At 39.0% G+C, this 144,179-nt stretch overlaps 2 protein-coding genes and 4 long non-coding RNA genes across 8 annotated transcripts; 3 read left to right on the top strand and 3 right to left on the bottom strand.

Moving 5' to 3' along the window:
- The first annotated feature begins 18,802 nt into the window (after positions 1-18,802).
- On the top strand, positions 18,803-50,784 carry LOC106030981 (uncharacterized). Of its 2 annotated transcripts, none has more exons than XR_010831967.1 (3): positions 18,803-18,928; positions 47,983-48,092; positions 49,372-50,784. It is a non-coding gene; the product is annotated as an uncharacterized lncRNA (long non-coding RNA). The 2 variants fall into 2 exon arrangements; XR_010831968.1 differs by lacking the exon at positions 18,803-18,928 and adding an exon at positions 33,758-34,889.
- LOC106030982 (uncharacterized) lies at positions 35,162-41,304 on the bottom strand. Its single transcript, XR_001204048.3, has 3 exons — positions 41,008-41,304; positions 39,493-39,582; positions 35,162-35,482 (listed from the first exon to the last, which is right to left on the bottom strand). It is a non-coding gene; the product is annotated as an uncharacterized lncRNA (long non-coding RNA).
- A 30,936-nt stretch (positions 50,785-81,720) lies between the features above and the next one.
- LOC136790968 (uncharacterized) lies at positions 81,721-85,087 on the bottom strand. The gene is made up of 2 exons (XR_010831975.1): positions 84,983-85,087; positions 81,721-81,902 (listed from the first exon to the last, which is right to left on the bottom strand). It is a non-coding gene; the product is annotated as an uncharacterized lncRNA (long non-coding RNA).
- Positions 81,779-110,287, top strand: FAM180A (family with sequence similarity 180 member A). Its single transcript, XM_013173073.3, has 3 exons — positions 81,779-82,089; positions 105,593-105,693; positions 106,548-110,287. The coding sequence occupies exons 1-3, from the start codon at positions 82,014-82,016 to the stop codon at positions 106,887-106,889; spliced, it is 519 nt and encodes a 172-aa protein (XP_013028527.1). The 5' UTR covers positions 81,779-82,013; the 3' UTR covers positions 106,890-110,287.
- On the bottom strand, positions 85,122-117,603 carry LOC136790966 (uncharacterized). Of its 2 annotated transcripts, none has more exons than XR_010831973.1 (3): positions 116,415-117,603; positions 86,538-86,661; positions 85,122-85,302 (listed from the first exon to the last, which is right to left on the bottom strand). It is a non-coding gene; the product is annotated as an uncharacterized lncRNA (long non-coding RNA). The 2 variants fall into 2 exon arrangements; XR_010831972.1 differs by lacking the exon at positions 116,415-117,603 and adding an exon at positions 89,575-89,703 and having other exon boundaries at positions 85,124-85,302.
- SLC13A4 (solute carrier family 13 member 4) lies at positions 110,388-137,674 on the top strand. The gene is made up of 16 exons (XM_013173074.3): positions 110,388-111,862; positions 117,605-117,733; positions 120,249-120,385; positions 120,968-121,149; positions 121,807-121,861; positions 123,346-123,385; positions 124,095-124,172; positions 126,235-126,425; positions 127,710-127,829; positions 130,719-130,820; positions 131,323-131,424; positions 132,642-132,739; positions 133,896-134,026; positions 134,848-135,009; positions 136,589-136,726; positions 137,469-137,674. The coding sequence occupies exons 1-16, from the start codon at positions 111,764-111,766 to the stop codon at positions 137,604-137,606; spliced, it is 1,902 nt and encodes a 633-aa protein (XP_013028528.1). The 5' UTR covers positions 110,388-111,763; the 3' UTR covers positions 137,607-137,674.
- The last annotated feature ends 6,505 nt before the right edge of the window (positions 137,675-144,179 follow it).

Genomic DNA, 144,179 nt, shown 5'->3' on the forward strand with positions numbered 1-144,179 from the left:
CAACAGTAAGAAAGACTAATAGCTAGTATGGGAGTTGACCTATTAAGGTATTTAACAAAATAAAAATACAAAGCTTTTCTTATAGAGGACTTGAAATTTCACTGAACATATTTTCAGAACAAGTTAATAGTAGGGACCATGGGTGTCCCTTTTTAATGTGTTATTAACACTTTCTTTTTTCCAGGCTTACATTTGTCTTAATGAGAAGTTCAGTCAGCCTTCTCCTTGTGTTCACAATTTCATCTACCTATAAGGGCAGTTTATTGGTTATTCTGTCTTTCAGTTCTCTGATTAAAAACTGGGGTATATGTTTTATATGTTATTTGGATTAAAAATAACAATAATTTAAAAATCCTTGTAACCTGGGGAAATGTATATATATAAATGTATTTTTTTTAAATGTACAGAGTAATATTCATCATAGAAACTGTTGTTTTTTTGTTTTGTTTCGTTTGTTTGTTTTTAAGTTACTTTGCTTTCTTTTCAGAGAGGGAGAGAGAGAGTAATTTATCTTACTCAAGGACCATTGATCACAAAGTAATAAGGGGTAGGAATTTCCCTGATCTATGGACTTTGGTACAGTTTTCTGATCAAAAATTGATACCTTCTTCATCAAGATGTCTTTGGCAGGATTAGTGCATCAACAAGACCTGATGAATTTTTTCAGTTTAATTCGATATATATGGATCATGTCATGGATCGGTTTGTTATAACATCTGGTACCTAATATGTAAGAATTTCCTCTTGAGAGTTGAAGAATTCAGGGCAATTTGTTCCAAGCACTTTCTTTATAATGAGGAGTTAAATTAATGTATTTGGTTTTGAGTGGCAGCTAATAAGCAGGCATGGAAATACCTGTGGGAATCTTCCACTTCCTTTGCAAATGTCTGACTAGAAGTGTTGCTAGAAAACTTAAAAAGCAGAATGAACAACTAAAAAGAAAGACGTAGTTCTGTGCTCCTGTCTGGGCGAGCTGGAAGATTAGTATTTTGTCCACCAAAGTTACAGATCTCATTGTCTTTCTACCTGTGCCAAGAGTGGCAGCTTCTTAAAGAAGTTGCCATAACATTGTGTGACTACACAAGAAAAACATGGGATATCGGTCCTTAAAGGTCTGTATATTAGCGATCTGCTTGCCATTTCCAGAGTGTCTTCAGACGAAAGTTTTCATACAGCATTGTTTCCATTGTTAGTCAGGCCAAGAGTCTACAGGGAGGCCAGGGCTTCTCAAAAACTTTGATGTTTTCTATTTTGTTACTGCGAGATGTGGGGCTTCCCTTTCTCGAGAAATATTAGGAAAAAAATATTAGGGATAGAGCTGAATATTTTATCTGTTTTCATCTGTTGTGTTTAGCTTTTGCAAAGCCAAAGTTGAGTTTTGAATGTTGTTCCTATTGCATTTATTTGTTAAAGGAACTTGGATTGAAATAAAATAGATAAGAGTATGGCAAAATAGGAAGAAAATGTTGAATTTTGTTGATTTTTGTTTTTCCGAGATATAAATAAACTATGTCTCCAGAAAGTACTTGCTGCCTTCTGGATCATAGTTATTTAGCAAATCAATCCTTTAAAACATTGTTTTGGCCTTGTCAATTATAAGTTTTCTTCTGGATATAGTTGATTGAAAGTAGTTTAAGCACAGTTAACATGTGTAAAGCTGCACAAAGATGCCTCTTCCAAGTTGGAGAACTCTGAATTTACCCTGCTTGCATGACAAGAAAAGGTATTTGGATGGGGAAAATTAAAAAAAATAAAATAAAAAAAGAGTGGAGCAGGGTGGGGAATATTTTGTATTGATGATTTTTTTTTTTTTTTCAATTTTTGTAGGATGGGGAATATTTTGTATTGGTGAATTTGAATCCTTAACTTTAAACTGATTAATTTTGGAGAAAATTACATTGGAATATGACAGCTTCAACACTATCTCTAATGATAATATATAAGCAAAGTAGGAACTTTCTAGTGATTTTAGTGAAAACGGAAAATTATCAAGCAACATACAAGCAAAAAGAACGTGAAGTATGTATCGCAACAGCAGTAGGAAAAAAATAGAGAATGGCAAAATATAGCCAGCATAGGAGAGGAAAGCAATGAGTATCAATCCTGTTTATCACAATGCATTCAATAATAAACGTCAGGTTTACACAGTCCAAAGGGTTATGCTCCAGAGGATATTAGCTCAGTATGGTGAGACAAGAGTTGAAAACTCTTATTATAGCATATTTTTATGCTATAATTTGGGGGAAAGAGAAAAAAAGAAGTCTAAACTTGAGGGCAGTCATTAGAATCTATTTTCAAATGGAATAATTATGTCTTTTCATTTATTTTGCATTTTGTTTTCTCTTAGTTGTGACTTTAAATAAATACATGAAAGCTGAGTAAGTGAAAGTTGCAGCTTTGAAGTTCTTTGGCTCGATGTTTAATTTCTAAATGGTGTTATTTAGTCCTGAACTGTAAGGCCACTGTATTCTACAGGGTTGAAATTGTGAAATACACTGTTGCAAGAAGCACAGGAAAGCACTTGTAATGTTTATTGCTGAAACAGACAAAACCAGCAACCTCTCTAAAATGCAAGTGTGTTTAAATTTGCAGTATGTAAGTGAATAACCCTCTCCAAGCCCTGCTTTCCTTAGGCTTTCTACACACGCATACTGTGACTCTCTTCTCATTGGGAATGACCAAGCTGCAGTTATTTGTAGCTGGTTGGAAGCTGTGAAACTTTCTTCTGTTTTAACAAAGATTCTTTATACATTAAAGTTTGAGGACCTGTCACCAATCCAATAATCCTTAATAGAGAAATAATGAAGATAAATGTATATTTCAACAGAACAAACCCACGCAAAACTTTTCTCTTTTGTAATAAGCAGTCCCAATAGACATTGGGAAGTACAAATCTATTTGTCAGTCTGGCATGACAAAGCTTTGGTTCTCCTGCCAGGGTCCTGTCCTTGGTGCAACTCCCTCTCTTCTAGCTAACAGTGGCAGGAGTACCGGTGTACATTGGCTACAAATTACTTCATTTTTCACAGCCATCACCTCCAGGCTTGCTGTAAGCAGTGTTAAATGCCTTGTTAGAATATAATATTGCAGGCCTTGGCTGATGTGTTTCCGTGAACTATAGCAGAGGAAGAAGAAAATCACTACTCAAAGGCTAATATATTGGGGACTCGTGTAAAGGATTCTTAGGCAACTGGTAAGAGATAGAGTGCTGTGAATTGTCACAGATTTTTCAGGTGTGTTGTCATCATTGCAGCAGTGGTGGGAGAATTACAGATAACAAAGTACAGAAAGACAAAGTGGACAGCCTGATGTTGCTGGTCATTGCCTTCCTCTGCTGAGAAGGATGTTCCAAGTGACAAAGTGGCTGTCCCAGATTCAGGAGGGCGGAATTCCTCATATAACAGATTTTGCTTGTTCTTTGGACAGATAATTTGTGATGCAGTTTGATGGAGCAGTTAAAGTAGCAAATGCTGCTGAACAGGCAAATCTTGTCCCCTGCCTTAGGCCAAAGCCCAGACTCTTTTCTTGCATTAGCACTAATGTTCACCTGGTCCTGAGGAGAGCTGAAACAGCAGAAAATATTGCCTAACAGCAACAACAAAAATATGATAAGCCTAAAACAATATTTCAGCTGTCATTAGGGAGCAGAAGCAAATTTTCTTTCTTAATTTATAGTAGTGACAAAAATCATATATAGCTATCTGTGGATACGTTGCATCTGGCACATTCCCCAGGCATACTACGTCTTTCCAAAGTTTCTTCTAATTCTCACTGGCCACAATAATATACTGTAATCAAGGGGATATAGTCACCTTGCTGCTCACCTCTTCCAGTTCATTAATACGTAGGTGGAATGTCCTCGGTGCAGTCCTCATCATGGTGCCAAGGTCACTCTAGTATTAACCTCTGTCAACAGTGAGAAATAGCTACTTATATCTACTTCTCTTCCACATTTTACACCACATTATGAATTTAGCCCATGCTGGTTGCTGAGTTTCTCCAATCACTTCTTGTGAAGGAGGTTTAAAAAGTCTTTGGAAAGTTTAAACATTTTCTATCTACAGTTTGGTGTATTTAAAATCAATCAGATATTGTGTAGGAAGTGGCAATAGAGAAGAAATAGCGTGGGCTTTTTTTGGGTTCCTTAACAATCAATAATTACCTTGCAACTTTAAAGTTCTTCAGCTCCTTCAACTCTAACTTCAAAGGAAATAAGGGATGCAAGTATCCTTAACAAGTGGATAGATGAGCAATTAAAATCTGGCCAGAAGTTTGATTTTTCCCCAAAGACCTATTTTCCCGCAGAGTAAGCATCATAGTTTTTAAACTGTTCTTTACAAGGGTAAACTTATGCTTAGGGTAGTGATCGATACCTTTTCTAAATGAATGAATTGATTCCCTTCCCCCTACCTCTTGTAGCAAGAAACAAATGATCAGCTGCTGTTAAGGCAACTTCAATACATGACTACATCGCCATCTGACCTAAGATTGGACAGATCATTGATATTGCAAACCCAGGAACGGAGTGAACTAGCATCTCTGCAATATTTTTAAGTTCTTTGCAATTGAAAATCCAATTTTTGCCAACAGTCTGACAGTTCAAATTGCATGGGACAAGCCACCAGGATGTCTTATATATCAATAATTTATCATTATTCTGTGAATATACTAGACAGTCATTTAAAAGTTAAACATACACTTTGAATGACGCGTAATCTTTGCTTGAGTTCACCACTACCATGATATCATCGGCAAACAGCTGAAAGCTATAATTAGTAATGCATGGTTCTTGTACACCATTTTGCGTGTGGGAGGTTTATAGAGGAAGCAGACACTTAGAGATAAAAATCTCACGGTCAAGGACAGAAATAAGTTCACATCCCCAAATTCTCAGCCTGATTTGCTGTTACCAAATCAAGTTAACGCTTTATAGTGGAGTCCAGAAGCCCCAGCTAAAGGCTGGTATCTCTTTTATTCTGTGATACAGTGCAAACAGGTAAAATAAATTTATAAGAAGACAATGTTTTACACTTACTGCTATTTCAGATAACTCTGACAGACCAAAAAGTCCTGAATTTCAGTAAGAACTCTGAACATGCCTTCACACACAGAGGAAAGCAACAAGAGTGATCAGAGGTCAAGAAAACATGACTGACACAGACAGACTTTCAGATATGTAAAACATGCCCCTGACTGTGGTAGGTAAGATAAAACAGATATAAACTTCAGTGAAGAGTCTGACATGAAGAATTAGATAATGAAGTTCTGAAACTGGTATTTGAGAAAGGTTTCTGGATGTTTTATTTCAATATTTGAATTTTAAATAATGTAACATTTAATGGTGTCAATATTAATAAACAGTAAAACAATATAAAAAAGTTAATCCACATACAAATCTACTCATTTTCTGATATATATACACCAGACTTTTATTAAGTTAAAACAACAAAAAAAAGGAAATATAAATGCACTTACATACAGATCTGAGAATACCTGGAAACATAATAAGGCTTTCCTTCTCTAAGACTTTTAAGTGTAGTTAATTTTAAAGTTCTCACTTTGCTTGTCAACTGATAACACATGAAATAGTTGTTTCCACACTTAACAACATCATTACCATAACATATTCTTCGTAGAATAATGATCCTCTGGGCTGTACTTGCCTCTGACAATCACAATCTCTGGATGCGATAAAATGCAGTTTCTCAATGTGCGTGTCCCATGCCACACGATTCCGATTCTGAATCATGTAGCTCTCAGTGTCATTTTTATAACATATTTTGTCTCATTCTGAGGCTGACAGAGGACATGAGAATCAATAGAAATACAGGAAAATAGAGAGGAAAAGAGAACTAGGAAAAATGGTTATGAAGCACTAGAGATATACATAATCTTCAGTGAGATGAAAACATTTTGGCCAGATAATTTTGACAGATAGCACACCCCCAGCCAGTGGTTGATCTGTGTAAGAGAATGTTTGTTGGTGATGTTATTTTCTTGTTTGTTTTTCCCTAGAGATCTTGTGTCAGTATCTTGAGAAGTTATTTCATCATTTATTGAAATGTTCCATATATCCTCATAATAAATAGTTAATGCTGTGATATTAAATGTCTGATGTCTGACATGAAAGGTCTCAGTTGCAGTTGTTGAGAGATGTGCACTTCACTTTTCATTTTTAGAGTGTTCCCTTAAAGATACATATAAAAATTCTCAAAGGTACTGTACGTCTCGTTTACCCTAAGCTAATATATATATATATATACATATACATATATATATATATATATTTCCCCTCCTGCTATTTTGGATATATTTAGTTGTTCTGTTTTGTTTTGTTTTGTTGTCAAACAGACTGTGTGGTTGATGGAGGTACTAAAATGCATCACATAAGACTGAAACTGAAGAAAGATGTGCCTATACCTCAGGGAGAAAAACTTTAGTTGCTTAACAGGTTTAAGGAAGGAACATAACAAGAGGATAAACAGTCTAGCCTGATGAAAAGTACCTTTCTGATATAACTAACATTAAAAGAAACAAGTTTAAAAATAAAAAAAAAAGACAAGAGAAAGCCTTAGAGTACCTCAAAGATTTAGGACTTCTTGCCTTTAAAAAGATAAAATATTGAATAGTTGTTGTTGTTTTTGTTATTTTCTGTGTGTTCCTTTAATTACTTTTATTCTCATATGTAAAGAAAATTGGGATTACTTCCCAAAAATTCTGAAAGATCTCAGGTCCTAGGTTACCAAACTTAAACAAAGACTGGGTTTGAGATTTGTCTTTATTTCTACAACTTTTTTAGATGTCTGGAAAAAAATATGTGGAGTCTATAAACAGCTTATATTTAAACCAACCCATATTGTGATTTGGAGGCGAATCTATACTTACAGTCCCAGATATTTATGTAAGGTAGATCTTGGTTTATCCTTTACCAAAGCTTTACTGCTGGTAAGGTTTTCAGCTGAATATCTGACAATGACAAAACTTAGTTAGATTTGGAAATTTCATTTGAATGAAATTCCCAAAAGTTGAATCTGATTTTAAGCTGTATCTGAACTTATTGAAAACAGTGTTCCTTGGTAAGCTTTGATTTACAGGTATTTCTAGCTTAGCTAGAAATGAACATAGCTTATTTTGTGCCAGCCAATGTTGGAAATAAGCAGCAGAGGAGCCAACAGCAATGGCCACAAAATTATGTAAAAACAAACCAGCTTTATTTTGCTTTGTTTTTTGTAATAGTGGAGAAAGTTCCTTTTGAGTGTAGCCATTGTCATCAGTTACAATATTAAATGTGAATTACTTAAAAGCCAGTTTCAACACATTTTAGGTAGCCTGACTACCCCATTCCATGAGTCAGTGATATCTAAGAGCCTTGTGACATATCATGCCAGACTTAAATTGAAGAAGGCAGAACTTTCTAAGGTAAAACCCTAAAGTAGGGCTCCAGTAATTCTGCTCCTCTCCCTGCCCTGAGTTTTCTAGCCCTGCTCCCTTCTCTGGCCAGACATTATGTGACTGATTGAGGAGGGACAAGAAATCAGCTGAGCAGCTGAGCCCATGAAAATTCTTGAATTCTAGGGGAGGGTGCCAGGCAGAACTGCTGGCCTCTGATGGCCCAGACAAAAGGGCTGTTGCAAAGGAGCGGGTGAGAATATGTCTCTGTGTGACAGCTCAAAAATGGATCATGTGAAGTCTCCATGCAGCTGCACAATTATTTATTTAAGTATTATTATTAAAGTTGTTGCAAGCTGAGTATGGGCAAGAGACAATGTTTGGGTTCAACGAACAGGCATGACACTGAGATTCTGAATCAGACTGCCTAAACTTACACTTAAAGAACATTTTTACAGCACTTAAAATTTAGGAAAAATAAGGATTAAAATGCACCCTGACTTCAGTTTCCTCTTGCATTATTTTGTAGTGTTTGCCTAAAATAATCAGTCTGGAGTAACACAAAGTCCTGGAGTAGTTCAGACAACAGCCACAACCTTGTGACCTCATTCAGGGGATTTTTTTTTCTTATTTTTATTTATTTTTTTTATTTATTTTTCCTAATCTCATTTGATTGGGCACAAAGCTCTTTTTTTTTTTTTTTTTTTTCAGAGAGAGCCTTAGTCTTAGCAAAGGCCTTCCCTTGGACAGCTCTGTGAATGACACCATTTATTACTCCAGTGAAGATTTCACCAAGTGGAACACTTTTCAAAGGCAGGGGCCCTCAGGCAGAATCCCAGCACTGAGCAACTCTTTCAGGTCACAGGTTGCATGCTCTTTTCATGGCTCTGTGGCTGACAGCATGTGCCTTCTCCCCAGTGAATCATCAATGACAAGGGAGAGCAAGAGGGTGCTTCTCTGTGCACTTTACATCTGACGTTTGGAAGGGCCATGACCAGGGAGCTAATACACTGGCTGCTGGAGGGCTCTAGTCACTTTATTGTGACTTATAGACCGGGAAAGTGAATCACATTAAAGACCTAACCTGCAGATGAATACAAATTTGGTCTCTCATTATAAATGACATCTGCAAAATGCAGCTCTGCTTCCTAGCAGGAGAAGGAACAATCAAACTTAATGCTAATGCAGCAGCCCCATCCTGTCCTGTGACGCATGGTGATCAATTGCTTGTTCTTCTGCTGTGGATGTAACACATCTTCAAGCAGGGAAACATTTTAGTCTAAGGTGTGGATTTAATTTGCCTATAATTCTTGCTGCTCTGTAGGATATGTTTCTGAGCTATGGCAAAGAATATATTTATTTATTTATTTATTTCCAGAGACATTGGTTGGAAGTAATTTTTGATAAGTGTACAGCTTGAAAGACTTCATAACATTAATTGTTTTGTGTCCTGTTCAAGCTGCTCTTTCTGATGGTCAGTGACATGTAAGATTTATTTCTGCATTATGAAGTCACGGGCTGGGTGCAACGTGGAATACCCTTTTTCTCTTGATTCGGAATATTTTATGTACAGACTGGAATTAGTGGGGGTTAGATCAAACTATGACTGCCAAATTTCCTTTTTCCTTCAGGATAGCTTCTTCCTCCCTAACATGCTGATTTGGTAAATTATGAGTCACATTTGCCTATTACTCTCTCTGGAGATGGCTTTGTTGGTGTGGTTTTTTGTTGCTGTTTTCTTTTTGAAAATGCCAGACAAGAGTTTCTCTACTGTTCAATAAACAACTCTGTGATTTGGTTAGTTAGAGTCATCTGAAGGAAAGAGAGAAATAGATGTGTTGAAAAGCACAGCTCTACTAATTGAGTTTTATGAGGACCAATGAAAGCTTGCTTCTAAACTTCTAAACTAAAGTTTCAGTATTACTCAGAAGAGAGTTTGCACAGGCTTGCAGAAGACAGCTTGACTTTCTGAAAGCCTGTCAAAATTGCCTTACACAGGGGAGTGGTGTCTTTTAAGAGAAAAAAAAAATTGTCCTCAGCATTAGAAGTGAAGCATGCAGGTGGGGTTTCCTTTGTGGTCACATATCTTGCTCGTTTGATCTAAAAATAAGAAATCTAACAGTAGATTTTATTGCAGTTTCCAACTTGTTCTCAAGTTCAGTCAATTTGCTTAAGCTTTGGAAGTGATAGGACAATTTGAACTGGAGCAACTAGCATCTGTCTTGCAAGCACATTCTCTGTTTGGGATGAAAAGCTGAGCAGAAATTGAAAGCAAGGGTTAATTATGAACAAAAGGGTAATTACCTGGATTTGGGGTTTTCTTTTTCTTTTTTATTTTCCTATTGCAACCTTTACTGTCCTATAGCTACTGTTAGTTCACTTTCCATTCTGCACTGATACCTCTATGCATTCCAAATGGCTTTGCCCGTTGTCTTTCTGCTTAAATAAAACCCTGGGGATTCTTCAGCCATTAAATAAAATTACAAAAGCCTTTGCATATTGTGCAATTACCTCTTATTTTGCTTTCCTAAAAAATGCATTAGACACCTCCCTGTCAGGACACCATAATTAGCACATCAATATTAACACATCTCCATATATAACATTCCAGTCCAAGGTTATATGTTGATAGGCAAAGCCACATTAAAAAGAGTTGTTTGCACCAGTACCTTCAGGAGAAATAAACAGGTAGTAGTCTCTTCATTCCTGTCATGACTGCAGAATCTATTACAGGCAGAAAAACATTTGTGATTTAGAACAAGAGGTTTCAGAGTAGGCAACCTCATTTCCTGTCCTGCACCCCACACACTCCTTCTGATTCCCAAAGTCCTTCCACATAAGAGACACCCTCATCTGCACATTGCCATTGCCTGGAAACTGATATCCCTCTTCCAGCCTGGCTTTAAACAGTGGAGCTCTAATGATGGCATTCTCCACTCATTTTTTATCATGTTCATTTTCACTAATGAATATTTTTCCTGTCATACCTAAGGTGCAGATAGTGAACCCCTTCTGAGAAAATAAATAAATACACATATATGTGACTTCAAAAACAGATGTAATTCTGGGAAATTATAAGTCTTTCATGTGATGGTGTTTATGAAGGTTAAATATTCTAATTCAAACCCAGCTTTAGTTCTGGAACAACTAATTTGCTCTAGAAGTCAGAAATGTATCAGTATTTTTAAGCTTGCATACCAGAAAGAAGAAGAAAAAAAAAAAAGAGAGAGAGAGAGAGAGAGAGGGAAAAAACACTTTTTAAAAGCTCTGATCCTCCTTATACATCTACATCTACTGCCAGAGTAGATTGCAGTAGATAAGAGGTAGATGAAACCAAACAGCCAGTATAAGAGGGATCAGCAATACCCAGAGTCTGGTGAGAGTTTTCACTAAGAAGCCTTCCACGTCCAACCTCCCCACCATGACTCTGCAGAAAAGTCACAGCAAGCCTGGGAATTCCTAAATTCATAACGCTGCTGCAGACTGAAATCATGGACAAGACAAAAACACTTTGCCTTCCAATCTTTTTGCAATCATAACAGGTAACTCTTAGCAGGGTTGTGCTCTGCCCCTTCTCAGCTGTTGTAAAAGCAATGGTCCTGTCTGTTTCTGACCAGGCTGAAAATTTGTATGTCCCAGGTCTTACCTTTTTTTCTTTTTTCAATGCATTCAATTGATTTTATAAAGCGTTTGACCTGTCCCTTCAAACCTTACTTCTCTGAAAAGATTAGCAGTACCGAGGACATTGCAGTTTTTGATGCTGACAAGCCATTTGAAGGGAGTTGGGGATGTATGTGTCTAATCCTGAGCAGCAGCAGTCTCTCTTTGGTTCGTGTGACAGAACAGATGTAATTTGGGCATACTTACAGCTGGATGGGGCTGCATCTTCCTCATGTTCCTTCAGTGCCATCATGCTCACTCAGAACTGGATACAAATTTCAGTGGAACAGATAAATACATGAAGTTTAGAGTGGTTAAAAGTGCCAGACTGGAAATGTGGATGCCTGTATTCCTGGTTATGCCACTAATACACCTGCAGTCTTGGCCCAGTCATCCCTCCTCCTTGTGCCTCAGTTTCCTCATCTGTAAATTGTGAATAGTAATGTTAACATTCTCTTCACAGTAACATGAAGAAAAAAAATACAGAGGGCTGCTGAGCTCACTGTGGTCTGTAGGAGAAATCCTAGCACCTGGTTCAGAAGTCTACTCGGGGAGCACCACAGTTACTTTTTGGTTCCCCAAACATTTTTCTTGGCCTAGGTTTGCATGTTATCAGGAGATCTCAGTATTTTATCTACCTCAGGTGGTCTTGATCCACTTGTTCATTCCTCTTTCTTCCCTGCATGTGAAAATGTGAAGATTGTGAAGTTGTGAACTTGTGAAGATGAAAGACCATTTATTCCTAAATATGTTTTTTTTTTCTTTTTTCCTGTGCATAAGCAACATCCCACTGCTGCAGCTGCTGCACTTTCTGCTGCTGCTGCTAAAGGGTACCAGAATATTCAAACAAATATGTACTAATGTAGTTACAGCAGAGAGAGAGGGCCTCTGACTGTTGCTAGACATGAATAATGTGCAGAATGAGAGCATGGATGTCCCTGCTCCTAGACATTTACAGCCTACCCAGGCAAATCAAATCACATGAAGAAAGAAGTGTGCTAGTCACCATCTCCAGAGAGCAGACAGAGCAGAATAAAAATAAAGGGATTTGCCAAAAACAGAGACGGGAAATGGAGGAAGAGCCTGGGACTTGGTTTGGTTTCCCAAGGAGCAGCCCAGCTCCCTTCCTTGCTCTGGCTTTCTGTCCTGCTTCCCTTTGCAGTATTGTTTGAGTATATCCAGTCATAGCATCATACCTCCCGGGGAGGAGCTGCTTATGTGCAGACAGAAGAACCATGTAAGTTATTTCTGGATGAACAGATAATTGGATTCCGAAGTGAATAAAGTTTTTGTTGTTGTTGTTGTTTTTTGTTTATTTTTAATTTATTTATTTTATTTAGCCTCATCCCCACCCCCCCCTTCAGTCTCTCTATCTTATTCTGTCTTTCTGTTTATTTTTTCAGGTCTGCCTTTCATATCCTTGTATTTGATAATGTTGTCCAGGGGTAAGTGTTTCTTCTTTGCACAACACCTGCTGCTTTTTTTTTGGGAAATGAGTGGAAGATAAAAATGTAGCAAGGCAGAAACACGAGGCAACCAAGCCCCAAGGATTATAGCCAAGCTCCCAAACAGGGCTCAGGCACTTGCACACCTTGCACCTTCCCAGCTTTGCTCTGCAGCTTTCAAAGTACATTTGCCAATTACAATTTGCCACTCTTTGTCTCCTGTGAAGTTATCAGGTGAAATCTGTCACCAACTAGCTGAACTCTGGTTACCCTGCAAAAGTGCTTGCAGAGTGTTGGTGCCAATTCTTTTTTCTACAGTGATAAGTGATTCCTTGTGATACAGTCTGCCTGAGCTGTAATTTTGCTCTTGCCAGAATAACTTGACACTGCTAGTAGCTGGAAACAAAACTTACATGTTTACGTTTGTATGCCTCCTCTCAGTGTTTGCTGCTGTTTGTTGTTCCCCGTGTTCTCACTTGTCTGGCAGTGCTCTGGCCGCTTGATCAGCCTTCCTGCCCTGCACCCCAGAGGCTGCACATTTCCCAGAGGAGAAGTAATCCTGAACAAAGAGATAAGGTGTGGGAGTATGGGCAGTAGTGCCGAGCAATTTATCAACAGCACTATCCCTGCTGGAAACAAGTCATCAGCAATAAGAAAGGGGCATGATAGTCCCTTCTCCAGAGCAGCCGGATAGCCCCGTGCTGAATGCTAATGGCTTCATGAAGGTCTCCTTGTCCTCCGTGTTTGCTCTGAAGCACAAGAAGAAAGCTGCTTCCACAGAGTAGCACTTTCAGCAAGGCCCATAGAGGTGTTTTTACATCCCCACTAAGGGTCTACAGAACTCCTTCGGCATTTTGGAGCTATTGAGGAGTTTCCACCAAAAGAACTCCAGCCTAAAAAATGCCTTCATGTACCAGCAGCCAGCTGTTTCAGTCTCACTGCATTGTGCAGTCATAGGCTCACTCTAGCTGTGGCCAAACACCTCTTTGCTGTTGCAGTACCGAGGACCACAGCACATGTGTTTGTGAACTACATCTCTGAGCCTGCATTTGAATCACAGCTGTCCAGGTTTCTGTTTTAGTCATAAAAGAAACAGAGAGTTTAGTTAAGATATTTTTCTTGCAAAGGGTGTGGGGGTGGAAGAACCTGCTCCTATCCTCTTGCCAGAAGTGCATTTCTGCAGAATTGTGCTGTTGATAAATTGTCACTACTGGTCTTCTAATCCATGCTATTCCTCTCCCATAAATCCCACACACATATGTCAGAGTGTCCCACTCCATTGCAGTGTGGGGCCTAGAGACCTTTCCTGTAAGGTCTGAGTCCTATGCTTTTGTGGATACATTGGCTTTACATTCCATAACACTTGATACTAAAAGTTTTTCCCTTGATTCCCCAAATCTCTAATTGACTGGACTTGAGCTGTCTCAGAGACATGTACTGCTTCAATGGCCAAAAACCACCTTATTGACTACAAGCCAGAACAGCAACGTATATATATATATATATATATATATATATACACACATTTTGTTTTTCAGATAGAGAGAGAGGTGTGGGACTGCAATGCTTCAAACCCTATTATCTGTGGCCCAAGAGCTAAAAACAGTCTCAAACATTTGGATGAAAATTTGCAGCTCATCTTGCAACTGTTTCTTCTTTAGCAGTAAGAAAAACAGTCACTTTTAACAGGGCTTATCTATCTAAATTTTTCTCTGTCTGTAACAGGGAAGAAGCTAAAAAACCTCAGTGGGCTCACAGATTTAGACTAGCTACCAGATTTACAGTCCTGAGAAATGTTCTCATAACCAAGTGATGTATCACTCAAATATGTAAATAAGTTTTCCGTGGGGAGCTCTCAGTCTCTGCCTCAGAGGAAGAGTTTTGCTTAAATAAGCACAGAACAGCTCTGTTGTTGCAACTTTATGGAGCTTATCCCTTCAGGCTGCTAGTCCCAGAAACTGTGCAAGTCCTGGCCAGGCTCTCTGACAATCTAGCAGATGTGTTCAGCTGCAGACACTACCTTTCTTGCTCTGCCAGCACTCCTCTCCCTGCTCTGTCAGAGGCTGCTGCTGCTGTGCTTTACAAGTAATGTAAAGTATTTTCCTTTTTTTTTTTTTTTCCCCCCCACAGGAGGGCATAGGACATCTGGGCTGTGCACAGTGAGAGACATTCTCAAAGAAAGTTTTCATGGGACTAAATTATAATAATTCAGCCTTTGGTTTGCTTTGAAGTTGTGCAGTCACACTATAGCAGTTGTGGTTCATTTTCTTACCGAAAATACAATGTGAGTTGTCCCTTAAAATGACAATTCTTGCATGATCCCCTTTCCTGACAGAGAACAGTGGCATTGTTTTGTCATTATGTATGATAGAATTCCCACTTCTCCCTTTGTCTTTAAAACAGGGAGATTTGGAGACCTCCTGTGCCAGCATCAAGAAATAGATTCAAATGTAGAATTCAAAATTTCACATAAATTGTTTTCAGAAGATTTTAGAGGCAGATTCAGCTCAAGAGATGCAGAGAAAACAGGAAGGAAAAGCTACTCGTGCATGGAAGAAAAGGGAGGAGAAGGCATACAAAGCAGCAGAGGAGATAGAAGCCAATGAGATGGAACAGAAACTGAATCAAACCTGGATTTAAGAAAAAAATTACATCTCTTTATTTTAGTGTACAAAAGTACCAAATCCCAAAATAGGACACTTTAATGACAATGATCACATTATTATGAAACTTGTCTTTGGGGCAAAAGGGATGAATATGTTCAGTGGCATTATTCCAGCCTTGTACTTGAGATAGCTTTTCTTCTACTCCCATTTCAAGCAAGTGCTATTACAAGCCACATTTAGGCACAAACAAAGCAACTAAGAAAACAGAAATAGGCATTATTTCAGGCCATGAAAACAGAACAAGATGCAGATGGCCTTCTTCAAAATCTGGCTTTCTTTCAATGCATGTCAGCACAGCTATATATCTTTCTGAGCTACTGTGACAAGAACTGAGAATAGATGGATGGCTGTTTTACTGCAGGTTTTGATAGCAGTTTTGAGAGATTAGGGCTGTTTTGGAAAGACAAGTTTCAGAGTCTGCTTTCTGAAGGTGCTTGAGATTAGCAAGTATCTTTAGCAACTCTGATATCTCCTTCAGAGACGATTGAAGGTTGAAGGAAAATCAGTCATGAAAGAGAATTTAACTAAGTTTCTTATCCCCTCATGTTTGTTTAGGGAGGGCATTTTCAGAGGACTGGCAGAGCCAACTTCATAGGATGCATTTCAACAATGAGAAAGGGCTGTGATCAAAGGGAATTAATATACTCTTAAACGTGAAACATCTACACTGACATAGCATGTGGCCTCTTGCATTGGCTGGAAAGAAATGGAATCAGCAGCCAACAAAGCAGGCAATTTTTCTTTGATTGTTCTTATACTTTTTTTTTTTTTCATTGAACCTTGTGTGGTTCTTGTTGGGTTGCTGGTGTGCTAGGTTAACCTTCTACTCTCAGTCATTAGTCTCCTTGTCTCGATGGCAGTCACTTCCTTCAGCCAATGTGGTAAATTTTGTGGGGGTGATTTCACAGAAGAATTATGATGAATGCTGCTAGTATTAATCACTGTCTTCCTGAATTAAGGCACTTGAAGTAAAGCACTGTCTGGTGAAAGGAGAACCATCATATCTGTGTGATAAACTGCTAGTGCTCTATTAATGCCCAGAGAGAGGAGCTGCTTAGTTCTGTAATGACTGGAGTCTCTTATTTCATTTAAGAATATATTTCTCTTCCTTCTGACATTCATGTCTGCTTATTCATATTAGTATACTAAGTAAAATTATGCTTTCTGTCATATTTGCATTACATCCACTGAATACAGTGGTAAACGAGGGTGTCAGACTATAAAATATGTGTTCCTTAAACACTGCTGAGAAGGGAAATATTAATGTGTCCATCAGCAGTTTTTCTTTTTCACTTGTGCTATTCATGAGTGATACAGCAACTTCCCCTGGCCTCACTCTTCAGATAATTAAATTGTGCTGTAACTCCTTATGGTGGGTGACTACAGAACTGTACTTCTGGGAAATCAATTGGTAGGGAGAGGCACCATCTTTTACTAGAAAAAAAAAAAAAAAAAAAAAGTGCTATCGGGTTCCTCTAGATGACTCTGTGCTTGAAAATATTCTATATCCAGCCTAGTAATGGATGTGAGCTCTGTTCTAAGTCTTACTTTCTCTGGCTGTCACACCTACAACAACACTATTATAAAGCACACAGAAAATTGTACTTTCCTTCCTGGATTTCCATAGGCCAGAAGAATGACAATTCTATGTCCCATAAGATGTTGGGAGGGAAGAATCAATGCCTTTTGTATCAATGGGCAATGATTTTTCTCCAGCTGGTGCCTGGCATTTTCTTCTGATCACTCCAGTTCTCACTTGGTTCTGGATACTGCCCCCACACAACCCACCATCAGGCCAACAGCTTCTGCTCTATTTAGACCAACAACTCAGACACACATTTCATAGCCATCAGCTTCTGGTATCAGTTTTATAGACATGTAAAATAGCTTTCCTTCCCCCAGCAACCATATGCTGAATTGCCAGATTATACAGATGCTTTTTTGTTTGTTTGTTTTAATTTGCAAAGTCTCATTAAATTGAGAATTAATTGTGAGTTTTGAGTTAAATCACTTCTCTGGCTGAATCAATGGTACACTGCTAAATAAACCCTTTTCTGGGATTTGGACAAGTTGTTTTAAGACCTGGCTAATGCTAGTTGTGAAGCTGTAGATCCTTGACCCAACATTCCCTCTTCAGCTACGTGGAGCTAAATACCTAAATGCAATTTCAGAGAAACCATTGTGCTTAACATCTGTACCTATGTAATCAACCTTACATGTTGAAAAGAAACAGAAGTCAGGAGAGAAAATGGTGGCCACCAAAAGAAAACAGGTTGTCTGAGGTCAAGCAGAGGGTTGGAGCCAGGGCAGAGCTGTTCCAGCCCAGCTCAGGTCTTGTGCCCCAGATGTTGCTCATGAGCTGCCTCACTCCTTCATATTTTCAGACACCAATTTATTATGGCTTCACAAGTTGGTTTCCTGTGCTTCTGTGGGACAAGGATATTGGTAAACAAGAATACAGGACCGTGTGATTTTCTCACTATAAACTAGAAGAATAGAGTTTGTGCTTGGACTTATATTTATTCATGACAATTTTGCCAGTATGACGTAACATATTAAATGTAAGTATTTATACTAATGCACTTTCATAGTCCCACTTGGGCCATGAAGATGAAGAATGTTTAGCAAATCTGTTAGCTACTTATGGCTGCTATTTTTCTGTCAGGGTTTTAGTAGTGATTTGTAATGTTCATTTAAATAACAACAACTTCCCATCTAAGACAGGCTGGCATCCTGACTTCAACGACCTCCTGTTCACAGAGAAATCAGTTGGGTTATATAGTCTTTGCTATATATGCACTTAACCTAAATACACTTACAATGTTGGAAGAGAATTGTGACACAGCTTAAAATGTTTTGGGCCCGTGTTATACAAGCTGTTTCAGCAACCATATCACATACGTATGCCTTCCTAATGTTTTGGTCAGTATGCTTATAGCTACTCCAGATCTTTTTTTAGCAAAAAAATCATAAAAAAAAATCACACCTGTAAGTACAAAATTACCTAAACTAATAACTGTAAGAAACAGGTTTCACATTCAGTTTTATGCTTTTTTTTTTCCATTTGTATTTTCAGAAGAAAAAGTAGGTAGCATCTATGAACAACCCATTGTTTTGCTAACTTTGTCTTCATCCCAAATTGAGAAGCGTTTCAACCAATTGGCCACCATAGTTCTATGTTTGGAGTTAATACATCCAGTTAGGGCAGAGTCATAGCCTTAATCAAGAGTGTCTCCTGATAGAGTCTTCTCTTTTCAGGTTGCAAGATTTCAAAAATTAAAATGTATTCATGCCTGAGTACTCCTTGGATGCCATTTTGTGGTAGCTTTATAAAAAGCATGACTCAGAGCATATAATTAATCCCTAAAGCATTTCATACTTTTTCAAGTTATTCAACAAATGAGACTTCGCAATAATGGTGAAATAATTTTATTTCCAAAATGTAAGACTGAGTTCAGCTCTAACAATTCTTCTGGGTGTATAGAAATTTATTTATTTCTTTGATCAGGAAAGAACACAATAAAGATGGATATATTCCACTTTAAAACAAGGAAAGAATTATGAGATATAAGAATATGTATATATATATAGTTTATTATACACTTCTATAGTTAATTTTATTTGTGATTTGTTAAACAGGGAGAAGAGCTGAAGATCTTACTGAAGAACTTACCAAAGATCTTAAACTGAACATTAATGATTTCTTAATGGACAAAGACTGTTGAAGCTCTGGGACAGTGGTCACAATATTACCTACCCTGCTAGAAAGTAAGTAGCCATATTGCTTTCAAAGTCTTGTTCACTGAACATAAGAATGACAGTACAGCACCAGAATAAAGATTAATCTAGGTAATTTGCTGTCTGGGATAGTAGCAGATGCTTAGAGATGAGCACGAGCTTATGGTTTCATAATACATAGAGCCAAGATAACAGCTAGGTACTGCCAAGAGAGAAAGGTCCTGCTCTTTCAGCTTCTGCACCCCCAGCTCCTGGATTCATAAACTTGCCTGTGCAGTTCTGATGCTTGTCCAGTCACACAACACACCAATTCACTCCAAATGACTGACTGAAAGGGTAGAGAATGCACTTAAAAACAGAAGGAAAAAAAAAAAGTGCATTTGTATTTGGTGTGTTGAGCTGGCTAGCCCTATGATCAGTCAGGTACCAGAGCCAGACTGAGGTGTCAGGCATCTGGGGTCAGCTAATGTGAGAGGAAAGAGAAAGGAAGGCTGGATAGGAGGAGGAATTGAAGTAAATCTCTTTCCTGAATGGAAATAGCTAATTTAGAATTTATAATCTATACTACATATATCTTTTTTTTCTTTACCTAAGTGCATTACTTACAATGTATTGCATTTGATTTTCAATTTTTTTTTTCATTGGCCATTTTATTATTTGGTCACTCAATGTCATGCAGTCTTTCTGTGGCAGTTCACTGTAGCTGTCACTGTAGGCAGCATAAGGTCTTAGTATTCAGAACCTAGGAGGACCATGACAGTAACTGCTTTCCATCGTCAAAACTGACCATATAGTTGAATGCTCTCTTTCCTACTTTTTAAGCAGTCATCAGTCTTTGAGAGAAACTTTCTTTCCAGCCTGAGAGGTCTGAAGGGCTTTTGATAAGGAGAGCTGTTTCCACCTTTTCTGGAAGATGGCAGATTGACCACTTGGGCATTGATTCTGTCCATATGATGGATGACTTGTCTGAGCAAAAGTCATGTTAATACACTTATTTACTATTCATTCACTTCTTTGTTTCTCTCACTGTCCCTTACAACAGCTGGGATTTTTTTTCTATGAGTTTCATGCAGGGACAGGGAGCCTTTGTTAAAGATTGGTGCCATACTGCCACCTTCTACTCCTCAAGCACTTTGTTGGTGCTATGCTATAGATCACACCTCATGGCAGTTCCATAGCTGAGATGCTTTAAGCTCTTGAATAAATATCATCTGTTCCTGGTAATTTTTCATTGTTCAGTTTCTCAATTTGTTCCAAGCCATCTAATATTGATTCTTTAAGTTGAGGCCATTCTTTCTGGTGAAAAATGTCTCCATTGTAGGAAATTCATGGACACTTTTAGGGCCATTACATACTTCTGAAAATCTTTGAGGTTCTTTTATAGCTTAGTGATATGTCCAAATATAAACATTTAAAAAATAGTCATTATGGTAGGCAAAAAACTCCTCTAAACTGGCAGCAGATAATTGCATGTATGCACATATGTGCAGGATGAATATCTAAACATCCTGGCTGCAGGAATATCGTGGAAATAGGGGAGATTTATAGCTTGAGAATTGGGACCACCTGAACCTGACAAGGTTCAACAAGTCAGAATGAAAGTTGCTGCGCCTGGGCTGGGGCAATCCCAGACGTGAGTACAGACTGGGATTAAAACTCATTGAGAGAAGCCCTGCTGAGAAGGACCTGCGGGTTCTTATGGATGAAAAGCTTGACATGAGCCAGCAGTGCGTACCTGCAGCCCAGAAGGCCAACTGCATCCTGGGCTGCATCAAAAGAGCGGCCAGCAGGGTGAGGGAGGTGATTGTCCCCCTCTGCTCTGTTCTTCCAAGGCCCCACCTGCAGTGCTGTGTGCAGGCCCAGGGCCCCCAGCACAAGAAGGATGTGGACCTGTTAGAATGGGTCCAGAGGAGGGCCACGAAGATGATCAAGGGGCTGGAGCACCTCTCCTACAAAGAAAGGCTGAGATAGCTGGGGCTGTTCAGCCTAAAGAAGAGAAGGCTCTGGGGTGACCTCATTACATCTTTTCAGTACTTAAAGGGAACTTATAAAAAAGATGGAGAGTGACACTTTGCTTAATCAAATAATGACAGAACAAGGGGGAATGGATTTAAACTAAAAGAAGGGATATTTAGATTAGAGGTTAGGAGGAAATTCTTCACTCAGAGGGTAGTGAGGCACTGGACGTTTACCGAGAGAGGTTGTGGATGCCCCACCTAGAGGTGTTAAAGACCAGGTTGGATGGAGCTTTGGGCAACCTGATCTAGTGGGTGGCATCCCTGTCTATGGCAGGGGGGTTGGAACTAGGTGATCTTTAAGGTCCCTTCTAACCTGAGCCATTCTACGATTCTATAATTCTGTGATATAGAGAAAAATGAAAAGAAATGCCCAGGAACCTTAGCATAGATAACACTGGAGACTGACAATGGCAAGCAGCTGCTCAGCAGGCCTGACTTGCTGCCTGACCTTCCCAGACAAAGAAGACCTCCCACCTGAGCAGGGAAACTAAGACCTAGGGAAGATGATACAGGTGGGTCAGCAAACAAGTATGTAAAATAATAAAGTAGGGCAAAAACATGTTGGTTCTTAAATAGACCCCAGTGTCTAAATCCAAGAGTTGTTGTTTACTCTGTCTCATGAGTCAGATCCACTACATTTTTCTATTTATTTATTTTTCTTTTATTTTCATTACAACAGACAACAGTAAGTTGAGGCTTCTTTTTTTCCTTTATGTTCAGTCTTGAAGTGCACTTTCAATGTTTTGAAATATTGCTTTTAAATTAGAAATACAAGAAACCTATTATTTTGAGAAAGGCTGTATATTCCCCTATTTACCTGATTCCCATAACTGGATAATAAATGAAAACCTTCATTAACACATATCTTGCCCTAAAATTTGAAGAACTGTCAGTACTGGACAATGAATAAAACTGTAAATGTAATCAGAGCTGGTGCTGCAACTATTTAAGCTGAAAATGATTTTCTAGGGTAGGAGTACATCTAATTGAGCTGTATTTTAAATTCAGTATGTTTTATTCTGTTCCATTAAATCACAATTTGTAAGCCAAACTTATATTTATTCTACTGCAAAATTAATCTTTAGAAAACCAGTAAAATTTTTTCCAGACCAGAACTATATAACAGACAACAGATTGAAGTTTAATATACTGACTTGTTGGTTTGTGTTTTTGTTTGTTTTTTAACTAACATTTCATTTTGTGGAATGGTTATAAAGCATAATTCATGGTCTTTTTCCTATTAAAAAAAAAAAAAAGGCATTTCTGAAAATTGGGACCATCAATGCTTATTTAGGTACACAACTAGGCTACATGACATTCAAAAGTGATGAACATTTTCAGCTTTTTTGCTGTCACTCAAGGTCTATTTCTTGTACTAGAACAGACGGGCAGTCTCTTGTTTTACTCTGTCATATTTTTGAGTCTCCTGTCCTGAAAGCAGGACAGGAGCTATTTCATTACACCTGAGTTGGGTGCTGGCAGTGGTCAGTCCTTAACCCTGCTATCCAGCACATCAGTGAAGGTAGGTTCCATTCCCTAGCCACCTCACTTCAATGCAACGAGTCTCATACCCCAGAAGCCTTCACTTTGAATTCAGTTCCTGGGGCTGACTGATAGGCATCTGACTTTCTTGTGGGCACACAGAGCTATAGGCAGATTCAGAACATCAGCTATTTGTTCTGATAAAGCTAATCTGGAATGTCAATTTGATTTGTTAGTTAATTACCAGCATTCTGCTTTTTTTCTTGGAACAATTTTAGTTTTGTTCACACTGACCTGCAGAAACTGCCTACTTACTCATTTATGTCTTCCAGTCAGCAACATAGAATCACAGAATCATAGAATATCCTGAGTTGGAAGGGACCCATAAGGATCATCAAGTCCAACTCCTGGCACCACACAGGTCTGCCCAAAAGTTTAGACCATGTGACTAAGTACACAGTCCAATCTCTTCTTAAATTCAGACAGGCTTGGTGCAGTGACTACTTCACTGGGGAGACTGTTCCAGTTTGCGGCCACCCTTTCGGTGAAGAACCTCTTCCTGATGTCCAGCCTAAACTTCACCTGCCTCAGCTTGACACCATTCCCGCGGGTCCTGTCGCTGGTGATAACAGAGAATAGGTCACCTGCCTCTCCACTACCCCTCACGAGGAAGTTGTAGACTGCGATGATGTCCCCCCTCCGCCTCCTCTTCTCCAGGCTGAACAGGCCAAGTGACCTCAGCCGCTCCTCATATGTCTTCCCCTCTAGGCCCTTCACCATCTTCGTCGCCCTCTTCTGGACACTCTCCAACAGTTTAATGTCCTTTCTGTACTGTGGTGCCCAGAACTGCACACATTACTCGAGGTGAGGCCACACCAGCGTAGAGTAGAGCGGAACAATCACTTCCCTCGACCGACTAGCAATGCCGTGCTTGATGCATCCCAGGATACGGTTGGCCCTCCTGGCTGCCAGGGCACACTGCTGGCTCATATTCAACTTGCTGTCAACCACAACCCTCAGATCCCTCTCTGCGGGGCTGCTCTCCAGCGTCTCGTCGCCCAGTCTGTACGTATAGCCAGGGTTGCCCCGTCCCAGGTGCAGGACCCAGCACTTGCTCTTATTAAACTTCATATGGTTGGTGATCACCCAGCTCTCCAATCTGTCCAGATCTCTCTGCAAGGCCTTTCCACCCTCAGCCGAGTCTACAACTCCTCCAAGTTTGGTGTCGTCAGCAAATTTGCTCAAAACACCTTCTAGTCCTACATCCAAATCATTTATAAAGACATTGAAGAGGACTGGCCCTAAAATGGAGCCTTGAGGGACCCCACTAGTGACCATCTGCCAGCTGGATGTGGACCCATTTACCACAACCCTTTGAGCCCTGCCCGTCAGCCAATTGCTCACCCATCGTATGATATTTTTGTTTAGCTGTATGCTGGACATTTTGTCCAGTAGGATCCTATGGGAAACCGTGTCAAAAGCTTTGCTGAAGTCCAAAAAGATCACGTCAGCTGGTTTCCCTTGATCGACTAGATGGGTGATATAAAAAGAAATCAGATTTGTTAGGCAGGACCTACCCCTCATGAACTCATGTTGGCTGGGACCAATGACTGCATTGTCCGCCAGGTGCGCTTCAATAACTTCAAGGATCATCTTCTCCATAATTTTATCAGGCACTGATGTAAGACTGACGGGCCTGTAATTGCTAGGGTCTTCTTTCTTACCCTTCTTGAAAATTGGCACATTTGCCAGCTTCCAGTCTACTGGGACCTCTCCAGATGCCCAAGATTTTTGAAAAATAATTGAGAGAAGTCCCACAATGACATCAGCCAGCTCTTTAAGCACCCTAGGATGAATCCCATCTGGACCCATGGACTTGTATGGATCCAGGTGGAGCAGCAAATCCCGCACACGTTCAAGGTCGGTTGGGAGTTTGTCCTTCCCACCATCATAGTCCTCCAGCTCAGGGCACCCTGGGTCCCGAAGCCCATTATCAGTGTTTAAGACAGAGGCGAAGAAGGCGTTAAACGTCTCTGCTTTGCCTGTGTCATTGTCTGTGAGGAGACCTTTCCCATCTAGTAGCGGACCTATGTTTTCTTTGGTTCTCCTTTTTCTGTTCACGTATCTAAAAAAAACTTTTTTATTGTCTCCCACAGACACAGCCAGCTTCAACTCTAGTTGGGCTTTGGCCACACAAATTTTCTCCCTACAAACACGAACAGCATCCCTGTATTCCTTCCTTCTCGCCTGACCCTCCTTCCAGCTGCCGTACACTTTCTTTTTTTGCCTAAGCTCCAGTAGAAGTTCCCTGGTCAGCTAGGCTGGCCTTCTGCCCCGCTTGCCTGACTTCCAATATTTTGGAATCGCCTGATCTTGTTCTTTTAGAAGTCAGTGCTTAAAGACTGACCAGCACTGATGGACGCCAATGCCTTCAAAAGCAGTTTCCCAGGGGACCTTGCTGACTAGTTCCCTGAACAGCCTGAAGTCTGCTTTCCCCATATCCAGGGCTGAAGTTTTGGTGACAGTTTTCCTTCTGTCACCATAAATTCTAAAATCAACCACTTCATGGTCACTATGACCGAGACGGCCGCCAATTGCCACGTCTCCCACAAGACCCTCTCTGTTCTCCAGCAACAGATCTAGGAGGGCACCTTTCCTAGTTGGCTCTCTTAGCACCTGCACCAAGAAGTTATCATCTAGGTGCTTTATGAACCTCCTGGACTTGCTCGTGTCAGCCATGTGGTAATCCCAGTTGACATCTGGCAAGTTGAAATCCCCCATTAGGACAAGGGGAGTTGATCTTGAGGCATCTCTTAGTTCTGGAAAGAATAATTCATCTGTGTTGTTGTCCTGCGTTTGCCAGGTCCTCTGTAATAGACTCCCACAACGACATCCCCTTTATTTGTTCGTCCCTTAATCCTTACCCAGAGGCTCTCAACTTTGCCATCGCCAAGTTGAAGTTCCACACAGTCCAGCCCATGCTTCACATACATCACCACCCCACCATGCCGCCTACCCTGCCTGTCCCTCCTGAAGAGCCTGTAACCATCTATTGCAACACACCAGCCACAGGACTCATCCCACCAGGTTTCGCTTATGCCAATGATGTCATAGCTGCGGGACTGGGCCAAGACTTCTAGCTCATCCATTTTATTCCTCATACTTCATGCGTTTGTGTAGAAGCACTTCAAATGCGCCTCCCTACAAGCAGCACCTTGTGTAGCCGACCGAAGGGCCTCACTAACACACAGTCCGTCTGATTCTACGCACCATCCCTTAGGTCATCACTGGCATGCCTGGTTTTATCCCCTCCCCCCTTCGATTCTAGTTTAAAGCCCTATCTATCAGCCCTGCCAACTCCTGAGCAAAAATCCTCACCCCTCTCTGAGAGAGTCGCATCCCATCTGGTGCCAGCAGGCCCGGTGTCGCGTAGACCTTCCCGTGATCAAAAAGCCTGGAATTCTGCCAGTTGCACCAGTCCCGAAGCCACGTGTTAATGTGATGAGTCTGTCAGCATCGATTCCCCCTGTCGGAAGGACGGAGGCAAACACAACCTGTGCCCTTGATCCTTTAAGTAGTCTCCCCAAAACCCTAAAGTCCCTTTTGATCGCTCTCGGACTTCCCATTGCTATGTCGTCATTACCAGCCTGAAAGACCAGTAGCGGGTAGTAATCGGTGGGCCATACCAGGCGCTTGACTTTCTTCGCAAAGTCTCTCACCTGAGCCCCAGGGAGGCAACAGACTTCCCTGTGGGTTGGGTCTCGTCGGCATATTGGGCCCTCTGTCCCTTTCAAAAGGGAGTCCCCCATGACAATAACACTTCTTTCTTTTTTGACAGTTGATGTAGCAATGCGGGGGATAGGTTGCCTTGACTTAGGCATCCTCTCCAAAATAATGAATAGCAGCCAACATCATTGTAAGGGTATTGCAGATATTTTCAAACTTTATAGTAAGCCATATACTGAGATTTTTCAGTGGAATTCAGAAGTTGATAAGAATAACAATACATACCTGGGATTTAAATCCAGGCTAGTGATAACATAGTGATTTTAACTGTGAGAATGCTTGATCATTGAAACAAATTATCTGTTGATTAGAATGGATTCCTTGTAAACTAAAAATGCTCATATCAAGATTGCACAGGCTTTTAGAAGTATGTACTGGCTTCAGTCTCAACAAAATGTTTATAGGAAAGAGTGGTGGTAGGAATCAGATTATTTTATTGCAGGATTTTTTTTTCTTTTGGTCTTAAAACTATTAATTTTATTTCTTAGAATGGAAATGTTTTTCTTCTGAATTATTTACCGGTGTACATTTTTTAGCATCTTTCCTCACATCTTCACGAGCATAGTAAAAGAATAAATAAACAAAATATTTGTACCTTTGAATCCAGAGGGCAGAAAAAATCCCCATTGCTCAAGCCATGCTCAGCCTCCCCCTTTCTTTCACCTCGTATGAATCACTGATGTGCATAGATGTATGTTCCTCTCCTTCTCCCTAAACACGTGCTGAGCTCAAATAGTCCATGTCTCAATGTGTCATAGTTACCTCTGGAGATAACTGTTATATGCCCGAGTGCTCGGGAGAAAGGACTGGGTTTATATGGGATTGGATATATATATTTTTTCTGCCTAGAAGGATGGGTAGGAAGGGTAGAAAATCAAACAAAATTAGTATGAACCCTACAGTGGAAAAAAACTCATCCAGCAGACTGAACGTCTTTGCCATAATAAAAAGATTTTCTTGCCAAAGTCCAAATAAGAGCTCTGGGATTTTTATCATGCTCAGACAGTTTTACCTCTTTGTCATTTATTTGAACCTGTGATTAGTTCAGCAATTCACTTAAGAAAATGCTAGTTTCTGTTCAGTTCCTCGTAAAAGGAGGGTATTCACCTCACACCACCAGCTATCACAATGGGTTAGCACCTTCACCTTTGATCTTTCCAAAACCACTGAACTCTTGCAGTTCTGTTGAAAGCTTTGATTTCACGCAGAAAAGTGACCTTTATAAGGATTTACATGAACATACAGGATACTGCTTCTGTACTTGTTCTTTGATTTTTTTTTTTAATACCATCAAATGTTTCATTTCACACTAATTTTATGTTCATAGTGGTCAACACTTTCCCTTCCAGCCAAAGTTCCTGGAAGGCAGCACACAGTATGGCAAATGCCACCTTAACACTTTAGCTTGGTTCTTGATCAAGTGAAGAGGGTCTAAGTTACCACTGGAATTCTCCAAAGAGCTCTAGTTTCCTTTAACAGCAATAATCAGTGTAATTTGATTGACTCTAATTAAAATTACACCTTAAAACTTTATTGTTTCAAGCAAGTGCTCCTGGTCAGAATGCAAGATTTAATCAATAGTTTCAGTGTTAATAAGATGCAGCCTTCCTTAGCCTTTTGCCCTGGGAGACTAATCAGACGACATGCCACTCTGTGCTTCCAATGGCAATGAATGTTTTTTTCTTATGCTGAATAAAAAGTGAGGAAATTTGTACTCACATTTTCTTGCAGGTAGTTTCCAACAGCCTATTTGTCTAACCAGCTGTTTTCTCAGTTCCCCTCTCGTGGCTTTTGTAGCAAATGTGTTGTTTTGAAGATTAAGATTTTGATGATGGAAAACGGGAAGTCCCTAAGTCATTGTTTTCCCGCAGTCTGCACTGCTGTCTAGGGAGCATAAGATGTGCCTACTTGACAATTTAGTGTAAGGGGTTAGAACGAACCAATTTATTTTCCACTGACAGCTGAAAACTTCTACTTTCTCTCCCTTTCCTGCCTTCCCTGTCTTTGCTTCTGATTGCAAGAGTCACTGCAAACTAGCTAACAGCTGTGCTGTTAATTACTTTATTGGCTATCCCAAACTACCCCAGTAGATAACATTTTTGCTTGATTTCCCACCTCTCTTTATGTTTGCCCTTGTCCCTCAAGTGGGAATCAACAACTTTCCCAATGCAAGAAGTGAATGTTTAAAATAATAAATATATGTTTTTTTAATTGCAAAGGGAGGTTTGAAGTGAAACAAAGTACACTGATGTCAGACATACTTTGGTACTTTCTCTTTTTGATTTACAACCTAAAGGAAGTCATTTCTCTACCTATGACCTCTAAAAAGCACCATAGTCAGAGAGTGAGATCATGGTGATCTGAAATTGTCAGTTGTATACTGATTACTGTCTTCCATCCCTTAGAAAGCCAAATTTTATAGGGCTATATGGCAATAAAGTCAAATATTACAGGCTTGTTATAGGGATGCATTTATGAATTATAGAAAATATACAGTATAAAAGCAGATACAAAGTAAGATTATAGTTTTAAGACTTCATTCACTCAAATAGATCTGATAAAATACAGAATTGTCAGGGCTTGCACTAAACATGCCTACATTGTGTGGTTAGACCAAATACCACACTGATTTTCTCCCCAGTTCTACTACCTATATAAAAAATCTTGTGCCGATGAATCAGTTCATTCCTCTCCGGGAAGGCTGTGGAGCTGGGGGTGGCCACCTTCTGGGTTCCTGGTGGATGCTCTCTAGAAACTGATTACAAAGCAACAAGGACACAATTCTTCAATGCTCTTCCTGCAAGTTCCTCAGAAATACAGGTAGCTTTTCATCCAATTAGTAACCATTATATCTGCACCTGGGGTTGTAGGAGCAGTCTTTGGAGGCAGAAAGGACAGCTACTTAAGTGGGATTTTGCTATGTGTGTTTCTTGCCTGTATTCTACTACAGAGGCTGTCAAACATCTGTGTTAACACAGGTATTAGGTTTTTGCTTGAGATACCAGCCCTTTCCTAAAGCTTTTGTTCTGTTCTCTAGAAGCATGTAATCTTTTAATTTAGACAACAGTTTGCAAAATAAAGCCAAGGAAGATTTAGAGTTAAATTAAATTTAAAAGAGAAGGAGAGAAGTACAATATTCATTAGTAAATAACTGAAACCAATATCTCAGAGTGGCTGCCACCCTCTTCTGGTAAAACTCCTTCCCCCCAAAAAAAGAAAAAGAGTACCAGTGAGGAAACAAAGAGAGCCCCCTGGTATGTCCATGCCCTTCTGAAGTCAAGTTCAAGTTTTCTAGAAAAGATAAAGGGGAAGTGAAATTATGTTTCATGAGTGAGGGTGTTTCTTAAATTTAACTTTAATTGCACTGAGAAGAATGATGATAAAGATTCCAACCTCTTTATTGCTGAAATATACGTATATATATTGTTAAAAGTTTAATAAAACATATGAATAATTTGCCTGGGGGAAGTTCTGCTGTGTCCATTATCAGTGGCTTTTAATAATACATTAGACTCAGATAAACCATCTGTCAATGTTGCTGTAGTACAGTAGATCCCGCCTTGGGGCAGATGAAAAAACTGGTTGATTTACTGAGGTCACTCCCAACCCTTATTTTCTATGATTGCACAAGGAACATGTTTGCTGTGCTCATCACCCAGGTGAAGTACTTGGGGCTCTTCTACATGTCTGAAGCCTTTTTATGTGCCTAATACAATGAGACAGTATGGAGCTGAATGCTCTGCTGGTTGTAGTGGTTGACAAAACTAATGCAATTCTGTCCCCAGCAATTGGCTGAGCCTAGGCTGCAGTGTAGATGGTAAACCTCTGGCAACTTCTTGATAGGCAGGGAAGTTGAGAAGGCAGACATTTCGTGGGACATCCATAGTAGCAATTTCACTGTTCGTTCTGTGGAAAAATGCCATAAATTTGAGGGAATATATCTGCAGTATTGTATACTGCAACACTACCTATTTATTTTTCTGGTATCACAGAATTGCTCAGAGACTTAATTCATATTTTTAATTAACTTTGTGGTAGTTACCAGCAGGTCCAAGAAAATCCATTCGTTTTCTGTTTAAAAACTCTGTAGTTTGTAGAATGTAAAATCACTGGGAAAAAAAATAAATCTTTTAAATAGTTAAAATAGAAGGTAAGTTAGATTTTCATAGGGTATTACATTTTTCTTCTATTTTAAATTTGACTTATTTTTGAGTTCCCTATACACATTGCATACCCATACTAAAAGCTTCTTAAGTGTGTGAAATGCTCTGCCTATATTTCTGAGACGAAGAATGGGTAGATGCTGCTAGCAGCTGATAAAGAACATTTCACTTAAGGTTCATTTGTATTGTTTTGTGTCATTCTAACAAATTGCTTGGCATCCACTACAAAATTTGTACTGGAAGACAAATTTAGTGCAAATGTAGCAGTAATGATAATTAGACTTTCTTAGTATATAAAACTTAGTGTGTCAAAAAACAAAAAAACTATAACTGGATGGACTCAAAGCAGAAATTTATTCATGTAATTCTTTCAAATGTAACATTTTATTGAAAGAAGTGGAGTCAAATGAAATTTAATTTAAAAAGTGTTTCAGTTTGAGAAGATTACTGTAATTCCCTCCATTTACATAGGACTGTTCATCTGGAAGAATTGTTTCCTATACTGGTTTGCATTCTATTCACTTTGCATACATACCAAAATGCTAATATAAGTTGCAGATAAAATGTTTTAAGAGTTAGACTTCTACTACTGCACAAAAGGAGTAGAAAGCTAAAGAACTACCTGGAAAATAATTGTAGGTACATGAAATTCATTGATAGTCTTCTGTTGTCAGTTAGGATCTCCTTGTGACCATTGCTTCAGAGATTAATATCCCTTTACTCTCTAAGTGTCTTTAACACTCAATCAGCTAACCTAGCCAGTCAAGGGCCCTCTGTAATGTACAGAAGGCCAGGGATGTGTCTGGGAGGTGATGTACCTCAGATGTCTGGGCTGCTATCACAGAATAAAGTATGGTCCAGGAGAACCTCTCTTCCCTCCCCACTGCTGGTTATTTGTGACTTAGACCAGGCCACCTAGGTTTTGGAGGGCTAAGAGGTAGTCAAAGTGACCCAAATCCTGACTGGTTCACAGACAAATAAATCTTGTCTATTTCCACACTTTTAATTTAGACTCCTTATATACCTGAAAGCCTTTATCAAAGCAGGGAAAATCAGAGCATGTGGAAGTTGCATTGGTCAAAGTAATTCCTAGAAGCTTATTACAGAAAAAAAAAAAAAGTTCTCTAAAAAGTCAAGTATAAATTTTAGTGCCCAGCAGGCCTATTTTCAAGAGCAGCAGAACTTAAGGACAAAATTTCCCTATGGATTTTTCTTGGTTTTACTGCAAATGTCAGCCACCAGACACTGACACATAAATAAAGAGAAAAAAAAAAGTGAGGTACATTGCCTGATGTGCTTGTATTTCCTGCTGATGTAGGTGAACCATGTAACAACCACAATCTGTGCTGGCTCCTTTTCTGCCTTAGGGAAATAGTTACTGAAACCAGTCATTTGCTAGAAAAATTAGATGATTGAGCTTTGAAGTCTCTGTCTTCTCTGCTTCCCTCTCACTTGCTTTTCTATTCTTCTCTACTTCCCTCTCTGCTTTTCTATGAAGTGCACGTAGAGCTTTGTGTTGGAGAGTCCATACAACCCACAAAAGGAAATAAGGAAGCATATTGATAGCATTGCTGAAATAACATCTCTCAAGGCATGAGGACCATTGTAGGAACAGAGAGGATGATGATGGAGAGGACAGTCATTCTCTTTTTAAATTTAATTTTACTAGGTACTTTAACAAATATTGAACTTCAAACGTGAAATAGCCCATTTAAGCCAAAGTAGAATCCTGAGATGGGACCTTTGTCAACAGAGCTTTTATGTAAGAAAACTTCCAGAGAGTGCAGTGAATTACCGCATGTACTAAAACAGATGAGCTGGTAGCCTCTGGCTCCCAGAGGGGAATAGCTTGCAATCATTGCATGAGTCATGGAGACAGGCAGATACAAATATTCTTGTTAGCTCAAAGGAAAAAAGAAGTTCTGCACTGGAGATCAGCATTCCCATCAGGCCACCACCGTGCCACATCTTGTATACATTCCTTGCTCAATGCCAATAAATAGGTCATTTGGGAACAATGTACTCCAAAGAATTATAAAACTGTAGTAAAGGGTATTAACTGCCACACTACTAATTTTTCTAATTATTTTCAAAGATACTGCTCAAAGGTTTGGGTTTAGATTTAAACATACTATGTCTAATTCAAAGTAGAAATTCTAAGGTAATGTGATTGCAGCTTTGAAAAGGTTTGCACATCCTTTCACAGATTGACTGTAGAATAGACAGCCCTTTAGAATAGAAGTTGGTTGCTTTTTTTTTTTTTTTCTGTTGTTCTCTAAAAAGAAGTCTTTTGGCTTCTCAGAATGAAGGTTTATAATGCTACCAGGGGGAAGAGCAGAGAGAAGGAACAGGAAAAGACTGATGGACTTTTCTTCCATGAATTTTTCTCCTTGCTTCTGAACTCTACATATTTCTTTGACCTCCTCAGCTTCCAAGACAAGGATTTCTACAGCGTAAAAGTTCTTCCTTTTGTGGTTCTTCCTTTATCTGTTGTCGTCTGACTGCCTGTCCCAACCTGCACCCCCCCCCCCCCCCCCCCCCAAAAAAAAAAGACCTTTTAAAGGCTGGGGAGATGTGTTTGGTTTTGCTAATGTTCATGCATGTTACATAGCTGTTGTTTAACAATGGATGGATTCAACTTTTTGGACATTTGAAATGATAAGTAATGAATCATTCTGGCTGGTTACCTGAGTTACATATCCATGAACACTTGAAATATAATGCATACAGAGAAGAGGAATGATACAAAGCACAACAGTACAGCCAGAGGCAGGCAAATTGGAGGAAACTAAGTTTTGTCTAACTGCTTGGCAATTATTTAAATAAAAACATAGAATTAACTAACAAGGTACAATAGTAGTTTGAACTAAGAGGTTGTCTTTCTCTTGTCATGTTTCTCTTTCTTTGGTTGTTTACATTTTTGAAACTTAGAGACATAAAATTAGATCTCTTTCAAGAACCAGAATACAGCCCTTTTCTTCCAATCCCTTTGTTCTTTAGGGACAAAGGCACTGACTGATTGCAGATTCAGATCAAACAAAAACAAGGTACAGTAACATAACAGAAAGAGCCTCTTTTACTGTGCAGTTTACTATGTAATCCCTTGAGTACCATGCAGAATATCTCAAATAGGCTGGCTTGCATTCTCACTCTTCCAGTATGCCACACATGCCCTACAAATGTTATTGTGAAATTTATTGTTATATCACTGATGATGAGAAATGCACCAGAAGCTTGACTTCTAGAGACTTGATATTACTGAATTGATTTTTCTCTTTATAACATTTCCTATCTTTTTAAGGGATCTTCTTGACATTTCAGAGTTCTCAAAAAATGTGTGGCACCTTCTTGACTGAAATAAACAGGGTTTCTGTCACTGATAATGGCAAAATGAAATAAAAATACAACAGAACCTGGATTTATGGCCACCCTGAGTGAAAACTTTCTTTGTACGGTTTTCATGTGCTTTTCATGGAACATAGTGAAGAAGTGACAGTCAAAAAAACATAGCATCATTGACTGTCATTAAATTCTAAGAAAAAATATCCCCATTTGCTTATCCTGACCAATAAATTTTAAATCTTACCAATGTTCATTTGTCTTTGTCTTTGCTGAACTGGCTGTAAGGAGAAGTGGATTTCTGAGACTTATTGAGACACTTATCTCAGCCTGAGCCAGTCAGATGTTACTGACTCTTTGAAATACCTTCCGTCAGACATGAATTCTAATCAGCCACAGATGTTTATTTTCATTCACTGAAGACTTGAAACCAAAAGCTAGAGGTGGCAAAGCTCAGTCTTGCTAATCTCCTAGGTGTCCTCACTTTGCTAAATTTAATCAGTGGCTGCTGGTACTGACCTTTCTTTCCTTGACATCAGGAAGAGGATGGACCTACTGAATTCATCTCATCCAGCCTGATGAGGAGGCCTACAGTTCCAGAGTAGTACACTCCAGAGAGTGTAGTATGTAGATAATGACATTAATTCCTTCTCTAATGATCAAACACAAATGACTCCATTGACGCTGATTGTGAGGTGGACAAAAATCCACAATGGAAATGCTGGAGTAGAAAAAAAGTGAATGCAGCACTAGTGCAGATCCTTCCCTGCAAGTGAAGAAAAGTGGAAAAAAAAATTGTGCATGGATACAGAAAAAAATTACATCCTGGAAATTATGGATATTATTTTCTCTTTTTCAAGACTAACTGGAATGCATGTATTTTTACACATGAAGTAATACAGAATGTTATAATATAAGTGTATAATTGGAATCGGTCTGACTGTCTGAAAAATGAATTAGAACATGATACAAAACTCTGAAGTCCATATTCATTCATATGAGACTCTCAAATAAACATGAAGATATTTTTTTTTCCCTTCTCTTAGATGCCTGACAACTCCACAAAAGACCACAATATTTGATGATTATGGAAGTAATAAGGGAGAGGAACAAGAGAGAGGAAAAGCTGAAACAGGCTTTGATATACATTTGTGTTCTAGGGGAAGCAAATTACCTCCAAAATATGGAAATGAAGACACAGGGGTAAGACTTCACTCTCTAAGGATGTATCTTGGAGAAACAGCACTTTTGTTTGGGAGCTGGATCTGAATCAAGCTCAGTCTCTCTCTTCTTCTCCTGCCTCTCCCCCCCCCCCCCCCCCGATATAAAAGCAAGCTGGATAGGGATTTAAACTATGTTCTGAGTATGATTGTTAGTGTTTGTTGGTTATTGTTTGTTTGTTTGTTTCCTTTTAAATGTAGTTTTAGCTTTTTAAACAAGAACATCGAGATTATGACTTCATAGTGACAGTAACTCTAAACAAAGACTTGTTGCACACAAAATAGTTGAGAAGCTTAGCAAGCCAAGACAACTTTTGTGATCCCAGATTAGAAACCATTTTCTTCAGCTTGGTTTGGTAGCTGGTTTTACCAGGACTTGGGAACAGTTTTTCTGACAAGCAGTATTCATATCCCTTCAGCCCAGGAGCACTTGAGACAAGGTACCAATAGCTGCAGGAATAACCCTTATTGATGTATCATGTTTCTGTCACGTCCAGAAAGCTTTTGTAGGGTTTCACTTAACTCGAGTTATTTTCCCCATGGACACCTATGTCTGCATTCTTTTGTATAACTTCCCTGTGAATAAGAGAAAAAGACATCAACCAATTCACTTAAACTCAAAGGGACATGACAATCAAATCATGACAATTTAACCACTAAAAATGTTTGGTTTCATTCTTCAAGTACAAAGGGAGCCTAGGCAAACATCTAGAGCTAAGCAAAATTAATCTCAGCCTCCAGCAGGAGGTACATACATTAATAGATGACAGACTTAACATTAATCAGATCATGTGCCCCACATACCTCCAAACATGCTTGAGTGGCAAAACAGTGAAAACATTATTGAATTGTTCAAGTTTATGCCAAAAAGACCCCTTCTGCAGATGTAGCTATGATATGGCTTGCTGTTTCTCCAGAAGAAGAATTCAGTGGTTGCTGGATGTTAGCTGGGTTCTGTGTTTTTTGCTTGTGGCAGCTAACCAAGTGGAACACACAAAACACAACAGGCCTTTTAGGCCTGGTGTCAGGCTATGAAATGACCCTATAAACTGGGCTGTGGCTAACTCTTCTCATGCCAGGGTGAAGAAATCAGTCTGGCAATTATCTTTTTTTTTTTTTTTGTCTTATCTATTCTCATCCTCTCAAACCAAGACACTGCCCTGCATCTGTTTGTTTCCCATAAATATACATGTCCTTTCTCAAATGTAGCAATCTGAGTATTATTAGCATAGAAATGATATCAAGAAGTATATGTAAAAGCCATTTCCTTTACTCTCTCCTTGAAATTATGATTTAACTGCTTCAATAAACAGCAAAATCATTTCTTGCACACATCATTACCATTGAAAAGATTAAGATAGTCTGGCGATCAGAAAGAGATAAATCTCCCGCACAGAAGAGCAACTTCTGCATGCACCCATCCACCCCAAATCCCAACATGTTGCCCCTCCTTGCTAAGAAATGTCTATAGCTTTCCAGAAGCTGTCTTTTGAATGGTGTCTCCCTGCTTCTGGCCAAGCAGCCCTGGGGGTTTTGAAGGATGAGCAAGAAAAGGCAAAACCAGGTCATTAAAAACCCACCATCAACACACACACATAACTGGGAAAGTGCTCTGCTTGTAAACTACCCAGAGCTCAGGAAAATAAAGAAGTCTCTCATATGATTTCCACAACCAGGGAAGAGGCTGAGAAGGGCCAATATTTCAGTGTCTAGTCCATTTTTTATTTCAGCTGTGCCTGTTTTATTACACAGAAGAATGTGTTAGGATTTGCAATGGGTAGTGATAGTTTATTATCCCAAAGAACGTATTGGACAGCTTCATTACACAGACAATAGATTCATTTAGCTGGTGCCTATCTTTTGTGAGACAAGTTTTAAGAGCAGTCTATTGCTTCCTGTGCATTTGATGAAAATATGCTTAGACTGTTTTCTCTAAACACAAGTTCATTTGATAGGTTCCATGTCCTAATTATAACATTTCACTGCACATAATATTGAACTCAAGAAAGAGCTATTATCCCTTCTCTGCTCAACGCTCAGTACAGTGAGGTCATTTTCCTGATTGAGGTCTCACCACTCTTTTATGATGCAAATTATTTTAGAATAATAATAGAAAAAATATTTCTCATTGATTATGAAGTTTAAGCTACTTTGTAAGGAATATATGGTAGTTTGCACTGTGTCTTATACATCTACGCAGAGCAAAATTGCAATGATCCCTATCTTATGCATAATGCTATATATGAGGTGTAATGTTTTTCTTGAGCCTGCTGTGTCTTTGTCTGTAAGTCTACATTGCATTACAAACACTCATTTGCTAAAATAACTTTAGGTATGTCATCCAGAGCTATGTACTTGGCAATCTCACATTACTGCTGAAAGCTCTGAGTCTATTCTGGCAATCTTTGATTTCACTTAGTGAGCTCCTAAGCTTGCAGTGATGTTGGTAGCTAGCTGGCAAATGAGCTCCAGCAGTATTAACCAGAAAATCCAGGCTGCACACAAATACTCTTCTGCTGTGCACATCCGACCTTCACTGGTCAAAGCCACACAGGCACAAACTGTTGGGTAATCTCTGCTGTTTCTCACATTTTGTCTGCCTCTTTTTCTTTTCTTCCTTTAAAGGCAGGAAAGTAGTGCAAAGAGAAGGCATTTTTTCCCTGACCTCATTTGGATATCAAGGACAACTCCTATATCCTTAGGGAATAGACAAGTATGTGGGTTGAACATGCTGCTTGACATAATTTGTCTTCATGAAAACACTTGACTTGTCAAAAGCAAACACCTGCAAAAAATGTTTGGGCCTACTATAATTCTGTTGCTAGATTGGCCTTATTAATTACTTCTTAAGAAATTTATGTTGTCTCTCGTAACTGCACACTGCTTTGTTTTTGTAGTTTATATCTTTCTTATGCTGTTGTCCCAGTGTAGTCACAAAACCTGCAGTATTCAAAAACCCAACTATTACTGTGCTAGGCTAGGCTAGGGTAGAAGACAAGTTTCAAGGCTGCTTGAATTAGTTGGTAGTTTCTTTAGACTTGGAGGTTTGAGGGTTTCTTTTTTCAGCATGCTGGTAACTTAACACCTTTTTCTATATTCAGAATGGGCTTGGAAAGTGATGAGCCACAAACAAATTGAAAGATTTGTTTCCCAGCTTAAACATCATGATCAGATTTGTTTACTCTTGTGACTGCAGCATCTCCTATTATGGGTGTGTACACCAAAATGCTATTTGAATTTTATATCCCAGGGTAACTAGGGATTACTTCAGAGACAATAACTGCACAATGCTATGTTTTTGTTGCTCTGTAGCTTTAGATATGTTGGATTGATATGAAGGACAGACAATATAATTGGATCATTCAGAATTTAAGGTTATTGTTTATCATCAGTGGTGATAAACGCCACAAATTATGTTTAGAGTTTTAATATTTGTGCTTCTGTAGGGTAGAAAAATATTTTCCTAAAAGTAATTCCTGGGGAAATACTATATTTTCCCTGGATAATAGTTCTATACAGTTGTTTGAGTTAAAGTTGTTTAAATGTCTTGCTTGTATTTCTTTATCATAATATGCTTTAATGATTTATTTCTTAGCATTTTGTTACCAGCCCACACATTCAATTTTAAGTGAAATGTTATTCCACCAGGTTTTAAAAATAAAATATTTATATTTGAGCACTCTAAATAGCGTGACAATATACATTTAACATGTTAAATATGACAAATACCTTTCAGTATTTCTAAGGATCTGTTGATAGTTATGTTCATTTTTAAATCTTTTAATTAATCATTTTTAATTCTTTTAAATTCTCTTCTGAGAGTGGAAGCCCCAAGGCAGTGCAAGGACAATGGCACATGGTGGACAGTGAAAGCAAGTTCACAGCAATATCAAGTCACATGGGAAGCATGAGGCAGCCAGTGGTGAAGCCCTTGTGTAATTTGCAGTTGCTTTGCTGTCTGGTATGAGTAGGGTATGTTGTGGGGTGTGATAACAGAGTCATTTCAGGAATAGCTGCAGAGGTGTAAGAAATGACCCTGTCTGTGCTCTTTAGCCACTCAAAATGAAGTTACCTCCTCCTTCACAAAAAAAGTTTCTAATCCAATTCACTGCAAAGTCACCTGGGTTATGACTTACCCTTGCTCATGGTCTACCTGCTGTTACTCTGAAATGGAATGGTAGCGTGTGTGTGATTCTTCACAGTGTATTGCAATCTCCAGCCTGGTAGTGTCTTAAACCATTCTGTCTAGACCCAGAAAAGCTCCATTAGTGAGACTATGCTATATAAAGGAGGTCAAAAGAACCCATGTCCCAAACAACTCTGTACTTAAAAACTTCACTGTTCCTAACTTAGTTCTGGCAGTTCTACCTTATGCAACCAAATACCAGTTACTGGAAAACCTGTGGTAGAATTGCAAAAGCTACCAGAACTCTGAGATGAGCTTTTGTACTGGTAACAATGAACAACATTGACATTGAACTATTCTTTTTTCTGTTTGGGAAAAAATAACAGCTCAGCATAGACACTCTTGGAAAGAACAAGCCTCCTCTGTGTCTAGCTTGGGGCAATCAAAGGTGCTTACATACCCTCTCTGTCCTGGCGTAGGAGGCAGATGCATCAACGCAGTTAATCCTCTTCTGCATCACTTTTCTTAGTGTCTCCTGCTTCTGTTAGATCTGGAAGATGGAGGGGAGACATGAGTACAGGTGTATTTATAGAGTCTCAAATGTAAGAGACTTGCCCTGTGAGTGGATATTCATGTTTTACTATGAACAAATCTCAATTTATCAATATATTAGCAACCAATTCACTACTAAATACTTTCTTGCAATCTTACCTTCAGCCTCTGCAAGAACTGAGGACAGTACAAAAGACATCTAAGGATGATATATCATCAGCATGCCTATCACCTGGAAAATTTGCTGTTTGATCCCATGGACTTTGAGTAAAAGCTTTTAAGATGTTCCCAAGATCTAATAATTCCTCAGTCTCCTCTGTCATAAAGACTGAGAGACGTACCAGTAATCACAATATAAAATGTCACTTGCCTTTGAAGGTTCAGTTGCTTAGACTTGGTATCCTCAAGTGTTAATGTAACATCACTACAAAACAAAGCCTTCTATATACCCAGTTACTGGCAGAAGAAAATAGTGGGGAAATGTTTCTTCCTTTTCTCTCCAGCCCTTAACTGTACAAAAGCAATTGGGACAGCTATAAGCAGCCTCCCAAGAGTAAGACAAAACAAAATGCCAGCTATACTCAAGATCTTCTTGAGAAATATGTGCTGGTTCCCAAAGATTCATACATGGCTTTAAAGTCAACTGCTGCTGCTGTGACAATTGGTGAGTGACCAGCAGCCTTGGGTTGCATGGTGCTGTTAGCTCAGGACAGTGACTGAAACCCTTGTGTCTTAAAGAAGAGATGGCTGTGGTTCTTAAGGTTAGTTTGTCTCTATCCCATCTTCTCCTCAGTGAAGATCCAGCAACATGGAGCCTGGCTCTCCCCACCTCTTTCCTTTTCTTATTGCCTACACATAAGCATTTTGCTTTGGGGAAGATGGGAACATCCCATCTCCACTGCTGTGGAGACAACAATGAGGAAAGGTAAATGCAGGTTGGAAGTTTCCTGGAGCTTCTCACCTTCCATCTCTCCAATGCCCTGCGTGCATATTGGACTGCTCTTCTTGCTTATTTTACCAGTGCTGATCCATCCTTCCAGCCCCTGACTTAATGCTTCCAATTTCTTTAAAGATAAGCTCTGTCAGAAGTTTGAGTGTCACGGTGGATTCCCCTCTGACAATGCCTGTAAGTTAGGTTTTCCCTGTCTTTCTGCTATCTCACTCCTCTTATATGCACCATATATCAACACTGGGCCCCAAAACAAGCACAAGGTGATAAGAGAAGGAAAAATGATGAAACTAACGCTAATAAATAATAAAAAATGTAGGGTTTATCTATTTCTTTAAATAGCTTGACTTTCTAAGACCTCCTGGTATGTAATTACCACAAGATAAGCTCTGCAGAAATCCACTCAAGCCTCATCCCAGCAACATATAGGTTTGTCTGCAACTGCTCACTCTAGCAGATTCTGGCTTTGTTTACCTCTGGGCAGGATGACTGGACAGATTAATGGACTGAAGATGTGTGACTGAGATACAAATCAGCTTATGTAGCACATCCTAACATTCTGCTCCCTTCAAGGAGCAGATGTTATATGTCACAGCAAGATAGAATTTTGGTGTAAAAACAGAATCCTGGCCTCTGCCCTTTGTAGAAGAGGGATTTTCCTTAACCAAGTTTGGAAACAACAAGTGCAATGAGGCAGTGCTCTTTTGCCCTCCCAAAAGTAAGAGAGAAACAGAATTGTGACTTTGCATCCTTCGTTTCCAATTTAACCACTTTTTTTTTTTTTTTGGAAATTACTGTAATGATTTGCGTATACTGGGTTGTGTCTCTTAATTTTATATTGTTTTCAAGTCTACTGCCTTTAAGTCACTGTGCATAGTCTCAGCTGTGTGTACCTGTATTGGGAGACTTACCCAATAAATAGGTAAAGTGATAGGCTTACTAGATGTGCTACACAATTCATACCTACATCAGTGTATTCACAATTTTATCTGTGTTTCCCAGTGCAGCTAGTTTCTTCTTTAGTTTATAATAGTGTGATAGTGATTGCTGAAGTTCAAAGTCCTATGCACTTTTTCTCCTGTGTCAGCCAATCTATCACTCATTTTTTAAGGTATGAGAATAACAGAAGTTAAAATCAAATTATTTTTAATGCTCACTGATAGCAGATTTAATCTTATCTCCTTTTAGAGATAGAAGCATAAAGGTCATACGGTAAAACATTCTAGAAACAGCTAGAAAAAGCTTTTCTTTGTCTTTGTAGACCTAATTGTGTGATTTCTCCTCTCATTCAGACTGATAACTTAAGAGAAAATAATAATAATAATAATGATTAAAACAAACAAACAAACAACAATTCAGCTCTGTGGCATGGGATTCTCTTATACTGCAGAGGCTGAGACCTCATTGAAGATGTTCATTCTCATTGGTAGCACTATAGGAAGGTATCACTGACAAAGAGCCAGAAATTCTTACCCCTGTGAATAACAACACCTCAACAGATTTTTCCCACTGTTAATTTGCTGTAGGTCCTTAGAACAACTTCTGTCTATGTTCATTGGCATTTAGTTTGTCTCCACCCATGCAGAGCTGTGTCTTACAGTCAGGACAGGCTGTAGAACTTTGAATAGTCATTTCACAGTATTCTATATATGTTTTTTTCCTACGAGATACTTAACATGTGACAAATGATGTAAAATAAAATCCTTGTAAAACATTTGTCTGTAGGTTCCATTTGAGTTAGTAGATTAATATTGATATTTGGTAGGGAAAGACATAGTTTAAACCAGCCTACTAATTTTTGTGGGAATTACACACTGATTTGTCTTCACCTGAACTTTTATCTAATATTAATTCCCATAGTACAGGTAAGAAGATTGTGTGGATCTTGTTTCTTCTCTTTCTTTCTGAGAAGAAGACCTTATATTCTCCTTGAAGAATTGTATGAGCCCATCCATGCATTAGGTCAACAACAAAGTTAGAGGTTATTTGTCTTGATTTCTTCTGGAATATTCACCAGACTTGCTCAAAACATATTAAAATGGGCAGCTTCTCTTTTAGAGATATCATAAGATCAGAGAGCAAGCTGTACAAGCTAGAGAGTGATCAAGCCATTGGTTGGTGGCAGATGGCCTTCCTGATTCCTGAAAACCTCAGTGACTGCTGTTTTCTGCAGTGGTCTCATTCATTGTGCTTACTACCCACTCTCTTCACCTTGAATCTGTTTGCTCAGCACCCTTTTCCTATAGGCTGCTGACTCCAAAACATCCAAACTCTTATGCACTGGGGTAGCTTGCTTATTTCAGGAAAAACATGTCTGTTCTGGAAGTTATGACTCTACTTGACAGCTTTACCAGATTGAGACCAAAATACTCAACCCCTTTGAGAGTGGGATTGTCCTGGTGGAATCCATGTGGTTGCCAATTAAATTAAGGCTCTGTTGCATTTATAATAAAGAATCAAATCCTGATTTTGTACATGGAAAGGTGGGAGTTGAACAACTATATAATAAACAATAAGGAGTCACAAACTTGCCTTGGAACTAATTCCTGTTTTAAGTAAACTCTGTAAAATGCCGGCTTTCAGTTCCAGTTTATACATCTCCAAGAAGTACAACTGTTGCTGTCAATACCACAGAGCCAGAAGAAGTTCTGTTTCACCTCCTGCCCTATTACTCAGCAAAGGACTATTCATAACTGCCCAAAATAAATATGACTTTATAACATAAGGCCTTTACTATGTCTTGCCATCCATCTATCTTTTTGAAATATTTCACTATTTATTTTTATGCATTTATTCTCCCTCTTCTAGCATACCGCTTTTTAAGTAACATTGTCTAGCGCTATGAATTCATGTATAAAGGAAAACACTTAAGGACTTCTTATTTTCTTTAAGTGAATGAGAAAATGCACGGTTAATGCAAGCAAAAAAACATCACCAACACAAACAACAACAACAAACAGACCAAAACACTGGTATACTTTTTCATCTCTTGCTAACAGCACCATTATTAGTCTTTGACCATATTGGCAAAAGAAGGTAAGAGGTACATCAAGGAACAAGAAAATACAGTCCTGCAGGTCAAACGTTGGCTTTCAGGAATGGTGTCAGAGGCAAACTGCAGTACCTGTTCTCTTTTCTCTAGTGTTTGCTCTGCAACAGAGCTCAGACCTTGACTTCAGTCCTATTCCAAAACAAAAAACATCATTGATTATTTCTCTATAATTAAAAGAAATTTCCTCTTTCACACAAAACATCAGGATGCATTTTGTTATGTAGCTTTGTATGCTCATTTTTTTTAATAAACTTTTTTTTTTTTTCCACCATTTATAAATCATGAAACATAAAGGTGTTCATTTCTTTCTTATTCTCAGACATAGTACTGACCTGAGTTCAGGAACAAGAGAGTTGCAGGCAGGATATTGATATATTCTGATATTGCATCTTACAGCAACAAAGGGAGAGAAACTGTTGCAGTATTTTGGATATTTCTAATATAAAATAAATAAATAAATAAATAGAGAGCAACAATTTCAAAGCCCAGAGAAATTTACCTTCCTCAGCACATGTGATATTCTCCCTTGCATAAAATTTCTAATGTTTTCTGCAATATAGAAATCTCCCTTGATTTTTTTTTTTTTCCCACTGGGGGAGTAAAAGACTGGATTAGCATTTGGGCTGTGTTCTAGGTCACTAAATTAGTGATATTACAATGCAATGCATCTGATGCTACATGCTACACCAAACCATTTTTTATTTTGGTTTAGTTGTAAAAAGATAACCTGGGGAAAAAGAAGACAAAAACAAAAAAAAAAACCACAGGTGGAATATATCCTCCAATATAAAACTTAATTTGACTCTACTATAACTCTAGTTAGCGCACCTCTCTGATTATATTCCTCACCTCAGAGGGAAAGCAAAATCAGAATTGTGTACTCTTCAAAGGTAAAATCCACAGAGAGAAATGTTAACGTTTATATTATTCCACTGCCCTTTAATTCAGATCCAGATTTAACATTCTAAATTACCATCTTTAGGTGATCTATTCTCTGAAAGTCAGAAAGTCCTATTATGTATGCTCATTTCAGTGTTGTTCAGCCACTAATGCTCACAACAATATCATGAAGTTATGATATGGTTCTTTATTTGCCAAGATTTTAGCCTTCTTCCACTCAAAGTTGGAGTCACATTGGAAAAATCAGCATGGCACTTGGGTGTGGTTTCCTTCAGTATTCAAATGCCCAATAATAAACTTTTATAATGTCAGCTATACACAACTCCATGAAGCACAACTGGCTTTTGTAAAAAATCCTTGACCATGTATAACAACATCTTCTTTCCAGAGAAACATAGCATTTATAATAACCAACAACCAGGAGTAATGTGACATAGTACTCTAAATGTGGATCAACATTTCAGTGCTCCAATAAAATTTGATTTGCCTCTGAGGTGCTGCTGTGTCAGTGTGGATCTGGAGCTTTTCCCTTGGGGTACGAGTTCCTGCTCTGGCAAGTGAACACTCATCCACTACATCCATTCTTTTCCAAGAGCAGTTCCCAAATGTGCCTACAAATGATTTGTCTGAGTGAAGGGTGCTTGTAGACACTTGAAAGTCAGGTAAAGGGAAGTCATCCAGTGAGGTCTTCCCAACTGTAAAATTAAGTTATTAATCTAGTCACCATATTGGATGATGTTTTGGGATACCCGAAACCAGGTCTTGCATTCCTTTCTGCCCTGGAAATGTCCCCTGCCATCCACCGTGTTGGATGAAACCATACAGCCCTGTGTTTTGTATCCCTGAGTGCAGAGGTTAGTGGCTCTTCTCACCGCATTCCTCCTCTCAATCTCACTGGCTCATTTCACCCACTGTTTCCCCTTCCTGCTCAAGCTGGCATTAGTGATTTGTCAGGAAAAGGTTTAGACTAGCTCTGCTTCCCTGGACATGGTGCGAACCAACCCATTGAGGTGAAACAGACTCTCTGGTGATGGTGAGGGTCTTCTTCTTGTAGACACCTTGGATGGTCAAGTGTTCACTCGAGAGGATTAGGTGTGCCTGTGAAAGAAAATGAAATCTCTCCCTATCCTTCCCCACCCTGAAAATGATAACCTTGCACAGGAGGAAACTCAATGCTTATGCTTGAGACACAGGAGACACAATATTGCAATCATTTTCACTCTTTTAATTCTTCACAAATTGAATACAATTTGAATCCCAAATGATTAGAATGAAGAAAAGCAGGAAGGAAAGACTGTAGAAGACGACTAAATGGAAGAAAAAAAAATGCACACACACACTGCTAAAAACAAACAAACAAAAACAAGCAAACACCTCTCCCTTAAATTTAGGTACTTAAAAGGAAAGTTAAAATGACATCTATCCCCTCCACAGGCACATTTCTTCTCTAGGGCTTGCTGGGAAAAATGTAGTGGCAGGAAGGTAACTACTGATTCACATAGACTTGCCACAGATGTCAAGCAGGTCACCATTGTTTTTACTGATGCCTGTATTAGGAGTTTTATCCCACTATTTACGTTTCTTTACAGAGAAGAAAGAAAAAAAAAAGTTATTTGGTGGTATAAAGGTGGCTTTACATGCTCTGGTTTCCATAAGATGTCACTGCTTATTCATATACCTCTCTGTGGGTCTTGAAAGAAGGTGGGATTGAAGCAGTAGGTGAGGGGTGATAGTGTTCCTGAAATTACCTGTACAGTAGATTCAAAAGCATTATTTGAAATGCCCTTTTATTTAACTGACAGCAAAAAGTAGTTTTAAAGGGACATTTTCTCACCCCTACCTCTCTCCAAATGAAGTAGTCGGAGGGCTCTGACCTCTGGAGACCTGATTTGAATACCTAGCTTTGACTAAGAGTGTTCTGGGGTATGCTCATACTGTTTCATCTGAGGATCTTTGTCCCATGCTCAGCCATAGTGCATACAAACTTGTTCTCTCCCTGGATAACAGCTAGACTGAGCCAACTTGCTTCTTTCAGAAAGAAGGCAAGGTGCCAGCAGCAGGATCATTTGCTTTAGGTCCTTTCCAGATTAGAAAGATCAGACGTGATCCAGAACAAGTTTGTTTCCCTCCCCCAGCTCCTTCTCCATAGATATCTGTGTCCTTACATATGCCATGCCATACATCAAGATAGAATACACACCTTGAGCATTCTGTAACAAAGAACCTGTTGGAGGCTGCATTACCACCCTTTCATCACTTTGGACACAGAAAACTTACAAGCACACAAGGCCAACAGGGACAGCAAAGAGCAGAGGCAATGTAGACCAAGGCTTAGGCTGTAAGCCCGTAGCCGGTGCACTCTAGAGGCTGTGAGCTTCTAGTCTTTGACAGTTTGGAAATGAACCACTCCACAGTGTTGTTTTAGGGTATGTGGTCATCCTCAGATGACCAGGCCCAGTTTGGTGATGCTCCCCTGTCTATAAAGATGTCTGTGCTCTCCTGAAGAAAAAAAGCATGGTTGGCCTGTGAATTCAATAGCATTGCTGGGTCTGTTACAGTCACCCAAAGACTAAAGACAAATGCACCAACACACCAAGTTAGGAAAATCTATAAAATCCCGCCAACACCCCACCTCCCCCCACCCAGGAAAAAAAAAAAAAAAAAGCACTGAGTCAGAAGATGACAATGTAGCAAGAACAAGAGTAAGAACAAGGGTTAGACTGTTCCATCCATAGAAGCCAGCTTCCCTGTTTGACTGACTTCTGCCTGACAGACCTGAGGCTAAGGGTGGGATGTGTGTATCTCTTCTAGGCTGCTCAATAATTACCATTCACCTGAGAAAGAATATTCAGAGGGTTGTGTGTTAGTGGCTCATGCTTATGTAAGTGACAGAAATTATTAAAACCTGGACTCCTGACAGCATCTTACCATGTGGCTTTATGTGCAATCAGCTCGTGGCTTTGACATTGTCTCATGTGTTTCACTATCAGTAGTTGATGACTTGAAGAACAGGGTTATTTAAATATTCCTTCCTTTAATTTTGCTCATTCACATAGTGATTCCCCTTGCCGATAGACGAGACTAGGCTGTGAATCTGTGAATCAGAATTTCCATCCCAGAGGGATTGGTGATATCTATATATTTTTTTTTAATAATAATAATATTTTGGAAAGTTAAAATGTTTTGTTTTGACATTTTTGACCGAACTGAATAGTTTTTGCGTTCCCAAATTAGAATGTTTTGTTTGCTGAACTCAGCCAAAGCTTTTTTATTTGAAGTTCATTCAAAATTAACATACCTCTTCCAATGGTGATGCAGATTGCTGGCTTGCCACTTGTTTTGAGAGGAAGCTGCAAAGTGTGAAGGGAAATAGAAGGTGGGATAAAGGAGATTGGACTGTAATGGAGCATGAGAAATAAGTCATGTGAATTCTGACATAATAGAATTTAAAGTGTTCAAGAAGAACATGTTTCTGAACAGAATATTATGCCCTATAGTCATTGTGTCTGGGAGACAGGATCCACTGACAAAGCAGAGGCAAAGGAGTGGGACATTCTGACCCAGCCAGGAACAGCACTAAGTCTCCAGGAGTGCTGTCTTCACAGAGGTAAAACTTCTTGCAGTAGGTCCTCATGTGTTTTGTGCCAAAAGGCAGTCATAACAACCTTTAAAAAACAAAAGGTAATTTTATGGCGTAGGAAAGGGGAAGTGGAAGGGGGAGGGGGAGGGGGAGGGGGAGGGGGAGGGGGAGGGGGAGGGGGAGGGGGAGGGGGAGGGGGAGGGGGAGGGGGAGGGGGAGGGGGAGGGGGAGGGGGAGGGGAGGGGAGGGGAGGGGAAGGGGAGGGGAGGGGAGGGGAGGGGAGGGGAGGGGAGGGGAGGGGAGGGGAGGGGAGGGGAGGGGAGGGTAGGGGAGGGGAGGGGAGGGGAGGGGAGGGGAGGGGAGGGGAGGGGAGGGAAGGGAAGGGAAGGGAAGGGAAGGGAAGGGAAGGGAAGGGAAGGGAAGGGAAGGGAAGGGAAGGGAAGGGAAGGGAAGGGAAGGGAAGGGAAGGGAAGGGAAGGGAAGGGAAGGGAAGGGAAGGGAAGGGAAGGGAAGGGAAGGGAAGGGAAGGGAAGGGAAGGGAAGGGAAGGGAAGGGAAGGGAAGGGAAGGGAAGGGAAGGGAAGGGAAGGGAAGGGAAGGGAAGGGGGAAGGGAAGGGAAGGGAAGGGAAGGGAAGGGAAGGGAAGGGAAGGGAAGGGAAGGGAAGGGAAGGGAAGGGAAGGGAAGGGAAGGGAAGGGAAGGGAAGGGAAGGGAAGGGAAGGGAAGGGAAGGGAAGGGAAGGGAAGGGAAGGGAAGGGAAGGGAAGGGAAGGGAAGGGAAGGGAAGGGAAGGGAAGGGAAGGGAAGGGAAGGGAAGGGAAGGGAAGGGAAGGGAAGGGAAGGGAAAATTAGTGATGCAAATTAGTGATTGCAGAGTTCTCTATTTACCATAATAGAAAATATTTACCATATTACTATTTACCATAATAGAAAAACTCAATACTTAAGACTTTGGTTACTAACTTTTCCAGATCACTGGCAAATGCTCTTTATCCTAAGAAACCCTCAGACTATTTTTTATCCTATTCCAACAGGAAAAATAGTTTTTGAAATTTCCTGTAGGCATTTCCTTGTTAATAGCACAATGCTTATTTTTGACATTTTTTAAACTAAGCTAAGTCCCAGATTTCAGGCTGTTAAATTCCTTCCTTGACCACAACCCCTAGGACATCTAAGTTGTCTTGCAACTGGAGCACTGGGAGTTGAGATTCCCAGGCTCTGTGGCTCTACAGCCTAGCAGCTAATTGAGTCTGTTACAACTTTCACTTCCTCCCTGTATTGACAAACTCTTCTTTTTACTGTATTTAGCCTGAAGTTTCTGAGTGCTTTGACTCACACTGGGCATCCCAGCATTTCAAGCCTCTGCTGTGGAGCTTGGAGACCAGCAATGACTAGAATCTCTTCTAAAACCCTCCACCAACAAGGTACAAACAGTCCAACAGATTAAAAACCCTATTTAATTGGTGGAGAACTAAGACACCTAGCAGAGAGTCTCAGGTGATACTGAAAGCCTTTGGTGGAGCTTAGCCTTTAATGTAACCTGTGAAGTAGAGCACTGTAGGACTCTTTCTCTCACTGAAATAACTACTAGCTATATGTCAAAAACTTCCATACATAAATTACTCGTTATACAGTAAGAATAATATCATCTGTCACTGGAAGGAGGTGTTCAATGCCTTTATACAGTATGAAATTCTCATGATCAAAACCAGCAGAATCACATGGAATAGAGAACAAGTTTCATCATTCCATTGACTTCTCCTAAGTACGTTTCATACTAAATTGGGATTTTCCCTCTGTCTTTGAAGATCACGTTTGATAATTGTTTTTATTGAAGAATGGGCCACAGAGCACCTTTCAAGTCTCTAGGCATGTCTATGAATCAAGGATGGTCACTCAAATGGATTACTAGGATGACAGTGGAAATATTTATAGATACTCATCAACAAAATATTATTTACCAATGCTGGCAAACTTCCAAAGACCAGATTCTAAGTCATGCTGTTCATACACAGTACAGGCTAGAGTTAGGTGGTATAAAGAGCTCAAAATTGTGAATGTAATTTGAGCTACTAACCAAGGAAAATTGACTGAAGATTTGGTACATTTATCCACAATATCCAAATATTTATGTAGGACCATACATTATAAGTTTTGTTCTTGGGTTGGTTCAGAGAGTACAATGCCAGAAAGAAACAACTGCAATGGATGCTTAACAGCAGAAACTAAAAGATATGTCAAATATACTTTTGCTTAAAGTAGAGCCTACCTTGAAATAAATAAACACAGCAAAACATAGCTCATCCTTTACATACAGGATGAAGTGCTCACCTAACTAAGGAGCACAGTTCTCAAAATGTGTTCTTCAAGCATCACACAGTAAGTCCATAGAAACCCTACCTAATGGTGATATGGACACGGGTTCTCTGAGGGCTGGGAAAGTGATGGAGGAAGTACAAGAGGTTATGCAAGTTTTTCTAAGGGTAAATCCAGGTAAATCAACTAATTAAGAGTGAAATAAAACAATGGAATTCTACAAAGTAAGTTAATTTGCTGTATTACTGTCACATGCTGAAGGCTTTATGTGTTTTAGCATACAGTGTACAGTTATCATATGAAAAGTGTGCCATCTTGTGGGAAAATACAAAAAATATCAAACTATGTCCTCGCATTCTGTATACATTATGCAAAATAAAGATTGTGAACACGTTTGAAGGAATATTCAGGTTGTCGTTATTGAAGTCCCCAGGCTGAAAACTAAAGGAACAAAACCTTCAATAGACAGGTTCAACTTTCTGACCTAAAGACTTACCTGGGTTTTGTAATTCTCAGATTGAGATGATGAACTCAGACAGAATATTTATTACTGAAAATTCCAGACTGGCAGACTTTTCACAGTCAGCTGTGGACTCCCACAACAGGCTAATTCTTACCCAAAACAAATCAACATAACCCAGCTAATTCATACCATCCTAAGCTGTCAGCTTTTTAAGAAAAGAGTATGTGTACATGTTGATCAAAAGAGACAGAAATAAAAGTTAAGGGAAAAGGAGGAAAACATAAATACTTGCAGAAAAAAAACTTATATCACCAGGGCCTCAGTCTCTGTGATTCTTGGAAAGAACAGGCTGGAAAGATTTCATATCCAAAAGACTCTGAAGATATTAGCAGAACAAAATGAAAACTAAACAATAGCAATGAATGTCTTGGTTAGAGATCAAATGCTCTACATCTTATCCTTGGATTTATGTAGTTTGGATAAGTGATGCTTTTCAAAAAGATGTTTGGATGTAAGTATTGCTGGACTACTGTTGCTAAGGAGTCTTGCTGTGAGAAGCATCATGAGGCAGTGAAGATGAGAGAACAGCAACATCCATGTGCGGGGTCAGGGCAAACAGGCAAAGAAGAAAGGTAGCGGAAGGTTGTTCTTTAGCAAAGAAAATAATAAATAGTAGATATCTGTGAGAAAAAAAAAAATCTATGTTGCATTCTTTTTCATCCCAGCTGCTAGAGTGTTTTCTCCTCTGGCGGAGTCTGCCCATGGCCCATGCTTGCATGGAGGGAACTCTAGGCCACTGCTTATCTCCTCTCCTCACAGCTGGCTCAATAGCTTTGGCACAGAGCTTCTAAAATATGAGGTTAATCAGCATTTTTACAACTCAGGTTGCTCAAGCCTCAGAGTGGGGCTTACCCTTTGACATGAAAAAGTGTCAGATGGGTCTCATTAGCTGTTCTACATTCTCATAGCCTTTAAAAAAATATATGAAAGAAAATTCCACTGAAATGAATATAAAAGGGAAATAAAACAACAAACAAAAACACAGGTTAGGACAAAAAGCATTGCTATAAAATGATATTTGGGACACACATGCTTCAAATTGAAACATGACTGAGAGATGCTAAATAGTGGAAAGAAAAAAAGATATTACCAACGACTGTCAGAAAACAAGACTGTCAGAAGTGTTAACAATGAATAGAAAAGGTATTTTTTTTATTTTTTTTATTTTTATTCTTAAGTCTCTTCAGATACAACAGTGTCTGATGTACCAAGAGAGATTTTTTGGTCTGTTTTTTTATTTTTGCATTAAGCATGCTAGTTACAAAATAAGGAGAAGGTCCAACATCTAAACAATCAGAGAATTCACGTGATATGTCCAAAGTATTGGCAGAACTTAATCTGAGTGAGTGTAGATCCATAAAATGGAGCAAGATTCATAGAAATGTACTTTAAGTCCAGATGCCAAAGTATGGAGCTTAATTGCTCTCAGTTCCCTGGAAGTCAATAAAGAGAGATAGGCTCCAGAGATTTCCAAAGAATTTTAGTTAGTCTGAATTGCTCTGAAAGGAGCCTAACTCTCCTGACAGATCACAGATGTAAATTAGATACTTCATTTAAATGTCTGAAGTTAAGCATATTGAATCAGGACTTCCCTGTGTCCGTGTTCACAGTAGGGATGTTTTGTTCAGGTAACAAGACTATATCTAGTCCAAATTAAAACTATGTAGCAGTTAGAGGGCATCCAGCAACATAGTCTTCAACCTATTGATCTGCCCTGATTGTGAAAAATTATCACCCATGTAGATGTTAACACGTGTTTGCTGATGCAGCCACTCAACAGAGAAAGTCAGCCTGGACCGAAAGCTGAGTAGGCAGAGTTACACTGTCCCCAGGCTGAGTCATGCAGAGAAAGTTCAGAAAATACTTTTTGTAAAGACCAACATTTCTTGTGCCTGGGTTTGCTAGGAAGAGCAATGAGTGTCAAACATCACAGTCCCCTCAGCTTAACTAAAACATCTGTCCAACACTCTGCTTTGTGGCATGTGGGCTTACCCACTGGCTGACATGCAGGAAAAGCTGGACCAGTGCTGACAATAAGGCTACACACAGATGTAAATTTTTCACTTAAGTCAACAGTGAAGAATGTTGCTTTTGCTGGTACAGAAGAATGTTAGTCTCTAGCAGCAGCACAGTTGTTTACATCAAAGTGCAGTGGAGCTTTGGTAAAGCAAACAGAAAATGAGCCACGAAGATGGGATCTGGCCTTGGTATTTAGAACAAAATAAAATAGAACAGAACAGAATTTTTCAGTTAGAATGGACCTTCAAAGATCATGTATTCCAACTGCTCATTCCTGATCACTTCGGGGTTAATAAAAAGTCAAACCATATTAATGAGAGCATTGTCCAAATGTCTCTTGAACACTGACAGGCATGGGACATCAACCACCTTGCTAGGAAGTCTGTTCCAGTGTTTGACCATCCTCACAGTCAAGAAAATTTTCCTAGTGTTAAGACTTAATATCCATTGAGTTTTTTTCTTCTCCATTGAGAAGAGAGACAGAATTAGTAATGAATCAACATCAGCTCCATGCTGGAGGAGTTTTTTTACATGTAAAGATGGATTATGTAAGCATAGGCTGATCACATCACGCCATTCGTGAGCTTCACTTAGGAAGGTTCAGTGTCTTAGTTATATTAATTGGGTCTTCCTTTGATGACAGAATCAATTCCAATGAAGAGAGAGGGACTGTATTTGAGTAAAGGTCTAATTAGGCTAGTAGCAACTTCATATTCCCACTGCTGAATGGCCTCTTTGTCAGTTCAGCACAGATGTTTGATTGTATACTGATTTCTTTTTTTATGCACAGCCTCACTGGTTCTTAACAAAACAAAACAAAGAAAAAAAAAGGTGCAAAAACATTGTTGCATATTTACTCTAAATTTCTGTCAGTTGGTTTTAACCTTTCTAAAAATGTAGCTTACACAAAGTTTTGACTAAAGATTACTTTTTCTGCCTGTAGTCCGTGACTAGAACAGGACATTGTAATCATTCACTGACACTAGGGAGCCCATGGCAAGTTCTGGCAATGCTGGGGAGGAGACAGAAAGCTCTTTGGAGGAAGAAGGATATTAAAAGATGTGAACTTATCTTTCCTTGAATTAATATAGGCTACCATGGGCCATTAGGTGATGTGCACTGGCTGCACGATATACCTCTAGTTCTTTGTTTCTCCTGGCAATTGACACTGTGCTGGCCCCTTTCCCGGACCAAGCTATTCAACTTGAGACAGCTACAAACCACAAAATTGGATCCAATTTGAATTTCCCAAAGCCCAGGACAGGGTTTTAGTCCCACATCTAGCTAGAATGCTACTTCTCATAACAAAATAATTTCTTTCAAAAATGTATCTTATGTTGATGACGTCTACATATGACATAATTTCAGTGTTTTATTTATTTATTTATCTATTTATTTATTTATTTTCAGTCTAGTCCAGACTCCCAAGAAGAACCGACATACAGCTGCACTAATACTTGCTTCCTTGGACTTTCAATTGGGTTTCGTGTTTAATTTTCTCAGCAGCCTTGGAAACTTCCAGTCATATGATTTTTAAAAGGCTCACTTCTAAGGCAGATTGCCTCTTTTCCCTTCCCCGTCTCTCTAGCAAATCTCCCTTCTACTCTTTCTAGTGTTGATTTCTTAAAAACAAACAAACAAAAAAAACCAAAAAACCCTGCAGCCCTTTTACATGGGATGTACCATATTTTCCTCCTTGCACACACATGGAATGAAATGGAGGAGGGAGGATATGTTAGTCTCTTCCTAACCCACACATACATTACAGGGAAACTAATTAAGAACCCAGAGAATCATTAAAGGTGTGTTATCAATCTACTTGGGCCAGTATGAACCTAAGGCAACCACCAGCCAATGAAGGAAAGAAGTTATTGAAATTGAATTACTTAAAACAAGTTCCTGGAGGTTTTAGATCAGAACTTCAAAACACTGGCTGGCAATATTTTGTCCTTTTTATTCTGTTCCAGAAAGAAAAACTAGGTGACCTTATTTCAGTTCCTAAAAGTTTTTGCAAGCCACAGCACATTGTGTAAGAAAGCTTTTCCCTGCTCTGTCTGATGACAGCATCTCTTTTCTGAACCTGGGTCTTGTTTGTGCTAGGCTGTGCTATGGATGAATTGCACAGGCAGTTTCTGTCTCTGTCCTTTAAACCATAACTTTTTTAAGAAGTAACCCACAGTATTTTTTTTGGCTGTTTTTTCCAGACTGTCTTGAGATTTCATTTTTGCCAAATTTTGTAATCACAATAAGTAAAATTTTTCACTACATTTATTCGCTCTGTAAGGAAAGCAAGCTCAGGGCCCATTCATTTCTGAAGACTGAACATTATGTAGGATATGTGTTGAAAATCTATGCTGAATTTATATGTCTTATGGACAATTTTATAATGCCACCTAAACTTCTGTGCTATATAGTACTGTTCTGTGCTATTCTACAGACCTATTTAGAGACTGTAGCTTATAGTATTTTCTTTATGTTTCTCCATCAAGATATATGCTCCCTGACAAATTTATTGCTTGTTGATCCACGGATCCTCTGAATTCCTGTTTCTTCCACATTCTGCTCCTTTGAGCCCTATCCATCTGTAAGAGAGTGCAGGAAAGAACAGGCTGCACAGCAGTGTTGTCACTGTTGCCATACAAAGCCCTAAGAGAATAAAGCTAATGGAAGATCACTCTTCCCCTTCATCTCATCATCCCAGGGACTGCAGTAACTCTCAAGTTTCCCCTTTCAATTTCCAGAGCCTTAGTTAGATGCTGAGGTTTGATCAGGAGTTGGCATCATGGCTGACGACTCAGGTATGGTTGAGTTGTGAACCTCTTTGAGGGAGCCAGCAAATAAAGATTCTGTGTGACCAACTGAGAAGAAACTACTAGAGGCATTATTCTGAAACACAAGTTGCAAAACTCTAAACAAAAAACTCTAAACTGCAAACAGGGAAACCCTGTGACCAGACACTTAGCATGCTCACCGATGGACAGCTGTCTTTTAAAACCAGGCCAATTCCACTATAGCTCCTCATTTGTTATTCTTCCCATGTTTCCCAAGAGTTCAGGTCAGTCTCACTTATAAGAGTAAATGCTTTTAACTGTGCCTCTGATCCCACATATTCAGCAAGGAGAGAAGAAGTGTCGTAAAAATTCTCTTGCTGACTAATGACAAGAGTCAGGATGTCCGAACCCTAACAGCCAGTCTAGATTAGGAGCCAGGGTAAGGGATGAATCTGATGAAATCTGCGAATAAGCTACATATTTAACTGCAACTGACTTCAGTGGGAGTCTGATCCAAGGAAGAGCTGCTGGATTTGACCTGAGCAATTTAAATAATGTGAAACAACTTTGTCAGTTTCTTAATTTTCATTTAGACAATCCCTTTAGATTTAACTCAATTTCATTGAAAAGTCTCTTTCTCTATACTGAGAAGCCTGATATTGGGCAAAAGGACTATGAAAAAGCATTTGGGGGACGTCCTGTAGTCAGAATGATCCATGATTGTGATACTGATTAAAAAAAAACTCTAACAGACACTAGAAGAAGTGTCCATTCTTGGATAAACTTGTTAAGACAAGACCTTGAGCCACCTGCTCTTGTAGCTGACCCTGTTTTGAACAGGGGTGTGAACTAGGTGATCTCTAAAGGTCCCTTCCAACCTTCATTTTCTTTCAGTTCTATGAATCTAGTGTTACAAGAAGACTCTAGTACACTATTAGGCATTCTTTATATGCTATTCATGAATTTCAAATGATGATTACATCACCTCAGCTCCCGTTCCAGGTTTCAGTACTTGTGTGACTTCATCGGTTTCTGGAGAATCAATAAATGAGTGAGACAGTAGAGGGTACATGATACGCCTGCTCAGACTTCACTAAGATGAAAGAATAGACCAAGTATATATGATAGTAAATACCTGTTTCACATAAACAGTTTGGAATTTAACTAACATGGTCACATGGTTTAAAGCATATGGTTACATTTAAAGCCTTTCTGATGCCTGCCTGGCTTCAGCTGTTCTGTATACACTTTAGTTGTAACAAGCAGATGAGGCAAGCTAAGGGATCATTTAGTGACTTGACTCAATATCCCTTTCACCAAAAATGAGACGAGCTAAGATAAAAATAATTTTGTTCATACACAGATGATATTATATCTTCTTACCCTAAGACAGCCCTAAGTGTCCTGATCTTATAAGTGTTTATTAACATTTATATATGTGTAGTTCTCCATTTTCCATTGCAATGTCAATATGCTGGATGCTTGGTCTACAGGATTAAAGACTTGGGGCAGTTGTGAGTTCTGTGACTAATGAGAGTGTCAAAACTGTTTATGTGACTTCAGGCTGAACTCGCTAAGTTATTTAGACATCTAAACATGGAGAGGAAGACCAAAGGGAGTTTTTGAGAGCCCCTCTTCTGACTGGGTGCAAGTATCCAGATTTTTAAAGGTCCAAATCTGTGAGAGGATGTTCATATATAAAGTGAAATTTAGGTGCCTTGTTCCAAAATTTATGTCCTGATCATCTGCTACTTGTTTGAAGAAGCTCATATATAGTGTCCTGACAAGTAGGTGTTAAGGTACATACTGAAGAATATGTTTTGTCTGTTCTTTCTGTTGAAGCGGTGATTTTGTTTGGAAAAACTGAACTATCCCAGGCCTAAAGAAAGATAGCAAACTTGTATTCCCTCATTGAGTGAAAGATAAGACAAACAAATACACTGAGGAAAAAAATGAATTTATTTCCTGAAAGTGTGAGTGCTGAGTCCTTTTGATTATTTTACAAAGGAATAACCACCTCGTCAAATGTGCCTTAGGACTAGTGTGAAAGTATAAGCAGTCAGCTAGAAGGCTCAAGGCTCTAGTTCCTAACCCCAGGATTACTTTCGCTCCTGTTAAAAGATTAAAATAATGCTGCCTACCTCTTGACTTTTAGCTGGGCTATCCGAGGCAAGCCTTGTCTGCCTGTGAGAGGGAAAGGTCACCTGCTGTTGAGCCTTTTGTGTCACTGGACAGCTGTTGGGCCTCAGGCGCGATGGGGCTTTGCACCCAGGCCCTGAATAACTATCCAGAGCATAGGCAGTAAGCCTGAATCTTCCCAGAAGCATTGCTCTTTGACACGACTGCAATAAATCAGCAGTCCTCCCTTTGGGGATTTGTTTACGAAAATGTTACGAAGAGTATTTTTACTGGTTTTATATTTAGTTATTTATCGGTATTATATTTAGCTCCTGAGGGGATGAAGTTGTTTATTTTCTCACAGCTTAGTGGCACTGAGAAAAACACCATTTTTGAAAAACTTATTAAAAGTTATTTCATATCTTTCTGTTTGTGTTTATATCAATATTTACTGTACCAGTTAATAAACACGTTTTCTTAATGTTAGAGGCTCTTTTTTATTGTTGCTTTTTAAGCTGCTGCCAGGTTAGCAATCCACCTTTAACATCCAGTCCCTATTATCCTGATCTCAGTTACCACAGAGAATAAGAAGCCCCTGCCACAGAGATCTCAGGTCCTTTGCATTATTCACAAACTTATGTGGAGTTGGTAAAGACCAGATGCAACAGGGAAGGGAGGTTTTTTGTTTTGGTTGTTGTTGTTTTTTGTTGTTCTTGTTGTTTTGTTTGGTTTTGTTTTATTTGCGTAAGTTGTTGGTGAGCTGCTACGAAGGAAGGAGCAAGGGCCTATTATCAGCAAACATCCACGAGGTAGGTTGCTGAGAAATGCATATGGTTTTTCTTTGATTATTTTTAAGAGGAAGCAGATGTAATGTTCAAATGTTAATTTCCAGTCTAATGTGTGCCTGGAAGAGAGATAGCAGGCTGCTGGCCTACTTTATTGCTCTGCTAGATGAAACCTTACTCTTGCTCCTTTTCCTGAGAGAAGCAAGGAGAGCTGTGCTATGCATAGCTAGGCAGGACAGGGCATATAGCAGAAGTAACTAGTAAGTAACTGGTAAGTAACACTACTGCTTGAGGAGAAGGGTGACCTGAGTTCTCCTGTTCTGTTGCAGTTTTGACCAATATTCATAAGCTGCAGACAGGAGGGATGCTTTTGCAATCATGTGAAAACCCAACAGTTTAAATACAATCACATCGTTTCAGGATTTAAAGAGGTTAGTGCAATATAACGTGGTCACTGGGCTGGCTAACTGGCCTTCCCAGCTCACCCTTCTTAGCCTTCCCTTCACTTAAATGACCATGTGGGGAGGGGAGGCATCATGATTTTCTCTATCAGTTGCAGTTATCTCACCAGGTCCAACAAAAGGTGAGGTAATTCATTTCTCTTCCATCCAAGAGCATTGAGAGATTTTCTATAGACAAATGTCTTCCCCAAACCATTTTTTTAATGAATCCCTTAAAACTAGTTGGTCTATATGCTTAGTTGATACCCAAGGACTTTCTGTTTCCTGCTTTTTGGAGAACTCAGGTCCTTCAGGCTAATTCTGTCTCAAAGCAGACCACTGCAAATCTTGAGTACTCCTCACCCTCTTTCAACAAAACCTCTCAGCTGCACGGCCTCTTTGATGGCTGACTTCGGTACTGGCAGAGCAGATGGTGTGGTACCTCAAAACAGGCTATTATCCAGAAACTATTTCCAGTCCCACCTTTTCCCCAAGTTGCTGACAGAGAACTTTTCTATAGCATTCAATTTTTCCAGTTTATGTCTTTCTAATCCTCCATTAAGACAGAACAGTGTGTTCACACATTGGTTTAATAATCCTTTATAACTGTATTGACCAAAGCTGATGCACAGTATTATTAATTATCACACTCAGGCTATTCTGTAATGACATCATGTCTATTATAGTAAAAACAGATATATTTGCTTTTCTAAATAGATCACATTGGTCCTTTGACTTAAGTATTGTCCTGTCTAGTAGGTGGCTCTGCTTAGGTAAGAACTTCTGTCACTCATACTATTCAAGAAGCTATTCTTTTTTGAAACATCAAGAAATTTTTGTGTGTGAAGCAAAGAAGTACTCCTTTCTGGATGTGAAAATATGTGTTCAGTTTCATTTACTATTCTATGAAAAAAAATAAATAAAACTAATCTCACAAGAGTCTCTCTGTTCTCCATCTGTCCCTTCAAAATACATGTACACACTATTCCTTTGTATCTTTTTAAATGATGCAGCTATGGGATATGATTTCTGGACTAATTGGTTTAGCCAAAATAAATGATTTTATTATATTCTTGTTCAAATGTCATTCTAGTATTTTGTTTTCCAGATACTGGGCTTTTCAGAGTCTATTTGATCTGTAGCAGGTAGAATCAGTGTTCTGCAGTTAGCTCCCATGAATTCAGTTAGTTTGAGTTAGTGACCTTTCAGCAAAATACAGCAATTTTTATTAACTGTACTTTGATTAGAAGACTGACTGGCTTCACTACTTTTTGAACATTTGCAATTTCATCTTAATTACCAGCATGTGTTTCAGTATAACTTGAATGTCAGCCTACGTCCTCAGGCAGGTGAGAAAGACCTGGGAAAAAGCCTCTCCGAGCCCAGGTCTCCAACTGAGGCTCAGTGCAAATTAATATTACAACAAAGACAAGCTCTCCAAGCTCTCCATAAGACACCAGTGCAATGAAGCTTGTCCAGCCCATTAATTTCAGTGCATTTGTCTGTCAGGCAACAAGGCACTGATTATAGACTAATAAATAAATACTAAATGACTAAATAATTTCATATATAGCAATATATGCACATATACCAATATAATAATAATCTATAGAACTATTACTATAGTGAATTATTTCTATATGTATAAAATAAGTCACTAAGTACAACAGAGTAACAACAGAGATCAGGCTTCCATTCTTGCATACACAGAATGAAGGTGTTAAATCTAGTTTCTTGTAAAAGGCTCATGTTTAAATTCCCAGCGTAAAAGTCAAAAAGTTATTGCAGAATAGTAATGTGTGTATGTGTGTATGATTATTAAAACCAAGACCCTATAAAGAACATTGCTATCTGAAGCCTTGTGCTTCCTGAATTTTCAGTGCTGCTTGAAGAGAAGCAACATGTAAACATTTTGATAGTGACTTCAGGATGACAAGAAGGGGAGTCCTATGTTATTATTGCAGCATAGCTTACAGATGTATAACACCACATAACAGATGTTTTCTCTCTTTTCATTGTTTCACTTATCAAAACATGATTTTTATGAGAATTTGGTAATGTTGTCATTGACCTTTTATCCTGAAAACATTTTCTACAACATCCACCATCATTATTCCTTTCATTGGCACATATGTATAAGGAAATATAAGTCTTTAACTTAAGCTCTTTATATACTGATCTTTTTTTTTTTCCTGTTATTTTTTGACTTAAGAAAAGACACTTTAAAATGATCAATAAACAAAGCATGTGAAATATGTCACCAGGAAGCAGAAACAGTCCTGGAATGCAGAGTTTTAAAAGAGGAAGAAAAGGAGAAATATTTTACAACCCAAATCCCCCACCCCCGAAAACAAAACAAAAGAAAAGATACCAACAGAAAACAGCAACAAAAGATCAGGTGTTTTGTTTTGAATCACAGGTTTTCGTTCTACTGAATCAACCAGGAAAACAATAGGCCTAGGACAAGGGTAGCTGCTTTCTGTTAGATGACAGAACGGAGGAAGAACTGAAGATGTCACCATACCAGTGAAAGAAAAATAGCCATTTCCTTGTCAAATTTTGGGTTTATTTTCCATACTGTATCTGTGTTTTGTTCTAAACTTGTTGTGGAGTTTGTGTCAGAGAAGGTTTCCCAATAAGATGCTTCTTTAAGACAGCATTGTCTAGGGGCTTGAATCACTTGAAAAAGCAATAAAATGGTTTTCAACAAATGGCTTACAGGCTAAAACAACAGCAGCTTTGAGAATAAAATTATACACGAGGCTTAAGCTGATCTAATGATTTCCTACCACTGAAAGGGAAATGTCTCTCTTCCCAGCCTCTTAAGCTGCAGCCTTTGGGCTCAGCTGCACACTCTCAGTGTTGCACCAGAGGGTTTGGCATGCCTGTTGGTGACTCAAGGGACCAGAGGTCTCATTTGGCTAAGCAAAGGGTCAAATGGGCACCAGAAGTGACAGAAGAAAGAGCAAGGTCATTCAGTTGGAAGCAGTCATCACAGGAGAGAGAGACAGTCCTCCCCTCATTTCAGTCTGGAGTGAGCTGTTGGATTGACACAGTTATTCATACTGTCTAACCTAATCTCAGTGTTATGATGTAGGAAATACTCAACTCCATTGTTATTCAGGTGCAAACAAACAAACCCTCTTATTTAAAAAGAAATAAATGACTTTCATCCCAGGCTATGAGCTGTGGCAGTGATAGGAAGGTTTTCTTTTTGCTTCTGCATTTATGGTGTTGTTTTTACATCACTGTAAGAGAAATATTAGGCTATCAACATGACAGTATGTGGCAGGCAACAAAAATAAGCTTGGAACACGGAAAGACTATGGGGAGTAAAAAGACCACACACAAAACCTTTTTTATATCCCAGATATCTGTCCAGTTCTGTTATATCAAGAGACACTCCTCGAGAGGGTACATATTTAATGCTTTGCCATATTCTACTCCTATTAAAGTCTATGAGTTCTGAAAATGTTCTTCCCCCGCTTTGTGTTCAACATTTATTTCTATCACTAAAAGACAGCCATCCTTGACATGGAACACTAAGGCCATTTTGTGCCATAAAAAAAGCACCTGTTTAGTGGCTGGAAGGGATCGTAAAGGTTTGTTCTCATACAACAGTCCTACACAGTGGAGTTAGACTAGTAATGATTGTAATTAAAAATTACTGATTTACGCTGTGCAATATGATTAAAAATGTTTATATTTACTATAGGTCCTGTGAGTGCTGTTGTGCATTGTCATGAGGTTGGTGGTTTTAAATATCTCATGAGATTTCCTGTGTTAGAGGTTGTTTCCCATGTTTCAGAAAGCACTGGAATTTTCTTAGTGAAATACTGCAAAACATCAGCTGTCCAAGGTGTATCTTGACAAAAGATACACATAAATATTTCCATGCAGTAAATATCTACCTAGGAAATGTAGCTTTTTGTTCTCTGTGCTCATGTGTTTACTCCGTAATACAAAAATATTTACCAGCAAAAGACTCATGCCTTGAAACTGGACACGGTCTAGATGCAGCTCCACTGGTGTTGTGAATGGAATAATCACTTCCTTCTTCTTGCTAGTTACTCTTCTGCTAATGCAGACCAATAAGCAGTTCAGTATGTTTCTCGTGTTTTTTTTAAAAACCTTATGAATTGGAGCTTTCATATTTGTCTTGAAGGTTGATATTTCAGACTTCTTTATACTACCATGAAAACTGCAGAAATGGTGTGGATTGGTTTTGTTTTGTTTTCATATAAAGGAGAGCCAGGTTCTCTGGAGAACATTAGACCCTTGCAGCTCGTGGATTAGAGGAAAACATCAAACATCTCAGCTGTAACTACGGAATTTGGTACCACGAAACTTCTGCTACTGTAGGCCTTGTAAAAGGAAAAACAAAAAAGCACCTTGGAAGGAAAATGAAGTTACATACATGGTTTGAAAGGCAGCATTCAGACACTGGGGATGCCATTCAAACCAAAGCTGTTTCCACACATGGGGAACTGTGTATAGATCCTGACACAACCCCACTCTTGCAGGGAAACCAAAGAACATAACAAGTCCTTAACTGTTAAAATTTCTTTTTACCCATTCTTCGGCCCACAAGTAATGTTTCCTTTACCAGGAACTGAATCAAAATGCCAGTACTCACCAGGAAGAATGAACTAGCAAATGGAAAGCATAACATGAGGTTTGGTCTTCAGCCCAGAATAACAAAAGCTCTTCTCATCAATACGACATCCCCTTTTCCTTGCTCAAAATGGAATTGCCTCATTTTTTTACACAAACCCATTTACAGTTCCTTTCAAAGCATTTCAGAGCCTCTAAGACAGTAACAATGTATTTTTACAGTGACTCTTATGATGTAGATCAATACTGGAGTGTCTGTTCAGCTAAGACATAAAAGGATTAACCCTTTTTCTCCTCCTACCTGACAATATGTCACCTTTTACCATGCCCCAGCATACTTGCAAATCTTCATGCTCATGTGATTTTCCACAGTACTCACAGATCTGCAACGATTCTATGATTCTGCAATCTACATTATGGCTCATTCAGTCTGTGTTGCTGAGGGGTTTCAAGATAATGATATAATAAAGGCAGCACCATGTATCTGAAGTTGTTTATTTGGTCCCAGTATAGTGCCTTGATCACCACAAAATCACTCTCCTTCCCCCAGCTTAACATGTACCCTCAGTACAATTTATCTGTTATAAATGTACACCTTGTTTACTGAGAACAGATTGCTGCAAAGTTTCCTTAGTACATTTTTTGGCTTTCAGTTAAAATTTTTCTTCTTGCAAAACAAAAGCTAAATTACTGTAGACATCCCAGTACACCAGAAAAGCATGACAAATTATCTTCCTCCTGAAATGGGGTTAGTAATTACAGTGCAACAAATAAAAAGAAGATACAGACATCTTTGTGTGTATGCTAGCCAATTATAAATACAGTTAATAAACTGGAGAGATTAAACATAAGGTGTTTACAAGTGTGTATGTGGAAGGGAGAAAAATACAAATGAAGCATCCATCCATGCCCTTGGTACTTGCTGTCATTTCTGTATTGAATCATTTCTATTTCTAACTTGACTGTATTTGGTCAGTGATCAAAGGGAACATTGAAACACTCCACAACTAAATTACCCTCCAAATCAACATGAATTCAGCCTTTGCTCACCTACTGGAGCTTGTGATTAAGACAAAATGCTGTAATAACAGCTGCCTGAAACAGCCCTTGGAGTCTTCATTTAGACTTCCATTTTCTAGGAAACCTTGTGAGTCTTAGGTTAAAAGCAATAGATAGAAGTGGGAATGCTCTTCAAGTATGTGATTGTTTATAATTTTATTCTTTGCTGTGTGGCTTTAAATTAAATGTGATCTTAATAACGAGATGTAATTTTTATAAGGTGAATTAATCTCAGCTGCCCTGTCTGAAAGGACAGTTGTGATGGGTAAGGCCCGTTTTGCTTTGCATACCCATAAAAACAGTGCAAAGCTGATGTCAAATATTATTCATATAAAGTGGCAGAGACAAATGCAGAGTATAAATTCTTTTGAACTCAGCAGGTTTTGTACTACTGGGCTTATCCATTCACTCTACTGCTGTGAAAGGTATTTTACCTGTGCCTGTTTACTCATGTGATTGTGAGTCTTGGTATCCTCTCTGTAGTTCATTTTAAATTAACACCCATAGGACTATGCAAATTCCACTTAAGCAGTGATTTGCCTTGTTTTTAGAAAGCCTTTTTTGTAGTGACATCTGGCCTGTATGAGTTCAGATTTGGCCAGAGATGTTCTGGTAGATGATATGTTACTGTTATCTTTAGAGCTACTTCATTTTGGCAAGGACTTCTGGTTAGCTGGAGGATGTACAGGGCTGTAATGATGAGGACAGTTAATTTTGGAACAAACTTGGAAGAGACATGATAAATTCACCATAAATTTGCATAAATTAACCAAGATGGGACAGTTTTCCAAGGGTGTAAGTCAACCACATATCAATGGAGCAAACATAAGAAAATTCCTGGATCCAAATCTGTGACTGGTGCTTTGCCATAACTTTGTTTTAATGACTTTCTCGTTTTCTTTCAAAGTTTTAATAGAATGATTAAATTCAAAACACAAAGGTGACCATCATGGTACTTTCATTTCTGATCTCCATCCAAAGATGTCTTCTCTGTCCACTCAGCAATTTGTCAGCATCTTTGGAGAGGTATAGGGAGCAGTGGGGATTACAGCAGTAATGTCATGTGCTTTGTTTGGAGGGCTTGCAAACTGGCGTTTGATACATCTCTCTGTATGTGGAACATCTAATTTTTCCTTGGTTATGCAGCTGTGTGGAGGATGTCCTAGAATATTTAGCATTACAGCAGGGAGTAAGTTTGATTTGACTGCAAAGCATCATAAGTCACTTGGAAATGAAATATGAGTCAAATAAAAACAGGAATATTTGAATATTATTTAAATTCAGTTTTCATTATAATTACTTGCTTTTTAGATAGTTTTTAGATAATGTTTATAATTTTATTTCAGAAAACATTAAAGTTTTAAAAGCCTTAAAAAAACTCATCTGTAACCAAATCCACACTCCCCCCCCCCCTCTTTTGTCTCAACACAAGGAATGTAGCATAACTAATTGTTTCTTTTAACTGTTTATAAAATAAGTCATACGAATTAGAAGTTTAGGGGAAGAGTATTTTTTTTTGGTCCAGAAGTTGAGAATACAGATCATGTTTCATGACTGAGAAAATATTTCAGAATAGGTCATTGCACATTTCAATTATGGTGTTTATTAGAAATATGTTTTTAAAAGTTTGTAAATGTTTTCAAATGTTTTTAATGTTTTCAAAAAGTATACTTACGGTGGTGTCCAAAATGATAACTCAAGTAGCTTTTCTTTCTTTTCTTTCTTTTTTCTTTCATCGCGACTTCAAACTGATGACTTGAAGATTACTTGAATTTTAAAATAGGAGGAACAGAACTTGTTTCTTTATTTCATGAAAAAAAAAGCTATAAAAAATCTTTATACAAAAACTGAAATAAATTTTAAGTTAGTCCCAAAGCCTAGCACCATCAGAAGGTAGGAAACACAATATTTAAATGAAATAACCTCAACTCTGTTTGTACTTAAATATGAGTTCCAGCCTCTTCAATTTTGTCAGACTTTGAAATTTCTGAAAACTACAAGTGGACAAAATGTTCATCATTGTATTTCTCCATTTTTGGTAAGTGGAAAGTGGATCCCTTTCTGGCAGGGCAGACTTTGTTAACCAGATCTACAGCCTCCAGGACTCCAGTCCTGGGCTTGGTTGGTGGGCAAGGAGCAGCCGCAGCCCCACAGATGCCAAGCAGCCCCCAGGCCAAGCCTGGAGGTCCACCTACCATGGGTGATGTTCAAGATCATGCCCCATACCATCCCCTGGACACAGGCAGCACAAGCCCTAAGAGGGAGAGAAAGAGGTTGGAAAGGCTGGGGGCTCCCCTGTGAGGTTTCCTCTTCCTCCAGTGTCAGAGAAGCCTCCAAATACCATCCTGACCTTAGCTGAAACCATGCCTATATGCTAGCTCTGCTGTCCGTACTGCTGAGGTGTACCTCCCTCAGCACCTAATCTGCGTGGAGGCAGATGGCTTTCCAGGTGAGAAAAAGGCTTTCCACTTCAGTTCTGGTCCTACAGGCAGGATGGGTACACAAGACTCAGGTCTCTACTGACCAAGCTCAGACCTGAAATTTTAGAAAGAGCTACCGAAGGTGGTACTGAGCAGCACCAGCATTTCACACTTTTTTGGTAGAAGCTATCCATCCCAGTGAGACATTCAGGAAATATTTTCCCAGTGCAGTGCATGCTCACTTGAGTTACCTTGAAACATAATATTTTCTTTCTACCACACAATTTGAGATTTGCTTTTACAAATTCTTCATAGTTTACAATTACTATTTTATTTCTTAACCTTTTCCAGTGTTTCTTCAAATATTGATATGTAGTCAGCAAATATTTTCTTTCTTCTGATTATGTGTAGCCCTCACATATTTAAAGATATTTTCAGAAGGACTTTCACCCTGTAGGCAGAATTTTAGTCTTGCAATCAGTCATACATTGAAATTTTTTATTTCTGGAAACAGGAATTCTTTGTCTCCAATTGTGGGCCAAGATATTTCAAGTTCAAAAATACATATATATACGCATATATATATATATATGTACACATATATAAAACAGCTGGCTTAAAAATAAGCATTTCAAATGTATTGCAGAGGTGTTTTCTTTGTCATCTCTTTTAAGCACATTTCATAACTACCTAAACAGAAATAGCTCCAGGCCTAGGCTAATGGTTATAAGGCTCTAAAGAATATGACATTGATTTTCTTAAGACAATTTAAACCAAATGCAATTCATATCAAACAACAATATACCTTCCTAGCTGGCACAAACACTAAACATCGATGGTCTCATTTTCTCACCACAAACTGCTAATTAAAAATAAATAAATAAATAAATAAATAAATAAATAAATGATATGCAATGCCCTCTTGTAAGAACAAACAGTTCATTTAAATAGGATTCATAGCTTTCATGACAAGTTTGAGATTTTGAAGATTTAATTTCTCTATGGGAAGAAGTGCGCTTCTTTTTTTGCCCAAATGCAACGTTCCTCATTTGTAAAAGGGGGCTTTCAAACCACAGTGGGACTTCTACCTTGGTCTCGCAGATGACCTGCCATGATGACAGTGGGAACACATGCTGCCTATTCCCTTTCAGGTAATACTGCTGCTGCAAAGCATCACTACACAACTAGCCTTCTGAAGAGCTTCTGTTTCTCCAATACCCTGTCTTCCCTCCCAGCTAGGGGGGGCAAAAACTTACAAAAGCCAAAAACAATACTGCAAGTTGCATATGTACAGCATCACAGCAGTCTGGTGTTGTCAAATGTCTCTTTGACTGTTTCTGTCACTGAAGAATTGCACCTCTCCTTCCACCACTGTTTATTTTGTTTCCATTAGCTGAGATGGGCCTTGGATATGTCCCAGGACACAGAAAATGATGTTTAGTTGATTTTGACTCCTTGGTGAACAATTCTTTGTTTTGTTGTGACAGGAGTGGAAAGTGAACTGTTGGTAAAAGGGCTGTGGATGTCCATCCACACACATAGGTTGATGTGTCAGTGAGGGAGAGAGGCTGACACCCTAAACCCAAGCAGAGTGCAGGCTTATGACCGCAGCCTTAGAAAACCTCTAATCCAGGTCAGAGGTGGCTCCGGATAGAAGTCTGCTTTAACTGTTCAGAGAAGACTCAGGCTAAGACAGCCACAAGATATATAAAACATATTTTTTCCTTTCCCTGTCACAATGGTGAAAACTAATTTTAAAAGTATGTGCTCATTATAAGCCTGACCAAGAGCCCACTGGGCGTCTTCCTAATGGCTTCAATAATCTTGGGTGGGGCCTTGGATATTTCGGTCACCTTTTTTTGCCAATGGGGTCAGCTGCTTCCTCTGTGGTGATGTGTGTGCATGTGGGAGTGGGAGATGGCAGCAGAAAGGCGTAGGCACATATGTCTTCACTGTCTATCCTGGAATTCAGTAACGCTTTAGCAGCCTATTAGGCAAGCCACAGGGAACCACAGGGAACAGGCACTTGCAGATATTCTAATTGGGAGTAAACTATGGAGAGATTTTGGATGAGGAAAGAGGCAGAGTAAACAACCCAGGCAAACAGTTCAAAGCCACAAACCTGGCATCCAACATCTGCCTTCCAAGCCTGCTCTGCTCCTGTCATTCACCCTGTCCTGGGGGCTGATGCTAGGAGGAAACATGACACTGGTCCCTCGAAGGGGAGACTGTGGGATACAGAGGTAGAGAAGGAAAGAACAGAAAGCAGAGCAACTGTAGATGCTGGAGAGAATTTAAATCCTTCCTGCTTTGTGGCTTCCTGTGGACCAACAGCATCTGAATGTTGTATCTCCTTTCTGGAAGCCAAACACCAAACATAAAGCTCCTTTCCATTCAGCTATCCATAAAGACCTAACAGGTCTATTGCAAATATTATTCTGTGGTTAAAATGGGACTCTTGTTCTGTGTAAGGGCCCCTTGCCTATGAGAGTGTTTCAGGACCAAGCCCTACTTTACTAGGAGAAAATTAGAATAACGTCAGAGCTATTATCTCCCTGGGACACATGCTTGAACCCATTTATCTGCAAAGTTTCTTTCTGCTTTCCAACTAAAGGCAGCAGGAGATGTACATCCCCAGAGGGAGGGAGTGGAGGGAATGAGAGAGGTTATTGTCACAGAGGCAGTAACCTGCAAAATCTGCAAAGCTGCCTTCATCTTTTTCCTTTTCTGTCCAATGTTTCAGCAACTTAGCTCAGATGTTGGTGTTTTCCATTAGGCTTACTGTCAAAATAAAAATAAAAAGAGAAGATAGTGGCTGAAAGGGAGAGAGAGAGGGAGAAAAGAAGAGATCAACCATCTTTAATTTATAATTTCAAAAAGGATTATGTTAAATTCCCTTTTTTATGCTTTCCCAGTTTGCTAAAGTTTACATTTAATCTCACTTTAATACTTACTAATATCTGCTTTAGCATAATTTTTCTCCTACCCTCATTCTCCCATTTTGACTAAAATGTGGCATAAACACTAGGTCCAGCTCTTAAAGATACACAACCGTATTTTGCTTTCCCCTCAGCTACGCTGACAACTGCCAGTGTTATGTCAGCAGACAGTGGGACCTTCTAGAAGAGAAATGTATACCCTCCACACATCTGGTCCTGTTGTTATACTTTAATGATCAAGATGTTATGCAAGTTACAAGAACAGGTTACCCAATAAAGAGCTTACTAGTGATACAGAAGGTATGTTCAGAGATTACTTTGGCATAGCAGTTGTCTCAGGAGGGACTGTGTTTGGACATATTTTCCTACTCTTTTTTCAGTGCTGTTTGGTTTCTGAACCACCTTCAAGCACACTCTATGCACAACTCTGTGGTTTTCACCTGTGCTCAGATGGAGTTTTTCCCACATGCTTTCAGCATCCAGCCACCCCTGCACCCCTTCATTAGCACAAGGCAGGAGATCTCTCCTGGGGAGAACCAGCTCCAGGCCAATGAGGCCAAGGAGTTCACAGCTGCACCAGCCTGACCAGTTGTTAATCCCACTCTGTTACTTGTACCTGCTCTCTGCAGCCTGTAGGTATGAAGCATCTGACTTCCCTGCACCCTGGGTAGCCATACCACCGCACCCTCTCTATGCTGAGCACTTCCAGGCAGATCCATGTTATTAGAGAGATAAATTCTGCTTGATGGAATCTGATATCTGAAGCCTGACGTAAAGACAGGGTGTTCACACAGCTGTGTGAACACAGACATATGAAAGACAGAGACAGATATGCATCTTGTTTTACATTAGGCATTTGCATATTTCTCCAAAAAGGATATTCATAAAACCTGTATCTGTAGATAAAAACCTACCACTGCTTTCTGTGGAGCCTGACATAATGATTTGGCTCCAAGGGAAGCCAAACTGGAAGCGTTTCTTCAACCGCTTGCATAATTTTTCTGAGCTCTGTGAGCTCAACTAACAGAAGTACTAAATCCAAGCCATCTTTGGTTTGGATTTTAGTACCCAAACCATATTTAATGGTTTCTATTAAGCCTAGTTCTGCTCATCAGATCTCCTGTTACAGGGGCACAATTAACGGTGAGTGAAAACTAGGCTTCCTTCCCTGAAAAAGTTTTATCTAATATCAGAAATACTTTATCTCTGTTAAGAAAAATCCAACACTTTTTAGAGAAAGAGAGAGGTGTTACCTCAATCCTCTTCTTTTGTGAAAGGGGTTTCAGTTTTTTGTAATTAGTCAGTAAAACGAGTTAGAAAGGCATTACTCAGGGTTATAACATGAGAGGTAGAGGAGCCCAGTTTGGCTTCCTGCCTCAATTAATATTAGTTTACGTAAAGAAAATTGACTGCTTACAACAGAGGCACCTGAAGACTTCTCTCTGCATGTAGTCAATAGACAGATAAGGCTCTTGTCTCAAAAGTGGGAGTAACAAGGGCTTGAATCCAGGTCTTCCATATCTTGTAACTATGCACTGGAAGATTTCATTCATTCACTGAGGGCTGGATGCCCTATCAGATTTCCCCAGAAATTCCCATTTGGGGCTTAGAAATATTTCCTCACAGAATTTGTACACACATTTTCCATACCTTGGAAAATTTCAGTTTCTTTTAATTGATGTTTTCCAAGAAGAAGTATCCTCATCATACAGTTCCCTACTACATTTAAGCTACCTGAGTTTTATTGATTTTCCTGTTTACAAAAGAGAGACAACAGTTTCTCCCTCTACCTTTGCAGTATGTCTGTCATTGCCTATAAACACTTTTCTTTGTTTTAGCCACAGGTGATGTACAAGAAATTGGTCAATGTGACCTCAACCACCATTTTGTAGTACACAACTTTGTGTAATACAGAAGCAGCTGGGAACAAGGGTAGTGGTCCAAGCTCCACCAAACTAAAGCAATTTAGCAATAAAGAATTGTCCAGCTTAGAGACAGTAGCTAGATGTCTCCCATGGTTGCCAGTACCACCAATTCACTGGAGGTTTGGTGAAAGCCTAGAGCTAATGAGACTGTTCTTTTGGTCTCTTGGCACTTGATAGCACAGCCCAGGAGTGAAGGAGCAGTTGATATGGATTTTGAAGGACAACAAATGCAAATATTGCAGAGGTAAGGTCATTGGGGTGCAAGCAATTCCACGCTGCCATGTTCTGCAGGGATGAAACCTGTCTTTCTCATGAGGGGAGCAGTTCTAAGCAGTATACTCACTCTCTCCATATGTGTACACACACATATGCACATAGACTTATATGGACAGTTCTGGAGGGATTTTTTTTTCTTTCCACTGCATTTGCTCTCAAGCTTTTGTGCCAAGCTGAGGGAGGAGAAAAATGAGAGAACATCAGAAAGAAACTGGTCCACTCCCTTCTTAGCAATAAGAAAGGTAATTTGGTTTCATTGTCACCAGTGCACTGTGCCATACACAATCAAGAGCTCTTGGCAGATAATAACCATCACGTGCTATTAATTTTGGCAGTTCATGGGTGCTAGGCAGAGGAGAGGCAGCCAGTTCTTGAATGGGTCAGAGAAATATAGCGGGCTGCTGCACCACAAGCTAGATTTTCCCCTGAGGCAACGTCTGACACAATTGGCAGCTCATTTCTCCTGCCTTTGGATGTGAGCTACTGCTGAATGCCTCCCTTGTGCTAGGGCTGGTACTGAGCTAAATGTGGGCCTTGTGCCAATGATTACAGTTCCCATTAACTGGAATATACATTAACTTGAAAGATTGTGGACCTCTCAAGAGAGGGAATGGCCTGTTGTATGCATTCAATCACAGAATCTGGTTGTTGTTGTTGTTGTTGTTGTTTTGTTTGTTTGTTTGTTTGTTTGTTTTGGGGGGGAGCAAAGGGGGAGAGGGAAACTGTCATTATTGAAAACAGTTCCATAAAGGCCTGGGGCCAATTTCATCACCATACAGCAGCATTTTAGTCTGTCAAATGCCGTGGCACAGGACAGATGCAGCCTGCTGGGGATGAGCAGATACTCCAACAATAAGCATCTCCTCAAGCCCTGCAGAATAGCCAGAAGCTTGCATCTTCCTCTGCTCCATTGTGTGTGTATATACAAGACCCTGGGAGCCTGATCAGAGAGAGGGATTACAGCTGGGAAGAAAGTCAAGAGAAAGTGCAATGCTTAAAGCACTTGTGAGAGCTTCTTTGAACCCAGGATGCTTGCTATGGTTTATACTCACCTCTGATCCTTTAACCTTCAATGAATCTGCCATCCTGGACAGGTTTTAGCTATAAACATGAGTTGTTAAATCAATGTGCTGTCTCTCCTCCTGAAGCCTATAACACAGTCTTGGGATTTAAGACGCTATTCACTTTATATATCAAGAAAAATCTTGGTCAACGTGGGAAAAAATGTGTCTTGAACTACCTTCCAACACTTCTTGTGTTCAGGGTATTGATTTCTAGTTTGGCCTGTGCAGCCTAGGAGATTTAATTGGTCTTGACCTCCTTTTTATCTCCAGCCTGTGTGTTATTTTCAGTGTTGTCAGTAAAACTGTGTCTCAGCTGTTATCTCTAGAATCAAGTTGCCGTTTCACAAAAGGGACACCAGGAAAGTCCTGGAGAAATTAGAAGCTAGTATCTGCTGCTATTTTTCTGCCCTCAACATCTTCCAGCACAGAAACAGGTGTCTTGAGCTTTAAGTTCAAGGAGATGGTCGTTTTTTTGCCCCCTTAAGCCTGCTGAACAAATCCATGTGCTAAATATTACAATAAATTACATCATTTGGCAATAAATTGAGATGTGACCTGTTTGAACAAAACAAAGTGAAAATTCCTCTGTCACTCCCTTTTGTCTTTGTGGTTAAATAGGAAGGCATGACATGGAGGATTGATTGGATGCTTAAAGGCCCCAGCAGAAGTAAAGTCCCGCATGTGCTTGGTATGGCACAGACAAAGGACTTACAGCTTAAAGAGGTAAAGAGATGAGGACCAAGTGCAGAATAACCTTTTCTTTTTTTTTCTTTTTTTTTCTTTTTTTTTCTTTTTTTTTTTTTTTCTGCACACAGGGAATCAAGCAGAGAAAAGTCAATTATTTACTCAGAGTTTGCGAAAAGGCAAACTGAAGTTTATACCACACAGAAAGAAACAGAAGAGTCCCTGAATTCCTCTTGAAGACTTTTGCCATGGAGTTGCTCTCATATTTAAAAACTTTACTGCTTTAGGGAATGTTTAATTGCTTCCCTGAAAGTCTGACAGATAATCATACTAGCAACATGGAAAAAAAATAACTCTGTGAAGATCTGCATGTGTTCAGTGGATCTGAAATGTCAGGCACACATCAGGCTTCCTATTTTTGGGGGATGTTATGATTTCCTGCATCCTCCCTATCTGCAAGTCTGACTTAAGAGGCTTATTTAGGCAACTAGAAACTATGAAAATTTCATTTTGCAGCAGAAATTCAATTGTTCTGTGATTTCTGAATGTAAAAAATCTTTCTGTTGGCAAGAATGCTCATTTTGTAGTGGGGAATGGTTCAGTCTACAGATCAAGGTATCTTAAGTCTAGACCTTGCTTTACAGGTCACCTGCTGCATCTCTCATTGCTTTGCTTACGTGTCTGCTTGAGGAGAAAGGAAGAGCTGGAATACTCTATTTATTTGATCTGGAGGGTCTCACACTGTGACTCTAATCTCACAGTTTTACAATTATTAGCCAGAGTATTAGCCTCTCTCCTTTCCTCAGGATAATTCTTTTCACAGTTTTAATAAACTGACGAATCTAGGGTCATACTTCAAGTAAAATAGAAAATCTGCAGGGCTCTGGTCTGGCTGTTCTTTGTAATGAACTATGGTAATGAGCTTGTATTTATAATTTGGTGTTTCTTTCTGCTCCAGTGATGGCATCAGTTATTCTTGGTTTTATGTTTTCAAGTTCCATTTTTCTTTCTTTCTCTCTCTTTTTTTTTTTTTTTTTTACTTTTTTTTTTATTTAACATTTCATGGCCATATTTACTAAAAATACATTCTTCTGCTCTTCTGAGGGTTTAATCGTAAAACTCCACATGTGAATGTTCGCTGCTGTCATTATTGACTTTCTAGGCTGAAAGGCAGGAAATTCTCTGCATAGCTGACCTTCCTTTATGGTTTTAGCAGTGACTTGTGACACAAAATTCTTGTCTGCTTCATTGCAGACTTTGTCTTATAGTAGCACAGTTAACAGCAATTTCTGTTGCTTAACTGCAAGTCATGGACTTAATGTTTGCATTGGCTATGTATCATTGGATCATTGGAACTTATAGCAATGGCCAAAATGTTGAGGAAAAAAAAAAAAAGTGTAATTGATGGAATGCTTTAAAAAGTTTAATTTTCCAAAAGGACTATTCTGTGTTACCCACCAAGGACTAGATCCTTATAAGCTGTCGTAAATCGGCATAGATCCTCTAAGATAGGTGGAGCTCTGGTGTTTTTCAACACTCTGTCTAACAATTGTTCAACACAACACAAAAAGAACCCCACAACTGTTTCAACAACTGTTGAAAAACACAACTGTTTTTCAGCAGTTTTCAACAACTGCCCTAGCAGCTACAAGGAAAATTAATTCTGTATTTATAAGGCGCAGCCAGCGAAAGAAGTCAGTCTTCCATCCATGACTTTCCATGACAAGTTCTGTATATCTGTGCTGACTTCTGTATTTCCATGCTGACTCCTGTGTCTCCATGTTCCTTCCTCTCTGGGATGGCTTGAGTACCACCATCCTGACTGATGCTTGAAGAACTGAACAGCAATAACAAAAACAACAAGCAAAAAAATAAAACAGCCAAACAAAAAATTCTTACATGTTCTCTTAACAATTTTGGGTACAAAATTTAAATCCTTAGTTTTCATGTAGTGGCATACACATTTGACCAAAACAGCCTTACTAGCACGTCAGTTTTATCAAGACAAGATTCAGGGGAGACCCTGGCTCATCATTGCTGTGCTTAACTCTGAGCATGCTTAAAGTTGCTCTGAACTGTATTCACAGCCCCATTTTCAGTTTTTAGGCTATCTGTATAGTGCCTGGGGAGAGAGTCTGATGTCTGAGAATGGTTCACATAATCCAGGCTGAAAAACAGAAACGATCTACGCTAGTCAAGAGGAAATACCAAGCAGAAAGGGGCATATTAAATTTTGTATCTCTTTCAAGCTTCAAGCTAGTGGAAGTTATTTGTCTCTGTTCAGGTTCATAAACATGAATTCTCTCCTGACTTTTTGTATCTGAAGCAGGAGAAGGATCTCTTTTCAGTTAATTAGTTAGTGTACATGACTAGGATCCAAGAACCTGTATTCAAATACCATTCAAATACCTCTTCTTCCTGAGGCAACTTGATCTTTCATCCCCCCTATGCGTCAGGTGTCTATAATGTTATCCTGTTAATGGAATGAATGCTATTTCCAAATTAAAAAATGGATATCAGAGTAGGTAGTAAGACCTGCATCTCCTGTGTGGGTCTATGATCATGGCAAAAGAGTCACCCTCACGTTCTTTCTCTTTGCAAGAATGAATATTTTATTACCTCCTGCCCATGGGAATAGATTCAGCAATGGAGTTGAAAAGCTCCATCCCAGAAGATCCTACAATTTAGGGCTTAGAATCCTCTTCTATGATATGTATTCTCATCTTCCCAGGCAGAGGAAGGCTTTGAACCAGGATACATTATAAAGTGGGAAACCTCTTGAACAGTAAAGTCAAAGAGCAAAAGATGTGGCCCATCTGCTTCCTGATTATGAAGAAAAAAGACTGATATTTGCAGCATGGAATTTGAGAAGGGGCATTTGCAGGCAGATACTTCTGTAAATATTAAGACAAGTCTCAATATTTTTTTTTGAAATATGAAATAATATGTAAGCTGTTCCTTGTTTTCAGGGTAGCTACAGCAATACAAGCATTTAAGAAACTTCACAAAGGAAGCTTAGGCACACAAGCAGTTCAGATATCTGCAAAGCTGCATGAGTAGAATTTAAATTTTTGTTATTTAAATAGCGGTCTAAATTATCAGTTCAGCATCTAAGTGTTCTTGTGAATATGAACTCACACAGCTACATCAAGGTAACTAGAGAGCTCTGGGGCAGAACAACAACAGTAAGATGCATCAAGGTCCCTTCCAACTCACAACTCCAGAGTAGCACTCTATGGCTATACAAGGCTGATCCTGGCCTCTTTACCAGTGGCTTGGTGAGATTCTGTCATCCAAACTGTTACTGTAGGAAAAGCATCAGCTGAGGGGACAGCTGAATTCATCACAGATAGTAATATTCATCTGCCCAGTAGTCTGGTTTTGAAAAATATATGTATATATGTCTATATACATATACTTTTTCCTCCCCTTATGTGCTTCTAATTATGTGGTTACTACTTAGTTTCTTGAGTAAGATTCTTTCTCTTCTTGGTAGATAACATTGGTGCTGCTTTAGCCAGTGTATTAGCATGCTGGATTGGGACCTTATATTTTGGGCAAAAGAATAAAAGGACCAGCACTTAGTTTCTAGACCCATCTCTACCATCAATTCATTCTGTGAGTGAGTCACTTCATGTGTATGTCTCAGTTTATCCATCTCTATTGTGGGAAGGAGACCAATGTCTGTGTCATGCATAGATGTTGTCCCACTGTGCTGGCATACTAACAGGCAGATGTCTCATGGCTGGTTGGGCAGGACAGAAGTCTGGCTGTAAAGCAGAGCTTCTGGTTCAGAAGAAGTTCCTGCCCACACACACTCATTTTTCAAATTGAGCCAAGAAAAATTAAAAAAATAATAAATAAAAAAATATGTCTGATAGAAGATATGTGAGGAATTCTCTCAGTGACTGAGGTGTCAGGACAGACTGGAACCCTGCCTTGGGTTTGGCAGAAGTTCATCAAAGCTAAAACTGAACTGATGTAATGCGCTGGTATTCTCCAATGAAAAATAGATTGTTTTTCTTGGAAGACCCAGCAGGCTGCTGATCTTGGATTACCTGGTGACTTCTTTCTCTTTGTATTGTCTTTTTAGTTTATAAATTATTCCATACAACAAGCTACTAAAGATAGCGCATAGGGACACCTCACTTGAAGCATTGGTAACTGCAGATCATCCCCTGGGAAATATGGAGTTTCCACACTCCCAATATGCTGTAGTTGTCCTTCCACCATGACAGTACCTGTGGGAAGGAAGGACAGCTTTGGAGTACCACTACCATCTCTCTGTTTTCACTTTGCATGGACCACAAAATAATAGCTCACTCCTTCCCTATTTAGTCTTCACCCACACCCTTCCTTCCTCCCCTATTTCCAGGTTTCTCAAAAAGACTGTGGTGGAGTAGCAGTGCATACGGACACTGAATGACAGCATCAGGATGGAAGAATTGAATGGAAAAGCTGCTCCCTTGGAGTCTAGTCATATTGCTAAGAGTTACATGAATGTTCATTTTTACCCCAAGTAACCTGCCAGAGGCAGTAGTTAGTCACCTCTTTCCTGTGCCTGAAAGGTCTCACAGATACTGGGAGCACTGGAGGAATCACAGCTGCAACACCTAAATGTTTAAGAACCAACAACACATAAATATTCACCTTAACATGACTGTGACAATGTCCAGCACCACACTGCTTTAAAATCTGAATATCGACTAGCCTGAAGACCAGCTCTTTGCTTCCTGGCTTCAGCAGCATGATACCCTCTCCCAGCAGACACATCTTCAAGATGAATTCTTCACCATAAAACTCTTCTGCCTGATACTTCCAAAACAATTTAAGTGTGTTTAATATTTATAAATAGTGAAGATTTCTACACTGTTTCAGCATTCATTATAGTTGCTGTGTTTCAAGCCTCCAGCAAAGCCAGAAACTGCCTTGAGCTGAAACTGGGCAACCATCTAATAAACTACAGTCACGAGATGAATAGAAGCTATAGAGCTGAAGTTCCTTGTGTGCATGTGAAAGATTTATCTCATGGCTTCATCTGGAGGGCTCTTTAATATGGAGTATATGACTCTCAGTGTGTATGCATCCATATGGGAGAGAAAAACTTCTACAGTTTTAAATGGAGAGAAAAGGACATTTACACTTTTTGAGGAGATGCCACATGGAGAGCATTCTTTATTTTACATAGACTTGTTATATTTACAGCTGCATTTCCTGTAAAACAAACAAACAATCAATCAAACAAACAAACAATACAGATGGACATGTATCATTCATAAAGTCTTAATATCAAATTTGCCCATTTGCCCTATGGTTGTGATACACACAGAGCTACAGTCTAAAGTGGAATGCCTGAAGATTCCACTAAGTGGAGTCCTGACCCACAGATGGGGAGAACTCATATTTGAGTTCAAATAAGGACAAGGCTCCTAGAGAGGGTCCTGTAGCTGGACTCAGACTAAGGAGAAATAAAAATAATAATAATGAAAAAAATAATAATAATATCGCAGATAATGTAACTTCAGAGCAACTTCTCCAGAGTCTGAAAAAGGAGAGATCTGTAATCATTTCATGCCCTCATGTCCATCTGACCTGTATGCCAGTCTTATCACACATCTCTCCTGTCTCTCCCAGCTGCTGCTTCTCTGTTGCTCCTGCAGTGCTTTCTCTGGAGGCTGGAGGTGGAGTAGAAGATTAGGGAATGAAATTCCTGGGATTCTTCTCCTTTTCCTTTTCTAGACAGTCTATATTAATTGGTGACATCAAATGATCATAGGAGTTGTCCTTTTGCTCACAGACAGGAGGCAAAGCCATCCTGCAGGGCTCTTTCAGCAAAATACGGGGGGACAGAGCCAGGCTGAACTCCTTCATCCTCTCCTATAAACAACTTTTCCTTTAGATATAAACAATTACATGATACAGCACCTCAGAACATCTTTTCCACTCCCCATCCTCTATCCAGCACCACTAAAAATGTGTTCCTTAATTACCCCATTGGATTTTGAGTTTTATCATAGTTTTCTTTCATCTCTCAAGGCTGGAATGCACACCCTAAGTGAGGCAGTGATGCTTCTCCCTGGTCTACCTGGCTTTGAAACATCTTGTTCACAGCCTCTGCTGGTATTAAGATCTTCATGCTATGGTAGCCTGACTGATACACTTAAGTTAATGAAGCCGTCTATTCCCACTTTGTTAACTTGCTAGAAGTTTTTCACTAAGGTGGTTTACTAATTTAAAGTGTACTTCCTCACTTTTTTCTTTTTTTTTTTTTTTTCCTCAACAGTTGGCAGATCATTACCCCCTTACTACTGTGCAGTTTGCACCTTCTTGATGCAAACACATCCTCTCAGAATTGGCCATGCTGATGACTTGATTCAACTTCTCCAGAGAGCACCTGTTCTCACTCCTAGTTTTAGCATTGTATTCAGATCCATCCCTAACACGTTTCGGTAAGAAGAGTATATAATGAGAGAGATAGTTAGCCTCTCTCTGTTTTAATTATACCGTTTGCCATCTTCTTGGCATGCAAAGAGCTGTCTTACATTCATGTGCTGCTCATGTGGGAGTAACCTCAGGCAGTCTGAGCATAGGAAAATCCGTACGTGTAGGAAAAGAAGTGAAGTCGCTTTAGGCAAGGCAACCTTATTTGACCCTCCTCCTTCCTTGCAGCTGGTGTTACTTGAAGCTGGTACAGAGAAGAATAAGGGGACTGAGGCAAAGACCAATGTTTGGCATGAGCAAGGCAGGAGCTGAGCAGGTTTTCTCCTGCCTTCCTGCCAGCGCCCATTAATCCTGAGCCACAGTGCCCTCTTCATTCCAGCTCTTGATCCTTCCCCTTAATTCTGCTATTTATACCTTCTAAGCTGGACTCTGCTCTCATATATGTCAATTTTACACCAGCATAAATACAGTCAGTGGATTTTTTCTGGCTTTCGTTCACCTATAAAAGAGAATTAGACACATTACTTTGAGGCACTGAATGGGGTATATCCTGTCCCTTGATTCTGCTAAGTGCTCTTTATATCCCAGTTTTTCAGCAGCCTATTCTGACACACAGCAATCTGCTGTTATTCCAGTGTTGTGTTCCCACCAAGCAATGCCATGTGCTCCCCAGCCCTGTCCTGAAGTTGCTGTTGGAGCTGCACCACAGACAGTACATACCCACAGCTCCCTCCATGCTGAGTCTCTTCAGGATAATGCTCCCAGTGTCATCTTCCCTGGGGCCAGCATCAGGGAAGAAACATCTGTCAGTAGCCTTTACGTTCAGCATCACCTCTCCACATTCATCTTGGGTATTATAGATTGTCCCCATAGCACCGTTGAGGAGAGCCAGTTAAGGATTTGGACCTTCTTGTGCTCTGCACTGGCCAAACAGAGGAAAAGGCCAAGACTTGTCTCACAGAACTGAAGTCTAAGTGCAGCATTATATGTTCCTAATAAAGGAGTGATTATATGAATCACAGTAGCAAAATGTTCTTGCAGAGCATATGCTCCACTCCCTGACTTAAGTGTCCAAGTGCAGCTGTACATCATTCCAGAGGAGCTTTCTGCCTTAGATGCAGGTTAATGTACAGCCCCCTGTGTTACAGAGAAGTAGCAACAGATCTAGCACTCAAGGGTGTCCTTTAATGAGGTCGCTTGTGGCTGTTTATTGGACAAAAATAAATTCCAACTGGCCCATATAACAAATGAAAATCAACTGCAAAAATGTAATGATATTTATTCACACAGCTGCCAGCAAACTCACATGCACCATGAGTCATTCCAGATGTGGATAAAAACAAAGTCTGTCTGTGAAAGTAAGTTTCCTGATCCCGAGGAGACTTGGTTTGGGAGAGGAGCTGCACACTGACTTCAGCTGCACTCGGAAGATCAGACAGGTTCTCCTTCAGAGGGGGAGGGGGAGAGGAAAAACCATTTATTTATTCCTGAGAAGAAGGGAGGTAGAAAATAAAGAAGCCAATACATAGCTAGACATACGTATTTTAAAGAAAAGGATGCTTTGGAAGACTTTGTTGCTGCTGCTATTCTATTACAGTGCTCATGCCACTGTGACGTACAAATGGAGCAGAGGTAAGATTTAAGCATGAAAAAAACATTTAAGAGAAAACTTTGAGTTTGTAGATTTGGTCTGTAATAATCTTCCATTTTATATATGTGTAATTTGATCCTCACAGATCTGGAATTTCTTTTCTCCTTTAAATGGGTCAGTTAAATAGTTACATAGACAAAAAGAAAAATACACATGCATAAGTGAATAAAGGTTAAATTATTTATATATTCTGTTATAATAAAAAATACAAGATATATCCCAAGAACCAAAATTATGGTTTTTGCTTACTTTCTTCTTTCTCTTTCTCCTTTTTCTCTTGAATTAACAGAAAATACAGGTCATGAAACCTTAAAGCAAAAACCTTTGCAGCCACAGGTGGCATGATTTTCTGCTCTACCAGGCAGATATCTGGTAACGGGAAACACAATAAGGCACAGATTGTGCAGGATGCTTGTGACACTGTGCTGGTAGACTAGCACACACAACATATAAAAAGATACCTAGGGTGTTATCAGGCTTCGATGGCCAATGCTACAATACATAGTCATGATATATTTGTATTCAAGTGTGTATATTTGTATTCAAGTGTATTCAAGACAGTAACTTATGAAACAGTTTGGGACTATTAGACTGCATATGAGATGCTTGCTTAAGAGCTAGTGAGGGTGGTCTTTCCCTCCCAAAAAGGATTTTTTGCTTCAGATACTGACATTTACAGATTTTTAAAGGAACTGGAGTCTGTTAACTCAACCACTCAGGTGCCCTCTCCTACCCTCCAGCCCCAATCTTCCATTTCTTTCTCATTATAATTCCTTTCTAATCTGCTCTTCGGACTTGGTTTGAATTTTTTATGAGAGGCAAAGTCTGAATTCAGTAATGAAGAGATATACAATTCTATTAAGTCTGTACCGATATTTAATTGTTCCTTACAGTCTTTGGGGCTTGCTGACAGGGCATCGACCCGAGACTCGCAGTGTCAGGTTCTTTCCTTGGCTTTTACATCAGCCTCTTCAATGATACTGGATGAGTGATTGTGCCTTCACATACCTCACTTTCTTGTGACTGTACAATAAAGGTAATGGCACCAATTACCTTCATGAAAACCTTAATTCTCTAGATAAGTGTTTGTCTTTCCAGTGAAGACATATAAAAAGGTCATGAAATTAGAAGTAGATTTGCATATCTGAAACATATATATATATATGTAACATATATATATATAACATATATATATATATATCCTACCTTTTGGAAGAATGAGGACATCCTATTTATGAAGGGGCGGGGGGGAAGGTGGGGGGAGAAGGAGGAAGGTCCATTTCCACAAAATAGTCACTACATAATTTAAGGACGTTCGTTGTTTGCTAAACCACTTACTTCAATTAAAAAACAACAAGACAACCTTAAAAGAAGCCCATGCAATTATTAAAATCCAGTTTTAATCACCATGAACATTTAAAGGAAAACATCAGAACTCTGTTCTTCCTTTTGTGAAAGCAGATTATTTTCAAGCTGGAATCTCTACAGCTTGTTTTTTGAGACTTCAGAGGGAAAAGGAGATTCATTCACTGTTGTGATTAGGAGTCTAATACTCACAAATATTATATAGAGAGACCTTCTCAGGAAGAAACCAGACTTCTCCACAGCTGATGGAACTGTGCAGATGCAAATACGTCTTAAGGGCATGACTCCTTCAACAATAGCTGCTTCAGAGTACCTCCACTCCTTTAAAATATCTATGTGTCAGCCTAACCAATCCCATCCTATTCTGCAGTATCAAGGAGGGGCAAAGCACCATCCTAAGTTATGAATTGCTCAGAAACCTCAGAGGAAATTTGACTGAGTACCGAGGCATGACACACCCTTTTGCACACTCATTACCCTTCCCTCCCTCCACAAATGACAAATGACTTTTGTCTGGATTAAACCTCAGTTATTTAAGTCTTGTCCAACTCCCTATCTCTGTTTTGCAATAGAAAAGCAAAGACAGATCAGCATCTGATGTGATGGAAAAGAAATACAAATCTGCATATCAGCTCCATATTGAATAGTAGTCCAGTTTGTTTACAAAACAGTTGGACAAGTAGTCCTGCTTTTATTACCAGCAGTTTTTGTTTGTTTGTTTGTTTATTTTCCCAGTAGAGATGATCAGTGAAAATTGGATAAAGCAAAGTCTAGCTTTTAATTAATTCATTTTTTTCTTTTCACTGGGGGCATCGGGGCACTTTGGATGTCTACGCCCTGTAACCAAGTATTTAGTCTTTGCTCAAGAACAAAGTCATGTGAGGAAAGACGATTGTGCTTGTGCTTAGTGGTGAGTGGGAACACCAGTCTGCCACCTCCCTGTGCTTTTATGAACATTAGTAAATGGAAAAAAAAAAAAAGCATAAACAAATCTTAGGTTGTTTTGTTTGTGTTGGGTGTTTTTGTTTGTTTGCTTGTTTTTTTTGTTGTTGTTGTTTTTCTTTTTTACTCCCTCATTCATTTGCATTAAAAATGATACACAATCCTCAGCCTGCTGAGATCCAGCTGTGGACATTGGTACAGAAGTTACAGGCATACTTTAGTCACTAGGATAGACATGTTTAGAGTATTAAAGTAAGGATACTAAGTGAGCACAGAATGTTTTGTTTCATCAACGCAGATTTCCTCAAGCCTTCTGTAGCCTTATCGGTATGATATTAGGCTCTTGAATTTTATAAAGTGCATGTTTAGGGAAAAAATATAATGTTAGGTCTCTAATGAGTTGCTTTCCCTATGGAATGGAAGAGGTGAAGTGATATTAATTTCTGAAAGGCCGAAATAACAATTGCAGTCCTTAAAAGATGTGTTTGTTATAGAGACCAAGCAACAAACCCTGCCCTTTGACAATAAATAAATAAAAACTAACAAACAAAGAAAAAAGACACATACTGCTTGCCACCCAGTTGCTTTCTTCACACTGCTCTGATGAGCATCTGTATGTTGAAGAGCAGAAGTGAGCTTCAGATCTGCATTATAACAATTGCTTATTCCCTGAGGGGAAAACCCAAAGGCAAGTCTTGTTATACATTTCATCTCAGCTGGCAACATTTGCTTTAAGGGCTTCCTAATTCAAATAAACAGCACAAAAACAGTAGCATGCCTGTTATGTGGTTGCTTGGGGAGTGAAGACAGTGTGATTCCTTGCAGTTGTGGCTTCTTGGACAGCGAGAAAGAGATGCAATGGTAAGTGGGGGCTGGAGAAGGAGATACTGGAAGACAGAAAATTGAAAGACACAAAAAAAGAAAACCTTAGTGAGGAAAGGATATATTAGCTATATTAATACTTATGAGGTTTCATGCTTTTGGGAATGGCTATGCTGTGCCCTCCAGACCTTCAGCATTATTACAGTCACATCCAGATTTATCTGATCCACTTTATTTTGTACCTCTAGTGCTCAGTGAAAGTCAAAAGGTTGTTCCATAACACCAGGTGAATACTTCATTCTCCTTAGAGGCTCTCTGAAGAAACAGTTACTTGGAAGAACAGAAGGCCCATCCTCCTTGATTTCCCAACAGTGCAAACCTTTAGTATTTGCTCTAATGTTGTGGCAACTGAGTTTGCGAGTTTGATGGAGCAGCTGATACATGAAAAACTCTTGCAGGCTGCTTCTGCTGCAGGGCTTAGCTGCAGCAGGCTGGTAGCTCTCCAGCGCAAAGAGAGGGGGGACTATGCAGAAGAGAAAGAGAGACTGGCTGATACTAGAAACCCAGCCAGTCATTTTGTAAGGAAGCAGAGTTTAGCATTTTCTATGCTATGTGATCATTTGCTGCATACCAGGTTGCTGGTGATTTTACCACGTGGAAAAAAGATGAAAGCCTTGGAATTAGGGTATGCACAGCATCTCCACACCTTTCAACCTTATTTTCCTCTCTTCCACCTCATCTCTTATTGCACTGTTATGGCCAGGTACTCCCAGGCAACGTCTGGGATTCCACCACTGACAGTACTGCTTGTTCAACACTTTTGGCTTGGATGGTGTGAGCAAAGGGAATGTGGCTTGAACACAGAATGTAATTATGACACAAATGTTCAAACACACATATTCACCTAGCAGACCTCAAGGATACCAAATTATGGTTTTGGCTTCTTTAGGACATGTTGAGGTTTCCAAAGGTCTGGCCCAAGAGCAAAGGCAAATTGCACTAGCTTGACTGGGTACAAGAACTTTTTAAAGTGCAACATCTATTTAACTTCCTTTGATTTTCATAAAGTTACTGTTATCCAATTTATAAAATAAGTATTGCACATAAAACACATATTACCCATGCCTGGCTGTGTAAAGTATGTTTCTTCTTATGGATAAAAAAATATTTACCTTTTCTCCGGCTCCTACATGGTCACTTGGAAAATTACCTTAGCTGCCCCGACTTCCCCACTTGTAGGACCCATTCCACTGACCTTGATCCACTTGATCAATCTGCTGTGGATTTTCTTCCCACCTACCTTGAGTCTATTTCAGCAGCCTGTACCAATTCCTGTGAACACATGTTTATGGGCTGGAATGTCCTGGTTTGGGGGTTCATTTGCCTGATGCAAATCACTACCGCACTAATGATCACAGCTATACCTGTAAAGAGAAGTAGGCACTGTGTGAAAGGGATTGAAATTCAGAAGAATTATTAGCTTTGAAGACAAATAACCCGAAGAAGACAGCTTTTATAACTATGCTTTTATTTCCTCAGTTCCCTTGCAAAGAGTTGTAGAACAGATGAGTGTAAATGCAAAGATCTAAATAATAGATCTTTGAAAAAAAAATCCCACACTGTAATAAGTAGAAAGGAGTCATTTAAAGACTGTTTCCTGCTCTTCAAGAAATTAGAAGTAGACAAAGACAAAAATATGTTTTGAAGCAGGAAAAAAAAAAAAGGGAATTAATGAATGAAGGAGGCAACTAGGACATCTGCATGGCACAGTGGTGTGCAGAGCAGAGATCACAGACCCAGGGTGGAGGCGGCACAGCACAAGGCGATGAAGGGTCCCTATCTGGAGTCCAACCAAGGTGACAGTCACAATGTGGCATGTCCCCAAGGGAATGAGCTGTGCCTTTCAGCAAGGGTCACCTGTTTGGACCTCGTGCTACAATGATATGGCCATACTGCGTCTGGCTCTGACATGTCTGCCCTACGCTTTGCTGTGCAGCACAGATGTGGTCCTCCTGTTCCACTTAGCAAATCCTTTGGACATCAGCCACAGTGGGAGTCTGAAACTATAAAACAAGGAACTATTGCAGGAAACAGTAGGGAGTAGACTGAAGAAGGGGCTGAAAAAGGATTAATTCTTTGTACCTGTAAAAGCTGCTCAGTGTTGCAAAATATAGCTAGACTACAATAGCCCCTGAATGAATTTAACCTGAGAAGGATAAATATCCAATAGGGTAGGGCTGCAACTGTAATCAAAATCCTTTCTAGCATGTCCTGATTTCCCAAATGCTCCTCTAGAGGTAGTCTTAATTAATTTAAGCTGTATGGAGTATGATCCATGAATCAGGATTCACTGTGGATACCTGACGCTGAAAGACATACAAAGGGTGCTTAAAAAATCAAAGTTTATAATCTCTTCTAGGGCAATGGTGCTAAACTGTGATGATATCAGAGGAAGGATAGATTATAGTTTTTGCATTTTAGTAAGATCACAGGTGGATTTTGTACTCTATAAAATCAGTCATGCTGTTAACAGGGAAGGATCTAAGTGATTCTGAGACTCCTATCACCACAGAAAGCAGCCCAAAAATGGCTAAACCTTACAGCCCATATTGTCATAAATTGGTTGACGGAATCAAGTTAAAAAGGAAAAGAGCTCAATAATTTTAATGAAATCTAGGTAAAAAACATTAGAACATTGAAAAGAGTTACGAAGTAGAGCAGTTTTCAGTATTTGCTACACTAAGTGAGAAGTAGAAGATGAAAGTGACCCAGTAGAATCTTCTCAGTGATCCCAGGTCCATCCCAATACTGAGGACTAGTGAGCCAGTAAAACACATGCTGTTACTTTCATTTTTTAAATTATTTTTTCAGGATTTCTGCATGCCCCACATGTATTCGCATAGGTCACAGATGTAGAACTGCCATGGGATCTGGATCAGTATACACACTCCTTATCTCCCAGCCAAAGGACAGCTCAGAAGAACCTCTTGCCATCCAAATCCCTCCTTACACTTTCAGACTGAAATAGCTCTCTTCATCTTACTTTTACCAACCCAATCGCTGCTCCAAATGCACACTATTAAGCCAATGCTCTCCTCCACAGGCGAAGCAGCTCTGTTATGAATGAAATAACTCATCTACACTTGCAAAGACTGTAGAGCACTCTGTGAGTCCTATCCTGATTATCTTTTACTCCACTGCTCTGGCCAGAGACCCCACTAATACCTGACCTCTTGCAAACAAACATAGGTTAAAAATTTCCCTTCTCCGAAGAACTTTCAGTGTAATTAAGGAGAGTAAGTGTTAACATCCCTTTTCTTTGTGAGGCACAGAGTAATTTAATCATTTGCTCTGGGTTTCTTCAGGATGACTGCATGTGTGTAGTCCTGTATATTGGTTAGTGATGATTATATATATATTTTTTTCATGTTTCTGAAGCATAAAGTGCTTTTCTTGTTTCCTTGGGTAAATCATTCCAGATTCAGCAGGAAGGTAATGACTTCTCAGGCAGAATGAAATCCTGTCAGAAGCACTGAACAGTACAGTGTCATTGAAGAGAAAGTCAGCAGGTCTTAATGAACATCATCAGGCTGCAAAGGCTCTGATTACTCAGATTGTGACAGGCAAGATGTAAATCACTGAGGTAAAACATGGAACAGTGGAGTAATTAACTCTGCTTGCAAAGCCAGTGCTCAGGTTCAAGGCAGGACAGGACTTGTATGCTGGGCTGCAGTCCTGGAGACTAAAACTGGACTCTGCAAAACCATGCACTCTCCCTCTGCACCCCACTGAAGGGAACATCTGAGATGCAGAGAACCTAGCAGGATGCATGAACCCTGAGTTTTTAGCAAAACAGGGAGCCATCAAGGTATCACAAAAAGGAAGAAAAAATCAAACAGGATGAACTACAAGTAACATTTGTGCGAAGACACACAAACATATATGTGGTATATCCGTCACAGCATACTCACTCATTGGGAGACATTATACCAGCCTGAGTCTGCATCCCAAGTCATGGGGCTCCCTGGCCTATTCAACATTTTATCCTTCACCAGTAGTTCTCTTTAACCCCCCACCCTCAGGTGCTGCAGACTGCAACCATAACCTGGCTTTTTTTTGCCTTGCTTCTGCTGCTATTGTGGCAAGCAGAGCTCCATACTGGGCTTGAGGCTAAGAAGAATGCAAGGAGGAAGAGAGCAGAGTTAAATAAGCTCCACTATTCCCAGTTTCCACTAACATTCCTTTCCTCTGGTGAAAGCGTATGTGGGGCCTTTCCTGGCTCAGCATGCTGGCTCGGTTTGGCAGCTCCCCAGTTCCCCTGAGATCAGCACGCATACCGCTCATCCTCTGGAAATTCCTCCCTGGCCACAGAGAAACAGGTCACCAGCCAGGAGCTGGGCTCCAAACTCCAGGAGTCTCTCTCTGCTCAGAAGGAGCCAGGTGGGTAGCTGAAAAAGAGTTGCTGAGAAAGAGAAAAATAAGCTCTTCAAAGCTCAGAGGTTATTTGGGAGGAAATGGGGTGGCAGAAGGGCAATCCTGTCCTGCAAGCACTTGATGGAGACCCAAATGCACAAGGTCTTCTGTGTGACCCACCCACACCCTTCCCTGGAATGGCTGTGGGGGAGCAGAACATTTAGGTTAGATTTTGCCTAGTTGTGAAGAGAGTAAACTGCTCCAGACTAGTTGTGGATATCTGCTGAGATCCAAAACATCAGGATTTCATCATTTCCATCTATTTGGCAGGTGGTGGCATGCCCCAAATGGAGATGACGCTTCTGATCTCTTGTCTGTTTTGGAAAAAGTACAGACTTTCTAATCTGACAGGACTTTTTTGAGTAACTGAGAGGGAAACGAGAAGCAAAAGGAAAAGGCAGAAATGCTAAGAAAGAAAGAAGAGAGAAAAAGCTGAAGACAAAGGTAGCAAATTGGAGGAACTGGCATGAATGAGAGGAAAAGAGGAAAGAGAGGAAAAGTTGACAGAGAGAGAAAATGTGATAAATATGGATGGGAAAGAATAAAGCGCAGATTTGCTTAAGAATAGGGTAGCATTCACCCCCTTGTCAGTGTGGTATGCATCCTCATTTGAACCTGCTCTTCAACAGATGTCCATCTGTCACAGCTGGTCTTCATCTTATCTGTCTACTTCTCAGGCTCATGGGCTGGCTGCATATATCTGCCTTTTCTCACATAAGCAGGACCCACATTTTCTTGTGGTCCTCACCGACCTGCCAATGCACCAGGATGGTGAGATTCAGTAGTCTGGGCAATTCACCACTGGTCACAGTGTAAAAGGTAAAGTTACTGCTGCTGAATCAGAAAGGTGTCAAGGTCTCCACATATCTCCTTTTGTTTGCCTCTCTCTGAGCTTTTTAAACTATGTAGGTATGAAAGGAACTCTCCCCACTTCCCAAGAAACAGCCTGTTTTTTCCATGGAAGTTGCAAGAAGGTTTCTCTTTTACAAGGTTATAGAGCTACAGCATTCCCCACTAATACCCGTCATCTTCTCCCATTAACATCAGTCATAGCAGCAGTGACACAGTGGCACATGTCCCTGTTTCCCCCCCATCAGTCCCTGGAGAAATGGAAGCCAGTTCTGCAAGGCCTCATTTTCCTCCCTGGTTTTCATAACGCTCACAGCCATGACATTATGTTTTTGTTTGTGCCTGGCTCTAAAGAGGCACAAAGTAATTTTTTTATTGAATTTATTTATTAAATGCAGATTCTATGTCTGAGAGAACTGTTTGTGACTTAAACCCCCTCCTAAAATGAAAGGCATTTAACGCATGCTTCATTTTCGTTTACTGCTATTGTTCATGACTTGGCATTGAACAAGCTCCATTTCCAGTTAAATACTACTTGTAGACATCCTAATATAGTACAGCATGTTTTAAGTGAAACCATTCATTTGTCATAGTCACAGCAGCTTCTGGTTTTCTGGATCGCCATGCCAATTTGGCAGAAAGGTTTGGAAGGTGATAAGTCTAACAATAAAAACGTATATAAAGCTTGTTTTATTGCTTTCTTTCACTGGGGTTTTTACTAAACAGAGCTCAAAGGGGCAGACTTAGCTCAGCTTGTACTTAGTAAGCCCAAAGATCAGTTGGGTCCACACAAAAATACCCAACAAGTTTTCCTCAGTTGTGTGCCCCATTACAAGAATCTCATACAATCAGGCCCAGTTAGGCCCAAGTTGCAAGGGGAAGTGTCAAACAATAAGAATAGCCCAAACCTACTTTCTGTCTCAGGTCTGGGGTTCTTGCCATCATTGGCTAACCCTCCTGCCTTTCTGCACCAAGTCCCTGTCTCTCACCATGCCCTGTCTCTCCCCAGAATCAAACCCAGATGCACAAAGACAGCAGCTGCTTGGCTGAGGCCTGAGCAACACTGAATACAGTGGACGGAGGGAATCCTCCGGGAATGCAGGGAGCTGAGAGGAAGATTCAGATATTTATCAGTGGGGCTGAGAAAGGCAAGGCAGTCACAAGCCACACATCACACAGACTGAGGGGTTGTCTTTTCAGGGTGTTGTATTTCTCACATTCACAGTGAGGAAATGTTGTGGGCTCCAGGCTCCAGATTATGAATAAGTATTTCAAGAGTCTACCTGGTATATAGCTAACCATGAGAAATTACATTTCCCTAGAAAGACACTTTTTTTTTTTTTTTTTTTCCAGAAATAGTATTTAGGGAGCAGGCTGTTGGATGTTTGCTGGGAAGTTCTGGATGCCCTTCAAACCCTGAATGACTAACTACATGTACCACAGACCATCCATCCAGCACAGATCCTCTTATGTCAGCCCAAATCTCTGTGCGTGCTGCTCACAGCCAGCACTGTCCAGCTGAGGTGAAGTCTAAAGCATAATGAGATGTTCATATATTTCCTACAGAGGAACATATGGGGACTCAGGCAAAATAGCACCATCAATGCAGAGCTCTATTTCTACTTGCACACATTTGCCAGTGAGGTAAACATAACCAACCCATCATGTGTGTTAAATACTCTATACTCATTCCTGCTTTCTACTCACTGGATCAAAGAGATGTGTGCATCATTTCCAGCTGGCTTGTTCACTCCTGATTGAATTCATGCTGCCAAACAAGACAACTGTCAAAGAAACAAATGAGTCTCCCCTGACACCTCTGCATGTAAATGCTGCTGAACCTGAGGCTGGACTTCAGCACCCCCTGAATGCCTGCTTGCTGAAGTGGAAAAGAGTGCTGGTCCTTCAACAGGGAGCAGCTATTTGAATATATTTCATTTTACTTGTCTGTTTTCAGACTACAGTGCATTTCTTTACAGGTGCTTTTGTTGAAAAAAATAAAGCAAACATTATTTATATGAAGTTATAAATCACCTTCTGAATGTCCCTTTCACAACAGCCTAGAGTGCTGTCTGTAACCCAATGCAGCTGCTAATCCAGTGTGTCCTAGGAGCTCAGCCAGCTAGTTTGCATTCTACTTCATCTTTAATGTCTGTGCAATGCTTAGAGGTCAAAATGGAACTTAAAGAGTACTGCGGCTCCCATTTAGAAACATAAATATGGGGACAAGTTGTCCCTACCTCATTTTGTGGCCATGTGAAATGTCAATCTACCACTATAAATAATTAGTTCGGTGTGTGTGTTGTGTGTGCTCCAGTACCTCAGACAGTGATTGCCTCGAATCTATAAGGTAGACCAATAATAATATTCCCATAATATGACAGAAGCAAGTTAGATGATGATGGCATAAAATGAATATCTATCACATGCTCAGACCTAGATGATCTCTATAAGCTTCCCTAGTGATCATCATTACCACCAAACTGAGGAAGAAATGTCATGCAGAATTATCACACAACAAAGTCCAGTTTTCATGAAGAGTGTTTCTCTAGACACAAGACCACAGAAGTCAGAATGACCTAAAGATTTTTCATTAGCAGCTTATAATGACAAGCAAATGAGTGTAAACATACTGGCAAACTTTTCTAAGCAAACATATTTCATTGTGAAAGCATCAAATTGTTCAACTTAGTGAATCCAGGAAAAATCCAGGAAAAGGCAGGTTGATATTTACAATGTATCACAGCAACTTGCCTAAATTGCTCTTCCACAATCATAAAAATGTCTTCTCTTCCAGTTCCTTCATACAGAGGAGTTAAAATGAAGAATAAATTCCCAGCTGGTTTCAGTCAGCAACATGCTAGATGTTTTCACTGGAAATCAAGTCTTCCTTCCTTACTCCAGTTTTACTCTTCCTAAGTATAGAAAATGAGATCATTAGCATTTTTTCCTTAAACATTTACTTAGACTATTTTCCTGGAAGCAAAAATCCATTTTACAAGTTCAGCTCAAAAGAAGAGACTGTACGGAAAGGAAGAAAAGCTCTGACTAATATCCACAACAAACTGGCAGGGTACTGTTGCCTGGGAGCCATTGGGTGATGACATCTGTAGGTGACAGGAGAGGGAGCAGCAAAAGATGCTGAGATTTGAACTTTCATTAATTTCAGAAGCAGCTGTCAGCATTTGGTTCCTTCCAGTTCCTGTCCTCAGAAGACAATGTATTTGAGTAATTTTGTTGACTGTAAGATTTCTGGAAGCCCGAATCTAACCTTCTTCTCTTCCTGTTGATTCCAAACATGCCTTTCACAGCACAGGGCTCTCTGTGACCTGGCTGCCCACAAAGCAGCATCACAGGGCTGGTAGTGCTAGTTCAGGTCATCTGAGGACCTCGTCCATGGTGTCCTGCCTTTAGCAGTTTGCAGCACTCAAGGTTCTGGCAGGACTTTCTGTATTTAATAGTGAATCCATTTGTACCTCAGTCTCAGCTTTATTTCAGCAGATTGTGAAACCTGAAAGGTCTAGAAATATTCAGATTTTAGGAGAGTGTGAAATAATAAAGAACAGTAGACAAAGGACAGCTTTGTAAAATGGAAATCCCATATATGTGTTTGTGGAGCAGGGGAGGCAGCTATAAAAATAAATAATTTTGCATCCATCCTTCAGATTACTATGTTTCTGACAATATCACAAAGATTGATGAAATTCTGTTGGCCCACCACTACATCTGCACACAATGAAATCCAACAATTATATTCTGTTATATTTGAGTTCTGTTAATTATTTTAGTAATATTTTCACTTAGATGCAGAAAATAACAAAATAGGGTCCAGACATTCATGCAGGTGTGAACTTGACAAAACAGATGCGTTCTTGTGGTAACCCTCCCTCACCACTCCAGAAGAGACATGTGGTCCCCTCTGGCTCTTCAGCAGGGATACTGCACAGGTTTTCGCACTCCGTGTTCTGCTCAGGTGGCAAAACAGCTGTACCAGTTCAGTTCAGAAACAACGTGAATCCATCTTCAGCTCTGTTACATTCTCAGATGTCTTTTTTTTTTTTTTTTATCTTCACTACTAGAAAATACACAATGTTTTGAAAACGCATTGCTTCCAGAAATAATGTATTTCTTCACAAAAAGGATATGATATCCCCCTGGTTTTTGTTTATTGGGCAATGCTGATTTATACATTTTCTCTATCCAGCACATATTCATGTCGTTAAGAAAAATAGTAGCAGGTGCACTGACATTTGGAGCTCAATGAGCAGCTGTAAAAACAGCTGGGTCTGCCTTGGTTTTGAAGAAAAATTAAAATCTTGGAGCAGAGGAAGCAGAGAAGTGGGATTTATGTATTCTCCTCTTACTGGTTTACTTGAGCTTGGATGGGAATTGAAGGAAAGGGGAAGAAAATTCTGATTCTTTCTATTCTGAGGGAGAAGATATGATGAACACCGTAACTTTTATTTGTCCTTGGTTTTGAGCTGTGACATTGATACCTAATGAGTCTGAGGAGTAACTTGTCATTTCACACGTGTGCTGCTATATGTGGGTGAGAAGTTCATGCACAATTAAAATAATAGATAGTTTGTTATCAGTTTAATAACTGTTCCTAGATCCACAGTTAACTTCTGGAATTTATTTGCTGGTTGAAGGTATTCACAAATGGCTTAAGTGAATTATTGTAAGGTCCCTATCATTTCTTCTGTTTTCCTTTCCCTCAGCTAACAGTTCCATGATCTCAGTGGGACAGTTCCCACACAATAATTCACCACAGGACAACACAATCAGCACCAGCACTAATCCCTCGTTATTTTTCTTAATCTGCAGATCACATATTATGATCATAATATAATGTATTATGATGATATCATATATATTATGATCATAATATCATGATCATAATATCATATATTATCATATATCATATCTTAATCTGCAGGTCATATATTTTAAGTCAGTAGGTCCATGTATTTTTAAATTTGGACACCTGCACAGAATTTTGTACAGGGGCCCTTTCAACAGATCCAGTGCACTGTGTTTCGTTAATGCAGAGAAGGCAGACAGATTGAACTGGAAAACATCAGGAGACAGAAATCTAATTCTATTGCTAGCATGTGGTAGGGGACAGCCATTCTCTCAGTTAAAAAGGCAGGCTAATCTTGAAAAGAGCACGTAAATATATATAGTATTGGTTGTCTAGATAATATACATGATATTGTTCCTATTCTCTGAATAGACATTTTTTGGAACTGGCCAACAACAGCAATACATACTTCCACTGAAGAATCTGAGCTGTCATTCATGATTATGACAAAATCCATACTGCTCTCTGCTAGGTCTGTAGTTCAAACCAGATGTTTGATATTTTTTCTCAGCATTCATTCTTAGAATAAATCTGAAATATTCTTTGTGCCAGTTGAATTTACTCTGTTAAAAGTTCAGGAGAGTGTAAGCATAGAAGGGAAAGGAATGGTCAGTGGCTAGTGGTCCTGCAGCCTATCTTTATCTCTAGTAGGAGGAGTAACTGCACTGTGTGAGATGGCCATCCTCAGAAAGGAGACCATGAGCTTGGTGGTTAGATCAAGGGTGTGTAACCATGAGGAATGTCCTCTGCTTTTCCTAACCAGGGCTACCATCCATCCTTACATCATTCAAGAACTGGAATCATCACCAAATGTCCTAAGAGCACTTGGACCGCACTTTCACTGGGAGTTGCTCACAAGGAGGAGCACTGCTAGCGTAGCAGCTGTGATGGGAAACAAGGCAGCTAAAATCTATCATGTTTTTTTTTGGTTTGCTGTTAGCCTTCATTCACAACCAGCCAGATCCCTGACTTGGCTCACCGTGTGGCCACACGACGTAGTAGTGTCGGCACAAAGGGGAAGAAGGAGAATGTGGGGAAGGCATACAAGACTGCTTCTTGCAGCTGCAGCCATGATGAGGTCAGCCTCAGAGAAATCCTAGCTGCACAGACACCTTTGCCTGCCTAGAAACCAAGGAAGCCTGACTGAAAAAGAAATTACAACAAAAAGAAAAAAAAAAAGAAAGAAAAAAAAAAGAAAAAAAAAAAGGCCTTTCATACTACTTGGTGCTGAAACACCAACCTAGCTGCACATCTTCCCTCCCTCGTTCCCTTCATGGGAGATCTGGAAGTAGACCTAACCATCATTATATCCCTTCACTTGTAACAGACATTTTCAAAGCCATTTAATTAAGATTGCTTAATGTTTTTCTCTCATACAAGAGATCTTGGAGAGAAGTTCCTGTGAGCAATGTGATACACACAGGGAAGGAAAGGTGGCCCTGCAATGAGGAAGGAGACATAAAGCACCGTTTCATTTTCCACCTCTGCCTGAAGTTTCACAGGTTTCTAAAATTGCTTATTGCCTCTGTGTTAGGTCTGTGCAACAGTGTTAGTATCTCCCTTCTTTACTGTTGCCCTTTGCTCATGTAGTGCTCACCATAGCCCATCCCCAGTTCCTGGGACTATGGCAGTAAACCGAAGGACGCAACTTTTCACTTCTTCTTTCGTTTAGTTAGTGTGTGTGTATTTCCTCTCTCCATTTCTGCTGCAGCAGCTTTACTCCAGCACATTAAAGGCTTTCTTGGCTGTTTGCATGTTTTTTATGAGCATAAATAATTCTAGGGGGGGGACATCCTCTTTATGACCAAGTGAAGAATAAATAACGCAGCATACATTGCTCCAGGCCGGGAACTGGTAAAAATGCTGTATAATAAAAATTCCATGTGAGGCAATAAATTCTGAGACCATTTTAGTTGATTGATGCTAGTCATATCTTTCAAACCATCTACTTAAATCATAAAAGTTAAAATCTCCTCCGCCTCTCACAATCACAGGCTCAGGTGGACTGTTTCCTTCTCTAGCAGTCTCCATTTCTATAAACTGTTTTTTTCTTACTTATGTTAAGTAACTAGAAAGGCTATTACAATTCTTGTTTAATATAGGAACTCTGTTACACATTAATTTAATCTAATGTAGTCTAATCTAGTCTAATGTATCTCAGGATATTTATGAAGTGCAGAAATATAAAGTGGATTGGTCAAACTTTATGGAACTAAGACACCCATTTAGAAAATGTGTTTCTTTAAAAGTAGTTAAATAATAAAATTTAACTTTGGAAAAAAATGATTAGGTCATTAACTAAGTAACTAAATACAATCTGTTAATAATTCTAAGCTGATTTTTTTCCTCTTTTTTACTATTTTTTTTCTAAACAGTGTTACCTGTTACTGATTTTAGTAGGAAGATCTACTTCTTGTATCGTTATTGACAAAATTCAGACTTTGAAGATGGAGCTTTTTTCTTTTAACCTTCCATTTATAAGTAAAGAAGTAACAAATCTCTATCCTCACTTTTAGTCAACGGGCAGATAAAAGGATGGATCATTGACATTATTAATTTTATTCTTAGGAGCTAAGATACCAATGATATGGAGCTGAAAGTACAGAGAGGAAAATTCTCTTGGTAGCTGCTTTTAAAAATGTGTTAGTTTGTCTTGGTTTGTAATTAAAATGTCTTCTCCATCTCTCTGCTCTGTTCTCATAAGGGGCACTGGGATTTCAAGTCCCTGTAATGGAGATTTTAATGTATTAAAGCTGGAATGCACAAGTTTTGCATAGTACTTGTTGTCATGGGAGCTACTTTTGTGAGTAACTGTAATTCCACATGCAGGTTTCAGAAGCTGGCCTATAGCACTGTGATGATTTTCCCTAGTCTTTCTTTTTTTGTGTGTGTGTGTGTGTGTGCGTGCTTGTGTGTGTGGTTCCCTTCTTTCTGTTCCTCTTATTCTTCCTTCAGCTTCCCACTCATTTTATTTCTCCTGTGCTAAAGCAAAGTGTTCAATCATTTCTAACACCACAGTTTTATGCATGAAGACAAAATGTCTGGAAGTATTAAGAAACATTGCCTGAGCACGCTCCATTGCAGTGCTGGCCAGTCAAAGCTCAGGTCTTTTCTTGGCCGAGAATGCAGGCCCAGGACAGTTTAAACACCTTATGGGTGATGAACCCACAGGGGACAAGACAAGTACAGGACAAGAAGTAAAGAAGAATGGGATTACTGCACATAAACCTGCTCATCATTATTTTCACTGCCAACTACACTCTTTCCATAGGCCAACACCATTTCACTTTGGAGGAAACAATGCTTCTCGAATCAAGATCTGTCCCAGACACAAAGTAGGTAGTTGCTTAAGAAAGCAAAATATGTATTGCCTTTGTATGACTGCAGAAAAGTAAGGACAGGAATTTCACAATCAACCTGAGGCAGTTAACTAGGGATTCCTGCACCAGCAATGGAGCAACTTAACTAAAACTAAAGCTCTTTATGTATAAAATATACTTCTTGGCTGGTTGTAAACTCTCATCAGTGAGATAATCAAAGTGAAACATGAAACAAAAAGCTTTCCTCAAAGGCATGCAGACTTTGAGACTCATGTCTTTTTCTCTGTAGTGTATAGTCAAGGAAAAGCATAGAGACCAAAGTCAAAGCAACACTTCTCATACACCATTAAAAAAAAAATCCTCTTGTGAGAATTTAAGATATTTGCCCTAAGATCCAAGGCAACAGTGACCCCTGAGAACTGCCCAACAGCCTCCACAACAAGTTCAACAAACCTAGATCACTAATAATTTTTACATAGCTTTATAATGGCTGCTGCATCTGCATATACAACTACCTTGTGGGCAGTGTTCAGCTCATTTGCTTTTGCAAATGCTTGAATTCTTCTTAAGTAAAGAAGAAAACAGAAAATCTGTTATCAGGTTATCAACAAATATCTTCTCTTGACAGGATGCTCTAGGTATGCTGAGATCCATTTAGTGCAAATCCCAGGCAGGTGAGAAAAAAAATGTCATGATACCAAGAAAATTTCTAGCTCCCCAATGGAATTAACATATGCTCCAGGCTGATTAAGAGCAATCTTAAAAGGCTTATGCGTCTGGCAAAGGAGCTATTTTCTCTCTCTCTCTCTCTCTTTTTTTTTTTTTTTTTTTGACTCTTGAAGAAGCTAGCATATATATATACATGTAAAGGGAAAAAAAAAAAAAAAAGACTGAGCAAGTTTACATATTTGTTAAATTTTCTTTTCTAACCATGTGAGTTTTAGGCTACCACTGGAGTATGATTCAAATGCTGTGTTATGCTCTGTTTCTCTGGGCTTGTTATAGGACAGAACAAAAATAAAAACCAATGAATTAATTAAAAAAAAAATGTTTTACGTACTTTACTGAGCCATCATGAGCAATAACCTATCAAGTTTTACATTTTCATTTCCTTCCATGTAGTGGGTAGCGTATTTGTTTCCATGCACTTTGAGAACTGAACAGTTCTTTTGTAGCAATAACCTTTATTCTCTGGTTTACTAATACAATGCATCAAAATAGAGAGAAATTGTTCTTCTTATAATATGGGATGCATTTCCTCCCATTGAGATCTAGGAGTCCTGACTTCAAATGTCTTTGGCAAGAAAGGGAAACTTTTGCTCTGAGGAATCAAGTACTACAGAGCTTGTACCAGTTTCTCACTACTAAGCAGTGGTTGTGATCTTGTAGTAAGAAGATGGTTATGGTGATCTGAAAGGATATGGTTTTACTACAGTTGCAGGTAAAAATGTAAAAGAGTTTCAAAGATGGCTCTTCTTTTTCTGGTGCATTACTGCCTGTGCAACTGCTCTCTTCCTTGTAATCTCAGAAATAGGGAGTTGGTCTCAAAAATCTAGTGATGCCCAAATAAATGATTTTCACTGCTTTCTTTGGAGTCAGGCTCTAATAATCTAAGACAGAAAGACAAAACTAGCAGCTGCAGACTTGAATTTGGCTTGTAGAACAGCTCCACTTGGGCCACTGCATTCACATATGTCAATAGGCAAATGCTGCTTTCAGGAAGTCAAGCACAAGCCCTCTTGTTACTCTGCTCCTCTTGTCCTTCATTAAAAGGGTCCAAATGAAGCAATTAGATAGTCCTTTTCCATGACCCTGAAGTCAATCAAAATAATTCCTACTGAGTCATGATCCCAGTTAAATTGGGTTCATGTCCCAGGAACCCCAGGGAGGTGTACATGCTTTGCCAGGATGGCCCCCACAGGGCCTGATTCATGCTCTTGGCTTGATACTTCTGGTTTTTTTTTTTTTTGTTTTTTTTTTTTTGTAGGGGAGGAAAATGGCATTGATGATGCACAGACAATTCAGTAGTCTTGCTGCTATGCTCTGTACTTGTTGAGCAAGCACATCACAGTGCTTGAATCAGGAAAAAAATGCCATGAGCAGGAGCAAGTACTGGAAAGCAAAACCAAACAGCTACACTGTCACCAGTGAAACTGCATAGAAAATCTGGGAGAGGCTCACAAATGTCTATCATGTGGATACTGAGGTCCAGAAAATCCTTGCACAGTTCTTAAAAGAGATGAAAACATCTTTAAAATAAATCTATTGACAGCTTCAGACTTGACATTACATTTAAGCAGTAAATAAGTCTCTAAGATGTTGTGAGCTAAACAGTTAAAAGCAGGCCAATGAGTTGGTGAACCCTGCCATAGCTCTTAGTAAAAAACCTGGGTAGTCCTTAAGGAGAAGTGGAGCTGAGCCAGCAGTTGTGTGAGAGTGGTCACACTCCTGCCATGAGCAAGAAGATGGGTACGCCTCCATTTCATTTTGTGGGGCACTTTCAGCTGCCCTTAGGACTAGACTTGTTGGCTGCCCACCACCTTCAGGCATGAGCAGTGGTGCACTCCAAGGCACAGATTCAGGCTGCTCAGGGTCAGGCGGGTGGGCTGGGAACAGGTGACCATGTTCAGACACACTGCTCTCATCTCCCTCCAGCCCTGAGGCCTCTCTGTGCAGTGCGGGTAGGCAGATCTGGGAACACTCCTAACACCTCTCTGAAGAGGGGATGCAGAGGAGGATGAGTGTCAGTACACAGATATGTAATAGAAAATGTTTACAGTAATATTAATCAAAACCTTATTTTTCTTACCTTATCTCCATGTATCAGAAGCTTTTCATTATGTGACCACTCAGCCCTTTGCACAGAAGCACCCATAACTCAGTTGGAGATCTCTCAACATATTTGTAACACAAGTAAAAACTACAAATCAACAGCAGCTTATCCATTGCCTTATAGCTCTAGCTTGGGCCTTCTATGGCAGTACTGACTGGGGATCTCTTCTCTTCAGACATTCACAACTGCTGCCACTAAAATGAATTGAATTGTCCGAATCATCACCATAAAATAATGCACCCTGTTCTGAATCTTGCTATGACATAGGGGAGAAAATAGATAAGATATGGTAACTCTTCAGGAGAAGAAAATGGTAAAGAGATGGTAACTTTCTTTTGAAAAAGAAAACTGTAAAGAGATGGCAACTCTTCTATTTATTGGTATTGCCCAGCTAACTTACATCAGATCTAGAAGTAAATGAAGGAGGAAGTAAAATCAGCAGAAAAGTTTTAAGTGGAATTTGTAATCACCAAATGTAGAAATTAGCTGTACATTTTTATCTGTCTCAGCTTTTTTTGCTAAACTTACGTACATGTTAATTTAGTGTGATAAAAGTCAGAGAGTACTTGCTCTAAATGCTCACATGATCTCTGAGGAACTCGTGAATTCATGGAAAGGATGGTGGAGGCAGTGATGGTGGAAGGATTTGACTACTGTGCAGGAAGAAGGAGAAAGGAAATGACTGGAATAAAATGTGAAGCAGGAAAATCAGATCACCATGACAAATACAAATGAGCTCAGAAAGAGTTTCTGAGTAAAGTTTGTAAGAACTGTAACAAAGTTTAATATGTTTTGGGAACAAGATAATGAGATCAGGGAGTCAGTGCTAGTCTGGCCCCTACAGAGGATGGTATGATTCTGATACGCATACAAAGCTGTTTCTCACAGTGTAGCAGCTCAGACCATTGTCCCTTTGAATCTCCTAAAGTAATATATAGTCAACCTGAGAACAGCATGTTAGGAAAACCCAGCTGCCTTTCAAGACGTTACTTGTGATTCTGCAAGTGTGTCAGTACTAAATCAATAATATGTTATTCAATATCCTGAGGACTCCTTAAGAGAGTTTTTTTCTGGGCAAACGGTGATGGGCTGGATCTGATGACTCCTCACCAAGCCCCACTGTAGGAACCTGCACTTGTCTGAAAGCTAAGAGCAAATAGTGTGGTGACAGAAAGAATAACAGCACTGAAACAAAATGACACAGACAACTTTTCCATGGCTCAGGGAATATTTGAGCTGTGAACCATCTGCATATGCATAGGTACTTTGTACACTGGGTCTGGTTCCATTGAAAAGTCATATAAAAGAGATAAAAATGAATCATCACCATTATGGACTGGATTTCTGCCAGCTGCTTAGAAATTAGAATTTTAATTGCCCAGTAATAAAAGTTTTAATTACTCAGCAATTAGTGTTTGAAGTTTCAAGTCCTTCACAAGCACTCAAATGCATTCTCCAGCTGCCAATAGTGAAAGATGAAATAGCTCCAGTATGTCTCGGTAAAGCTATGAGCAAGAATGATGAACATCAGTGATGGAGCAGCAGCAGAAATTGTGGATAGTTCCACAGTGCCAGTGGTCAGCCAGTTTGGCTAGGTCAAACCCAGGCTGTAGGAAAGCTGTGTTCTCTTTCCAACAGCAGGAAGCAGATAAGAAGGATTCTAGCAAGGAGGTTGTTACCAAGACAGGGCATATTGACTTTCAGGTGAAGAACGGACCTAGGAGACACCTGTCCTTTTGATCACTTACATCATTCCTCCCACAATCCTCCAAAAAGCTACTACACCAGAGCAAATTGAGCAAATCTGAGTTGACTCCTCACATGAAGGCAAACACACCTGCAGAGCAGAACTTGCAGACAGCTTTTGACGTGTCCCAAGCTCACCACCTCCTCAGCTGGGCCAGACAAGATGGTCAGGTAGTAAAGGCGTCATGGTGGGGGAAAGACTACTGCAGAGACCAAGTAGTTGTCTGCACTTCTGTTCCTTTACTTGGTGCATTCTCTCTTTCAGGATTTTAGTCACATATTGTGCAGGTACCATTCAGTTCCTTAAGGAAGTTTTAATCCACACTCATATGGATTTGATATTAAGCACTGAGCCTTATATGAAGAACCGTGTCTTACCAAAATTTCATGACACCCAACACTGTAGGATGTATTTACAGTTAGTAGTATCCAGCTGCAGGATGTTTTTTGCAAAATAGCAAACTATTTTACCTATACTATATTCCCCCATTAATTCAAGTCCAAAATACCTTTTCCTAGATCAAGCATGTATTACTTTATACCTGGTATTATCCCAAATAATTTTCCATATGCCAGATAGCAAAGATCCTAATTAATTAAATCTCTTAGGGTCTGGTTTCTTTCTCATTGTATTATAAGAACTTAAACATCATTAACAAGTCAAAATTTAACAAAGTCAACAGCTGGAAACAGTCCAGGAAACAGGAATACATTCAGGCTACAGAGTTTAAAAGAAACTATAGATTTTTGATCTGCTTAGGTAATCAAAGAAGAAAATTCTCTGAGGAACCGTATGGTCAAGGAGCAGAGACAATTTTTCCATAAAATTAGAGTTACTGCAGAATTTTTTTGCATGTCCAGCATAGAGAGCTTTAAATAACATTGAGATCTTCTACAGGCAGCATGCAAAATCCATCACAAGAGCTTTGGCAAAAAAAAGACAAAATTGAGCTAGTTAAAATATTTCATGGAAAAAATATGGTAGATAGAAGGTGGGATGAAACTTCTCAGAAATTTAAAATAAGTTGAGTGTCCCATTAAATGTTACTAGTAACTATAGAACTGTTTTTTGTTGTTGTTGTTGTTGTTTGTTTGTTTTAATATATTTAATTTGGGGGGGGTGGGATGGGGCAGGAGGGTGTTCATAATGCCTTTTTTTTTTTCCTCCTTGTCTAAACTAGTTACCAAATTTACTTAGTGTTGAACAGCTAAAGTTTTGAAATGAAGTTCATGAGAAAATTCACCAATAATCATGTCAGCACAGCTTTAAAAACAAACAAACAAACAAACAAAAAACAAAACAAAAACAAAAACAAAAACAAAAACAAAAAACAAACAAAAAAACACCTTCCTGTTTCCAGATATTAGAAGAAATCCAGCAAATCCAAACTATGGTTACCATATCTAAACATCAACATCCAAATCATATACCTATAAAATTGAACAAAATATTTTTTTTCCTGAACTCCAAAAGGAGTTTACAACTCTTACTAATACCTAGTTAGTAACTCAAAGCCTTTTGGTGGTCATCTTCCAGCATCAGACGTTTTCTGTGCTCCTGACTGCACAGTTCATTGTTTCTGTAAATGTTTTACCACACTGGGGTGCTGGGTTCAGGGGATATATGTGCGTTTTATTTTCCTAAGAGAATATCCATAGTGCATTTTGCAACTGTGAATAAATGCCTAACTGTGACAGACTGGGCTGTGTCTAGCTATAAGGCTGTGTAGTATTAAGGTCATAATAAATTGGGATTCACCTCATTGAATTTAGCTGTCTTGTTCAAGCTGGTACCAGGCTTAATGAAGAGACATAGCAATTTCAAAAGGATGAGTCACTCCTTCCAGACATAAATAGCCAGGACAGATGAGGTAATCTACTCTCTGGAGGTGCTCACTGTCAACTAAAGAGAGATCAACTTTTAGACAGCTGAAACCAGGAGAAATGTAGGTCTTAGAAGTGTGACAGCAGGAGAATGGCCTGAAGAACATAGGCTGTATGGAGGGTCAGTATTGGTTTCCCATTGCAGAGACAGGAGAAGAACACAAGTTTCAGGCTATATTGTTGGTGCAGTTGTCATTACTATTCCTTATTCTGTGGCTGCATCTCAGAGTCCCAGGCCTGGATGACAAACCACTCTGCGCTGGGCTCTCTACAGATAAGGAACAGACAGTTAACCTCTAACTTGATTTTTTGATTACAGTCAAAACAGTCCATGTGGCCCATTTTATTTACAGTGAGAAATCATACTTTCCATAATTATTTTCCAGCTATGCTTTACCCAGCTGCTCAGCGATTGAAGAGGTCCTCAGCTGCCTTCCTTAATCCAGTGCTACAAAACTCCTTGGAAGACGTGGTCCTGCTTTATGAGGTTCAGTATATGGGAGCAGATGGTTCCTCTATCTCTAAGCAAGACTGGGGTTACTTTTCATAATGGGGTTATCCATCATATGTCTTCATACCTTTACTAATCCCAGCTTTAAACCCATTGCTGACTATATAGTAGTTTACCAAAAGGGAGGGAAGAGACATATAGACACCAAATGCAGCTCTTTCAGCACTTAAGCAGGCAGCAGCTGCCTGCAGTACCTCAAATGTGGGTTCTAGCTCACTCACAGGCAAAGTGAAAGACGGAGTAAATGTCTCTGAAAGTAACTTTCTTCCAGAACAGTTATATATTAAAAGCACGATGTATTTTAATTCTTTGATCTGAGTCTCAGTCCCAAATTAATTGTCCAAGCTATTAAAACAACCAGTATCAATCGCTGCAGAGTAATCCCACAGGCATGACTCTTTTACTTCAAAATTATTCAGGTCCCCTCTTTCCCATCAGTGGAGACTGCAGATGTAATACAGAGTCCAGAGCTGCTGTCCCTGTGAGTGTAAATGAGCTTTCCTAGTTGTATTGCAGTCCCCTCCTCTCTAATCCTCACATAGCACTGGCAGCAACCTCTGCCTGTTTTGGACAACAGGAGACTACCTGATTTTCCTCTTCCTCTCTCCTTTCCCCATAGCCTGTCTCTAGTTTTCCCAGGTGGGTAACAGAGGAGTCCAATATTCACATAGAGACTTTCTGGTTTGCCACACCACCAGGCAGTGCTCTGAGAGGTTTGTCTCCATTTGACCTGTAGCAAAGACCTCAGAATACGTTGTTAATTTGTGTTTGCTTTGAATAGAGTCTCTTGGAGAAGATAAATAGCTTTCTGTGTTCTGATTTTGTACCAGTTTCTTTTAGCCGAGCTTGACATTGACAAGAGTCAGAGGATCTCTATCAAAGATGAGGAACTGGCTTCACTGAGGAAGGCTGCTGAGTTTGACACCATCTGCAATGAGATTATCCCCAAGAGCATCACAGAGATCCGCAGGCTGAGTAGCAGGCTGTCCTCCTACCCGAGGGTCCTCAAGAAAGAAGACTTTGAAAGGACAGTGCTGACCATGGTCTACACAGCCTACAGGGCTGCTCAGTCCCAGGGGCACCAGAAGGACACTTGGGTTGAATCTTTTGTCAGTCTTTACAAAGCCCTGAAGCACGACCTGATGTTCCCATACAGCAAAGAGCCATCATAATGGGAGACTTGATACAACAACTCAGCCATCTCTTCTGGTTGATAAGGGACACATGTAGCACGTCCACCACTTTATTCTATAAAGAATTTAATAGCCTGCTTCATGAAAGATTATTTGTTTTCTAGCTCCCTCTTGTGGAATCGACTTTATAGATACAAGTTAAATGGGGAAAAAATGTTATTTTCAGTCCCCAAATTTTGTTTTTGTGCTGGCTTAGAGGCATGTTCTGTGACTGGAAAATAAGGGAGTCCCAGATGGGTATGCCCGTATCTAATCTGCATGTTTCCTATAAACAATACATAAGTACATGATGCTTATGCTCACATACTTATGTGTATGTGCTGGAAAATGCTGCTTTCCTAGCTGGGAAAACAAGTTCATATTTCAGCTGCCCAGTAAAAGAATATTAAAAAGAGTTGCAAAGGTCCTCTGTGAAAGGGAGAGGATTCGTTACTGTCAGCCTCCAGAAATTACGGAAAATATATTAATTCCAAATATTCTTGTAAATAAGCACTGTCTGACTCACTTCATTTGGCTGAGCCAATTTTTAATCACAATAACATTTGTAGAAGACAAAGGGCATTGTGAACACCAGCAGCAAACAATGCCTGTGAACATATTCCCTGCTCCCCAGAACTGCCCTTCCAAACAGTCTGCAATGACTCTTTCACTGTTTGCACATGACTTTGCTTCTGCTCCTTTGTTTTTGAATAGAACGTGGATTTGTCCTCAGTGGAGTCAAAGGCAAAACAAAAGCCCTGTTTAATTTAACAATGACAATATTTTCCTGATTCTATCACTTGAACACATATCATCTAAACTAGTGCTTCAGAATCCCTCTGAGGCAAGGGAAGAAGGTGGATTAAAACATACCTGGTGCTGAATTCATCAGTGTGGCTCATTTTTGATTGTAAATTAAACTGTTCACCTGTGTATATGTGTGTGCATGTTTGTGCATGTGTCTGTATGTATGCGCATGGAATAATTCTTTTTATTCACTCAGGGAACAATTATATCCAACCATCTAGCAGAAGAGGCTGTTCATCAGTCCAGCATTGGAAATCATGAATTTGTGAACAAAGGAAAAACAGTACTTGTTTATAGCAAAACCTGTTTGTAGAATTAGTGCAGTAGATTATTACAAATTGGAAAAAAAAATATATATCATGGAAGATGTGGCTGTAATGGACAGGAAAAGGAGATCTATCTTGTGACACAGGTGACTAGCAATGAAAGATCTAAATCTAAACTTTTCTACAGCAAACCCACAAATTTTTGTCAACAAGTTATACAAATGCTGTTTCTCCATCAATATTAAACGTGTTTCTTCTTCCAGAGTATGGGGAAAAAAAAGCTGAGCATATTTCATTCTTTCATACCAGCACTCTCTATCTATTTACAAAATATCTTAAGGAGATTGGTTCAAATCACAAAAACATGAGACTCTACAGGGCAGCTGAAGACCCTAAACCCAGTTCTGAGACATGTTTAATTGCTTCTGTATCACTTGAACAAAGGAGCAATAAACTCCATGTCCTTTAACAAGGATACTCCAAGGACTGGAGCTGAAAAAGTCCATCCAGCATCACCTGGTTGTAGCTAACCAAGTGGCTGCAGCAAACCAACATTGCAAGCAGTCAGAGCATATTGGGCTTGGCAATCACCCATGGGAATGTGGAACTGCAGCGGCCTTAGGGGCAGGCTAGAAATGGCATAAATAGCTGGAAAAAGGGCATATAAAAGTCAGAGTCAATCCTGTTCCTCCCTAGCAGTTACAGTATCAACATGCATGGGTGTACATCATTGCATGTATACACACATATGTGTAGATGCATTTTTACACCTGAAGACTTTTGCTGGCCATCTTCAAAACCTTACTGGTTTACATAAAAGGAAACTGGAAACCTCAGCCACAAATATATCCATTTTCTGTACTTGCACACACAGTTCAGCACCCTCAAAGCAGCCTTGTGCTACAACTCACATGCCTTTTAAAGCCTTCAGCATAAACTGTTGATCTGTTTGTGTTTTCTTCCTACCCTATGCTTTACAAACAGGGGGAGAGGGAATGCCAGACATTCCTGCCTTTCGAGCTCTACTGATTCTTGGCTCCCTGAATCACTGCTTGCTGGAAGAGCCTGGAACAGCAACTCTTAAATCCCTCACAGCCAGTGACTCCAAATATGCAAAGAACAGAAAAGAGCACCGCAGCAAGTATTAGTTGCTGGCAGTGATCATCCACAGAAATACTTCCCAGCTACCCTCCTCATCCCACAACAGAACTGTAAAGCAGTGAGGGTTTAACCATCAGTAAGTATCATAGGCTCTTTGGAAAAGAATTAGAGATAGTTATGAAAGATGGGTAATCATCCCCTATGGTGTACATACCTTGCAAATTGGTAGTTGAAACCTTTATCTCCTGAACAGAAAATAAAATATTTCTGAGTTTGTTTCAGCCCTTGCATTACTCTGCGTAGTGTAGGAAAAGAGATTTATTCCTCAGGAATGTGCTTGGACTGCCCAAGTTAATTTAACAGAAAAACGTTAATGTAATAATAAAGATATTTTGCATAAAACTAACTGTTTATCCATTGTATTGATTTCAGCAGCAGATTTGCTATTTAATGACTGGCAGAAAGGAAAACAGGTTATTTCAGTCTGTGAAACTGTGCAATCAACAGTACAGGAGAGAAGAGGGCATAGCTCTTCCCTCTAAGGAGCAGGATGAGGTAATAAATGGGAACAAGGGTGTCTCCTTTTTCCAGAGTTCTTGTGGGAAGGAACACTCTGCCTCAGGGCAGATCTCTGAGTTTAGGGCAGCTTCCCTCCCTTAGTATTGCTTAAGATGCATGTGCAGGTTGTCTGCTCCTAAAAGAGAAAGATAGATAGAAGATTGTTGGCTATCCCTAGCTCAGCTTTCTTCTCATTTCTTCAGACTGAGTCATGTTTACAGATGGTCCTTCTTTCATGGAGTAAAAAGTCATTGTCTCTAATATAAAATTTTATCCAGCCTTTGACCTTCCAGATCTTGAAAAAGTGAAATAACACATTTTAAATTTATAATAATGATAATAAATTTTGAGTATTTTAATAATTCTTTTGGGTTTTGTCTTGTTTTTGTTTGTTTGTTTGTTTGTTTTGGTTTGGTTTGGTTTATATATTTTTGTAAACCAACTGCCAAAAAGAGACATAAATTCCCTGGCTGGATTGTACAACCCAAAATCTTCACATGAATTAAATTTTTGCTTCCAGATCTAATTGCTAAACTTGCCTGAAGGCTCTCAAGGTGCTGTTGCTTGACATTAGTTTCAAGGCATAGAAACATTACATAGTCTCAGATACAGTTATGAATTTTAGGAAGAATTCAAGCTGCACATCAGACTCATACACTGAGGCAGTCTCATCTGGCACAGGTCTGCCTTTTCCAGTCCTCCAGAACTCAATGTCACAGTAGTATCCCAGCTCAGCTGGGGGAGCTCATCTTTTGTCTGATTAGCAGAGTGTGGGGGGACAATAGGCAAGCTGAATAAGTTTGGGAGCATGGAAAACCCCAGGTGCATAACTTCTAGTGAGATCCAGGGCAAATGGATGTCTGCAGGTTGTACCTGGGTCAATGTATTCACTCATAATTCTGCAGTACTTTCTCTTCCACAAAGAAACCACTGAAGAGCAGTAGAAATGTTCCTCCAAAAGACCAGAGTAGAGAGCCTAAAAATTCTGAGTTTGAATCGGGATCCTAGTGTTACTGAAGGCACATGAATCAATGTCCATGCTTTATGAATAAGAGGCATTCAAGGGTCAAGATGAAAAAACCATGAAAGACAAAAGGTACTGTCCAGAAAACAATGATTATTTGTTTATCAGTACTGGAACCTTGAAACAATAACAAACCGTTCATCAATTGAAAAAAAAATAAAAAAATCTTTTTCAACATTTGTGTATGTGTCAGAAAGAGGAGTCTGCTGATTTTCTCAAAATTTGTGACTGCGTTTTGGATAATGGGTGGAGCAAATACAGTATTCTGCAGTCCTCATTGGCGAATTAAAGGGGTGGGGAAAAAAAAAAAAAAGAACAAACCCTTTTAAGATTTTTTTTTTTTTTTTAATCTTGAGACCAAGTATAATCTGTGTTGGAATTGCTACCCTGTGAATTCCAAGCTCGGGGCAAAAGTGGGCTAAAGGTAGATTCAAAGTAGAAGCCAAAATTATAGCAGAGACAAAATCTGAACAGAGAAGATATAAGGAGTTGGAGTTAGTTGGTTTTTGTTTGTTTGTATGTATGTTTGTTTGTTTGTGTGTGTTTGTGTTTGTTTGTGTTTTTTAAGAAAAAAATACAATTAATTATTTTCCAGCAGAACAGAAACATATGTTTGAGACATTCAGACTAATTAACAGGAGAAAAAGAAGCATCCCAAAAGATATCTCATCCAGTCTATGAAATAGGAGTTACATTGCTGGAAATCAGATGATAAAAGAAAAAAAAAACTTTCAAAACACGTGGGTAAGGATGAAATACAGCTATATCTGTGATTCTGAATTAGAAGAAAAAATGTCAAAAGACCATTATGCTCCAATTTACAAAACTCTGCCTGCTATGTTGTGATAATCATTTGGATGTGCTGATGAGCCCTACATAAACTGAATGCCTTTTTAATAGAAAAATCATTAGGGTTTCTTTTCAAAACAACAGCAAGAATAATAAGCAAATTAAGAAAGCTGTTTGAATTGATTTGGTGGAAATAGGAAACGAGGCAGAGAGAGCCCTTTCAGGGAAATCCAGGCAAAGGTGAAGGAAAATGTGGAGTGGAAACTGGACTATCTGAGGAACCCAAGAAGAAACCCAAGGAGAAGAAAGCCACTGGGAATTAAAGGAATATGGCAATGGTAAAGGAGATTCTCCGATCCAGAAATCTCTTACTCGTGGTTTTCATTCCACTTCTGCTGCTTCCTCTGCCACTGTTATACACCAGCAGTGTAAGTACATTTTCTTTTTCTTTTTCACAAACCTCTGAGTACAGTAGGCAGTTTTGCTGGATAAGATTGCAGTAGTCAAAAAGTAAGGCAAGGATTGAGAACAAACAAACAAAACACAACAAAAAATGCTCTTAGAAAAAAGGGCTCGAATTTGAAGTAGTGTGAAATACAAGTCATTGAGCAGTCATCACAGTAACAACCAGAGATAGCATGAGTAATGTCACAGGCAGAGCTGAAGAACCAGGTGAAGCACTATTTTAAGGCAGAGACACAGTATCTCTTCTTTTTCTACAACAGTGTTTGGGTGGAAGTGGAAAACAGAACATTTCCAATAAAATTTTCTTTAGAGAGAGGTGTTTAAAATGAATACTTCCAGTGTTTTAGTTTTTAATAACAAGTATCCATGGATGGACTTTAAATTGGATGTGAGTTTAGAGGACAGCTTTTCAAGTGAGTGAGGAACTAGGACTCAATGACAGACATGTAGGACGAAACATGGCATCCACTACTGGCTACAACTCCTCTCTGTGCATGTCTCTGCAGTTGTCAAACATTTAAAAAAAAAAAAAAAAAGTTTCCTACCTTATAGAGATGGTGATGTTTAACTTATCAGCATTTGCAACATGTTAAATATTCTGCAGCTGTGGCTTCCACAGAGCTAGACATAAATCTGGTGCAGCAATTTCCATTCCTTCCTCTACCCTGTTAAAGATTAATTCTTCCTTCTAGCACCAGAGGATTTATGAATACTACTACTTTATCAAATTGAAATGCAAAGGATTAGAAATTGTATAGCAATTTTCAAAATTAAAGCTATAGGTTTTTATTGGGAAGGAAAAAACAGGATTCACAGAAAGGAAATGCTAGTACAAATGATACATTGCAGTATGAATGAGTTTTCCTGCTTGAAACTTCAATGTATATCTCAGCTGCGCTCTTATAGTAGCTTTTCATCTCTTCTGTCTTGAGAAGGAATGAATGACAATCATGCCTTCTCCAGAGAACAGTAATGCACACTTTTTTACAGAAATGTGTGTTTAAAAGGGTTTCATCTCCCCCAGTGTCTCTGAAAGGATGACATGAACAGATTCTCTGTGATATGCTTATATGGCACTGTAATGGTAGCATGCTTCATATCCCTTGAGAACCTCTCTTAAGCAACATGAGATTCACTGCACTTAATGTTGTTATTCATGTTCACTCCCTGCTGGAATCAGAGGCACAGGATGTAATAAGGAAACTCTAATAACCAAGGGAATTGTAATAATATCATGTGGGTTTTGGAACAGAAGTTCACTGACAGTATTGCTGCAAGAACTGCTATTATACAGCATGTGTTCCTCTGCACTATTATTCTGCACCTTGTAGTGTTGCTTTACTGCAAAGTGATATGAAAAGTCATCAGATGATGCTTTAGATTCACTTTGTTTATAAGCAAATGACCACAGAAGTTAGAGCATAGCTGTGAACCTGACCCAGAGCTGGACAAAAGTTTGTAATACCGTTAAGAAAACATCTACACCTAATAAACTCAGTTAACAGGACACTATTCAAGTGTCTTAGTGTAGTATTTACTTTGTTACAACCCATTGACTAAGATTACTTCTTAAACCTGAATATTAAATTTGTTGCCTGCTGACTTATATTTTCACTCACCAGACAATTATAGTAGTTTTCTGTCTTATAGGGTTCAGAATGGCTAAGTGAATTATACTTGTGTTTCATCTTGCATCTTCCTTGTTGATATCAGCACAACACTGGAAATGTCAAAGTACCATTACATGTGTGGTAGCAAGAGACATCAAAGGGAGCACGAGGACTCAAAACTGTTTGGAGATAAGAGTTACAGGAAATTATATACACATTTTCTTTTCTAGTATATTGTGACCAAAAAAAAAAAAAAAAATGATTGGAAAAAAATACACCTGGGAAAAAAATTTTAAATTATTCTTCCTTTCCAAAACTTATACCAGCACTATGACTTTTATAGCAAGTGTGGGGCACCCATAAGCACCTTTCAGGCCATGACACGTACAGAAAAACAAACGAACAGTCTGTGCTTTCCGGTATATGGGTCTTTTTCATCCTGTCTTAATTTGCTTCATTGTTAACAGTAATCGGGGAGCATTTCTACCTTATTTTTTATCTTTATCTACATTTTTTCAAAAAGCCCATAGTTATACCATAGAGTATCACATCAATAGAGTCAGTAGTGGCCAAGATCTCCTGAGACCGCTGATCCTGTGCCAAACCATGGGCTCTTCCTCAAAAGGCAGCAAGAAGTGCTGTAAGCTGTGAGACCTGAAGCATTAGGTGATGCTGACAGGTTGACATGCCACATCTGGGGGATGAAGCCTGATGCACAGAACAGTCTGAATAGTAACAGATGGCACATTTTTGTTCACTTTTGTTTTTATGTATACAGGCTGAAGGGAGGGAATTACAGTGTGATCCTATCAGCTCAAAGACAGTAGACCAGACGCGGAACTGAACTGAGGTTTTTTTTGTTGATTTTTTTTTTTCACGGATCAAACACATGCATGCATGCAAGATGTGTATTGTTCATCCTTAAGTGGGCAAATCTGTAATCCAAAATTTGTTTTCAATCACTCTGAGATCCTCAGATACTTTAGTTATTAAAGTTTTATGCATGATCCTTGTGGAAGTTTTAGCCATGACTTCCTAATCTGCCTTCTTTTCTGTCCCCTTAAGGGACTGACTGAAATTAAGTGGTAGACCCTCCAACCATCACATATGAGCTCACTATGTTGTGTTTTCCTATCCTCTGCTTTAAGCCATGAGGTGGGCTTAACATTCATTTTCATCTGTACAACAGGAAGAGTGGTGACATTTGAAATTATACTGTTTTTACTTCAGTCCAGTAATTAGTAGCTCTGGTAACCATTAACTAAATATATAAATTCAATTCAATTTACTAGAAGATATTAATTTAGTTAGTGTTGGAAAAGAGCTAGTTTAGAGCACTGAGAGGATAAATAGTGCAAGTAGGAAATAAGTAACACAAAGACTTAGCTCCTGCCCCAGATAGTTTTTGACAGAGATGCAATTTCCCTTTGTTCTGTTTCACTTCCACTATTATTCTGTTGCTACATGCAGACAGGCAATATAGAATAACAGTCTATGTTCAAAGAGTTTCAAGACAAATATAAATTTGGAAGGAGAAAATAATTTGGGATTGGCTTAAGATAAAATGAACACTGGGAATTTTGACAAAATATATATCTTGGATTTTATATCTGCACTGATTTAAAATAAAAATTAATGTTGTTTCATTAAAAAGGACTTGTTTCCTCGAAATTGCTGGACATCATACAGAGCCCATGAACACATACTAGATTGTTAGCAGAAATTAATGAGTTAAAATATAATTGTTAAAAAGTGTTAAATAGTCATTTGGTAACAAAAAGGACCTTTAACTTTGCTCTTTGTGGAATATTAACCATGAAGTCAAATGCAGTTAAAATTGACTAAGCGGCAAGCTGGCTAATGTTTATGAGTCCTGTGACTCGTACATAAAATAGTTTTGCCTTTATACTTGAGATTACTAAAAATGTCTGATCCCTGCATTCTCACTTTTTGAAATGATTTCCATTTTAATTCAGAAATTTTTATCGGGGTGGTCACTTCAAGCTACTACAGACTGAACGTCAGCCCTTCAGAGTTTCAAAGAGTGTAGCAATGCTATTTTGTAAAATGCATGCTCCATAATTCATGAATATTAAAAAATAAAAATCCCCCTGATCCCATTCATTCAAACACAATCTCCTCTAGCCTCTCTTACAAGTTCTTCTCAGTAGCAACAATGCTACAAGTGCAATAAAATCTTTTAGTGTAATATTTTGTTGAAGGACTTGATCATAGAGGACTAATGAAATCTGTTTTGGCTACCTTAAAACCTAAACCACTGTTTTGTAATAATTAAAGAAGAGAAAGAAGTATGCATGTTTCTGTGTAGTTCAGAATATTTCAGAACACTCAAAAATACAGGTACTTTTCTACCCATGAAATAACAATACAGAATTCAATTTCTCAACTTGTCTAATAGCATTACAGATACTCTTAATTGTCCCTAAAATCATTAGACTTTACCCGATTCAAGGAAATTATTTTTCCTGATATCATCTTTTCATTTAGTTTTGTGGCCCTAGTTATTTTAATTAGAACTACTTCATGTTATACTTTTCTGAAACAGGAGTCGGAACAAAGTCTGGCAGCTAATTTAAACCCAGGTTTCTGAGTAAGCTTGGCAGCAATTTCTAAGCATGTGAAGAAAACAATACATAATAGTCTATCTTAAAATTTTTCTCTGGAATGTGTCTGCCTGTTATTACTATAAGTGGTACTGAAAAAGAAAAAAGGAACAGCTGAATGTGTATCTTCGTACATTAGGGGTATTGTAAAAAGGAGATGTATAAGCTTGAATTTAAATACAAGCTATTGATTCATTCCAGTGAATACACATTTCTGCATAGACTTAGCTTTGCCACCTTGTTCACAAAACTGATTAAAAAAAAAAAAGTGTTATACATACCTAATGATTTGCACAAGGACACGTGGGAATTTCTTGTGTGACTTCTTGAAAGCTGATTAATTTGGGAATCATCCAGTCAGGAAACAAAAGTAAAGAAGCTGTACTTGAATACAGTGAAATAGCCATTTATGAACAGTGAATTTTCTAAATAATAGCCATTGTGAGATGTGAATCTTCGTGACTCAGTATGGTCATATGAAACATCCAGGGATTGATGAAGAATAGGAAAATTAATAGCTGGTGTAAATCAGCTTCCATAGAACAATATGAACTTCCATAGTTAACCCCAATGAAGGGTCTGGCTGCAAATTTGAGAAAAGGAAAAGAATAACTTTTTCTTTAAGGTAATTTCTGTAATTATTAACAGGAAATATTCCTAGGTTTCTAAGCATAGCAAACTGAGCCTAAAGAGAGCCCTACTGAATGACACAAATAAAGACATATCTTTCTAAAAAGTGGACCAGACTTACTCCACCTTTCACCAGCTCTCTTGGAATGCTCAGCACAACATTGTCATGGCTTTGTTTCCCAGAACCCTGGACAGTAGCAAATTTTCTTGATTAACTCTGTGATCGAGTGGCCCCTAAGTCCTTTGGGACCATGGTCTTTTCCCAAGGGTCTGCAGAAATTGCCTGAGAAAATAAAATTGCCTGAAAAAAAAAAAAGAAGTATTTCATAATGCCTAAAAAAGTAAACTGTCAGAGTATTTCCAAGAAGAGACATTGTGTAGCTTTATCGATGCTACTGCAAATGCAAATGTTCTCATCTGCTTGAAAGCTCCTATTTCCTTCACTTGCCCAATACTGGGGAAAAAGCCAGGTAGATATATTACAGGCTTCACAGACCCAGTCTGAGGAGTCATGAATATAACTTTGGTAAGTATTGGGTTATTTAAATCAAAGAAAACCATCGGTGTACTCGGAACCATTATTTTGCTGATAAATGAAGTTACCCCAAGGTTTTGCCCTAGTATGTATGCAAAGACTTTCATTAGCAGCATCTTCTTTAGGAACTGTCCTTTCAGGTGGTAGCCTAGGTTTAATACTCAAAAAGATGTAATTTAGGAGGTCCTTATATAGTTCTTGTTGAGTTCTTTTAGTCCAGACACCCACAAATTGATGAGTCCCATGAACACCTTCACAATAGGTGGTATGGCAGCAACATATAACCTCAGTGCTTTCTCCCTACAGGAAGCCTCATGTGCCTACGTGCTGATCGTGACAGCTGTATATTGGGTTTCTGAAGCAGTACCTCTGGGTGCAGCAGCCTTAATTCCTGCTTTCCTATATCCACTTTTTGGAGTCATGAAGTCCAGTGAGGTCAGACCAGTGTGCACTTTTTTATCATTTCAACTTGTTACTCACGGTTAATTATTTGAAGAAAACAAATATTAGTGGACTAGCAAGACTGGGAAGAAGAAGTGTACTTCTTATAATGTGTAACTTGGGCCAACCAGCACTTTCTTCTGCGGAAGAAAGCTAGACATAGGAAAGGCCATAGTAGCCAAGAGGTGTGTCCATCCTATCAGCTACTGCATCACCAGCAATGCCCATTGCCTACTCCACCTAAAGATATGACATTTCCCCTCCTCCAAAATTGTATAAACAGCACTTATGGGATAAAGTGGAAAGTTTCCTTTTAGTAATAGTTGGAAGATTTACATGACTTATAGATGATGTGTAAAAGCATGAGGCTACACATTCTAAAAACTATTACCATTTGCTGTATAAAACTAAATAATTTTAATATCCAGGTAAATGTTGAATCCTTTTTCCAAGCTGTAACCCTAGAGTTGCCTTGTAGTCATCAGTTCTAAGGCAAAGGAGTAGCTGTATAAAAAAGTCTCTTTGATCAGTTCTGAATTTGCTTATTTGAGTTTCTCTTGAATGTCATTTTCTTTCATGATATGCCAAGAATTTCTTTGATTTCATCTACAGATTTTTTCTCACTTTTCTCTCTTTCTCTCAGAAGGGGGGGAGGGAAGGAAATAACACTTGGTTTTTAAGGACTAGAAATACAGATAAAGAACACAGAAGAATATAAAGAAACCATAAGGTTGTTGAATTTCTAACACAATCTGATACCATGCATGTCCATAAATGGATTGAGTCAAGCATTAACCAAGAGTTTTATGACCTGTCTTATTCCTCCCAATGGTGTAACAGCTGTGTAATATAACCAGGTACATTTCTATGTCAACACAGTTAAATATTTTCAGTTGATTTTTTTTTTCTTAACAAAAAGTTAAAGTAGTTACACTTTTTCATTTCTAAACTCTGCAGCATATCAGAGAAGGAAAATTTAGGGGTAGCCTGACAGAAATTCAATGTAATATCAAATTAAATGGCAGTGGGACTACTGCAGAGAATATATTATTTACTTTAGGAACATAAATAAATAAAACCCTGTATTTTAAAATAAGCAAGGCTGATGATGCTGCAGTATTTCCAGTCTGCTTTTCTGCGGTGCCATAGAAACTAGGCCTCAAGCTTTGCGGTTTGAGCCACACATAACTCACAGGGGCTTAAGAGCATGAGCCTGGGTGTTATATGCGTCTACATGTGTATTAATAAGAACATTAGTATTCACTTGTTTCTCCAAAATGACTGTGAAAAGGATAAAGTGAAACAACAGATTCTTTGTGCTGCTGATTCGATGGATTCCTTTCATTCAGTTCAAGATTTTTTTGAACAAAGTAGAAGGAAAATAAATAAAGTTAATGAGAAAGTAACCAGTGGAAGAAAGCCAAAAAAACCTGATATTTAAAATTTCTGGCACACAGACATGATGGCCAAGTCTATTTAGGTCACCATGGGGATTTGTTAAATATAAGTAAATGCTTAACACTTACTGTAACATTCACAAAATATTAGTGCCATTCATGAACTTTTATGGAAGAGGACAATGGAAGAAATACTATTTCTACTGATTTTAATTGCTTTAAAATACTTGAGTCTACATTTTGTTACACCAATAGTTTTAAACTGAAGAGCCAATATTTAGAGAAAAATATTCCAGAAATAGTTTAGAAAAAAATTCATTGGAAGGAAGAAAAAATTCAGCTAAATTCCAAGCATCCAATTATATACATTATTTCTCCCATTTAGCTTGTTTTCACACGTAAGTGTGTGTGTGTGCATGAATGTTCTGGTTTGTTTCTTGTTTGTTAATTTTGTAGTAGCTTCACAGAACATTTTCTCATGTCTTAGTAAGTCCCACATTCAAGAATTTTGCTTTGGAGTGTTTTCTCTGCATGGTCTCTGAATATTTTCCTAAGCCTTTTTTTTTTTTTTTTTTTTTAAAACTTCACCTTCTTTTCCTGACACAATGCAGGTGTATTTCCACTGTGAAAAGTTCTGGTGCAGTGTCTAAAGACCATCACAATAACCTTTGCTTACTGTATTCAGAGAGACAATTGAACATGAGAAATACAAATGAGATAGACAATTATATTTCCATAAAGAAAAAGCAGATGAAGCACATGAATAAAGTGCCCTCAATGCAGAAGTTTGTGGCTATTTCAGTGTGGACCTCACTGCATATGATTAACTGCAAGCAGTGAACATCCTGCCCAAAGAAGTAAGATTTCTCTCAGTCTCTTCAAAGCTGAGAAATCTACAGACAAGTGGGCATGGAGCACTGTTATTTGTAAATGCACCATAAAAGAAATTAAAGAAAACATGAATCATGAATTCTTCATTTTCTCCATCTTCCTCTCATTCTTCTGGTGTAAGGGCAGAAACCCACGATATGTCTTGTTATTCAGCATGTTCTCTGTGTAGGATAGTTACTGATATTTTTAAATTGATTATTTCTCCCTTGCCTTTAATGCAGGTGGCTGCAGAATATTTCAAGAACACAACTTTGCTCCTCGTGGGTGTGATTTGTGTGGCAGCTTCTGTAGAAAAATGGAATCTCCACAAAAGAATTGCCCTGCGAATGGTCATGATGGCTGGAGCAAAGCCAGGCATGTGAGTGAAACTTTGACTTCAGGGTAGTCTGAGGTTCACAGCAGCAGCTTGAAAGATAATATAATAACTTAAATTTCTCCAATCCACAGGGAAAAGCTAGCTCAGTTTGAGGAGACTGTTCCTACCCACCATTATTTCCAGAGTTTGAAAGATTTCAAATATTCTCAACTTCTATTTATTTATTTATTTATTTTTCTGCCACCTCTTACTCCTTGGCTTATTTTTCTATTGCTTCCTATTTTCTACTGATTCCTTGTTCCTAGTCTCTCTGTTCCTTCTTTGCCTGTTTAGCAAACACAAAAGGATTCTTAAAGTATCCCTCGAAGTGCTGAAAATTGGCGTTTCTCACATCACATGATGGTTTCCAAGTGAGGCAACAAAGGGCTTTCAATGATACATGGTCTTGTGACAGTTATTAGCACAAAGCAGCATTTTATCCAAGCACAGAATAGTATTTTGGTACCCACAAAGAAAAAAAGAAAATGACCTTACATAGTTACCATAGGTCTAACAAAAATGTTAGGTAAGAAAACCTTTAATATTTGTGAAAGTGCCTCAAGGTCTTACTGTGTTGTACTCCAGGTTGCTTCTTTGCTTTATGTGCTGCACCACGGTGCTCTCCATGTGGCTTTCCAACACATCCACCACAGCTATGGTGATGCCAATTGTGGAAGCAGTGCTCCAGGAGCTAGTGAATGCTGAGGAGGAGCGTGATGTCATCAGTACTGCAGGCAGCACCATTATTGAAGAAAACGAGCCAATAGGTATTTGCCAATGTTGGCCATTCTTTTCTTATTTATCAGTGACCAGAGAGAGTCATTGACACACATGAGTCAAATTCTACTGAGGTCAGCCAGAGCTGTCTGATTTGTACTGCCAATGATACTAGTCCATTCTTTTTCTTTTAGCATGATGATATTTCTTTCAAAACTGAAAGAGAGTTTCAAGATGTGATGGGAGAAGTGGAGCTGGGAAACTATTTAGGCTGAATTAGGAGACGAGATGGAATCTGTGTGTCATAAACTCTTAGGTCATATAATTTTACAGGGTCAGAAGGAAATCTCTGTGAAGAAAGTGAAAAAAAAATCTTCTGGACTGATAAGAACTTCAGAGGCTTTTAATGTTCATTCCTTCCCAGAAAGCAGGATTTGGAGAAAAAAAAAAAAAAAAACTCTTCTTTCATTTCAAAGATTTCAGCCTGAATAATGTCATCTAACTTTTGTCAGAAGTATGTCATGAGGACAATACAACACAACAAAATGCTGCATAACAGTCAGAGAGTACCTGAGAAGGTTCAGACAAACAAGATTTTTTTTTCCTTTTTTTTTTTTTTCTTTTTTGAACTTCCAGGTTCAGTGGCATGGCCCAGGGGCTCAGATCAGTTCTTACCCCAAGAGCTGCTTTCTCTTCCTTCATTACAGATCTCAGCAACAAGCATGACCAACCTTCACTGGAGCTTATCTTCATCAATGAGGAGTAAGAATGAACCCTGTACATCACGACTGGAGATTTGAACCCTACACAGGTTGCAATGAAATGAATCTAGGAATAGAGCCAGGAAGGGCAATCAAAAGCTTAAAAGTGAATGTTTTAGATGTGACTAACAAAGAAGGCTTATATGAGAAATAGGATTGATGTAATGGTCTGGATCTCATGAAACCTTGCCAGGATTCATTTATTTTATTTTATTTTAACACTATGGCCATTATAAAGGGAAAGAAACATCCACTTACAGAAGATTCTTGAGAAAACTCTGAATGCTAAGAACATGCAAGAGACAGATGACAGAAGAGGGAAAAAAAAAAACAAACACACACACCTGTAAAAGATTTCTTTTAGTACAGCCAAGGTTATTCCAAAGTTTGAATCACTAACAGTTTCAACCAGGCCTCTATTTTGGGTAGAATAAGGGCAGATCAAGGAAAGGACTAATTTCAATGTCAAGTTATCAAATTAACCAGCCAGATAGGAGAATATATGAAGTTCTTGTCCTCAAACTATACTACAGGTAAATTCCAAGGAAAATCTTCTTACAAGATATGAGATTGAAATACACAATTGTTTCTTGAATTCCTTCTATTTTATCTCTAAGAGTTCAAAATAAAAGAAAAACAAGCTATGGTCACACCATTTAAAATTTGCTTTAAAACAAATATTATCATCCAGATGGCTCATGGTGATGATTTTAAGTTACCTTGCAAGTTCTGAATAGTTTTCTCATTCGTTTGGGGACTACTGCCCTCTCCAATATTTTGTCCACTGTCTCTTTTAATCCTAACCATATTTTCTTCAGTATAGAATAAAACTTTCAGTCTGACATTATGCCATTAATTCCTTTAAGCCATATTGAAAAATATGTGAGGGATATTTCATAACAGAAGTTTCATAACAGAGCTATCATTAAAATAGTATTACTTGAAAGAGAGCTTGAAATTTGTTTGGAAAAGAAAAGCAGACCATCTTCTGGCATTAAATATGATTTCAATGGCAAAGTAAAAGTTCATTGGAATGTTTGCATGGTCCATATGACATGCAAGAGAGATTTTAGTGAAAACTTTAATGTGGAACAGGAAGGTGCTCAGAAAGTGTTGAAGAGGCTGGTGGAGGAAAAAGTAGAGTACAACAAGACAGTGGTAGCACTGGATTGCCCAGTGATTCACTCCACTGTGAATGGAGTCCATTCCTAGAATGTAGTGTACACTACCAAGAATACTTATTTTTACTTACATGGAAGTGGAACCCCATTGCTACTAGGTTAGAGGCAGAGCTATGGAACATAATGACTCTTCTAATATATCTGCCCAAGATACCACAAAAGAGATACTAATAAATGTTATTCCTCACCATTTCAGTAGGCACTAGTTCTGCAGATATTGCCCTTCCTACCAATGATTTGTACCTTTTGGGAGAGCTGGGTGAAGAAGCATTTTTAAAGCATATTTTCCTTTCTTTATTTTTAGTGCTACTACTACTGACTTCAGATCCTTGATGAATTCAAAGGTATTGTCATAGGTAGTACCTGTATCTTCTGAGCTACACTGCCTGGTAATGCCATCAGAGCACAGTCTACATAGCTCTACAACAAACTTAGGTTTCCTTTATTTAAAAAAAAAAAAAAAAAAGTGGTTGTTGGCAGAAAGTGAATAGTACAAAATGTCCCACTTTGTATTTAACCTATCAGCCTGCTTGCACAAATCAAGATGGGGAACAGTAACTTTGTAGGGTTTGTTGTATATGTTGTTGGAAAGCCAAAGACCCAGTCAGAAAATTAACAACTCCATACAGACTCTCAAATTTTACCAAGTTCAGATAAGATCTTTTAAAGTCTAGTTATTGTCAGTCTCTGCATCTGAGATGCTTTGATAGATTAGAACAAACTACATTTCTTACAAAGCCATAGTCTCTAGCAAGGGATCTGTTAGGTTCTCTTACATGGCAGAAGGAGAAAACCTAAACTTATTATAATCTGAATTTTAACATCACTTTAAAATAAAAACAGTATTTTAAAATTATATGGGTTTTTTCCAGTATAAAATTTATAGCTGAACTTTTAGAATTTTTTGTTGTCATTGCTGTTGTTTGTTTTGTTTTATTTTGTTTTGTTTTAAAAGCCCACAGCCCATGACCTTTGCAAAGCATCATCTGTTGTAATCTAAGTGTCTCCAGGAACAGAAGAAAAGCTAATCTAAAGGCATTTGCCTCCCTACAGAGTATGAATAATGTGCACATGATAGCCAATCCTAATGGAACGGTGAATTCCAAGAGCAACGGGCAGCACCTACCTCAGGTAAGGAAATGTTAGACATGGAGGATGAAAGAAAAGACGGAGATGAACATATCTGCTCACCACTGCATCAACGTTGTTCCTTGTAAGCCACTTTGTATGGAATTACTTTCCATCAACTTAACAGCAGTCACATTTTAGCCCTATGCTGAGCCCTATGCTCCTATTTAGACACCCCCAGCACAGATATTTTTGAAGGGCCTTTCCCCAGTAAGATATTTCCTAATGGCTAGTACAATTCATTTAGCTTTATCTTCAGTTTAATGACCACAAGTTTCCCTTGTTTGATTGTTCTACCCACTTTATTTCTACAAAGTCTTCCTGGAAAATACTGCAACACAAAAAAAAACATCATTTCCTGACACACAACTGTTGTGGTTTAACCCGGCTGGCAGCTAAACACCACACAGCCGTTCGCTCACCCTCCCCCCTCCCTCTCTGGGATGGGGGAGAGAAACGGGAAAGTGAAGCCTGTGAGTTGAGATAAAGACAGTTTATTAAGACAGGAAAATAATAATAACAATAATAATAATAATAGTATTACTAATAATAATGTGTACGAAACGAGTGATGCACAATGCAATTGCTCACCACCTGCCAACCGATGCCCAGCCTATCCCCGAGCAGCTGGCCCCCCCTATATATTGTTTAGCATGACATCAGATGGTATGGAATACCCCTTTGGCCAGTTTGGGTCAGCTGTCCTGGGTCTGTCCCCTCCCAGCTCCTGTTGCACCCCTAGCCTGCTCGCTGGCAGGACAGAGCGAGAAGCTAAAAAGTCCTTGGCCTGGTGTAAACACTGCTCTGCAACAATTAAAACATCAGCATGTTATCAGTGCTCTTCTCATCCTAATCCAAAACATAGCACCCTACCAGCTACTAGGAGGAAAATTAACTCTGTCCTACCTGAAACCAGGACAACAACATACTAACAGCAGACATGAACCATTTAACTGGGTTTGGCAGTCTTAGTATCCTCCTCCTTTCTGTTCTGCCAAATATCCTCTACCAAAATCCTCCATTACATCACTCCACTGCAGTATTTCTACTTTTCCTGAGTGGATCCAATGAGTGGCTGCTGTTTTTTCTACAGTTACATAGTACCTAAATGGCATAAGTTGATGTCCAGAAAGGATTAACCTAAACTCAGCATATGTATTTTTATTAGCAGTTCAAAAGAATCTAAACATGTGTTTCTAAAATAAAGGCTAATGCACTGCTCTTGATATTTAATTTCCTCTTACATCCATTTTCCATTTGCATTTAATGGTTATTTTGCCACTAGTAAACTTGTTTCACTTTTAACCTACAGGGATGTGAACCAGAGTACCCTCACAAGAATGATGAATCTACAGCATAACTTATTTTATGACCTAAACCCAAATCCAAATTAACAATTTAACAGATTTGTTAACTCCCGTGCTATCTTTTTCCTGATTCTAAATTACAGCCTAGGGTTACATGCTAAGTGCTCTGAAGTGCTGTACCTTTTTTTACCAATTTCCATGTGCTTGATTTACTAACATGGAGTCTTTCCTGTCACTATTAAGAAAACTTTTGGAGCAATATTTTTTTCTGTAGCTTTTTCTTTCATATCAACATTGCTCAGCCTGTTTCATGCACTTTCTGAGAGTCCTAACACTCCATTCTTAATGAGAGGCCCTAAGCCAGTATGAGTGCAAATAGTCCACCAAGCATTTGTCTGGTGGCTGCTCATAAGCCTCAAGGATTATAAATTCCTTCTACTGCAGTGCTGGCATCCTGCCTCTGCAACCCACAAAGGCTTTTGGTATCCAGCTGAGACTCCAGTAAGAACTAGAGTTGACCCATACCATGGCCAGAAGCCTGATTACTGTTTGTCCTACATTTCTGCCTCAGGACAGGAAACTTCAGGCTCCTGGACAGGTTTCTAGCTCTGATCCCAACTAATACTGATGAAGAAAGAAGCTTGCTCCCTTTTATGCAAACCTATTGTTTCTTTGGGACCAGTAGCACCATGGCATTAGAAAAAGTTGGGTTGCTGTTCTAAACTCCTGTTCTCCTTGGTTGGTGTATCTCCTCACAGGCTCAGATACTGGTCCTGCCTCCTAAGCCCTCAGAACCGGACCTGAGCACTAAATACCGGTATCAGTCCAGACATGACCACATGGTCTGTAAATGCCTCTCACTAAGCATCTCCTATGCAGCAACCATTGGGGGACTGACAACCATTATAGGGACTTCTACTAGCCTCATATTCTTAGAGCATTTCAACAAGTAAGTGACATTTTGGGTGTGTGAGAATATGGTTGGGTCATTATCATCTCTGTGGCATTCCCCATGGGTTATTTATTGTCTCAGGGAACTCTTCTAAGATGGTCTCTCTGAAGACAGTTTTGTTTCCTCCTCTACTCTAATTTTTTCTAATGATTAATGGTTGAAAGAGGAAGCTTAAGTTAATATATATCCTTGTCCTTCTCCCATGCGAAATAAACTCCTAAGCGTGTGATATTTCTTCAGCAACTTCTGTTGATATTACAAACCAATTATTGTGAAAGTAGCAGACACCCTGGAAAACTACTTGCTAAAGCCATGCAGACATAAGAACGAATACAAAAGGAAATCTATGCAAAAGGTGAAAAGTCATAAAACCTGCTTCAAATATTTTTCTATGGGTTATTAGAAAGCCACTTCTTGTGGTGAATCTATACACATCATTGGTGTGCTGTTCAAAATGTGGTGCAAAAAAAATGACGAAATTTAGAAATATGGCCTTACACCTTTTCTTCAGGGAAGATGGAAAGCAGCTCTGTAATTAGCTAAATACTCCCTTTATCATATATTCCCAGGAGTCTCAAAAACATAAACATTAACTCTGTGAGAAGACCAGTTGAACTTCTCTTCATGCACAGATACGTAACCAAGCTCAAAGCTGATTCTGATCATCTGATGCTGCCATTGCTGTCATAATATGCTGCACTTCTCTCTCTGAAATGGTGGCAACGAAGAAAACTGAATTCAGAACTCATACCTAGCTCAATAATTTGGATTTCACAGCATTTCCAAAGACCCTGTTATTATGATACTTCCACAGCAGACACATGGCACATAGCAGACATCTTTGTCTGAACTTGGTAGAATATAGATTTTATTTTTATCATCCACAATAATACACACAAAGACGTTCTGGGTGAAATCATTCTTAGGCCTGTTGATGCTTAAATGATTTCTAACAATAACCTCAGGTAGGGACAGAATCTCATTCCTGGTAACTGTAAGAGTTTTTTGAAGTTGGCTGGACAATCCAGACCACCTGATCTTAAAGGTGCGAAGTGCTGTATGGCTCATCTCTTGGTCAGGCATGGTCAATGACTGACATTCTTTGGTAAGTAGCTTTAATATGCACATGTATTGTAGCTGTCACAAATATATGCTGATGAAAATTTTCTGTCATGTCGTGACAGATAAATGCAAGTACATGCATGGCCATCTGTACATATTGGGGGTGTTTTTTATCATTCTAAACTCTTACACACACACTTTTTTTTTTCCCCTTTACAGCCACTACCCAAATGCTGAAGTGGTGAATTTTGGAACCTGGTTTTTGTTCAGCTTCCCAATCTCCCTCATCATGTTGGTCCTTACTTGGTTCTGGATGCATTGGCTGTTCTTGGGTTGCAAGTGAGTGCAAGTTGTTCAAGAAGTACAGATTCCAAAAGCAGGGTGTCTTTGACTTTATTAGAATAGGTCTTATTAAAGCATTTCTAGTTGCAAATGACAAAAGCTAAGGTATTTCTTTCTTCTTGGCAGAACAATTACTGGAGGAAGTCATATTTCTTAGCAGCACTGGATAGGCAGCAGTGAGTGTATAGTATTGCTGCTTGAGAGTAAAGGTATTGGTGATAGAAATCTTTACTATGCATTCAGCTGTGGTGTGGTTGTTTTTGTTTGTTAGTTTTGTTTTGACTCATAGCTGTGTCTTGTTGTGGAGCAAAAATCTTGTCAAAAGTTCTTTTGGAAAAATACAACTGAAAAGATGAAAGAAAAACAAAACAAAACAAAACAAAACAAAACAAAAACCACCTGGAATGGAACAAGTTACTTTTCAGATCAGCCCCCAGCTCAATGAAGTTAATGTAAGACAAGTTAAAATTAAAGGTAAACTGTCTCCATTTATATTTGTCTTTAAAGTGGAAAGGACTCAGCCTAAGAGGTGAATATCCTCTGATACCAGCAAGTCCCTGATCCCCCAGATAAGAACAAGGCTCAGTCTCCAAGTTCATTTGTACCACGTCTTCTCTTTGCAGAGGTACTCAGCAAAGTTAATGAAAATTGACTAAGTATGTGCATTTAGAGTGGATTAGTTAATCTGCATTAAATTGTGGTACACACACGTTTACTCAGAATTAAAGTGTCCTTAATTTGATTTAGTTTACTCTTAAAAGTAAGATGAACTGACATCACTAATTTCTTCCATGAAAGGCAACCAAAAATACGATAATGAATTCTGCTTGCTGTTGACCTCGACTAGATTTGAAGAGGTAATTTAGAGGTGAATAGTTTCATGTCCTTCTCTCAGTCATTCCCCTGAGCCTTGTAGTTCCAAATTAAAATGCTAACATAAGTCCTTTTTTTTTTTCTTCTTCTCTTTCTAGAGGAAAAAAAAAAAAAAGCTTGAGAGGAAACAAGCCCTAACACTACCCTCAATAACATTTTTTTAAATAAAAGTCACTGAAATTCCACATTGTATCCAAGACCTCATGCTGATTAATGTTTTTGTAGATAATACCACAGACTGAAGCATTATTGACTTCTTGAGAAGTGCTGTTTGATTCCAAGCCTCTTAAGTCTCTGTTTATTGCAGTTCATTAAAGAATATATTATGTTAAGAGCTTGATTACAATACTCTGCCTTCACATCCTCCTAAGCCTAGCAACATTGACAACATGTTGAAACAGCTGTTAATGTCTGTGCATAAATGTTTATTAGACTCCCATGACGTACGTGTTGCATGTTCTCTTCCTAGGAAGCCCAGTGTCACTAGGCTGTGACTTGGCCCAATTGGAACAACATCTCAGACTTGGATTGTAGGTTTTTGACTAATTCAAAGGGGATGAAGAATAGATCCACCAAACAATTTTTGCCAGAAAAGCAGGGCTAATAACATAATTGTCGCTATAGAACTGACCATTACAAAGCGTATACCTTTTTTCTTCCAGCAGATGCATTACTGCTGGTGGATTTAATGGAGTTTAAAAACAAGTTCACAAGGAAATTTAAATACTTATATGTGTAGAACTGTACTAACGGTGCTTAAAACAAGTGTCATGTAGGTGTTTGATTGCAAGGGACATGAAAAAAAAAAGTTTGAGACTTTTTTTTTTTTTTTAACCAATCAGGTGTTATTTGTATCTTTAGGTATGCAAATTCCTTTGATAATTTGACCTTAACTCTTGAGGGAGATACTAGTGCACTGTTTGGCCATTGCAGTAGCATAGATCTCTTGTGGGGTAATAAATGACACATTAAAATTGCAGGAACTTTAAAACCAGGCCATTATGCTCTCAACGTACTTATTATGTTCCAGCTTCTGAAAAACCTTAGAGAAATCTTAGACTGGCTTAGTTGCAGAAGTTTCTTAACTCCCTCCATAAGCCCCTGTCTGACAGATGATACAGCTGAAGCAGAAAAACAGAACTGTGGCTCAAAGCACAGCAAAGTGACACTACTGGAAAGAATAAATGAAAAAAATGTTTAAATGAACTTGCAAGTGTATTCATTTCAATTAGGAAAGTCTAGTCTTAAAACATGAAGGCAAGCTGCAGAAACTAAGGGCTTCACCTAATTTGTATATGAATGTATGGAAGGTTTATATGTGTTCAGATGTGAAATGTGCTTGTGCTTGCATTTACCTCGTGGAAGTACAGACTTTTTTCAACAGGACAAAACACTATTGCCTTGGCCTCTGTAGCAGAGGTGATGTAGTACTACACTAATTGTGCCTAGTTTAGAAACTGCTAGGAAGAGTAGAAACAGACAAGCTGTGAAAGCTACTTTGATCCCCAGCATAGCTTTCACCATTAGTTATAGTGAATCCTAAATATTCAAGTCAAACTTGTGCCCAAAAGCCAGACCAAACCCCACATGTTTTGGCTATCCTTGATCCTACTGGGAATTATACAGTTCCTTCACAGATATAAACTAGCCGTAACCTTTGGAGTTTTCAGGCACAGCAAAAAACTAGCCACGGCCAGACATTTGAGGAAGTTTACAGGAAGGAGTCCAACCATAGTTTGGAGAGGCTCAGCGATACCAGTCAGCATTAGACAGGCACCATAGGGACTTTCATACCATGACTAGGATTGCTTCTTGGAAAACCTAGAAACCTGACCATACGAAGGTGACAAGCCATAATTTCCCTTCCATTTGCCATCAGACCTTGTCTCAGTCGTATCTTCTCCCAAGAAGAATGAAAAGAGGAATTTTCAGCTTGCCACTTTGTTGTTATTTTTTACAACTTTTTATTTCACTTGAGACCTTTGTTTAATTTGACTGTGCTATCTACCTTAGTTTTAAGGAGACCTGTTCTGTGAGCAAGAAGAAGAAGACCAAACGGGAAGAAATGTCAGAGAGAAGAATTCAGGAAGAATATAAGAAATTGGGAAATGTTAGGTAAAACAGATGTGATTTACTCAGTAATTTGCTTGCCCAAGCAGGACCATCCACAAAAATATTTGTGCAGATTTACTTTGTCAATTGCTCTTATGCTTATTATACTTTTTAAAAATACAATACAAAGTGTTTACAGTAGAATGGTAACATGAACTTTAACTCATTACCACATTTCATCGGAAAACAGTGCAAATGCATAACAAACATTTATGATTATGTTCCTTTAGGATTTCCCCATTAATTATTGAACGGAAAAAACAGATAATGATATCTTTAGTTCATTTTTTTTTACTAGGTTTAGTTGGTTCACAGCTGAGAGTAAAATGTAGAATTCTTTAATTCAGATTAATCTTCCTTTCTATTGCCCTTATGGTATATACCTGTTTTGTGGGAAACATTTATAACTGCTTAATTCATTTGGAATCTGCTCTCGAGTTTTCAGACAGACCTTGGATTTTACTCTCATTTGTTTGTTTGTTTGTTTGTTTGTTTTTGTTTCTAGCTATCCTGAGATGGTGACTGGGTTTTTATTCATTCTAATGACATTGCTTTGGTTTACTCGTGAGCCTGGCTTTGTACCAGGCTGGTCATCTTTCTTCGAAAAGTAAGTTCCCTATGTAACTGCAAAGGAGTACAGCCTAGCAGCTTCTGACTTTCTGCCATAAATTTTGGCTACATACGTCATTAGCCACTTTTAACAAGGTGGCAAAAAATGAAGTTTTTATTCAAATTTAGGATTTTTGCTTTTTAAATCACATCTCTTCACATGGCAGCAAACTGTGTTCTTTCTGAGTAAGGAAGAAGGAATTAACTATACAAAACAAACATATTTCATATGTAATAAATGGGAAAGCCACATACTGAAGTGAAAACATTTTAGTGCATTCATAGAGAAGCTGTCTCTGAAATGTATTGATGTTATAATTCAAATTAAAACTTTTGGGTGCTTTTTTTTCTATTTTATTTTGAAAGATTTTTTTTTCTCAAAATAATGTATTTTTTTGGAGATAAAGTTTATTAAGAAAATATTTCAATTAAATATTAGAAGATTGAAACAACTGGTATTTTTTATTTTAAATAATATTGAAAAGATTTCTGTTTGAAGTAACTTTAATAAACAATGCATAGCAAAGACTACATGAAGTTAAATTTTCTTCAATTTCTGCTGTATAAAATTATTTTAATTTGTAATCCTAATTCTCCCTGAAGAACAGCTGTTAATATAGTATTGGGATTTCCTGAGGATCTTTGTAGTCTGACATACCTTGAAATACTTTTCAGGCTGAGTTTTAATGTCCAGTTCATTTCTAGAGGATTATTTGGGCTTGGCTTTTCCTGAGAATGTATTTACTATTTATTCTTTTTGGTAAATAAATTATTTTACTGTACCTCTGAGTTAACAGATTTGTAAATCAAAAGGGATCTCTTTTTATTCTTTTTATTACTAGAATGTTAAAAGTATATAATAATAAAATAATAATAATAATAATTACATTAATTAAATATAATTTATTATTATTATTATTATTATTATTATTACAGGTAGTTAATGTAGACAATTTACTATATTGAATAAAAAGTTTTGTTTGTATCCTTGATGTACAGACATATTTTTCTAGAAGGCTGTTGCTAAGACTTCAAATGTGGAAATAAAACCACCTGTAACTGTTTGAGTGGCGGTTTGGACCAGATGACCTCCAGCAGTCCCTTCCAACCTTAACCATGCTGGGTTTCTGGGATTCTGTAACTGCTAAGAGTTATGTACCTAGTTTAAGAATGTTTCTGTAAGTTTTTATGATAACTTCACCACTTCTTTCTTAGGAAAGGTTACCGGACTGATGCCACTGTCTCTGTTTTTCTTGGTTTCCTCCTTTTCCTCATTCCAGCAAAAAAGCCATGTTTTGGAAAAACAGAAAAAGGTAGGGTACATATGGGAAGAAAGAGCTATGGCACATTTTATTTTAAGAATATTTTTCTGGTCTCTGTAAAATGTTTGAAGAACACATTTTGTTTTTCAAGTGGAAGTGTATTTTTTTTTCCTCTGATACCATCCTTTCCTACATCAAACTCCACTTTCGTCCTCTGCTTTAGTCCATGTGGTCTCATCTAGTAGATTACTAACAGGTAATAGGCCACAGATACACTACTAGGTCTTGTAACAATAGCCATCATCTCTTCTGTGTTTACAGAGTTTTGAAAATTTATGACTGAGCTTTAGGAAAGGTTGAAATGTAGTTCCATATTGAGAATGTTAATGCAGAGATTTGCAAAGTTGGGTGAAGGTAAGCTCTAGTAAATTATTTGGTCATTCCTTGTATGTAAGAAGTCATTGATAATCTCATCAAGTAGATGTAAAAAAGGTAAGTAAATATGTGACAGTTGCAATTTTTGGTAATGCTCCTTTTGCAATCTTCCTGATAATAACAATGATAAACATTTCATGTTCATTTTTGGATAGCACTCAGAAGTATCGATCGGTTTGCTGTGCCAGGCTTTCAGCAATAATGTATGGAAACAGAGCTCCCTGCATAGTCTTATGTAGAGATTACAAGGGTATATAGATATGTGTTTTTTTGTTTGTTTTGTTTTTGGTTTGTTTTATACTGAAATGCATGCAACATTCAGGAAAAATAACACCCTCTGGCTTCTACTTCAAGAAATTATTCAGGGACATAAATGCATTTTATTAAGCTTCATGACTTAGTGGGGAGAGAGAAAATGTCCTTTAACAAAATAAACCCATTTTAACTTCATCTTTGTAATTTACAGATAATTTTCACAGGTATATACACAGCAGACAGTCCCTCAAGAAGCTGTATCATAAAGCACAGAGTTTTGTAACTATTGACATCAACAGAGCAGCCAAGGGGAGGTCAGGGTATTGGGAATCAATATGCTGCATTTTCTGAGGCTGAGCTAACCAGAGAATTAAGCTATGCTTTTCTTCTTCATCTCTCTCACAGACAGGTCTCAAGATAACTTCCATGGTTATTGCATTATTGCTACTAGCATGAAATGTGAAGATCTTTGTATAAATGCCAATGTAAAATTGATCACACACTTATTTTCATATAGGAGATGTTGAAAGGTCAACAAACATTAACACACTGGATCCCATCATTACCTGGAAGGACTTCCAGAAGACTATGCCCTGGGAAATTGTAGTGTTGGTTGGAGGTGGTTACGCCTTAGCAGCTGGATGCAAGGTACTGATTTAGATTATATTCCCCTTCCTAAAATGAATAAATAAATAAATAATGCAAACTTTGAATTTTATCCTTTTGTATGCTCCTCAGATTGGAATTATAAAGCAGATACTTTCAAGTTTGTACACAAGCTAGCCCCTACTCCCTAAACTCAATGGAAAGATACCTAGCTAACAAAAGAATGGGTAGGGCTCAAGTCAGTTGTGTAAGCATAGGCACCTACTGCCATTTCAGATGCTCTAGTAGAGCTAGATATTCCTACAAGGCTGGTAAAAATGACACAGGATCTGAGGGAAACCTCACCCTTTCTCAACTAGCAGCTAGCTAACTGTGGGAAGAACATCTCAGCTGCCACTGGTTGCTCATATTTAGGCAACTGAGTCAAACACCCAGCATTGATAAAACAAATCATGCTCTAGGCTATACCGACTGTATCTCCACTCAATACAATTCGTGAATATACACCTAGTTCTCCTACAGACACCTATCTGTAGGCAAATAAATTTGTGTATGAGTTCTACCTACACTATGAAATCCTTCATCACCAGTTTGCAATACTTCAGTTTGCATGCTGAAGAAAGAGGAAAGATCAGCCTTGGTGCCAATTCATGTTATTTATCTTTTTGATACTATGGATAACTGTTTATTAGACACTACAGTGAAATCCAGTTTACTAAACAAAAGGTAACGGAGAAAGCATTGATCTAAACTTTGTTTATTTGCTGGTGGCATTCTCTGATGCAAACTGCCCTGAAAAGAACAAACTGGTTATCAAACATCCCATGTACTTAGTCATTCTTGTGCTTCTGTCCTTTTCTCAGACGTCTGGCCTCTCTACTTGGATTGGACACCAAATGCTGTCCCTGAGCAGCCTTCCCTACTGGGCCGTAACTCTACTGGCCTGCATTTTGGTGTCCCTTGTTACAGAGTTTGTTAGTAACCCAGCAACTATAACCATATTTCTACCTATTTTATGCAGTATGGTGAGTAAAAATAATGGCATTTTTAGTCTGTTGTTTTCTCATAGGCCCATAGGAATGTTTCAGGATGGGAGGGTATTGGCATTCGGATCCCATGAATCCCTGCCTTGTTTTCCAAACTATTGATCTGCAGTCTTGTGTTCAGAAGGCTTTATAAACTCAGCCTGGCAAAAAAATACTGACAGGCAATTTTAGCACTGATAAATTTATTTGAGACTTCTAGGACAAAGCAAAAGCATAGCTCCTGCCCTGAAGAATATATTGTTTAAATAAAAGGAAAGGTGATCATGTAATCAACAAGATAGTTGGTGAAGTCTGCATAAAACTTATCAATGTTATTTTAAATGTGTAGTTCATTAATTAGTGGTCATCCACTCATTACTTCTAAGAAAAGACTGTACTAATGAATTCTGTATCAGATTAAAATGTGTTCAAGGGTGTGATCTGGTAAGTGTGCTATCATCCAACATGGAAAGCAGAGGTTTTGTAAGGAAAAGTTAACAATTAGTAGACTGGTGACAAAGGCAGAGGAAATAAATGCAAATCTCATTCCGTATTACAATAGCAGTTACAGAAACCTATCTCATTCCTTTTTTTTTTTTTTTTTGTGTAATGTGAAGCTTTCCTTACCAAGAATGCAGACCATGAATCTTGTTTCCCTATTATAACAATTTTATGAGATTGAGTCAAAGAACATTATGTGAACTGCTCTGAGGTAATATGAAGATACGGTCAGATGAAAATAAGTAATTATGTTAGAATGGCTTATGAGTTCAAATTTACCTCTGCACTACACTTAAAGAGACTCTCCTAAAGAGAAATTTAGTGTGGTAATCCCCTTTTAGTAGCATGAATAGCCATTTTTATACAGTATTTCTTTTTTGACTGTGAAAGAAACTTGGAGACACTTCTGTCTGCAGTTAGCCTTCACTCTTCAGTTAGCCCTTCCTTTCCCTCCCACATAGAACTATGTATTGTGTTGCTACAACAACACAAATAAAAATACAAAATTTCACCCCCACTGAAGGCTGTAGTGGAAGAACAATTATTTAGACCACTTTAAAAAAAATAAAAATAAACTTTCCACCAGCACTGCCCCCTCACAATGCAAATTCAGACCAAGCAACTATTTTTCTTAAATGCTGCTTGGAAAAGCTCTACAGAATTGTTTCAGCAACTTCAGCAGCTGTAATAAGGAAATTCTTCATTTAAACCAGCTTTGATCTCTCTTGGATGAAGACTGAAGCAGCTCTCAGTGATCAGATCCACAGCACAGAATGACAGGGAGAACAAGTGAGAGAAAGGCTGAGGAAGGCCTAACAGTAGCTATGTCCACCCATGCCCAGTGTGAAATAGCTCAACAGAAATCCCTGGAGGGTGACCAGCTCCAAAGTAAACCATTATCCCACTTTAAAGAACAAACAAACAAAAAAATATTTCCACACTTAGATTTAGAAATGAGGGAGCTGAGATTCATAAACTTATTATCTTCACATAAAGCAGAGACAGGTTTTTCATCTTAACTATGAGCACGGCTTTTACTGGTTAAGTAAAACTTCTCTTCCTGCCCCTCTCCTTCCAGTCAGAAACCCTGCTTATCAACCCTTTATACACTCTGATCCCTGTCACCATGTGTATCTCCTTTGCGGTGATGCTGCCGGTGGGTAATCCTCCAAATGCCATTGTCTTCAGTTATGGGCACTGCCAGATTAAAGATATGGTGAGTCTTGAGATTGGGTATATTCTCCGATACTTCATGCAACCCCAACACTCTGTCCCCACATCCAGCAGCCAATAATAATGGTGATGATATTAGTGTTAATATAAATTCATGCTGATTTGCACTACTGTTATGACACAGAGCTGCCAGGTTAAGAACATCCGTACTTCTACTGTAGAATATGCACATTTCTTGTCTTTATTTTTTATGAACATAATGGTCAAACAGGTATCAAAGAGTAGAAGTACACAATACTTTGTGTTGACCTATTAGGACAAGCAAAATGGCAGTTGCAGAAGAAAGAGACTGCACAACACAGTGCTTGGAGAAATCAGGAGAGCACAGGGAATCGGATTTATCATGTAGCTCCACACTAAAACATGCTGTTATCACCCTTCTATGTGTAGTACAAAACCCCATTCTCATTATGTGATTGAGAAGTTCAAGTGACAAACTAAGTAGTTTTCTGATTAGGTGCATCAGCATCTATCCCTCCTGAATACTCTCACGATATTCACTCTGATACATAATAGTTGTGCTTTTTTGTCACTTTGGAAGTCAGCATATGTATATTATCATTATACATATAAACAGGTATACGTACATATACAAATATATTCCATCAAAGTTAGTTCTGCACCATGTACCCTCTTGTCTTCTTTTTTTTTTTTTTCCATGTTAATTGTTTTTGATCAAGTCATCACTGACCATGCTCTGGTGATTTTTTCATTTTTTTTCATAGGTGAAAGCTGGCTTGGGTGTAAATCTGATTGGTCTGGCTGTTGTCATGGTGGCAATCAACACATGGGGAATTAGACTCTTCCAGCTGAATACTTTTCCAGAATGGGCAGCAGTAAGCAACATCACTCGCCAAATTTAGCCTTTTTTTTTTTTTTAAATCTTCAAATTAAAAAAAAAAAAAAAGTAAAAAAAAAGTAAAAAAAAAAATGCAAGACCAAAGCAAGTAGGGACAAAATACTAAATCTATATTGTACATATGAAAGAAAAGAGAAAATTTGTGCATACATATAACCAAGATCTGGGGAAAAAATAAAATAAATAACAAGAAGGTCTTCTGTATAACTCCATAACTCTTCAGTTCTGAAAATCAATGTGAGTTAAAAGGGGAGTTTATCTTTCTTCTGTTGTTTTCCCTTAGATACCATAAATATGAAAAAAAAAAAAAAAAAAGGTTTGTTCCAAATTCTCTGCCTATGGATTTTTCATGGTCTAGAACAATTATGTAAGCTCTATAAAACAGGAGATATTGGACTTCAATGAGAGAAGACAAGTATGCATACACTCGTGTACTCAGTAGTTAGATATTCAATTCCACTGTTGACTTCTACAATGAATAAAAGGTGAGTCTTCTTCCCAAACCCAGAGTTTTCTAAGCCTACTTCTTTTGAAGGCAAATTATTACTATTCTTTTGAAGTAAGTCATCACTGTGTTGGGAAAAAAAAAAAAAAAAAGTTTATCAGAGAATGCATATGGCCTGGAAATATATACAGCTACCCACCATCCGCTACAGCATTTCAAAGGGATAATAAGAAATGACAAAACAGATAAGAAGTCTCTTGGAAAGGAGATTTTTTTTTTTATGCTGTTGGTGGTTTGTTGTTGTTGTTATTGCTTTTTTTGGTTGGTTGGTTGGTTGGTTGGTTGGTTGGTTTGTTATCACACAGCATTAGTATAAAGTTTCCAGTATTGCAGCACTTGCAATCCCTGATAGAAAGTTTTGGTCAATATCTTCTTTCCTTATTACTGTGCTGCAGTGGAAGCTTCTTCAGCAAAGGGAGCCACAACCAGCAAAATATTACCTGGCCTACAGACCCATTGCTGTCCTCTCTTTTGGCTCTGATTAGATGGTTATGGATTTATGATTTTCCTGACAGAGAAAGTACCATCTCTTCTAAGATAGCCCTCAGTGCTACTCCATGAGTAAGAAGGGAGAGGGCTGAAGTGGAGTTGCACTGGCATATCTCGTCATCGTATGTATTCACTTGAACATCACACCCACCTGCTCTCTAGCAGCCCAGAGAACAGGACCTTGAAATGTGGGAAACTGTCACATAGAGCAGATAATTAGAAGACCAACAAGGCCAATCTCTTTATCATATGCAAAGTGAATGCCCTTGCTGACTGGATCCCTGTGATACTTAGTAAACCTTCTCTTGCATTATGTGCTGCTTTTAATCATTTCTTTAATGTCAATGACTTTAAGCTGTATATTAAGATGATTGAATTTCATGTAATCACACTCTTCATATACATACTTTAACACATTTTTATGCTTTCCATTTATAATCTAGGCTCTCTAGATGTTAGTGTGAATGACTACACAGAACAAATAAGATGTCAATAAAAGAAATTATTCACTACTGCATATTTTTGTACTCTGTGAGAATATAAATAAGACACATTTCACCTCATAACCCACAAAGCCCTTAGGAAAGCACTGCTGAGACAGCAGGAGCTGTTGGTTTATGACTTCTGTGAAAACAGAGGGATCCCACAGTCTTGTCTTGTAAATAAACAGATGCAGTAAGAGGTTACAGGTCAGCAGAGGGGGAACAAAACTGGAAAATCACAAAAGCACTTCTTAACTCCTTGTACCAAAAGCAGGAGGCAACATCCTTTAACAAAACAATTTCTATTCATAGTAAATCCTGTAAACTCGGTTTTGAAAAACAAAGCATTTCTGTAAATCCGTGGCTTGGTGCATCCCCATGCCATCCTAATCCAAGAAAGAAAACCCTTCTTACCTCCCTGATTCCTGTATTCCTCCACCCTGAGCCTGTGTCTCTGCTGCACCCCAACACATGCAACCCATGCCTGCCTCAGGGACGCAAATCCTCCCCATCCAAAGGGCCTGTCCTCATGCACAACCAGCAGGACATCTCTTTGTTCACAGTCCCCAAAATTACTTTTAGCCATTCTCCCCCTGACAACAAACTTTTTCTGGCTTGCTTCCTTCCCAAAGCTTTAGTCGCTTTGCACTCATATTCTAATCCTTTTCAATTCACGCTCCATCCACCACCGTCCTCAAATTCCCTAGCTGTCTGGCAACAAATCACTCTCCACTGCTTAATACTTATTTCTTGGCTTGGCTCTGCTCCCGTCAGGCCTTGCTATCCCACACAATTCCCAGGGGATATGAACATGGGGTATTCATATTTTGCAAGACAGGCAAGCAGCTGGTGTGCCAATCAGCTTTAGGGAGATGTAGGCTTACTCACAAATCAAATAGGGTAGCTACCAGTAATCACAGCAATAGCACCAGGTCAAAGAAAATTGCTTGAAGCTGTGTTTCACACCTAAAGCAATATTTCATTTTTTCAGAAACATTTCCATGAGCCTCTGGCATAGTTTATGTCTCACAGGACTGATGTAGAGACATTTAGAGTGAACTCTGGCAGGGAGTTTCCCCAGCAGCCTTCCCTCTTGTATCAGTGCTCTCGGCACATTTTGATGTCCACAGCTTCTGGCACTTGTCACTGCCACATCCCACCAAGAAGGCAATTTGCTGCACTGGCACTTTTTCCTTACCAGATCAATCAGTGCATGCAGTACAGCCAGATTCTGCCCTTGAATGTACATTTCTGATTCCCTTCATTTCACTGAAGACACAAGAAAGTACATAAGAATGTATCTAGTGGCAGAAACTGGATCTCAAAGGGGAAAACAGTAGCAGATGAGCTACAAGCTTAGGACTGGGCAAGCTGCACAGCTCACACAGTGACAGTGATGGGTGCTGATTGCTTCTTTTTCTATTTTGAAATGAGGATAAATGGCAAGTGGACAAAAAATAAATAAAAAAAGTGGGAAACTTTAACTGCCACTGAACTTCTGATTTGTCTCTACCAATGACCAAAGCCAAAGTATTTTCTTCAAGGGGAAATAAGCCTGATTTCAAATTAAGTGATTTCCAGAAGCTTTGAACATTCACCACATTCATCAGGTCATAAAAACAGAAGTTCTGCTTTCAGCCCAGAATTTAAGATTTCTGTCCAAAAAGTATAATCACTATAACTAGTAGCAGTATACTATTTCATCTGACAATTTTATATTACCTTTTACTAGAATTTTATTAAGGCTACATATCTATTTTTTCCTGTGATATAAAACCTGAATAATTTCACTGAAGTAAATTGAGGTGATTTATACTGAGCAATTCTTTATCCTGCAGCTGATATTTTATTTCTTTATTTCTTAAAAGCAGAGCATGATAGTAATACTTTTACAGCGGTTGTTCAATTCTCTCTTGCTTGTAGAAAAATCTGAATAACAGAATTTAAAACAGGCCCTTATGTATTTTTTTTTTCATATACTGATCTTACCGCTTGGATTCCACCTTTGAACCCAAAGGTGCAGATTACGAAGAAGGGTGATGAAATCAATGTGATGAAAGATTGTAGAATCTCTGTTTTCACACAGAAAACCAATAGTATGTTCTACTTCATCACCTGGGCTCACAGGAGATGTTGTCAGGCAGCCTGGGGGAAGGTTAGGCTAGAAGAATGAACTTCCCTCTATTTTTGAGGCAGTCTGCATAGATGAGAAGTAAATCTGTGCAGTGTCTTTGTCTTAAAAAATTCAGCCTGAATTATCTTTTTTATTTTTGACAAGAATCAACTCCACATTAGAAGATTGCCAGTGCTCTAGGAACCCAGTTAAAGAAAATAAAGACAAATATGTAATCTTAGTCAGGGAAAGGTTAGAAAAGTTTACAAATATATTTATGCTTTGAGTCAGTGATTTACAGAAGTGAGAGATTTAGGTGTTATCCAGATGTATTAAAAACTACAGGTAGAACTGAGTTTGGTGGGAGCAGCTATTCTGAAGTCAATTTATGAAATTTGTTTTATTTTTCAAGATAGTAATCTTGGCTCTCTGTGATTAATGTGTGTTCCGGGTGAAAAAGCAAATAACATCCACAGCTATTTTATCTCAGTACAAATTCAATAAAAATGACCTTGGCTTGGGGTTTGTAAAGCAAATGTTAGCTTATACCACTGAGAAGTGTAACAAATAGAGTAAGCATCTTTTTCTTGTTCATCTGAGGCAAAAATAGACCTGTAAGGGAACTTTCTTTATGTAACTTAGCAGCAGTATCTACATTGTAATATGCATCATTATTTCTTAATATTCAAAGTAATTCTACTAGACATAATGGAGATTATTAATTTTTACATACAAATATCAATTCAATGTAATTTCTGTATTTCTATAGTCATTTCTATTTCTATAAATACAGCCTATAAATCTAGGCTTATAAAATCAACTCCTTGTTAATTTTGAAATACTGATTTCTTCCTTTGCAACACTTAAACCTCAACAGCAATCTACAGGCTGCCTGTGCTTAGGGCCAACAATAGTCCGGGCCATTCAAAGCATATTTCCAGATGCTCAGCATGTATAGTATATAGTATCGCATCAAGAGAGAACACACAGAGAAGTCATAACAGCTGTTGGTGCACACAACTGCCAGCAACATAGGACAAAGGAGAACCACAGTGGAAAGATTCTGTCTTCACAAAGGCAATACATTTATTGAGTCCCACCACAATTCCCTGCAGCATCACCACTGAGAAACGTCCTCTGCTGTCAGATCAGCACTACATTCCTTTACTCATCAGATATCACAGTGAAGAGTTAGCTCTATTAAGGTGGTTCATGAACTAGATATTCACTCTCCAGTCAAAAAGGAGAGCTGTCTTATAAGAAATATTTCCAATAATATGCTAGATTAGCAGGAGTCATGTATCCTTACATGAATTCACAATAAAAGTTTCTGATGTAGATGATGCTACCTAATGTAAAAACATACAAGAGTTGTCTACATTAATTTTTTCCTTGTCCTTGAGTGATTTCTGTGTAGTATAACCCAATTTTACACAAGTAGGCTGGAGATAATAGTAATTTAAGTAACTCAGATGGGGTTCAGAAAGCTAATGCCAGGGCCCTGAGTGCACCAATGAGCCTTTACAGCCCTTGGCAGCCTCATCTGGGGCTCCTACCCGCAACTCCCTCCCTTGGGCCCACAAGCCCCACTCGAGCACAGACCTGGAGATTTAGCTTCCAGTCTGCCTCCTCACTTGATCCCTGGATGGAGGTTGGGCCTATGCTGTAGCCATGTCTACAATCATCTGTCGTGGGAGACTATTATTAGAGAGAGCTTTTGAGAACAGTATCCTGGGGTGCATCAAGCACAGCATTGCTAGTTGGTCAAGGGAAGTGATTGTCCCGCTCTACTCTGTGCTGGTGCAGCCTCACCTCAAGTACTGTGTGCAGTTCTGCGCACCGCAGTAAAAAAAAAAAAAAAAAGGATGTGAAACTATTAAGAGAGTGTCCAGAGAAGGGCTACTAAGATGGTGAAGGGCCTAGAGGGGAAGAAGTACAAGGAGCAGCTGAGGTCACTTGGCCTGTTCAGCCTGGAAAAGAGGAGACTGAGGCGAGACCTCATCGCAGTCTACAACTTCCTCGCGAGGGGGAGTGATGGGGCAGGTGCTGATCTGTTCTCTTTCAGTGATAGGACCCGAGGAAATGGTGTCAAGCTGCGACAGGGGAGGTTCAGGATGGATATCAGGAAGAGGTTCTTCACTAAGAGGGTTATCGCACACTGGAACAGGCTCTCCAGGGACATAGTCGCAGCACCAAGCCTGTCGGAGTTTAAGAAGCATTTGGACTGTGCACTTAGTCACATGGTCTGAATTCTTTAGTAGACCTGTGTGGTGCCAGGAGTTGGACTCGATGATCCGTATGGGTCCCTTCCACTTCGGGATATTCTATGATTCTATGAAAGTAGATTTGCAGAAAAGGAGCTGAGGGCCCTGGCAGACACGGAGAAAACCATCCAGCAATATGCCCTTGTGGCAAAGAAGGCCAACAGCACTCTCAGCTGCATTAGGCAGACCACCCTCCGCAGGCTGAAGGAAGAGTTGAGTTTTAGTTCAGCCGCCACCGGGTGGCGCAGGGCAGAAGATGGTGGCGCTCCCCCACCAGTGGGCCGACCTCCTCTATGGTCAGGGCAGAGCCTGAGGCTCTGGGCCGCGCCGCGAAAATCCCGAGGGAAAAGCTTGGACATGTGGGAGAAAAAAAGGCATATCGAGAGATTGTGGTTGGGTTTGTGCACAGCTGGTGCTTCTCTCCGGAGGGTTTGTGTGAATGTGTTTGTGTACATACAGAACCACAGGTGCGGGTCACAGTTGGTCCATGGGCCTGTCCATAGGAGAAATGACCGCCACACCACATCCATATTGTTCAGTGTGTAAGGTATCGATGGTGCTGGCCTGCTGTGGGGGAAGAAAAGGGATGGAGTATGTAGGGCTGTAGGGCTGGTACTTTGGGAATGACCCCTCAGACCTTTGCCCTTCACTTGTTCAGGACAGCAGCTATTTAGGAGCTGTTTCAGGTAGGATATCTCTGTCGTTCACAATACTGCACTCACTT

Source organism: Anser cygnoides, chromosome 1 (assembly GCF_040182565.1).
Source record: "Anser cygnoides isolate HZ-2024a breed goose chromosome 1, Taihu_goose_T2T_genome, whole genome shotgun sequence".
Lineage (NCBI taxonomy): Eukaryota > Metazoa > Chordata > Aves > Anseriformes > Anatidae > Anser > Anser cygnoides.

Coding starts and splice junctions, on each gene's coding strand:
- FAM180A (XM_013173073.3), top strand. CDS start 82,014: ATGCTTTGGAAGACTTTGTTGCTGCTGCTATTCTATTACAGTGCTCAT. Junction 82,090..105,592: donor GACGTACAAATGGAGCAGAG/GTAAGATTTAAG, acceptor ATTATTTTCCAG/CTATGCTTTACCCAGCTGCT. Junction 105,694..106,547: donor ACGTGGTCCTGCTTTATGAG/GTTCAGTATATG, acceptor ATTTTGTACCAG/TTTCTTTTAGCCGAGCTTGA.
- SLC13A4 (XM_013173074.3), top strand. CDS start 111,764: ATGGCAATGGTAAAGGAGATTCTCCGATCCAGAAATCTCTTACTCGTG. Junction 117,734..120,248: donor GAGTCATGAAGTCCAGTGAG/GTCAGACCAGTG, acceptor CCTTTAATGCAG/GTGGCTGCAGAATATTTCAA. Junction 123,386..124,094: donor GATCCTTGATGAATTCAAAG/GTATTGTCATAG, acceptor GCCTCCCTACAG/AGTATGAATAATGTGCACAT.